Genomic DNA, 144,179 nt, shown 5'->3' with positions numbered 1-144,179 from the left:
CCATCCCTAATAACGCCTGACACTGTGGTTCCCCTGACACATCACTGTGACATCACAGGTGACATCACATGTGACATCACAGTGATGTCAGATACTCAGAGCAGGGATCTCCATATATGGGCATAAACAGGTGACATCACAGTGGTGTGGCTGGTTCAGACAGGGATCTCCATGTATGGGCATAAAAGGGATTGTATGTTGTGATGTCATGGGAACCACTCTTTGCCCATATATGGAGATCCCTGATGTCATCAATATTATCTAACAGGACTTATATCCCATATCCATATATGGGAAAGACATGGCACGACCTCTTTAAAATGAAAATACTAAGGGCCCACCTTGATGGAACAGTAGAAACATCAAAAGTCCCTAAAAAGCCAATCTTAATTACTTCCTGTCAAACGAAAACATACTGCGTGATTGCATAGATTGGCTCATGTGAATATAAATGGATTTTGATTTAATTCACCTGTGTGTTTCCCATAGCTCATGTTCCTCCAAACACACACCTGAGTTTTGAATCTCATTCAGGGTGACATCCAGGTGTATTACTCATTTTAAACTTAACTACAGAAATGTATCTGAAAACTATTTAGGTTAGAAATAAGCGACACGTTGTGAGTTAATGTATGTTTTACAATAATAATCTAAATCTGTGAAGTGAGTGACCTGTATAAACGAAACATTTTGAACAGGTCGTTTAAATAAGTGCAATATTTGCCTCTGAGATTTTAGAGGAGTAGAAGTAGTATAAAGTAAATACTCAAGTAGCCTATAGTAAAAGTACCCCAAGATTGTACAGTTCTTGAGTAAATGCTTTTTCCAACACTGTCTGGTTTCTGATATGGCCCAATATCTTCACGAAAAAACGAAATCTCTTACTTAGGATGTATCCTTGAAGCTAATCTTTCCAGTGAAAAGATGACTTCTAAAGTAATAAATAAAATCAACCAACGAACTCGTTTCCTACAGAGGATCGCCCCAATGGTCAATTTCAACACACTGAAGACCATAGCTGGTGCAATAATCCAGCCCCTCTTTGACTACGGAGTCCACGTATGGTATCGTGACGCCCCACAAGCCCTGAAAACTAAACTCCAAACAGCCCAAAATAAACTAATTAGGGTCCTACTTCACCTTCCCTATCAGACTCACCTCACCGCTACTCACCAGTTAAGAGTGGGGTGGCTCAGAGTAGATGACAGAGTACAGCAACTTGCAATGGGCCTGGTGTACAAGATACACTACACCACTATGATACCCAAGTACCTGTCAAAATACTTTATAAACATTAAGGATGTCCATAATTACAACACCAGAGGCAGCGCCACAGATCACTTTCAACCCAGAGTCAAAACCAACAAAGGGTCAAACTCTTTTTTCTGCTATACCACCAAAATGTGGAAAGCCTTACCGAAGGTCATAAAGGAGTGTGGATCACTAGCATCCTTTAAAATTGCCCTGAAAAATCACTTACAGGCAGCAGCCGTTCGCAACTGGTAAAAAACTAACCTAGCCCAACCCTACCCTCCCCTGCCCCTTCTTTGTATATACTGTTTGTTTAGACTTACTGTTTTCTTTTTTCTTTTTCTTTACATATCTACTGCATAGTACTGTGTTATATTTGTCTGTCATTAAATGTTATATGAGATACTTCAATGGTTTCCAGTGGAAATAAGCTTAGTCTTTTCATGGATCTCCTTTTAGTAGACCTTGTACCAGTGAACTGTACCGTCATGAAACTGTACCTTTTCCTATGCAAACTTCTAATAAAGTCTTCAATCAATCAATCAATTCATGGATAAGCCTCTCACAGACTCTCAGGGACTTGCACCGCCATTCCAAGAGGTTGAAATCCCTCCTATTAATTTCCCTGTTGTAATCACGCTGTTATGATTCAATGAATGGCAGCGTCTGCGTGGCTGATTTAATGATTTTTAGGTCAATTTCAATGTTATGAACATAATGGCAACAAAATGGAAGCTCACAAGCCTGACGACGACAAAGGAGAATATTACTGGGCGAGAGGAGAGGGTTATTAAGATTGCACGTGCGTGTCTGCATCCCACACATTTAATAATGTGTGAGTGCACAGGCAGGCACACACACACACACACACACACACACACACACACACACACACACACACACACACACACACACACACACACACACACACACACACACACACACTATATATTTACATCACTTGTAGGACATTACATAGACTTCCATTCATTTTCATGCAAGTCCTGTGGCCTTACCCTAACCTCTATCCCTAAACCTAACCCCTGACCCTAACCCTAACCTAACCCTAACCTTAACCCTAACCGTTGTGGGGACCTACTATTTTGTCCCCACACTGTCAGAGGTCCCCTGCAGGTGACTGTGTGAACATGCATTTAGTCCCCATAAGTATAGCTAGACAAACTCACACACACACACACACACACACACACACACACACACACACACACACACACACACACACACACACACACACACACACACACTCCCTGTAGTAACTCTATAGTAACTCTGAGGATCCCCTAGGGGTCCCGGACTCCCGTTCAAGACGGCCAGCATGCTCTAAATGTCTAATCCTAAACCCAACCCCGAGATAAACCATCCGAATTATACGCCCAACTCCCAAAACATCTTTAATTTGTGAATGAAATGTGAGGAACAGGAAACATGGTCCTCACAACAATGTGTCTCACATCCTACTATAATTTGGCGCTCACACGTATATAAAAACACACGCGCGCACATTTTCGCTCTGAAGGAATAATATTTTTTCCTGTTTATGGTTAACGGCGGCGAAGGATATGTGGTACATTTACATATGTTTTATTCATCATGGTGCCGGCCTCGGTCAGGGCTACACACACACACACACACACACACACACGCACACGCACACACACACACACACACACACACACACACACACACACACACACACACACACACACACACACACACACACACACACACACACACACACACACACACACACACACACACAACCAGGCAGTAAAGAAGTAGTGCTGGGACTTTAATTGCAACGATCCCCCGTGGGGACTTGATCTCCATGGTTACGTTAAAGCAGTAGAAGGAGAGCTCGCCGCGGCGATGCTTCTGCTTAAGAAAACACGGCATTATACACCCCGACCCCCGCCTCCTGCACCATGCAGCGCCAGGCATAACACCGCATAGGTGGTAGTTACTCACACACTCACGCACGCACGCACGCACGCACACGCACACACACACACACACACACACACACACACACACACACACACACACACAGTGCCTAGGCACAGAGCCACATTCTGATGATATCGTCGGTGTCGGGTGGAAACCTTGTATGTCAGTGTCTCCCAACCTTCTTTCTACCAGGGCACACTTTTCATTGCCAAAAGATACCAGGGCAAACCTACAGCAGATATACAGTGTGTGAGGCTATTTTCAAAATGTTTGCCTCTTTCTTATATTATTTTACAATTTGGCCAATTATTACCTGTTTTATATAGTTTGTTGATTACTTTTGATGCAGTAATGGTCTTTTTTCTTTTCTTTCTTGGGGTATAAGTCCTTAAAATTGTGACTTCTACCACTTTTTGTGGTTACATGTTCAGATACTGGATTCTGATTGGCTTAAAACAGTGGCAAATCAGTCAACAACCTTGAGTTGGCTCATGGACCCCGCCCACTGTTGTGTTGCAGTTGATTGTAACTAAATAACCTTGCAAGTTACAACTGTGTTTTCTTTCATTTATATGGTAGAAGTGGTAGAAAAGCAATTTACCATTCGACCCTGAAACAGTGGTAAATCAGCCAACAACCCACTCCCTCTCATATGTAAATGGATTACTTCACTGTCAAATTTCAAAGGGCACACCAAAGGCACACTGGTTGAGAAACACTGTTGTACTGTATGTGTCCAGACTTTCAGGAAACGGGGAGGGGTAGAACCTGTGTTCCCTTCAAATGGATCCAGTGTAATTATTTAGTCGTATTATTTTGTTAAAGACCGATTCTACAAATGCCTTCTAAACCGGTGGTTCTTAAAAAATATATAAGTATAATCTAAAATGGCAGATGTACAAGCCCGCAGCGATTGCGTTGCGACCACGTACACCTGCCATTGGCTCTCGTATGACAAGGTAGTGCATTCGTTTATGAAGATTACAAATAGTTAATTTGAAACGTGGAGATACAAGGTTTCCCACCCTACAGCGACAGCATGTTTCCATGGCAATCCACACACTAGAGATCACATTCCATGCCCTAGCATGGAGTCATGGTTGGGACAGAAAACCTACTATCTCCTCCATATTTCAACTCTTCGTGTGTTTCTTTTTTTGTTTTTCTCGCAGATTAAACCCCTATACTTGATCACACAAAAGCATCAAAAGTAGTAGATCTACATGCTCGAAGCAACACGTTTCGAGCTTGCAGATCTGCTCCTAATTGTGCAATTTTGGAATCTGAAACGCTGAAAAGTAACAGTTATTTGGACATAGGTTTCCTGCCGACAGAGAAGATTTGTTTGGTGCCCACTTGGTGCGGTGTTTGTGTCTTTCTTATCACCAGCTAAAGATCCGAAAATAGAAAGCAAAGTTTGACTCATAAGGTCTCAAAACCTGTCGCCTCTGGTTCCCACTGCTGGTGATAAAAAAAATGCATTGTAGTAAATGGCAGTGGTTCTCAACCTTTTCAGGCCCGATCCCCAAAATTGACATATTTTAATGGTGACCCCCGCACCCTGACGAGCACTAAGAGTTGAGGAATTACATTTTGTATAACACGTTCTATGATCTACATGCTCACAATTGTGAGCATGTAGATCGGCTATTTTCACTAAAATTCTGTCTCTCAATTTTATTTCAATTGAAACACATTTTGGTATACAAATACATAAAGATCTCCGATCCACTGGGCCCGAGCAAACAAGCGGTCTGATCGGCGGTCTGTTGGTTGCTGCACCTGTATGATCGGTATGCCTGAAACTCGTCCAGTGAGAAAGGTTCTATTGTGCAAAAACTAAGCACGATCAAAATGCATATTTTTCTTTCATTTTCTGTAATTAATGAATCAAAATGAATCACTTTAAGTCCCAGCCCCCGTGTGTGTTTCTGTCAGAGTTCAGAGTAATCCTAACCCTCTTGTCTGTCCCTCAACAGGTCAAGCAACCAAGAAAACATACGTGAGTTACAACAACCTCAGGATATGACGTGCTCGGATGGAGAGAAAGAAAAAAAAGGGCGCTTTAAATCCTTTATCTGCGACGATGGCCCAAAGAAAGGACGAGGACGGAAGCACCCGGCGAGACTTGACAGAGCGGAGCGGTGTTCCTTACCTATGCACACCAGGGGCTGTGGATCAGTGTCCAAACGACCGCCATCACGCGACCATAACATTCTCCCGAGTTCTGACCATAATGACAAGCACAGGTACTGTATTGTCCCACCGTGACTTGGGGGCCCGGGCTTCTTCTGTAGAACCTGGCTGTGTGTGGGCTTTAAACATTCCTCTAAAGATGGTGGCGGGACCCCTTGCTTTCTGACACAGCCGGTGGACGGTCTATGGGGGCGCAGGGGGCGACCTTGTCTTTTGGAAAAGTGGTTGTTCTTCACTTGGGTTATGCTGCAACATGGGGCAGGACAGTGGCTCTGTTTCCAAAACAGTTTTTCTTTTTTCTCTCTTTTTTTTTGAGATGCCATTAAAGCCATATTCTCTTGGAGTTCTCATTAGAAATGTTTTTTTTTTATTTAATTATTGATTTTTATCGTATTATTTATGAAGTGATTCCTTCCTTGTGCCTCTTATTTCTGTTGACAGACACCTCGAGTTGATTTCATTTGAACTTGAATTGTAGATCTCTTGGAAGTGTTCTCTCTCTCTCTCTCTCTCTCTCTCTCTCTCTCTCTCTCTCTCTCTCTCTCTCTCTCTCTCTCTCTCTCTCTCTCTCTCTCTCTTTCTCCCCCTCTCCTTTATTTCAAATCAATTCAAACCAGTCATTTGGACCCAGATGATTATACCAGTGATGGGCATTGTAACTATATTTTTCTGTTTTTTTTTGTAAATAGTCGAGAGTATTTTCATGTTTGGAGTACAAATCTAGATATCCGGTCTTTGTTGGATTGGCTTTGGATGGTAAACAGGCGATCCACCAAGCTATTGCCATCATCAGTCGTTGTTGGATTGGCTTTGAATGGTAATGAGAAGCACTACAGTGTTCACATTGCATGTGCCCATGTATGTTTGTTCTATTTGATGTGTCGAAAAAAAATCTATATAAATGAACAAAAAAATATATATAATAATAAATTCTGAAAATGATAATGAGCTTCTAAGCATCATTCTGCGGTTTCATTTGTTCCATGAACCGAACTGAAGTCTTGATTTCTGACAGAATATGGCTTTAATCCGTTGTTGAATTGACTTCCCCCACCTACCTACCTACCACCACCTCTGTATCTTGCAAGCATGCATTGTTTTCTATCGTTTCGTACAGGGTACGTTAATGCCTATTATCAATGGTGTGGAAAAAAGAAGAAGAAGAAAAAAAAGCATCAAATATCGGTCGGAGCAATCATGCAAGTATGTTGTGATGTCTTTCAAAACTATCGAAATGTAATAAAAACATCATTTTGTTATCTTTTCTACAATTAAACACGGCAGGGTATCATAGTCATTTGTGTGTGTGTGTGTGTGTGTGTGTGTGTGTGTGCGTGTGTGTGTGTGTTTGTGCGTGCGTGCGTGCGTGCGTGCGTGCGTGCGTGCGTGCGTGCGTGCGTGCGTGCGTGCGTGTGTGCGTGCGTGCACATGCGGCATGCGTTACATGTTTCCACTGATGCGTGAGATGATGAGCATTGATGCAGTTTTGTTGATTGCTTTCTTCTGATGTAAATATCATGTGGTTTCAGCGCTTCTCACAACGCAGGGTTCTGGGACCACCGGGTGGTTTGTAACTCTGGATCCAAGTTTGGTCGGGTCCATTTGGTTCCATTGTCTGTCCTGTCCTGTCTGTCTGTCTGTCTGTCTGTCTGTCTGTCTGTCTGTCCTGAAATACCAAACCAATTACCCAAAGCAAATTCCTCAAACAAAATCTATTTACCGGTTTCCTCGCAGGCCGTAGGATATTACATGCAATATTACTCTATTGATTAACACACCGTACACACATAAATCACGACTTGGACATTCACGATTGAACCCTTTTTTTTGCTCCAGAGTCCTTTCCTGCTGGGAGTCACATCATAACCTGTGGTGGACCAAATTCAAAAAGCCGTTAAATTGGTTAAAGGGATATTTCACTTCTCAGTATGAGTCACCAGAACCAAGGACAGACGTTACCATGGGTCTGTATAGGAAGGGGGCATTGTCTATGTGATTCCATAGACAACACCCTGGTGACTTTGGTTCCAACTCCTAAGAACCTTGGTGTTGCCCTGGACAGCCAGCTCTCATTCTTTCAAGGCACACATTGCATCAGTCACCCGATCCTGTAGGTTCACACTTTATAACATCTGTAGGATCAGACCCTTCCTCACCCAGGAGTCAGCCCAGCTCCTCATCCAGACATCAGTCATATCAAAACTCGACTACTGTAACTCTCTCCTTACTGGCCTCCCGGCATGTGCACTTAAGCCTCTCCAATTGATCCAGAATGCCGCAGCACGATTTTAACTGATTTTGATTTTGATCAGAAACTGGGTAATTAATTTAGCTGGGGACCCCCTATGGAACCCCCTCAAAGACCTGTGTGGGTCCGCAGACCCCACTTTGAGAACCACTGGCATATATGTTATGATCCCTTTGCTGTGCATTATGCATGTGTGCGTCATGCTACAATCACACCAAATGCTTTGACATCGTCAAGTCGACGGATCCAATTAATGTTCAAAGGAGCGCATGTGACGCAGTGCGATGCGGCGAGGTTTCCCACAAGTCACCGTATCTGAAATTTGCATAATATTGATTGAACCCAACTTCATGATGCAAAAGATGAGGTCTGTTCAACAATGCATTCAATGCACCCAGCCCCAATTAGATTGTTTTGATCAAATATGATACGATACTTATTGTTTATTGTTTATTTCAGATTTCCAGTGTCACTGTCTCAGCAGTGACTGTTCTTCACGGGGTCGGGCTGTGCAATTAAAGATTACAGTGCAAAGAAAACTGCTAAGAAAAAAAATCTGTCTCTCTTCTGTTGGTGCCTGTTTCGCACCTCAAATGATGTTTTGAGAAACATCATTTGAGTGTACTGTTTCTTGGCAGCAGTATATGACAGTATCCCGGAAATCAAAAACGAACAGTGTGATGGTGATATACAGCACCACACTGTCTGGTTCATACATCAGTGGTTCTCAAAGTGGGGCCCAGGGACCCCCTGGGGCAGGGGTGGACTGGGCATCTGGCATACCGGGCATATATGCCCGGTGGGCCGACTATATGTGGGCCTGTGGGGGAAGAAATGACACCATTTTAGGATAGTTACAGTATTTTTTGGGCTGGGCGGCCTCTAAGTGGAGAGGGCCAATCCTTCAGTAGCACTGGCCCACAGAGCAGAGAGATCACAGGATTGGCCCACTGGCTTGTCTGTCTACTGGCCTAGTAGCCCAATCACAGGCTAATGTGGTCCAGGAGTCCCACCCAAACATTAACAGCATACAAGCCCACAAACGCGCCGCTGCCTCGATGCGTTGTGGGCTTGTAGATCTTCTATGTTTGGTTTGCGCTGGCTGTGGTGGGCCTCTCTGGGCCAAGATGCCAGGGGCGAATTTAGTCCGGCCCTGCCCTGGGGGTCCTTGATCGTGTTCCAGGGTGTCGCCCCCCCAGCAAACCCTTTTTTATATCTTGCGGCTATTCAAATATGCTGATAAATGTTGACAAATCCTCTGTTACAAAATATTTTCCAATAGGCAACCAAGTACATATCAATTTGGAGGTCCTTGAACATGAAAAAGTGTTTGAGAACCATGGGTTTAGATGCGTTGTCATTGCATTTGGTGTGAACACACCATTAACGTGCGTGTGTGCGTGCATGCGTATGTGTGTCTGTGACTCTGCGTGTGTGTGTGTGTGTGTGTGTGTGTGTGTGTGTGCGTGTGTGCGTGTGTGCGTGTGTGCGTGCGTGCGTGCGTGCGTGCGTGCGTGCGTGCGTGCGCCGGTGTGCCCGAGAGAGAGAGCGAGCAGAGTGAGATCGTTATCCACACAGTGTCTGCAGTTGTTCCTCTTTTTTACATTCATCTGGCAGCTCCCAGGAGCTCCTGTGGGAGCAGATGGTCTTTGCTCCTCCTCTGTGTGGTCTGCCGTTTCCTCTCCTGCACGTCAGCCAAGAAAGAAAATCCCACTTATGCCCAATTAAGACCAGCCTCTCCCCACCAAATTAATTGCCCGTGTCAGCGTCTGTGTGCAAGTAATAAGAAGGAGCCTCGGAAGCGTGATATATAGAGCTGCGACTGAGAGACGAAAACAGAAATGAAACGGCTGCGTGAAGGCAGGAGGCGAGTAAAATGCCAGACCCCGGAAAGGACAAGTTGTTTTGATATAAAGCCGACGCCTTTTAAGACCTCAAAGCAACAGACTAGAAAGGGGATAAAAGTTGGAGAACGGGCATAGCCTCGTTTCTTTCTTTTTTTCAGGTCTTTACTCATCTCCGAGGAGGAAAGCCTGGTCACGACGTAATGCAGAGAGTGTCCTCAGTGGCGGGATTTCCATCGCACGTATTTCCCCCGGAAACTATCTTTTTTAGTCCAATTGCAACACTCGTTTTCATTTAAAAGATTTGTAAAGCGGAAATGTCATTTCCTTGACAGGTACTTCCGCCAAATTCCGGTACTTTCCTTATATTTTATTTCTATTTTTTAAATTTTTATCCCACGATTTTGTAACCCATTTTTCATCCAGTGCCAATTGCCTAAGCTGTAATCCTGGGCGCAACACTCCCTTGCCAATCAGGGTAGAGCCCCGAACTGAGCTCATGCTTCCTTCAATGCATGAGCAGTGAGCAGGCCGCTTCTTATCACCTGACAGGGGGGAGTTTCCCCGTATGGATGTAGCACGTGGAAGGAACTTGTTATTCCAACCAGTTCCCTGCCACTCCATCAGGCGCCTTGACTAGCCAGGGGGAGGCAGTGATACTTTCCTTTTAGACACTCAATCGACTTGGTCTTGCCCAGCTTGGAGAAAGGGTATCTTTTAACACATATTCAAATGTATCAATATCTGGACCTCTGTCGGTTGACCGTTATGTTAAATAGCTCTATATTCCGATCTCTCCACCTCCTCAGTATGACCGCATACATTTTCAGGTTGTGTTAATTTCAACCAATGAGGAGAGAGAACTCACACAGGATACAGGAAAGTTGAATTGGAATTGAGGAAAAGAATCTCACCAAAATCGTGAAAACACGACACACGTGCATATCTCCTTGTATGGGCCGTTCTGTCCGTGATGTCAGTTACTTTGTGTGTATGAGCAAGGATCTCCATACATGGAGATCCGTACTAATACATTTGGCAAGTACACACAAAGTGAAATGTAGGAGCAGTTTGCACTGCTCAAAAATGAGGAAAATGTATTTTCTGTTTGGGTCTTTTGAATCCTTCTAAGATTTTTTGAAAAACCTATGTTTCTATGTCAGCAATCTGGCCAGCCATCGTCAAAGAAAAGGTCCTTTTCACTTAACTGGAGCTCAGTTAGTCTGTTCTTGAGAGACTACTATGTCAGTGGTTCTCAAACCTTTTCATGTGAAGGACCCCCCAAAATGATAATTATTTGGCCACGGACCCGCATCTCAAAATATTTAGTTCCAGGGACCACCCAGAAGCAAAATTTGAGTTACAAACGTTCGCTTTGAAAATGCATATATTCAAAGATTTGCACACATTTTCACGACTTTTTCAAAAATAGCAGATCTACAAGCCTGAGTGCCGCGCTGTGAGCTTATATATCTGCTATTTTTCACTGGTTAAAGCATTCAATAATTCTACGCCTAAATGGGTTAAGGAGCTGGAGAGACAGGGAGACCCCCTGTTACTGAACAAATGCTCTATCAGAATATATTGTGTAGAGCTTTAACCTTTCAATAAAAGAATATCACCTACAGCACCGTGAAAGGGCTCGACTCCAAGTTGTCGATATTTATTCCTGGAACTGTTTATCCTGGACAGGGTAGCGCTTTTCTTCTGAACGATATGGTCTGGTGGAAGGTCAGTCTCTCTCTTGGAGGTGCCTTGACTTAACACGAAAGGCCACTCGCAAGGTTGTCACGCCTGACCACACCAATTGAGTTGGCATGGTACCACCGCCAACCCATGTAACATACCTTTTATGTTATAGCCTTGCATAGCCAGACAATATCACTGCGTGGATATTAGTTTGGTTCTTATTTTTCTTTCAAGGGTGCGGTTACAAAAAGATTCAAACAGAATCTATTGGTTAGACCAACAACCAATCACAGTAGCGCAAAGGTGATACACCCGCCCTACATTTGCACACTGGGCCCTGGTTGGTGTCAAGGTCTTTGCACACAGCTGCGTTTTTCGGGCCGAATATCGGGGTGAATTTCGGAGCGCGTAAATACAAAAATCTACCTCACTATGTCAATCACGTTTGCACACTGCCGCCCGTTTCGTATTTATTTTCGGACCAGGGTTGATTTTTTTCCAATTTTCGCAAGTGTCGCCACTGGGTCCTTTGCTCTCTCTCTCTCCTCTCTCTCTCTTCTTGGCCTGAAAAATGCTTTTGAGGATTTCGGATTTCCAAAACGCAACGAGAAAACGCAGTGCAGTGTGCAACCATCTTCGGTGTTTGTTTGTTTTTCTCCAAGGGGCGGTGACAAAAAGATTCAAAACTACAACCAATCAGAGTAGCGCAAAGGTGATACGCCCGCCCTACATTTGCATACTGGGTCCCTGGTTGGTTCCTCACAACTTGTGAGCCGTGAAATAATTGAATAACTGAGCGGGGCCAGACCTAATTGCCAAGGGCAATTCTTCTTGCAATGGCAGATTCGTCTGGCTACGCGAGGCTAATTTATGTTATTGCCAGATAGCGACTTGTGTCACATTTACACAAACTTCCAACACTGAAGACAAAATGTTTGCCTGTTGCCATCTTCATTTCGTTTTGATCCGGGCGTTGACTTATAGTGGAAAGGCTTTCTTTATCTTGCCAGAGCTCCTGGTGCACTCTTTACCGATGTTCAGGCCAGATTAGCTCTCGGTTTCATGGCTCTTGGGCTCCTGGGCTCTGCTATCTCTTCATAAATGTCCAATTATCTCTCACTCCAGCCAGAGTGAAAGCTTTATGTTGCTTCCCATCACTGAGCAACTGTGAGCTAAAGTACAAACATGACGGCTTGCACTTGCACTCAGGGGTCATCTAATATGTCCGTATACAGACAAATGTGTCCGTGGCAAAGAAGACATTTTAGATTTTCTTTTCTACACACCATCATAATGTTCTTATTCTTTTGATCATATTCTTCTACGCAGATTTACCACAACACTATGGCACATAATTAGTCCACTAGTACTAGTGGTTCTCAAATGTTTGATCTATCAGGGTTCAGTATGCAAATATAGGGCGGCTTTCTGCCCCTTGGAAATGCAGCTTCCATACAGAGATTCCAGACTAATATCTACACAGTGATATTAGTCTGGCTATGCCAATTAAGCTACATGTTTTATCTTCCATAGGGAATGAATTGGACTCTGCTTTACCCCCCCGCCTCCCCCCAGGTAAAGCTTTTTGTGTGTGTCCAAGGCCTGAGAGTGTACAAATGGAACCATTATTTTGGTTCCATTTGTATACTCTCAAAGTTACAGACCTTTATTTGTCTCTGGTAATAGTATTGTCCACTCAGCATGACGATGACCCGTTTTTCTTCCCCTTTCTTCTAAATATGTTATTGTAAGTATTTATCCAACTGAACCGTAACATCCCTGTTCTTGGACTTGTCATAATAGTCAAACATTGGAGAAAAAAATAGTCAAACATTCAACAGTAGTAGGGAAACATTTGGCAAAAAATAGTAGCTTGAGCTTGCAGATCTGCTAATTTCACAATGTGACGTATTAGAAAGTAAATACAGGGTTTAAAAGACTGATATATGTCTGCTTCAGTTGTTGGAAGGACATTAAAAAAAACAAATTCACTCCATATAATGACCCAAGCATCATGCAGCTACTTTTACCCTTTTTAGGCCAAGAAGACTCAAAGTTTCTATTCTGGTACAATATAGGATTAAGCCTATACAGTACAGTATATCCACACAAGGGAGTCTTGGGGGAACATTTATAGTTTTTTAAGCCTCTAACGAAGTCATGCACACCAATGATAACGCAGTGACTTCTATGGTAAATGAGTGCCACCCTCCGGCGTTCAACAGTGTCCCCAGAAAGTACTGCAGCGCAAATAGCCAATGTACAAGCTCACGCAATGCATCACATTAGAATGCGTTGTGAGCTTGTAGATCGGAAGTGGGTAATATTATGTTATGTAATAATAATCAAAAACTTCAAAGTAACGTTTTCAGATAATTGTAGTGGAGTAAAACTATAATAGTTTGCCTCTGAGATGTAGTGGAGTTGTAGTGGAGTAGAAGTTAAAGTTGGAAATACTCCAATAAAGTAAAAAAATATCTCAAAATTGTACTTAAGTACAACATTAAGACACCCGAGTGCCACGCTGCGAGCTTGTCGATCTGCTATTTTTGAATAGTCGTGAAAATGTGTGCTTTTTTTAAGCGAACATTTGTAACTCAAATTTTGCTTTTGGGGGGTCCCTGGATCTCGATCCGTGGCCAAATACATATCATTTTGGGGGTCCTTCACATGAAAAAGTTTGAGCACCACTGACATAGAAACATATGTTTTTCAAAAAACCTTAGAAGGATTTGAAATATTCAATATATTTTTCAAAAATAGCAGATCTACAAGCTCGTACGAGCTGCGAGCTTGTATATCTGCTATTTTTCAAAAATAGCAGATCTACAAGCTCGTACGAGCTACGAGCTTATATATATCTGCTATTTTTCAATAGCTAAAGCACAAAATAATGCGTTCCCAGTCTAAATGGGTTAAACCCCCTCCCCCTATACAGTATGAAGAACATTCATGGGGGGCCCGCAGTGAATCCTTGTACCCAGGGCCCAGAATTTGGTTCGACAAACCCTGCTTTTCACCACTTGGGTAATGGCTATCACACACGACCGAGGCCAGGTTCCCCTCGCCTTACCCTGCCGTTGGTTGTTGTTGATGTGCTGTTGTCATTATCAGTGGGGCTGGCTGGCAGTTTGGGTAATTGTGTGTCCACTACATCTACTGTCCCTGTGCTGTGCAGGGCCCAGGGACAGCGCCCGCCGCCTTACATTTTTAATCAGCGGAAAGAACCGGAGCATTATTCTCATCACATTACTGTCCCCTGGTATTTCTCTCTCTCTCTCTCTCTCTCTCTCTCTCTCTCTCTCTCTCTCTCTCTCTCTATCTCTATCTCTCCCTCTCTCAGGGTGGAGAGATACATTTGAAATCTGTCTTGTTTGACAGTCATTAAAGATATAGATTATGACGGTACACAATTAACTTATCCTCCCTGTTAATGATCATTTGAAAGTCACACAACTGCATGGACGTTTATGGGTGTAATTGACCGGTGTGTTGCTATTAATAACCCAAGACCTGGAATGCATTATTATTACGCATTATTATTTTAACCATTATTTTGTGCTTTAAATATTACAAAATAGCAGATCTACAATCTCACAGGGCGACACCGACTGCCGCGCTGCAAGAAAAATCGTGAAAGTCTCTATTTTTACCCGATTCTATAAATTTCTTCTAAATCCTTCTTCTGAATCAGTGGTTTTCAAACCTTTTCATGTCAAGGACCCCCAAAATTACTTGTATTTGGGTGCGGACCCCCATCTCAAAATATGTTGTTCCAGGGACCCCCCAGAAGCAAATATTTGAGTTACAAATGTTCGCTTTAAAAATATATTCAAAGATTTGCACACATTTTCCCGACTTTTCAAAAATAGCAGATCTACAAGCTCGCAGCGCAGGTTCAGTTCGATTCTTGTAAAGGAGCGCTTGTTTTCTGTGGAGATTACAGAGGCGCGCCGTCTCTCAGGCGACCGTGAGCCACGCGAGACACCGGCGAGAAAGCGGGAGCGTTGTGAAGGTTGAATGGACAAAATAGTAAATCTTCATCCCCCCGACTTTCGGCACCTCCATGCGGTTCAGGTGAACACAATGGAGCGCTCCCTACCTCCAGTTCAGCCAATCAGAAGCTTCCTCAGGGCAGGTCTGTTTGATTGATTGATTGATTGATTGAATACTTTATTAGAAGTTTGCATAGGAAAAGGTACAGTTTCATGACGGTACAGTTCACTGGTACAAGGTCTACTAAAAGGAGATCCATGAAAAGACTAAGCTTATTTCCACTGGAAACCATTAAAGTATCTCATATAACATTGAATGACAGACAAATAGAACACAGTACTATGCAGTAGATATGTAAAGAAAAAGAAAAAAAGAAAACAGTAAGTCTAAACAAACAGTATATACAAAGAAGGGGCATGGGGAGGGTAGGGTTGGGCTAGGTTATTTTTTTTTTTACCAGTTGCGAACGGCTGCTGCCTGTAAGTGGTTTTTCAGGGCAATTTTAAAGGATGCTAGTGATCCACACTCCTTTATGGCCTTCGGTAAGGCTTTCCACATTTTGGTGGTATAGCAGAAAAAGAGTTTGACCCTTTGTTGGTTTTGACTCTGGGTTGGAAGTGATCTGTAGCGCTGCCTCTGGTGTTGTAATTATGGACATCCTTAATGTTTATAAAGTATTTTGACAGGTACTTGGGTATCATAGTGGTGTAGTGTATCTTGTACACCAGGCCCATTGCAAGTTGCTGTACTCGTTCATCTACTCTGAGCCACCCCACTCTTAACTGGTGAGTAGCGGTGAGGTGAGTCTGATAGGGAAGGTTAAGCAGGACCCTAATTAGTTTATTTTGGGCTGTTTAGAGTTTGCTTTTAAGGGCTTGTGGGGCGTCACGATACCATACGTGAACTCCGTAGTCAAAGAGGGGCTGGATTATTGCACCAGCTATGGTCTTCAGTGTGTTGAAATTGACCATTGGGGCGATCCTCTGTAGGAAACGAGTTTGTTGGTTGATTTTATTTATTACTTTAGAAGTCATCTTTTCGCTGGAAGGTCTGTACCCTGGTGAAGCGAAGATACACGTGCTTAAAACTGTGAGGTGAACCCTAATCTGCTCTTTGTGGCAGCAGCAGAGTGGGAGCACAAACAAATTGTCTGCTCTGTGAATGCATGTGCTGTTTCGCGCTAATAAGTCTCTCATGTAAAAAAAAAAGAAAGAAAAGGAAAAGAAGAATTCCTTGAGGGATGGCATAGTTGGTACTGACATGTATCAAGTGAATGAATATGGTGCATATTTGCTGTGCCTCAGCTTAATAAATGATGCGTCTTGCATAGTATGCAAGAGGTGATATTTTATTAACAGGCTCACATGTGCGCATGGATCAAATGATGCATTTTTTACAACTGGATCGTAGTACGGGTCCATGCCACAGTGAACTGCCAACCGTGTTTACACTGTAGTGCTTGATTCATGCTCTGTCGTATCAAAAAATAACAGATCTAAAGCGTGCAATGCATCGCATCCGCGAGATATCATAGGGCTGTTGGTTATTTTCTTAGCGATTATTCGATTGATTCGTTTTTTCTTTCCTTGTTTTCATTTATCTTCAACACATTGATTAACCACTTATGCCCTATTTTATGCTTTATTATTATGTCTACTTTATCATAATGTCTTCAACGGTGTCATGCGAAAATTGTTAAAATAGCAGAGCTCTCGACACATCGTGTCGCAGCCTCGCGGGGCGTTGTGATCTTGTAAATCGGCTATTTTCAAGGATTTCTCCCCTGCCTATAATGACATTCCCAAATAGGGATACATTTTGAACTCAGTATTTTATTAAATGAACAATGATCAATTATTTTTCATAATACATCTAATCGATTAGTTCTAGGCTGCTATTTTGGGTGCGCGCCACCCCTCACATGACAGTATTAACTGGGCAGTGGTGTAAAGTTACTATAGGCCTACATTTACTTAAGTAGGCTACCGTAGGCTACTACGTAAGTACAATTTTTTGTTATTTGTAATTCAAGCATTTCCAATACTTTTACTTCTACTGCGCTACATCTTGGAAGCAAATATTGTACTTGTAATCCACTAGCCTACATTTATTTGAAAACTTTATTTACTTTGTAGATTTTGATTATTATTACAAAACACACTAACAACTTCAGCCCTATAGATATTTCGGCCTTTCGAAAATAGCTGATCTACAAGCTCACCATGCGTTGCGATCCGATGCATTGTGAGCTTGTAGATCGGCCATTTTCAAAATATATAGGTTTTTTACCGCGGTGGAGTTGGATTCAGGTTGGATATTCACCCAGATGGATATTCAACATTTTTAGGGACCGTCCACAAATTACAGATTGCATTTTTAAAAAAATGCAATATCTCCTAGAAAAAAATACCTGGACACACCAAAATACATCACAAGGTCCATTGGACATTCCTACACGATGCACAAATTTTATTTTGAAATTTTCCCTCAAAGTGTATTTTTGAAGATTTTTTGAAATCTAAGAAATTGAATAACCTTTTGGTCACATGACTTTTTCAACAAAATCATGGTTCAGATAATTTGTTAGGAAGTCCTACATGATGCACACCTTTTACTTTGAACAAATATGTCAAAACCTATTTTTAATGAATTTCTGAAATCTTAGAATTGTAATAACATTGGGGTTAAGTGACTTTGACACCCAAATCTTTGTTCACATTGTCTGGCAGGCATTTCTACATGATGCACACCTTTTACTTTGAACAAATATGTCAAAACCTATTTTTAATGAATTTTAGAAATCTTAGAATTGTAATAACATTAAGGTTAAGTGACTTTGACACCCAAATCTTTGTTCACATTGTCTGGCAGGCATTTCTACATGATGCACACCTTTTACTTTGAACAAATATGTCAAAACCTATTTTTAATGAATTTTAGAAATCTTAGAATTGTAATAACATTAAGGTTAAGTGACTTTGACACCCAAATCTTTGTTCACATTGTCTGGCAGGCATTTCTACATGATGCACACCTTTTACTTTGAAAAGATATGTCAAAACTTATTTTTAATGAATTTTAGAAATCTTAGAATTGTAATAACATTGGGGTTACATGACTTTGATAGCCAAATCTTTGTTCAGATTGTCTGGCAGGCATTTCTACATGATGCACACCTTTTACTTTGAACAAATATGTCAAAACCTATTTTTAATGAATTTCTGAAATCTTAGAATTGTAATAACATTGGGGTTAAGTGACTTTGACACCCAAATCTTTGTTCACATTGTCTGGCAGGCATTTCTACATGATGCACACCTTTTACTTTGAACAAATATGTCAAAACCTATTTTTAATGAATTTCTGAAATCTTAGAATTGTAATAACATTGGGGTTAAGTGACTTTGACACCCAAATCTTTGTTCACATTGTCTGGCAGGCATTTCTACATGATGCGCACCTTTTACTTTGAACAAATATGTCAAAACCTATTTTTAATGAATTTTAGAAATCTTAGAATTGTAATAACATTGGGGTTAAGTGACTTTGACACCCAAATCTTTGTTCACATTGTCTGGCAGGCATTTCTACATGATGCACACCTTTTACTTTGAACAAATATGTCAAAACCTATTTTTAATGAATTTTAGAAATCTTAGAATTGTAATAACATTGGGGTCACATGACTTTGATAGCCAAATCTTTGTTCAGATTGTCTGGCAGGCATTTCTACATGATGCACACCTTTTACTTTGAACAAATATGTCAAAACCTATTTTTAATGAATTTCTGAAATCTTAGAATTGTAATAACATTGGGGTTAAGTGACTTTGACACCCAAATCTTTGTTCACATTGTCTGGCGGGCATTTCTACATGATGCACACCTTTTACTTTGAACAAATATGTCAAAACCTATTTTTAATGAATTTTAGAAATCTTAGAATTGTAATAACATTGGGGTCACATGACTTTGATAGCCAAATCTTTGTTCAGATTGTCTGGCAGGCATTTCTACATGATGCACACCTTTTACTTTGAACAAATATGTCAAAACCTATTTTTTATGAATTTCTGAAATCTTAGAATTGTAATAACATTGGGGTTAAGTGACTTTGACACCCAAATCTTTGTTCACATTGTCTGGCAGGCATTTCTACATGATGCACACCTTTTACTTTGAACAAATATGTCAAAACCTATTTTTAATGAATTTCTGAAATCTTAGAATTGTAATAACATTGGGGTTAAGTGACTTTGACACCCAAATCTTTGTTCACATTGTCTGGCAGGCATTTCTACATGATGCGCACCTTTTACTTTGAACAAATATGTCAAAACCTATTTTTAATGAATTTTAGAAATCTTAGAATTGTAATAACATTGGGGTTAAGTGACTTTGACACCCAAATCTTTGTTCACATTGTCTGGCAGGCATTTCTACATGATGCACACCTTTTACTTTGAACAAATATGTCAAAACCTATTTTTAATGAATTTTAGAAATCTTAGAATTGTAATAACATTGGGGTCACATGACTTTGATAGCCAAATCTTTGTTCAGATTGTCTGGCAGGCATTTCTACATGATGCACACCTTTTACTTTGAACAAATATGTCAAAACCTATTTTTTATGAATTTCTGAAATCTTAGAATTGTAATAACATTGGGGTTAAGTGACTTTGACACCCAAATCTTTGTTCACATTGTCTGGCAGGCATTTCTACATGATGCACACCTTTTACTTTGAACAAATATGTCAAAACCTATTTTTAATGAATTTCTGAAATCTTAGAATTGTAATAACATTGGGGTTAAGTGACTTTGACACCCAAATCTTTGTTCACATTGTCTGGCAGGCATTTCTACATGATGCACACCTTTTACTTTGAACAAATATGTCAAAACCTATTTTTAATGAATTTCTGAAATCTTAGAATTGTAATAACATTGGGGTTAAGTGACTTTGACACCCAAATCTTTGTTCACATTGTCTGGCAGGCATTTCTACATGATGCACACCTTTTACTTTGAACAAATATGTCAAAACCTATTTTTAATGAATTTTAGAAATCTTAGAATTGTAATAACATTGGGGTTAAGTGACTTTGACACCCAAATCTTTGTTCACATTGTCTGGCAGGCATTTCTACATGATGCACACCTTTTACTTTGAACAAATATGTAAAAACCTATTTTTAATGAATTTCTGAAATCTTAGAATTGTAATAACATTAAGGTTAAGTGACTTTGACACCCAAATCTTTGTTCACATTGTCTGGCAGGCATTTCTACATGATGCACACCTTTTACTTCTAAGATTTCAGAAATTCATTAAAAATAGGTTTTTACATATTTGTTCAAAGTAAAAGGTGTGCATCATGTAGAAATGCCTGCCAGACAATGTGAACAAAGATTTGGGTGTCAAAGTCACTTAACCCCAATGTTATTACAATTCTAAGATTTCTAAAATTCATTAAAAATAGGTTTTGACATATTTGTTCAAAGTAAAAGGTGTGCATCATGTAGAAATGCCTGCCAGACAATGTGAACAAAGATTTGGGTGTCAAAGTCACTTAACCCCAATGTTATTACAATTCTAAGATTTCTAAAATTCATTAAAAATAGGTTTTGACATATTTGTTCAAAGTAAAAGGTGTGCATCATGTAGAAATGCCTGCCAGACAGACAATGTGAACAAAGATTTGGGTGTCAAAGTCACTTAACCCCAATGTTATTACAATTCTAAGATTTCAGAAATTCATTAAAAATAGGTTTTGACATATTTGTTCAAAGTAAAAGGTGTGCATCATGTAGAAATGCCTGCCAGACAATCTGAACAAAGATTTGGCTATCAAAGTCATGTAACCCCAATGTTATTACAATTCTAAGATTTCTAAAATTCATTAAAAATAGGTTTTGACATATCTTTTCAAAGTAAAAGGTGTGCATCATGTAGAAATGCCTGCCAGACAATGTGAACAAAGATTTGGGTGTCAAAGTCACTTAACCTTAATGTTATTACAATTCTAAGATTTCTAAAATTCATTAAAAATAGGTTTTGACATATTTGTTCAAAGTAAAAGGTGTGCATCATGTAGAAATGCCTGCCAGACAATCTGAACAAAGATTTGGCTATCAAAGTCATGTGACCCCAATGTTATTACAATTCTAAGATTTCTAAAATTCATTAAAAATAGGTTTTGACATATTTGTTCAAAGTAAAAGGTGTGCATCATGTAGAAATGCCTGCCAGACAATGTGAACAAAGATTTGGGTGTCAAAGTCACTTAACCCCAATGTTATTACAATTCTAAGATTTCTAAAATTCATAAAAAATAGGTTTTGACATATTTGTTCAAAGTAAAAGGTGTGCATCATGTAGAAATGCCTGCCAGACAATGTGAACAAAGATTTGGGTGTCAAAGTCACTTAACCCCAATGTTATTACAATTCTAAGATTTCAGAAATTCATTAAAAATAGGTTTTGACATATTTGTTCAAAGTAAAAGGTGTGCATCATGTAGAAATGCCTGCCAGACAATCTGAACAAAGATTTGGCTATCAAAGTCATGTGACCCCAATGTTATTACAATTCTAAGATTTCTAAAATTCATTAAAAATAGGTTTTGACATATTTGTTCAAAGTAAAAGGTGTGCATTATGTAGAAATGCCTGCCAGACAATGTGAACAAAGATTTGGGTGTCAAAGTCACTTAACCCCAATGTTATTACAATTCTAAGATTTCAGAAATTCATTAAAAATAGGTTTTGACATATTTGTTCAAAGTAAAAGGTGTGCATCATGTAGAAATGCCTGCCAGACAATGTGAACAAAGATTTGGGTGTCAAAGTCACTTAACCCCAATGTTATTACAATTCTAAGATTTCAGAAATTCATTAAAAATAGGTTTTGACATATTTGTTCAAAGTAAAAGGTGTGCATCATGTAGAAATGCCTGCCAGACAATCTGAACAAAGATTTGGCTATCAAAGTCATGTAACCCCAATGTTATTACAATTCTAAGATTTCTAAAATTCATTAAAAATAAGTTTTGACATATCTTTTCAAAGTAAAAGGTGTGCATCATGTAGAAATGCCTGCCAGACAATGTGAACAAAGATTTGGGTGTCAAAGTCACTTAACCTTAATGTTATTACAATTCTAAGATTTCTAAAATTCATTAAAAATAGGTTTTGACATATTTGTTCAAAGTAAAAGGTGTGCATCATGTAGAAATGCCTGCCAGACAATCTGAACAAAGATTTGGCTATCAAAGTCATGTGACCCCAATGTTATTACAATTCTAAGATTTCTAAAATTCATTAAAAATAGGTTTTGACATATTTGTTCAAAGTAAAAGGTGTGCATCATGTAGAAATGCCTGCCAGACAATGTGAACAAAGATTTGGGTGTCAAAGTCACTTAACCCCAATGTTATTACAATTCTAAGATTTCTAAAATTCATTAAAAATAGGTTTTGACATATTTGTTCAAAGTAAAAGGTGTGCATCATGTAGAAATGCCTGCCAGACAATGTGAACAAAGATTTGGGTGTCAAAGTCACTTAACCCCAATGTTATTACAATTCTAAGATTTCAGAAATTCATTAAAAATAGGTTTTGACATATTTGTTCAAAGTAAAAGGTGTGCATCATGTAGAAATGCCTGCCAGACAATCTGAACAAAGATTTGGCTATCAAAGTCATGTGACCCCAATGTTATTACAATTCTAAGATTTCTAAAATTCATTAAAAATAGGTTTTGACATATTTGTTCAAAGTAAAAGGTGTGCATTATGTAGAAATGCCTGCCAGACAATGTGAACAAAGATTTGGGTGTCAAAGTCACTTAACCCCAATGTTATTACAATTCTAAGATTTCAGAAATTCATTAAAAATAGGTTTTGACATATTTGTTCAAAGTAAAAGGTGTGCATCATGTAGAAATGCCTGCCAGACAATGTGAACAAAGATTTGGGTGTCAAAGTCACTTAACCCCAATGTTATTACAATTCTAAGATTTCAGAAATTCATTAAAAATAGGTTTTGACATATTTGTACAAAGTAAAAGGTGTGCATCATGTAGAAATGCCTGCCAGACAATCTGAACAAAGATTTGGCTATCAAAGTCATGTAACCCCAATGTTATTACAATTCTAAGATTTCTAAAATTCATTAAAAATAGGTTTTGACATATTTGTTCAAAGTAAAAGGTGTGCATCATGTAGAAATGCCTGCCAGACAATGTGAACAAAGATTTGGGTGTCAAAGTCACTTAACCCCAATGTTATTACAATTCTAAGATTTCAGAAATTCATTAAAAATAGGTTTTGACATATTTGTTCAAAGTAAAAGGTGTGCATCATGTAGAAATGCCTGCCAGACAATCTGAACAAAGATTTGGCTATCAAAGTCATGTAACCCCAATGTTATTACAATTCTAAGATTTCTAAAATTCATTAAAAATAAGTTTTGACATATCTTTTCAAAGTAAAAGGTGTGCATCATGTAGAAATGCCTGCCAGACAATGTGAACAAAGATTTGGGTGTCAAAGTCACTTAACCTTAATGTTATTACAATTCTAAGATTTCTAAAATTCATTAAAAATAGGTTTTGACATATTTGTTCAAAGTAAAAGGTGTGCATCATGTAGAAATGCCTGCCAGACAATCTGAACAAAGATTTGGCTATCAAAGTCATGTGACCCCAATGTTATTACAATTCTAAGATTTCTAAAATTCATTAAAAATAGGTTTTGACATATTTGTTCAAAGTAAAAGGTGTGCATCATGTAGAAATGCCTGCCAGACAATGTGAACAAAGATTTGGGTGTCAAAGTCACTTAACCCCAATGTTATTACAATTCTAAGATTTCTAAAATTCATAAAAAATAGGTTTTGACATATTTGTTCAAAGTAAAAGGTGTGCATCATGTAGAAATGCCTGCCAGACAATGTGAACAAAGATTTGGGTGTCAAAGTCACTTAACCCCAATGTTATTACAATTCTAAGATTTCAGAAATTCATTAAAAATAGGTTTTGACATATTTGTTCAAAGTAAAAGGTGTGCATCATGTAGAAATGCCTGCCAGACAATCTGAACAAAGATTTGGCTATCAAAGTCATGTGACCCCAATGTTATTACAATTCTAAGATTTCTAAAATTCATTAAAAATAGGTTTTGACATATTTGTTCAAAGTAAAAGGTGTGCATTATGTAGAAATGCCTGCCAGACAATGTGAACAAAGATTTGGGTGTCAAAGTCACTTAACCCCAATGTTATTACAATTCTAAGATTTCAGAAATTCATTAAAAATAGGTTTTGACATATTTGTTCAAAGTAAAAGGTGTGCATCATGTAGAAATGCCTGCCAGACAATGTGAACAAAGATTTGGGTGTCAAAGTCACTTAACCCCAATGTTATTACAATTCTAAGATTTCAGAAATTCATTAAAAATAGGTTTTGACATATTTGTTCAAAGTAAAAGGTGTGCATCATGTAGAAATGCCTGCCAGACAATCTGAACAAAGATTTGGCTATCAAAGTCATGTAACCCCAATGTTATTACAATTCTAAGATTTCTAAAATTCATTAAAAATAAGTTTTGACATATCTTTTCAAAGTAAAAGGTGTGCATCATGTAGAAATGCCTGCCAGACAATGTGAACAAAGATTTGGGTGTCAAAGTCACTTAACCTTAATGTTATTACAATTCTAAGATTTCTAAAATTCATTAAAAATAGGTTTTGACATATTTGTTCAAAGTAAAAGGTGTGCATCATGTAGAAATGCCTGCCAGACAATGTGAACAAAGATTTGGGTGTCAAAGTCACTTAACCTTAATGTTATTACAATTCTAAGATTTCTAAAATTCATTAAAAATAGGTTTTGACATATTTGTTCAAAGTAAAAGGTGTGCATCATGTAGAAATGCCTGCCAGACAATGTGAACAAAGATTTGGGTGTCAAAGTCACTTAACCCCAATGTTATTACAATTCTAAGATTTCAGAAATTCATTAAAAATAGGTTTTGACATATTTGTTCAAAGTAAAAGGTGTGCATCATGTAGAAATGCCTGCCAGACAATGTGAACAAAGATTTGGGTGTCAAAGTCACTTAACCCCAATGTTATTACAATTCTAAGATTTCAGAAATTCATTAAAAATAGGTTTTGACATATTTGTTCAAAGTAAAAGGTGTGCATCATGTAGGACTTCCTAACAAATTATCTGAACCATGATTTTGTTGAAAAAGTCATGTGACCAAAAGGTTATTCAATTTCTTAGATTTCAAAAAATCTTCAAAAATACACTTTGAGGGAAAATTTCAAAATAAAATTTGTGCATCGTGTAGGAATGTCCAATGGACCTTGTGATGTATTTTGGTGTGTCCAGGTATTTTTTTCTAGGAGATATTGCATTTTTTTTAAAATGCAATCTGTAATTTGTGGACGGTCCCTAAAAATGTTGAATATCCATCTGGGTGAATATCCAACCTGAATCCAACTCCACCGCGGTTATATTTTTTAGATTTTGCACTTGAGAAATGGAACATTGCACGAGTACTTTTACTTTTGGTACTTTTAGTACATTTCATTTGTGTTGCCAATACCTGTGTACTTTTACTCAAGTAGCCTACATTTTGAATTTGTGACTTTTATTTGTAAGGAGAGTGTTTCCACATTGCAGTATTGATACTTTTCCTTAAGTAAAACATTTGAGTACCCTTTCCACCACTGCAACGCTTGAGTAAAGATACGTCCCTACAGTTTAAAGGAGTTGAGACAGATAAGTGCTATCTGGCAGCGTAATGTGATTAGAGACCTACAGTATAAGCCCTTGGTCTTCACAGAGCGAGGCACAATGTATTTCAACATCCCACACAAGGCACACAAAGAAAGGTAAACGGAGCTATCGAGCAATAGAATGCTGCATTGAAAAAAGAAAATACTAGATTATGGGAATATGGAAGAGGCAAATATTAAAGAGGATACACTGAACAGAAAGAAAGGTACTTGAATAAAAGGTATTTTTCTATATGAAGCAGAAACACCTGCTTTGTGTGAGTCTGTCATTTTGAGTGACCATAATCCCAATCCTTCGAATTCCTCTCATGATCCTGTAGTGTCTTGCCAGGTCCAATTGAAATACATGAATTCAAATTGAGAATAATGCTGGAGCATTGTGAGCCTCGTTGTCAATGACGAGTGTGCGTCTCATTTTTCAGCTGCGCGTGAACTGTAGAGTGCTTCTCCATTTGATTAAAGTCTACCCAAAGGCTACATCAATTATGTATCGTTACAATAGAGTTAATGGACTGCACTAACACTTGAGGATGACTTGACTAAATTTCCACGTGACATGGTAAGACAAATCTAACTTCAGCCACGGAAACCCCCCTTTCCACAGCTGTCTGCTCTGACAAATGAGTCTTAAGTCTTTGCTTTCTATTGTAATAGGGGTTAAAGGGAAATTCACACACAATATATTGGTTTATCTCTAGCAATATTGTGTATCTGATGATGTAACTTCCCGCATGATTTAATACAAATGTCAGAGATACACAGTTTACTTTGCAGATGTGAAAATAATGTATTTTCTTTTTTAATTCAGTACTTTTACTTCTACTCCTCTACATCTCAAGAGGCAAATATTGTACCTTTTACTACAATACAATTAGTAGTCCTTTAGTTTACTAGTAGATTTACTTTGTAGATTAGAATTATTACTACAAAACACACATTAACCTCTTCAACCCTATTTAAACTTTGGCTATTTGAAAATAGCTGATCTACAAGCTCACAACACGTCACATCATGTGAGACTAATGACAACAGAGCTACAGGGTTTTGATGTCGTTAAAAAGGACAACTAACAAACAAATAAATGCTACAAAGTATTTTAACTCCTCATCTCATCCCGGTTAGACTACTGGAACAGCATCCTCCATGGTATCACCTCCATAACCCTCAATAAAGGCCTAAGTCCGATTTGAAAAAGCCTTGAAAACCTATGACCAATTTGAAAATGACCCCCTAAAACCTAAGGCTTTTATGGAAAACGCCTACTAAAACATTTATTACTCAGCCTCTGTAAGAGAATTCCAAGACTGTTTGATAGCTTACACATTTGGTTGTCATGGAAAATTACTTCTGATGGTCCATACCTTTATCAGACTTTTTTTTATTAAAATCTACAAACTCAGACAATGTAATACATCTTATAAAATTAATGTCTCAGCCTCTGTAGCACAAAGAAAGAAATTTTAAAAAGTATTTGAGATCTTTTGCCATAGGCTAAGGCTTCTCATAAAACATAACTTTTATTTGTGCATAATAGAAAATGCAATACACAAAAACACACACAGTAAAGTGGCAGTCAAGCAGCAGTATTTTCAATAAGAAAATGTTATAACATAAGTGGCTGGTATTTTTACTGAATAAAAAGAGTAAAAAGTAAAAAGAGTGAACATTTCTTTGTTCACAAGCAGATCTATGTCAAGTAAAAAAAGTTGTAAAATAAAGTGGCTCATGTTTCTGATCAAAAAAGAGTAAAAGGGAAAAAAGTTAACATTTCTCTGCTCACAAGCAGCACTATTTTCAAAAAGAACACAAAGTGTCTGGCAATGTCTTTATAAGTGTCCAGTTCATTGTCACTCATCTGAATGTGCTTGCCAAAGCATTCTTCTTTGCACACAGATACAGTACCTGGCATTGTTCACAGCCAGAAGCAACAGCCCTGATACGTACGCCAGTGCCAGACTTTTCCAAGCTACACACCTGGCAAGTCTTCCTCGTCTTGGCGTCATAGAGCTTGACAAGGCTATGCAAAGGTCTGGCTCCTGCAGGAGATCGACGCAGACGCTGAGGGAGATGCATTTTTTTTAATAAACTTTATTAATCAATTTTGGATTTACAAATACATACATACATACATGTACAAAATGTACAAGAAGAAAATCTACATAATAGTTCCTCACATACAATATCACCTGATAAGTTAGTCACATTTGTGGATACTGAGAACAAATTCATTGAATGTTTGAGGGTAGTAATGCCATAGTATAGATAAGTCGTAAAACAACATTACATAATTATCAAAACACACTTTTTTTCTTCTTCTTCTTCCCTTAAGTACTACAGTTAAAAGTTCAGTAGGTGCCAGGGTGTTCTCTTTCCTCTAATTCTGTCCAGGGTACGAGCTCTTCTGAGAATATTTGATTAAAAACAACATAATGGCGGATTGTTTGAGCTTGTCTTCCATCATTTTGCTAAAACAACACCATAAATCCATCAATGGAAGTCATGCTTTTCCCTCTCAAATCTCCCTCCGAAAACACCATGCCTTTTCATTCACTTCCACATTAAGACTGAGGGAGATGCAGACGCGGAAGCTGAGAGAGAGGCAGACGTAGATGGAGAAGGAGCTGGAGGGGGACGAGGGGTCTGAGGAGGACTCCTAAGTAGCACTTGTTCAACCAGTTCATGTGCCAGGTCCTCCAGCCAGTCTTTATAGTCAGGGTATTTTTATTTTTTATTTTTTAATTGTGTTCCCCCAACAGACCTTGCAGCGATGAATATGTTGTGGCAGGACACACTCAGGAAGAAGAAGAAGACCCTCCTCCACCACTTCTTGGAGCAGTGCTGGAACTGGTACTAGCCAGTCATCTCATCCATCAGATCCACACCTCGAACAAAAATATGACACTCTGGTTTACACACTCGTTTACACTCAAAGGACCACAATGGAAATGAGCTGTCCAGCTTTTGTTCATTTTGAAATATATTGTATTTTCAGATACATGGTCATTATATCGTCACTGTTGGGCAGAAACCTTGTATCTCCAAGTTACAAATTGTGTATGTTTTTTCGCAGTAAGTAAAGCCCTGCTTCATCATATAAGGCCGTCGCACAAAAGTAGTGAAGTTTTCACTTCTTTAAATCGTTTTTGAAATGCTAAATACGAAACAAACAGCTTTGGACATACAAGGTTTCCACACGACAACAACGATATATATGTTGGCCAATGGTGTCAGCGTGTGGCTCTTCAGGAGACCTTTTCTGTTGGCCCGAACAGTGCTGCAGCAGCTCCAACAACTCCACCCCTGTGTAGAAGTTGTCCATGAAGATGACCCATTGTACAGTTTGGAAAGCTCCATCACCACACGGTGTGCAAGACCCTTCTCCTGCCCTGCCGCTTCACGACCTGTGTAGACCTGGAGCTTTGTAAGAAAAACAAGTCTGAGGAAGAGCCTTGGTCAGGGGCGTCACAAGGGGTAGGAAAGTGGGACTGAGTTACTAGGGCCCAAGGTGGTGGAGGGGCCTTAATTATTTTATACTTTAGCTATTGAAAAATAGCAGATATACAAGCTCACAGCGCGGCACCGAGTGCCGCGCTGCGAGCTTGTAGATCTGCTATTTTTGAAAAGTCGTGGCAAATGTGTGCAAATCTTTGAATATATGTATTTTTTAAGCGAACATTTGTAACTCAAATCTTCCTTCTGGGGGGGTCCCTGGAACTCAATATTTTGAGATGGGGGTCCGTGGCCAAATTCATACCATTTTGGGGGTCCTTCACATGAAAAGGTTTGAGCTCCACTGACATAGACACCGGTTTTTCAAAAAAAACTCAGAAGGATTTGAAATATTCAAAGATTTTCATGATTTTTCAAAAATAGCAGATCTACAAGCTCACAGCGCGGCACTCGGTGCCACGCTGTGAGCTTGTATATCTGCTATTTTTCAATAGTTAAAGCACAGGGGCCCTGCAGTGAATCCTTGTACCCAGGCCCAGAATTTGGTGCGACACCCTTGGCCTTGGTACTTGAAATTTCACACAATTTCTTACAACAAATCTTTGCAAATGGGAGCTACTTGGTGTGCTGGATTAGTTTTCTTACCTGGAAGTTTGTGCAATAGCTCTCTGCCATTTGAGCACACACTTTGAGAAACCCTGCTCTACACTTCTATGAAATGTTATGTAAGGCAGTGGTTCTCAACCTGTGGGTCGGGACCCCAAGGGGGGTCCCCAAATTATTTTGGGGGGTCCCCAGGTGATTAGCTTAATGTGCAACATTGTTTTCTCACTCAACAGTAAACAGACCAACATAAAGTTTAAGTGTATAGAGGGTATCTGCACATTTATACAGTGACAATTTAAGGACTTTTTAATGCCTCTAAAATGACAAATTAAACATTGGTGAAATTGTCAAATATTAGAGGCAGATATTGTGAAAATAGCAGATCTACATGCTCACAACGCCTCGCGCCTAGCTTGTAGATCTGCTATTTTCACAATAGAACCGTGTAATACAAAATGTAATGCCTCAACTCTTAGTGCTCGTCAGGGTGGGGGGGTCCCCTGTTAAAATTATGATTATTTTGGGGGTCACGGCCTGAAAAGGTTGAGAACCACTGATGTAAGGTATAACGTCTGACTCAGTGGTCGTTATCAAGAAAAAGTAGAGGGGGTTATCAGCCTGCATTTTTTTAAACATTCTTGAGAGCAACGCTTAGTTGTAAATGACAACTGTGTTTGTTTACCTAGCTTTACTGTTGGATACGACACAAAATACACGCAGTGCAGCAGGTGCTCTGAGCCGTTGATGATGCATCGGTCTGTTATAGAGTGCAGCGGTCTGTTATCAAGGAATAACACACTGCTGATTTCAGCGATTGACCAGTCAGAATCAAGCATTCAACCAAGCCGTTGCGTGTAATAATGTCCGTGAAAAGCTTGTTGTACATCATTTCTTTTAACATGACGTCCAAAGACATCCAATGCAAATCCAAAAATCTAATCTAAAATAAAGGACTAAAAAGAAAAGAAAAGAGAGGGGTAAAAAAAAAGCCTTACAAATAATATTGCACATTAAATGGTAAATGGTAAATGGTGCATTTATATAGCGCTTTTAATCCAAAGCGCTTTACATAGATTGTGCATTACATTCACCCATTCACACACACATTCATACACCGGTGGCGGAGGAAGCCATGCAAGGCACCAACCTACTCACCGGAGGCAATTAGGGGTTCAGAGTCTTGCCCAAGGACTCTTCGACATTAACTCAGGGGGAGCCCGGATTCGAACTGGGAACCCTTCGGGATTTATACCCTTCGTGCTCTAATACCAGTTTCTCTACCCCTGAGCTATGCCGCCACATTATGTCTGTGTGTGAGCTTGCAAGCCCATCCAACCTGTGATCCAGCTTCTAGAATTAGTCTCCCTGGGGTGCTAGTCCCATGGGTGGCCCCCATGGCAGAGCACAGAAGGGTCTTTCTAGCCAAGGCCTAGTTCTACAGTCACTGACCCATCTGGCCGTTGGGCCAGCAAGCAAGAAACACGGACCAAAAGCTCTGTGTAAACATGATGTCCAGACGTCAGGCTGACTGATCACACAGCACTCCTAATAAGTGGAAACGCACACATGCACGCACACACACACACACACACACACACACACACACACACACATGCACGCACACACCAGGTGGGAAATGATTGTTGTATGTATATACAGCATAATATCACAGGAGACAAATCTTTGTTGTCGGGTGGAAACCTATATGTCCAAAACCTTCCCTTTTGGGTTATTATTTAAAAAAAACGATAAAGAATTGTGTGAATAGCCGATCTACAAGATTTTAGATCTGCTATTTTCACTACTTTTGTGCGACACTCTTTTATGATGTAGGGCTTTGACTTACCAAAAAACATACACATTTGAACTTGAAGATTCAGTACGAGGTTTCTTCCTGACATTGACGAAATGGGTTTCACACTTGATGGAATGAGCTGTGGGTTTAATACAGCAACGGTTCTCAACCTGGGGTCCGCACATCATGCTTGTGAGGTGGGGGGGACTTTTAAGACCTTTTTAATACAGTAATAGGCTATCTATTACTGCATCAAAAGTAAACGACAAGCGATACTATAACAACTGGACAAAGGTTGGCCAAATAGGCAAATAATAGCAGTTCACATCATATGATTAATTGGAGGGTCACGGCCTAAAACCGTTGCTAACCATGCAATGAATGACCTGTTTTTTAACTCATCTGTCTGTATCACTTTCATTTCTACATTAAGTTTCATTTCTAATCTGTGCAGATTTATAAATATTTTTGGGACAAGTGCCGATCCACCCGACCTTCCACTCTGCACGTCACTCCCTTGGATCCTTGGCGATACACACGTCGAGTTTGAAGTCGACCGGTAGGCTGATTCTCGAGATTCGCTGGGGATACGCTCACTGACGAGCACGCATACAGGCGAGAGATTTTCAATTTATAGAAGGACATTCGCAAAATGATACTTCAAATTATCCATTCAATGTGATATCAGTCCCAAGTTGTCATGTTTTTGTTGTTTTTCCTTCAAAAAGATCATCTGCTATTCCATCACATAAGAGGTATATAGAGTTAAAATACAGTATCTGAAAACCACAAGTGTGTGTGATAGAAAGCTTGGCTCACAACGACATCATGAGCTTGCAGATCGGCTGTTTACACTTATTTTTAAATAAATACATATTTATTGGAGAAAATTTCCCAAATTTGTTTTGAACAATGTTTAAATTCCATTGTTCTTTTTTTCAGAAAATCAGAAAAACAACTGCTGAAAAAATAAATAAAAATAAAATAATTGCGACCGTAGGTCGCATTTACTATCAAAACCTCCACCGGCTGTCCGTCCGTCTGTCTGTCACACGTCACACTTTTGCCCTGCTCATATCTCCACAACCGTTGCCCCCATCCATGCCAAATTTTGCACACACACTCCTTACCTGCCAAACTACAACCTCCAAGGACCCCCGGAGCTCCAGGGACCCCCAGGTGTAAAAAATGACCAAATGTGCAAAAATGACCACCCCAACGGGGCTGCTCACGGGGAATTCCTGGGGACCACCCACTCCTGGTGCTCAAGAACGGATGCAAAAGTGGTGGCGCCCCCACTGCAGCTCACATAAAATGCCGTAACTCGGGCTAGGAGCGTCCGGGAGAGCCGGGGCCGGTACCTATTCGTCCACCAAGGCAACGCGGAGACCCCACCCCTCATTTCTCACATGGCCCTCTTCTAGCGCCACCTTCAGGCTGATTTTTAAAACACATTTTTGGACACTGCTCCTACAGTTTTTGCCCTAAAATCACACACATCGCTACACAGTATGTCTACACTCATCCCATCAACATGAATCTGTCCCATATAGCGCCACCTTCAGGCCGATTTTTAAAAACACATTTTTGGACACTGCTCCTACAGATTTTGCCCTAAAATCACGAAAATCACCACACAGTATGTCTACACTCATGTCATCAACATGGATCAGGAAGTTTTTGGAAAAACACATTTTTGCCCTATTTGTGGCGATTATCTCCCGATTAGGGAGTCTTACTGGTAGTAGTATATATAAACTACTGTATATACAGTAGCTGGGCCAATGTGATCCTGGGCCTATTGCAAACTGTGGACAAACGGACAAAGCACCGCTCAAAAAATACAACCAACAAACGGACAAAGCACCGCTCAAAAATACAACCAACGATAAAAAGTGATCCACGGCCCTGAAAGAAATGGCTCGAGAGACCCATATATGCTTTGGGACAGCAATGCTTTATAGAGAGAGCAAGAGCATCCTTGTCTAACATGACCTTGGTTCTTCGACATGACCTTAGAGAGCATAATTTCCAACTATAACATGACCTCGGTACCGTCTCAGCGGCTGTGATTCCCCCTCCCCCCATGCAGGCGCTTGAACAGGCTGGAACAGATGGTTCCCCGTAACCTTTCACGTGACAGTCATATCCAGGGGCGTCACAAGGGGTAGGAAAGTGGGACTGAGTTACTAGGGCCCAAGGTGGTGGAGGGCCCTTAATTATTTTATGCTTTAGCTATTGAAAAATAGCAGATATACAAGCTCACAGCGCGGCACCGAGTGCCGCGCTGCGAGCTTGTAGATCTGCTATTTTTGAAAAGTTGTGAAAATGTGTGAAAATCTTTGAATATATGTATTTTCAAAGCGAACATTTCTAACTCAAATTTTGCTTCTGGGGGTCCCTGGAACGAAATATTTTGAGATGGGGGTCGGTCGGGGGCCAAATACATATCATCTTGGGGGTCCTTGACATAGGTTTCTTGCACACATTTTCACGATTTTTCAAAAATAACAGCTTGCAGCGCGGCACTCGGTGCCGCGCTGTGAGCTTGTTTATCTGCTATTTTTCAATAGTTAACATTCATGGGAGGCCCGCAGTGAATCCTTGTACCCAGGGCCCAGAATTTGGTGTGACGCCCCTGGTCATATCCCACTGTTGCCTCTCTCCCGCTCCTCCCCGAGGCCAGGAAGCGGCGGGGCGATTAGAATGCCACTCACACCTTCAGAGCACAGTCGGTGTGAGCAATCAGTCCAATGTGATATCTGCCATGTTTTCACCCAAAGGTGTGAGCAGCACGTTCCTCTGAAGAATATCCACAGTTAATGGACTCCTTTAGGCTGCCCCTTCTTCCTCAAATATTTAACGTTCTATATGGCGGTACCTGTATCTACATATTCCTGTATACAGATATCTCTGTATCTCCACATTTCAACTTTCAACTTTAAAATAATACTTAATAAAACAGTATCACACAAAGGTAGCGTTGTGAGCTTGTCTGTTTTTGCTGCTTGTAAAATATTTTCAAAGTGATAGTGGTTAAGTGTGCCTGTGAGTTTTAATAAATATTGCACTAATTAAAAGTGTTTTACAAGAGCGTAAGATACTAAATCAATAACTACACTGGATCCGTTGGACCACAGACTCCTATTTTGTCAATTTCCTGAAAGGTAGGCCTATTATTAACAACTTGGAACATACACGGTTTTCACCCAGTCAGCGACCGCACGTTTTCTCTCCAGGCGTTGGCTCGGCTCCAATTTATGAGATAGGAGGAGGAAAAAAAGAATGCAATTAGCCAAACCCTCAGCCGAAATCTGACAGAATTATCAAGTGGCTCACAGTTATTCTAACTAAGGTTTCTAATTATACAGTGTCAGCTCACACTCCTGGGAGTGTGGTACCAGGGAAATTAATTTCAATGATCACATGTTGAAACTGTGTGTAATATCGACAGCAATACAGAAATGTATTAGAAACCAAATTCATTGTGTACGTGGTTATTAGTTTTTATTTTATGTAAATATGTGTCCGTCCGCCGTATGACCGTCTGTCATGGTGACATCACTGATACTTAACAGTGTCGCCACCAGGGTAACAATGCTCAACTGACATCACTGACTGACATCACTACAGTTCCCAAATTTGGAGATGATATCACAGACTGGCCTGGACACAGAACACCATATATGGGCATAAAAGAGTGCCAGCCAGACAGACGGTATTGCACAACTAGACATCGATGGTGACTATTCTGCCCAACGGGCACCGGTCTTGCATATATCATTTTATAACTCATCACTGTGTAATTTTTATATTTTGGATTTTCTATCTGTCTATTACTCCACCGTCTCCATGTCACATCACTTAGCTATTGTTGTATCAGACATTATACTTGAAGAAATAAAGAATTCTCCCTAAACAGCACAAAAAAGCATCAGAAATGTTTGGCAACAATGGACTAATCAGAGAATCAGAGAATGTATTAACTGCAAATCCTGACTCATTGCTTTTTTCCCTTTGTCACAACTACAGTTGTTTACTCTTCTTCTTATACAAGGGAATTGATGCAAATGGAACTAAACCACAGCTTTTTCATGTGATACTAGTGCCACCTACTGATACTCCAGTGTGTGTGTGTGTGTGTGTGTGTGTGTGTGTGTGTGTGTGTGTGTGTGTGTGTGTGTGTGTGTGTGTGTGTGTGTGTGTGTGTGTGTGTGTGTGTGTGTGTGTGTGTCTCCCTCTCTCTCTCTCTAGTGCTTCATAACTTGCTATCCATTATTAATGTAGCCTATATAATTTTGAAAAGGTAGAGTTAAGGTTACCTATTATTCTCATTATACGACACTGTGGGCTGCTGCACAAAGCAGACACTTTCAAGTTCATTGTTACTGTGTATGTACTGACATGGCCTGTAGTGTATATTTACAATTAGGGTGCCATTAATAGTACACATTTAGGCCTCCCCACTGTGCCCAGTATTTTAGGCCTGCCCACTGTGCCCAGTATTATATGCGGAGTATTATATGCAGACTAATTTATTCCATTACAATGCTGGTTGTGAAACAAACAAAGGCACACAACTGTTGAATGTCCATGTTGGTAAAGTGACATTAAGCTATACCATTACGCACCAGGTGTCCTCAAAGTGGGGTCCAGGGACCCCCAGGGGAGGGCTCCCGCTGGCCTACCGGTCCAGGCGCATACCACGTAGGCTCAGTGTAGCCTGACAGTGTGTCGCTTTGAGTCCCGATCCCGACTACATTTGCTGCATGTCACTCCCCATCTCTCTACCCATTTCCTGCCAGTCTACTGTCCTATCAATAAAGGCATAAATATCCCAAAAGCATAGCTTAAAGGAGTAGTTCACACCCAAAATGACTTTTTTTCTATTGATCACTCACGCCATGGAGACTTGAGTTCAATAATGTTTTTTTTTTTGTATTATTATTATTATTTGTCGCATTCCCAAGGCAAAAAATCTATTTCAGTAAATATACCCCCATTGATTCCGGATCAATGGGGGTACATTTATTGTAATCAAATTGTAGTCTTAGGAATGCGACAAAAAACTAAAAATATTATTGAACTCAAGTCTCCATGGCATGAGTAATCAATACAAAAAAAGTCATTTTGGGTGTAAAAAAATAATATATATATATATATATATATATATACCATCAAAATCAGTTCAACCACTTTAACCCTATGTAGGCTACATCGTCTGCAACAGCGAATCATCTGCCTCCATACTGTATTAGATAATATTTCACTATGTAATATTATGGTAAAACATTATCAAATTAGATTAGAGTGATTAAGGGGCGTGTTGATGCATTAGTCATTGTTGAAGTGCCGCTTTAGCTGCTATTCACTGTCATATCCTAATGTAGGGTTAGGGGTATACAGTATCAATCTGGCTAGCCGTCGTCAAAGAAAAGGGAACGCCCATTCTGTTTGTCCCTCTTCCTTTAGCTATCAGAGGCTGTCTCGAGAGATTAGGGGTATATATTGGGTCCATCTTTATTTAATTTAAAAAGAAAACTGTAATAACATCACAAGAAAGGAGCCTATGAACTCAAGATCAATCTATCCATGATGGTAACAGACCACCTTTATCCTGAAATCAAAATGATGTATGAGTGTATGATGAGTGTGCACAAAACACATTTTCACCCACTTCTTTACACCTGCAAATCTGTGACAATAAACCTGATTGAATTTTACATTTTGAAAACTTTGGTGTAGGTATAATACACAGTACGTAGTCTACGTACAGTAAATTAGACCTATTTTCTTTACTGCCGTAGAGGCTGCTAATGCAACATACTGTACTGCAGGGGTCTTCAACAGGGTTAGGGGACCCCTAGGGGGTCCTCAGAGTTACTACAGGGGGTCCTCCAAATCGTTGTGTGATAGAAACTTGTTTCTCCTTTTTTATATTAACCACTTGAACCCTAGCATCCATATTCTGAGAACTTTAGGCGTTGTGAGCCAAACCTCTTCGGCAAAGAGGTTTGGTGTAGTGGGGAAAAGGAGCAGACTATATAGAGTGAAAGGTCAAGTTTATTACGTATTGACGGTCCAAGACCCCTGCTGTACCGTATTCCCGCACCATATTCTCACTCCCAATAGTACAATGATATGGTTTTCCTGCACATGTCTGCCTATAGCACAACAGCTAGATCAATTCTGGATGTTGTGTGTGTAAGGCTGAAAAAGGGTCAGGGAGGTGCTGGCCATTGGGAAAAGCGGGACAACTCCCGAACGGCCGGTTAGAGAGAGATCTCTCTCTATAGCGCGCAATGAGGGCCTCTCCAACTCTTTTTCCCGGGCTGAATCAGGGGCCCAGCACGTCCCTGGGGGGTGCTCAGATCAAAATGAATTTCATTGTATTTATACATTGCTGTGTATTTATACTGTACGTGTGACAAATAAACTTGAACTTGAACTTGAATTTAACAGCTTAGGACGGATCAATTCCAGGATTGACGTTGTAGTGTTAGACCAGTGGTTCCCAAACTTTTCAGCTCAAGACCCAAAAGAGAAATTAAACATCTGATCCAAATTAGAGAAACCCAAACTAGTGAAAAATAGCAGAAGCTTGTAGATCTGCTATTTTCACTCATTCTTATAACCTTTTTGCTACATCTGGTATTTTTTAATAGCCAATGCATAAAATATGGATAAAGCGGTTAAAATAATTGTGATGATGTATGAACACATTTTGCTGGGGACTCCTCCTCCTCCTCTCCAAGGACCCCTGGGTCCACTTTGAGAACCACTAGTGTAGACATAATAACAACAGCTATTCAGAGTGAACATTACCTCAATCTCAATCATGTTAAATGTTTTATTTGTGTATTATTAACTGTATTTGTCCTGTGTTTATTAGGCCCTATCCTAAGCTGCTACTGTATGACAACTCAGTTTCCCCCAGGAGATCAGTGAGCTATATTATCGTCCATGCCCTTAACCCTTATCCCTACACTTCTTAGCTTTTATTTTTTACTATTTCGAAAAACATTTTGAAATAGCCTACTTCAAATAGCCGACCTACATCGACACGTTGTGAGCTTGTAGATCAGCTATTTGAAACGTTTAATTATAATAAAAGAGAAATTATAGATATTTTTAATAGTTTAAAATTGTGGGGAAAAAAAGAGTTTAAGGATAAAAAGGACAAAACCAAGACTCTATCAGCTCTAATCTGAACCCATGGGGACCTCTGCTGGTCACTACAGGCAACAGTATTTAAGGCAATTCATTGTCTTAATGGCAAGCTGGCCGCTGTGTGAATAAGGTCAATAGGCTGTTGGTCAATGCTATATGCAACTCAAGTGTGTGTGTGTGTGTGTGTGTGTGTGTGTGTGTGTGTGTGTGTGTGTGTGTGTGTGTGTGTGTGTGTGTGTGTGTGTGTGTGTGTGTGTGTGTGCGTGCACGTGCGTGCGTGCGTGCGAGACAGACACACAGGCAAACAGACATATGGTGGGAGATGGAGACACAGACCGAACACACTCAAAGAGAGTGAGGGACAGACATTGCCTGGCGTTGCCAGCCTCTATCACACACTTCGTTTTGGGAAGAGAGTCTGGGATTTCAGGAAGAGTTTTCATTTCTGGGGTTTGCCCCAAACCACGTGCCCCAAGCTTACAGAAACCACGTTCCCCAAGCATACAACCCTGATTGGCCAACCCTTGAAGATGTTTGAGGAAATAGAATCTCAATGGATCGGTGCCAGACGGTACTACAACACCACTACCGCCAGGGGGTGTTGTTGTGTTCGGTCTGGTTTATTAACCAGGCAAGGACAGACAGACAGGGTGGGAGATAGAGGGGGAGAGGGAGTGTATGGTAGAACAGGGCTTCTCTCTTAAGGGTGCCTTGTGCCTTGACGGATGTCCAGGGGTGCCTCTGGACATGCTTTATATACTTATACCCTTTTATCAATGTCACTTCTTTTTAACCCTTAGAACAGGGGTGGGCAATTTGATGATGGAGCCACTATATTTTCACACTCACTCCAGAGGGCCACAATGCATATACAGTGGGGATATAGCCGATCAAGCTCAAAATGTGTCACAGTGCGACATGTTTTGAGCTTGTAGATCTGCTATTTTTGCTATTTCTGAATTGGAATTTTTTAATTGGAAAATTGAAAAGTAAAAATGTTATTTAATTTCAAATGCATTTATGTTTTTCTGTTAACTTTATGAACCTGAATGCAAATACATTGGACATAAAAAAAGACTAGTATTAGTCATTAAGCTATAGACTGAAGTAATTAAAGCAGGATGATCGCATGTTTGTAATTGTAATAGCTGAAATCAATAATATCTCAGTATTCAGATATTCACCTGCGGGCCGCATTAAGTGAAGGTGAGGGCATGTGGCCCCCGGGCCGCCAGTTGCCCATGTATGCCTTAGAAGTTAGAACCTATACTTGGACCTACAAATGGACCTGAGTTAAACTGTACTTGGTGCGCTCTTTTTCAGCCTACAGTACACCTATGCAATTTACGTCACACTGACATGCACAGACTTAGTCCGACTGATGTCATCAGGGATCACTGACACCCTCTGGAATCCCTGATTACAACCTCAAGTTGAAAGTATAGGCTCACCAGTCAATGCTGCTAAGAAACCTCTAACACTCTCAAGAATGGCACCAGAATGGTGGTTATTATGCAAATGGTAGACAAAGTCATTGAGTGTGACATTGCAGTAGGCACAGACGGGGGTGAAACAATCTTCCTCCCTAGAATACCTACCAGTAAGATGCCCTAAGAGGTGAGGTTGCGCAGTGCGCACATGGGCGTGTGCACGCATCTGCCTGGGTGAAAGCAGACCCTAACCCGAGTGCTGGTGCGTTGGCATGGGCAACTTTGACCAAAAAATGCACAGACCTGGTTGGTTGTTTAAATTGGCCAAAATGTGGCACAAGATTCTTCTCCAGCACCTGGCCTAAATAGCCTACAGGCACAAAAATGCTAGCCTAGCATTAGCCAGACTGATAACATGGATTCACTCACACGTTCCTCCACAGTATCCAGCCCATAGAGAGTGAGTATGATTAGGCCTAAACAGAAAATGACCAGGCCAATCAGTGACTGCATTACACTGTTCAGTTGAATCGCAGTCACTGATTGGCCCGGTCATTTTCAGATTTTTCCTATGGGCCGAAGTCCAGACTGATACCATGGAGGAATGTGTGAGTGAATCCATGTAATCAGTCTAGCTAATGTCCGGCTACAAATATGTTTGAAATGAAGTTACAATGCATAGGAAGATACAAAATTAGTATCAAATAGCAAAATATTGAATGAAGCAACTGTCTGGGGTGCACACAAAAGCCTGGGTAGATTAAAACGACCCGAGAAATGTTTTAAAGTGAAATAGCCCTTTAATTCCACACACCTGCTATGAGACCGATGATTGTTGCTCTTGAGCATGATGGCTTCGGAGGTAGAAAGGCTCTGATTTGCTAAATGGACCTTAATTAGTATCATTAGTAACACCTATGAAGGAAGGAAGACCAGGCCCAGTCCCAGCCAGTACCATCTTTTCAAATGAAACCCTTGATGAAACTAAAGTTAAAACTACAACTCTTTTACAGATGCCTATAGGCTACTAGCCTTGTTGAAAGTTCCTAACGACGAGTTTTATACATGAACAAGACAAAGCAGTGACACCATCCAGGTGAGTTCAGTCTATGTTATTGTTTCCACAAAACTTGTAATTGTTTTCTCTTATCATCCGATGTTTTACATTTCTCATAACATGACAATGGATTTTAAATACACAAACAATTGGCAGAGACAAAAGAGGATATAACCCAAGCTGTCCATACAGGTGCAAATAATATTATTGTAAAGTTTATCGTCGTTTAATACTATCAGATAGGATTTTTCTGTTTCATGAATGGGCTGTCTTTGAAGGGTGTTGCAACTGAAATGTGGATATTTATAGCATTGGCATTTTATAGCATTTAAGTTGGTTAATTTAAATATGGGGGGAGGTTGAATCAGAGACATCATTTCATGTTCTACAGCTAATGTGATTTGTGATTTACATGCTATAATGGCTGGCCTATATTGCCAAAACCACTAGACCATTAAAAGGGGAGAACGGGGTAAGATGAACCACACCCTTTATCTTTAAAACTATACACACGAGTTGTCATTTGACCTTAAAATAAGAACACAACCACACATGGGCAAAGTGGCAAACTTATTTCTACAGTGTTTTTTGCTGGTCGAAGTAATTTCTTTACTTTTATGGTATAATGATTTTTATGTTAAAGCAAATGTAACCAGGTTTAAACTTGTATATCATGCATGCTGGTGATATTCCAATGTATAAAAACTATGAATCATTTAGCTAAGGATCAGCCTGAAGCATTAATCTAGCCAGGTTTGGTCAAAATGGTAGCCGTGGGGCAAGATGTACCAAATGCCAAGGCTAAATTGAACAAATTATGCTAATATGAATCACCATTCATATTTTTTATTAGGTCTTTGCTACTCAAATTATGCTGAATGATCTTTCATTTTTATGCATTCACTCATTTAAGAAGTTGTCAATATTATATTAATAATTGCAAATATTAAAAGGTTCTGAATAACAAACTTTATTTAATTGGTTTTAGTAGTTTTTCTTATGGTTTAAATAACCGTAAGAAAACAAATAAGACAATTTGCAAAAGGGAAGTGTGGTAAAATATTTCTGATAAGTAAATACATTATTTGTTCAAGTTTAAACTGTTAAAAGTTAAGAATACAGGTAATTGTACTTGAGTGTACCATATTGAGACATGCGTGAGCACTTTATTTTTTAAATCTGAATGTTTGACGTACGTGGCAAATTGGCCAAACTACTCAACACAAGGTTGAGGTCGATCCATGACAGTCGTGAAATACGTCAGGGCCAGGACATAGCCTGGCATTGCCAGACCGAACATTAGACTGTTTGTGATCCCATGTGATCAGGCTAGGACATACAGTATAATAAGGATGCCAGGGAGGAACTGTTCACAATCAAAGAAAGTCAAATGTTCTCGTATTTATAAAGGATATGGCATAATATAAAATTACTTTCTCCCCATATCTCCTTACAGCTCCTTAACTGTCCATCTCTCCATCTCTCCTCTCCTGCAGCTATGGCCTCGGTCAGTGGTGTCATGATGTCTGAAGAACACTTCCTCTGTTCTATTTGCTTGGATATTTTTACTGAGCCTGTAACTATTCCATGTGGCCATAGCTTCTGCAAGGTCTGCATCACTAAATACTGGGACAGGAATGTCACCTGTAACTGTCCCATGTGTATAAACCCTTACAGTCAGAGACCAGATCTCCACATCAATACCTTGATCACTGAGATGGTTTCGCTGTACAAGAGGTCGACTGAGGTGAGACCTTCCATCGGTAACAGTTCCTATCAAGACGCAGTCGGTCCAGGGGAGGTTCCCTGTGACATCTGTCCTGATGCTGCTAAGCGCAAGGCCCTGAAGTCCTGCCTGGTCTGTCTAGCCTCGTTCTGTGAAACCCACCTGGAGCCTCATCGCAGAGTCGCAACCTGCAAGAAGCACAAACTGATTGACCCTGTGGTGAACCTGGAGGCGAGGATGTGTAAGAACCACGGCAAGCTGCTGGAGATCTTCTGCAGAAGTGACCAGGAATGCATTTGTGTCTTAAGACTGAACATAAGGCTCATGACACCGTTCTACTAGAGGAGGAGTTTAATGTGAGGCAAGCTAAGCTCAGTCAGATCAGGGGTGATGCGGATCGGATGATATGGAAACGACAGTGGAGAGTTCATGAGCTCAAACGGTTAATAAAGAAGAACAATGTAGAGGCATCAAAAGAAAAAGATGACACCATCAAGGTGTTCAGTGCTCTAGTTGCAGCTGTTCAAAGCAACCAGGTTATGCTCATTGAGGAGATGGAGGAGAGGCGGAGAACGGCTGAGGAGCAAGCTCAAGGCTTCATCAAACAGCTGGAGCAGGACATTGCTGTGCTTCAGAGGAAAAGTGCAGAGCTGAAGCGGTCCTTGCACTCTGAGGACCACCACCACCTCCTTCAGACATTCCTGTCAATGTCCAGTATTCCACAAGTCCTCGATTTGAATATGTTCAACACCCAAAGCTTTCAGAGTTTGAATACTGTGTGGACAGCCGTCGCTCAGCTGGAAGAGATGCTACATGACAAAATGGAGGTGGTCCCTAAAGCCTTGCTGAAGAGGGCTAAACAACGCTTTGCACTAGATGTAACCCTGGACCCTGCTAAAGCAAGGTCCGGTCTCATCCTCTCCCAGGATAGAAAACGAGTATGGGCCAGAACCGTGTCATCCTGGACCGACACGTTTGGAGAACGCTGTGTTCTGAGTAAAAAGGGCTTCCGCTCATCTAAGATCTATTATGAGGTTCAAGTTAAAGGAAACACAGAGTGGAAAATAGGAGTGATTGAGGAGTCCTTCAGAGAAGACAGGAGACAACCGGTATACTGGGTGCTGCAGCTGGAAAAGGAAGGAAACTACTTGTGCTACAAAAATGAACGCGACGACTATCTCCCCTATATTAAACCAACAACAATCCCTCTGTCCCTGAGCATGAAGCCCAAGAAGATTGGGGTGTTTGTTGATTACAAAGGAGGCCAGGTTTCATTTTATGATGTTGATAACAAGGCTCTGCTCCACTGTTTGACGGGCTGCAAATTTGAAACGATGCTCTACCCAATGTTCTGGTCCAAGAATGATACTGATAATGCAAATCCTGCTCCTCTCATCATCACACCTGTTGATGGAAGTTAGTGACTTTTGTCTGTATGCATTGTCATGTGTCACAAAGGTATTTAGTTACTGTGCAGTGTGTACACTTTTATTGTACTGAGCAAGCTCTCTGCCTGCATGTTTGCCTGGATTATTTCATCATTCAAGTTGAAAAGGTACTGCGTGCTTTAGCCTGTAAATAATATCATATGGTATAATATTTTCTGTTTTCTTTTCTTTCTTTTGTCTTGGTCAATTCTTTTCCAGAGAGAAAGATTTGTGATCCTCTTCAGGATATGTTTTACTTGTTGCTGTATCTGACTAAATAAAGATAATTACTCCAATTTTGTAAATTTGAAGTGGCTGGTTACTTAATGTGAACATACTAAAACCTATTTGTTTAGTTTTAAGTTTAGTGTATTGTATAGTCTGTGTGTTTTGTTGTTCCCCCTCTGCATAGAATAGGTAAGCTGAAACAAAATAACCTCACTAACTGGGTAGTCTAGTTTGTTGTTGGAACCTTCCCTACAGATAAGAAAGCCCTCAGCCGCCTTAAAGTTAAAGCTTCAAACAGCCCAAAACAAACTAATTAGGGTTGTGCTTGGTCTCCCTCCTCTGACCCACCTTACCGATCATCACCACGAAAGCGTGGGATGGCTCAAAGTAGCTGACAGAGTACAGCATCTTGCAATGGGCCTGGTGTACAAGATGCACTACACCTCCAAGATTCCCATGTACCTGACAAACTACTTCTTAAAGGTCAAGGATGTTCACGACCACAACACCAGAGGCAGCTCCACTAATCATCAACGTAGATTTAACACTAAACAAGGCTCTAACTCGTTCTCCTGCTACACCATCAACATGTGGAATGCCCTTCCTCAAGCCCTAAAGGAGAGCAAATCCCTAGCCTCCTTCAAAATTGGTATGAAAAGTCACCTTCAGACAGCTGCTACCCGTGACTTGTAAATAGACTAAGCCCCCATGCCCCCCCCCCCCCTTTTATTATTCTTTTTTCTGCCTTTGTATTTGATGTTATGCTTTTGAAACTGATATTATCCTAGATAAAGTAGCCTACTATGTTCTATCCGTCTGTCTTTCAATGTTATATGAGATACTTAAAGTGTGGTTCCTGTGGAAATAAGCCTCGGCTTTCTAGGATCTCCTTTTAGTTGACCTTGTACCAGTGATTTGTACTGTCATGAAACTGTACTTTTTCTATTGCAAACTTCTAATAAATTCTTCAATCAATCAAAAAAAAAAACTCCAGCTCATCACAGTCAGGCTGGTGAAGTTCAAACTACTGTACATTCTACCATTAACCTGGTCAAATTGAAGTGTTGAACGCTGTTGTTAGTGTATTGTATAGTCTGTGTGTTTTGTTGTTCCCCCTCTGCATAGAATAGGTAAGCTGAAACAAAATAACCTCACTAACTGGGTAGTCTAGTTTGTTGTTGGAACCTTCCCTACAGATAAGAAAGCCCTCCAGCTCATCATCACAGTCAGGCTGGTGAAGTTCAAACTACTGTACATTCTACCATTAACCTGGTCAAATTGAAGTGTTGAACGCTGTTGTCTTCAGGACATAAGACAACTATATTGATCTGTCTGCTTGTCAAGATTCATGAGAATCAAGAGGCTTATGTGTCACTATTTGTGCAGGTAGAAGCCATGACACGCACGCACGCACGCACGCGCACACACTAGGGAGAGAGAGAAATGTTATGCTTCAAAATTGCCCTTTTTAATATTTTTGGTTATTTTCTTGTGTGTGTGTGTGTGTGTGTGTGTGTGTGTGTGTGTGTGTGTGTGTGTGTGTGTGTGTGTGTGTGTGTGTGTGTGTGTGTGTGTGTGTTTTGTAGAAGCTGCTGTGAAGAAGAAAGCATGTTTACAGTGTTTTTATTTGCTCCATATGTTAATTCATTGCGGTCTTTTGGTATTGTTATGGCAAGTGGTGTCCACAAGGGGGCAGAAACGACAAAGAAAATAGATCAGAGTGTAAGGCTGTAGAAGCTATAATCACATCATAGTCCCATCATGACCAATTATGAGTAATATAATCTATATTATGAAATAATATATGGTTATCAAGGGCAGAGTTAAGTTACCGGTATATTTAAGATCAGGTAATCAGGTAATTGTCATTTTTAGCCATCATAACCCAATCATTTTGTCAAAAAATGTCAAAATGCATTATAACGTTCCAGTGTGACAGTTTAACTCATGTCTGTAAACTTGGTTTTGTCCGTAGCAAGTAGTTTTTTTTTACACACCATTATGTTCTAATTTTCATCATAAGACCCAATTACTGAATGTCAGTCCCCAGGTTTTCTTCAGAATGTGTATGACACTTATTTAATACGGCATATTAGGAGTCCACTAGTACTTCTCAAATGTTTTATTAGCGAGGACCCTAATAACACTGAGTGTTACACTCTGTGTTACAGACCTGGTATGGTCATTCAGAGCTATCTCTTGTGTTTCTGGTAATATTCTTCTCGTTTTGTATGTCCGTGGCAAAAACATAATTTTGACAATTAACAAACTCATTATTTAATTTGACCTCAAATTGATTATCATGAGTTAATGACAAAATCTAATATTTTTAATGAATTCAAATGAAATAAACTATTTGGTGACCTGGCACTTTTGAAATGGCATCTTATGGCTTTTTCTTTTTCTTTATGTGTGATCAATTAGTTTTGACTTATCTACTTCTATGCAGCGGAAAAGAAACAAACAACTCCAAAAAACTGTACTTGTAATAATCAAAGAGGTTTTTAATCATACTTGGTCCTAGAGCAAGTTCAAGCAGTACCACATCAAGGGTGCAAATTCAAATTGACCAAATTGGAACAGTTATTTTTAGTCAGATGCAATGCAATAACAAGCATAACAGAAAGAAGATCACCAGGCAGAAAAGGCAAAAAGTAATCCCCACCACGACAAAGTATCGCTTTCTTTCCAGCCTTGAACAGAAATTGACTTGAAAAGAAAGAAAAGAAAACAATGGCTCATATTACACCATATGACAATTCTTTACAGGCTATTGCAATAATTTCTCATTACCAGAATTGAAAAAAAAAAAAAAAAAGGTAATCCAGGCACACATACCTGCAGAGAGCTTGTTCCCAAATAAGTACAATAATACTGTATAGGCCTATGCTCAATAATACTCTGTGCACATTGACCACATCACATCCAATTGTGAAGCATGACAATGAATGTAAACAGACAAAGTCTGTTCACATCCTTTTGTGACACATGACAATGTATACAGACAAAGTCACTGACTGCCATCAACAGGTGTGATGATCAGAGGAGAAGTATTTCCACCATAAATACCACAGTTGGACCAGAACATTGGGTAGAGCGTTGTCACAAATTTGCAGCCTTTGAAACAGTGGAGCAGAGCCTCGTTATCAACATCATAAAATGAAACCTGACCTCCTTTGTAATCCACAAACACCCCAATCTTCTTGGGCTTCATGCTCAGGGACAGAGGGGTTGTTGTTGGGTTCCTATAGTAGTAGTTGTCTCTTTCGTTTTTTTGGCATGAGTAGTTTCCTTCCTTTTCCAGCTGCAGCACCCAGTATACCCGTTGTCTCCTGTCATGTTTGAAGGACTCCTCAATCACTCCCAACTTCCACTCTGTGTTTCCTTTAACTTGAACCTCATAATAGATCTTAGATGAGCGGAAGCCCTTTTTACTCAAGACACAGTGATCTCCAAATGGGTCAAAAAGGTATGAAGTTTGCCTACTGGCCCATACTTGTTTTCCATCCTCAGAGAGGAGGAGACCGGACCTTGCTGTAGCAGGGTCCAGGGTTACATCTAGTGCATAGCGTTGTTGGGCTCTCTTCAGCTTGGCTTTAGTAAACACCTCCATTTTGTCATGTAGCATCTCTTCCACCTCAGTGATGGCTGTCCAAGCGGTCTTCAGACTCTGAAAACTTTGGAGATTGAACATACTCAAATCAGGGACTTGTGGAATACTGGATACTGACAGGAATGTCTGAAGGAGATGGTGGTGGTCCTCAGAGTGTGAAGACAGCTCCAGCTCTGCACTTTTCCTCTGAAGCACAGCGATGTCCTGCTCCAGTTGTTGGATGAAGCCTTGAGCTTGCTCCTCAGCTGTTCTCCGCCTCTTCTCTATCTCCTCAATGAGCATAACCTGGTTGCTTTGAACAGCTGCCACTAGAGCACTGAACACCTTGATGGTGTCTTCTTTTTCTTTTGCTGCCTCTATATTGTACATATTCAACAACTGCTTGAGCTCATGAACTCTGATCTGCCGTTGCCATATCATCTGCTGTGCCTCGTTCCTGATCTGACTGAGCATAGCGTGCCTCGTTTTGTATTCTTCCTCTAGTAGGACGGTGTCATGAGCCTTATGTTTGGTCTTCAGACACGTGACACAAATGCATTCCTGGTCACTTCTGCAGAAGATCTCCATCAGCTTGCCGTGGTTCTTACACATCCTCGCCTCCAGGTTCACCACAGGGTCAATCAGTTTGTGGTTCTTGCAAGTTGCGACTCTGCGATGAAGCTCCAGGTGGGTTTCACAGAACGAGGCTAGACAGACCAGGCAGGACTTCAGGGCCTTGCGCTTAGCAGCATCGGGACAGTAGTCACAGGGAACCTCCCCTGGACCGACTGTGTATTGGTGGGACCTTTTACTGATGGAAGGTCTTCCCTCAGGTGATCTCTTGTACAGGGCAGCCATCTCAGAAATCAGAGTATTGATGCAAAGATCTGGTCTCTGACTGTAAGGGTTTTTACACAAGGGACAGTTACAGGTGACATTGCTGTCCCAGTGTTTAGTGATGCAGACCTTGCAGAAGTTGTGTCCACATGGAATAGTTACAGGCTCAGTCAAAACATCCAAACAGATTGAACAGAGGAAGTGTTCTTCAGACATGACGCCACTGGCCGAGGCCATATCTGCAGGGGAGAAAGGACACAGTCACTTTATCTGTGACAAACACAAGAACATTTCCCTGTGTAGGCCCACCAGAAGCTCCTCCCTGGCATCTTTTTTATGTCCTAGCTTGGCATTACCAAACTTGTTCACGTGGGATCACAAACATTCACATGTATATCTCTTATGCCAAATTTTCTTTTATCTTTACGTGTATCAAATTGATTAGTAGCAAGCAGCATTTTGATAATTATTCATAACATTAAGGGGAAAATGTGATTGTGTGAGTTCATGGGCCAGGACAAACCCTAATACATTGACTGTGGTTAAAAAAGAAGAAAGGGTGGGATAAAGTCTGTATTTGTAATAGATAAAAGTGTTGGCATTTGTAATAGATAAAAGTGATACCTAAATAAACCATTGTTACATGCTTGATTGAAAGCCAAGCTTTTTGAGGACTAAACATGAATCATCCAAGACATTTATGAAGGTTCATACATCTAGCCAGCATAGGCCTACCAGTGTATTGAAAATGAACAAACACATGTTGTTATAATGACATTGACTGACCTATGCTAGTGGATGTTTCAAAAAAGTACAGTAGCCTAATTAGTTCTCCTGCTATACCAGATAGATACTTTTATTATCCCAAGGGGGAAATTTAGTTGTCCAGTAGTAGCACAGCAGTATACAGTTATTTACAAAGTTACAGAGACGTAAGAAAGATAGATAAGAGGGAAAAAAACAAAACAAAGACAAGAGCAGTACAGTACCAATAAGGAGAAGGTGCATCAATAGAGGGGGCGAATAATATATAAGTATATATACATAAAGTGTCTTGCAAAAGAGACCATAGCAGTCAATGCTAGTTAGTGCAAACACGTATCTCACTGTCAATGTTAAACAAAGCAAAAATACTCAGAAACTACCAACACTAACAACCTAATAGTGCAGTGTCAAAAATCAGTGCGAAAAAAGAAGAAACTAGGAAGCGTGTCACCGCAAGGCGCACATGAGCACTCTTCCTGGAAGGTCCTTAGAGGTCAAAGTCAATACAGCAATTGTTCCTTAGAGGTCAAAGTCAATACAGCAATGGTTCCGTAAGTCTAAGTTAGGAAGGGAGACCTTTTCAAGCGTCCGTTATGTGTCTCGTTGTACAGCTTAAGGGCAGCCGGTACAAAAGATTTTCCTAATCTCTCACATCTCCGTACTGGGTAGGTAAAGCGGTCGTTTCCTCTCTTACTCCAGTAACTGGTGATCTCTAGATGGAGGGGGTGGGAGGAGTTCTCCAAGATGGAATCTAGCTTCTTCACAGTGCGCACCTTGGTTACTTCCTCCACCCCCTGCAGAGAGGACCCAACGACAGAGCCTGCTTTCTTCACCAGTCTGTTTAGGTTAAACGTGTCACCTGCTCTATTGTTGCCACCCCAGCATGTTATGCCAAAAAAGAGGACACTTGCCATGACAGACTGATAGAACATCTGTAGCATCCTATTGCACACCCCAAACGATCTCAGTCTTCTCAGGAGGAACAGCCTGCTTTTCCCCTTGCTGTGAATCGCCTGCGCGTTGTCCGACCAGTCCTAGGCGTTCCAGGGTCGTTCCACCAACATGTGGAACGCCCTTCCACAAGCCTTTAAGTGGAGCAAATCCCTAGCCTCCTTCAAAATTGGTATGAAAAGTCACCTTCTGGTGGCTGCTACTCGTGACTTGGAAATAGACTAAAGCCTCTATCAGAGTCCAGGGTGAAGAGCTATTCACTTCACCGCGGTGTAGTTTTCTAGCTATCACCTAAAAATACATAAAGCCTAGGTGATAGCTAGGAAACTACGAGGTGCAGTGAATAGCTCTTCACCCTGGACTCTGTTAGAGCCTTAAGCCCGTATCAGAGTGTACGGTGGAGAGCTATCCACCGCAAATTTGAGGTGGAAAGCTTTCCACCTCAAGTCAGAAAATAAGTGCAGGACATCATAGTACGCCACGGTGGAGTCCTATTCACCGTGACTGACTAGATTGACCAATCAGTGAACGAGGTGTAGAGCCTGTCTGTCTGATAGTAAAAACAGAGAGATGTGTTGGGACTCGCGGTGGAAAGCTCTCCACCGCGAGGAATGATGTAACGTTGTAGTTTCATGACTCAAAAAGACTCGAAAAGACTACACCGCGGTGTAAAGCCTTCCACCGCCCAGGCGACTATGATGCCGGCTTTAAGCCCCCATGCTGCCCCCCCCCCCTTTCTGCTTTTGTAGTTGATGATCATGCTTTTTCTGCTTTTGAAAGTGAAGTTATCATAGATAAAGTATAAAGTACTATGTTCTATCCGTCTGTCTTTCAATGTTATGAGATACATAAAGTGTGGTTGGTTCCTGTAAATAAGCCGTAAGGCTTTCTAGGATCTCCTCTTAGTTGACCTTGTCCAGTGACTTGTGCTGTCATAAAACTGTACTTTTTCTATCTCAAACTTCTAATACATTCTTCAATCAATACAAAACATTGTTTAATACAATCAGAAAAGCTGACTTTTATGTTTGGATGTGGGCTGGGCTGTCAATGGTTGGTTGCAAGTTGCAACTCTAGATTCAACATAAAAAGAAAATCTAGAGGTGGAGTTGCAAGCTAAACCAGCATAGGCCACTACATTCAACATTGAATCATTGGAAAAGAAAAAAAGGTTTGAAGGTAGGCGACGATAACATTGACAGAACTCACCTACAGTATGTGGTAGTAGTAGTGGATTGTGCCACTGCTATGTCTTGTTTCTGTAGGCTATAAAATATGTAGTTATGAAGTTTCAACAGAACTATTAGGTGGGTTACTGTAAAAGAGTTGTGGTTTCATAAATGACAGCACTGGGTCAAGTCTTCCTTCCTACACAGGTGTCACCAATAACACTAGTGAGCCAAATGTTGGTTGTCTTATTGTTATGACACGTTTTTTGATTGATTGATTGAAGAATTTATTAGAAGTTTGCAATAGAAAAAAGTACAGTTTCATGACAGTACAAATCACTGGTACAAGGTCAACTAAAAGGAGATCCTAGAAAGCCGAGGCTTATTTCCACAGGAACCACACTTTAAGTATCTCATATAACATTGAAAGACAGACGGATAGAACATAGTACTTTATCTAGGATAATATCAGTTTCAAAAGCATAACATCGAACGTGCTGTCCAGAAGAGGGCAGACACGATTTAAATAAACGAATTTAGATCATGGTGGTGTTAATCAGTATGTTTGTAACACCTGTGGCTGCTGTTTAAACTAAACTGCACAACTCTTTACACCAGGCTCTGTCGAAGCTTCATAACTACGAGCTTTGTACATTACTGAAGACAAAGCAGTGACACCATCCACTGACTAGCCCCACAGGTAAGTTCATTTGTTATTTATGTTTTAAAGAAAATAAGTACCACTGACTTGTATGCATTGCTGGCTACTAGCTATAGTAACCAATAGGCCTAATACATGTCTTAGATGATTCATAGAATGATTTGACTTGAAGGGTGATTTTAATCAAGGGAGTAAGCGAGTAGCAGTGGATTAAATGGCCCTCACTTTAAGCTACTTTAAAAATATATCTCTCTCACACACACACACACACACACACACACACACACACACACACACACACACACACACACACAGTAAATAGGTTTCCCCATAGTGGGTGGCAAATGTGTTTATTCTACTTTACCCCCTTAATTAAAAAAGAAATGAAATAAAATACAAAATGTTGGCAGCCTACTTGTCATGAACAATACAAGTGTGAATGACACAAGGTGCAGGGCAGGTACATGGCATTAAACACAAAATGTGTCTTCACAGTTTTTATTTGGCTCCTTTTGAACATTCTGAGTTAAATAAACACTGAGGAGTTTACAGTGTAATGTCAAGGCTGCGTAACAGAGCCTATATTTTCTTTTTGCATGATTTTTTCATTTGAGTAAGGCTAGTGTATTTTATCATGATTTAAACACAGCTTGAGATCATTTTCTGCCCAATCAGAAAATGTGAACAGAATTATTGTAGTTACTTTTTTAATATCTGGCACCTAGAGTTGCAATACCAACCGTTTACAGCCCATTCAGCCTAACAGAAAAGTCTGATCTGTTTTTATTAAACTATGTTAAACTAAAAAACGGAAAACTTGGATTATCCTCTTTATCTGCTAAGTTTTTGTTTCATAGAAATCCACCATAGATATTGTCTATGAGCTACTGCTGAGCTGTTATGAGCTACTTTCTGTCAATAATGATTATTTGTGTTGGAAATCACTCAATGGTCCTCCGTACCACCTGACTGTTTATAAATGTCACATAATGCAGGAGGCAGCAGGACAGTGTTATTGAAAAAGAGCGCTTAAAAACTCCAACACTAAATGTATCGTGTGTCACAGATATGACCTATCATAAAGTCATCTCTCTCTCTCTCTCCTTTTGTGTCTCCTTCCACTTCTCAAACTCTCTCCTCTCCAGATCTCCAGATCAGATCTTAGCACCAATACTCTGTTCTCTGAGATGGCTGCCATGTTCAAGAGGTCGACTGAGGGAAGACCTTCCACCAGTAAAAGGTCCCATCAAGACACAGTCGGTCCAGGGGAGGTTCCCTGTGACTACTGTCCTGATGCTGCAAAGCACAAGGCCCTGAAGTCCTGCCTGGTCTGTCAAACCTCGTTCTGTGAAACCCACCTGGAGCCTCATCACAGAGTCGCAACCTGCAAGAAGCACAAACTGATTGACCCTGTGATGAACCTGGAGGCGAGGATGTGTAAGAACCACGGCAAGCTGCTGGAGATCTTCTGCAGAAGCGACCAGGAATGCATTTGTGTCACGTGTCTGAAGACCGAACATAAGGCTCATGTCACTGTTCTACTAGAGGAGGAGTTTAAAGTGAGGCAAGCTAAGCTCAGTCAGATCAAGTCTGAGGCACAGCAGATGATATGGCAACGACAGATCAGAGTTCATGAGCTCAAACAGTTCTTAAATAAGAACAATGTAGAGGCATCAAAAGAAAAAGAAGAAGCCATCAAGGTGTTCAGTGCTATAATGGCAGCTGTTCAAAGCAACCAGGTTATGCTCATTGAGGAGATAGAGGAGAGGCGGAGAACAGCTGAGGGCCAAGCTCAAGGCTTCATCAAACAGCTGGAGAGGGACATTGCTGTGCTTCAGAGGAAAAGTACCAAGCTGGAGCTGTCTTCACACTCTGAGGACCACCACCACCTCCTCCAGACATTCCTGTCAATCTCCAGTATTCCACAAGTCCTTGATTTGAATAAGGTCAACGCCCAAAGTTTTCAGAGTCTAAAAACTGTGTGGACAGCCGTTGCTGAGCTGGAAGAGATGCTACATGACAAAATGGAGGTGGTTCCTAAAGCCAAGCTGAAAAGGGCCCAACAACACTATGCAGTAGATCTGACCCTGGACCACCCAGCTACTTCAAAGTACTACGGCCTCATCCTCTCTGAAGATGGTAAACGAGTAAGGGCCAGTAGCTTGAATATCTGGGCCAGCTTGTCTGATTGCTGTGTACTGAGTAAACAGGGCATCCACTCATCTAAGATCTATTATGAGGTTCAAGTTAAAGGAAACACAGAGTGGAAGCTAGGAGTGATTGAGGAGTCCTTCAAACGTAGCTGTTTTCATGAGGTATACTGGGCGCTGCAGCTGAAAAAGAGAGGAAACTAGAAGCAGTGCTCTTCCGAGCACAGGTCTCCACCAGGCCGTGGGTCCTGGTGGTGCTACTGTATAATAGGCCAATGTAAAAAGGGTGGCATATGTTCTTCACCTTAGATCTTTCATGGCAATCGGACGCTGCATGCATGATTTCAGGCATTGTGTTCCAAAAATGTGTTTTGCTAAAGTCTACCTGCTGGTGGCGCTATAACAGGACAATGTTAAAAAGGTAGCATTTGTTCCTTGACCTAGTGGGAATATGTGTGGCAAATGTCACGGTAATCGCAAGCTGTGTTGATGATTTGAGGCATTTTGTTCAAAAACTGAACAATCCTGCAAACTTTGGAAGCTAATATTAGCCAATCAGGATGGAATGTGAAATATCAGACGGATCGGACTTGATCACATGACTAGAGATACTGTGTACCGATTTGCATGATTTTTGGATAAAATCTCAAGGAGTAATATCCAAAAATGTGTTTTGCATAAGTCGGCCCAAAGGTGGCGCTATAAAAGGCTGATGTGAAAAATGCAGGGCAAAGGTTTATCCTTAGCCTCTAGGGAGTGCGCTTACAAAGTTTGAAACTGATCGGTGGAGTTATAGGTAAAACCACAAATCGGGCTGTTATAGCGCCACCATGAGGCTGATTAAAAAAAAATTAAGTGGCATTTCTTCCTCGGCCTAGTGGGAACTTGTGTGCGCGATTTCATGATAATTGCACTTTGCGTTTGTGATTTGAGGCATTTTGTTCAAACCGGCTCAATCCCACAAACTTTGGAAGCCAATCTTAGCCAATCAGGATGGAATATGCAAAATCGCACAGATCCGTGTCGATCACATGACTGTCGAGATATTGCCTACCGATTTGTAGGATTTTTGGACAAAATCTGTAAGAGTAGTGCACAGAAATGTGTTTAGCAAACATCGGCCACTAGTTGGCGCTAGAAAAGGCCCATTTGAAAAATTTAGGGCAGAGGTTCTAGATTGGCATTCCTGGAATGTGTGTGCTCACTTTGGCAGCGACCGGGCCAACGGCGACTGAGATTTGGCGCTCACAAACTGCGAGGACGCACGGACGCACGGACGGACGCACGGACGGACACACGGACGGACACACGGACGGAGGGGAAAACATACTCTCCCTCAGCCTTCGGCTGGTGGAGACAACTACTCCTGCTACTCTTCCTTTGATACCAAACCAACAACCCCTCTCTCCCTGAGCATGAAGCCCAAGAAGATTGGGGTGTTAGTGGATTATGATGGACGTGAGGTTTCATTTTATGATGTTGATAACAGGGCTCTGCTCCACTGTTTCACAGGCTAGGAGAAACTCTACCCAATGTTCTGGTGCAATAATGATACCGATGATGCTCCTCTCATCATCACTCCTGTTGATAGAAGTTAGTGACTTTGTCTTTTTACATTGTCAATATGTCATGTCACAATGATGTGATTTTTGTGCCTGGAATTCCGTATTGAATTGTTAATATTTGAAGTTAAATTCTTTGTACAGAAAATATTTTGTATGCTCTAATCATATGGCATAATATCCACTATCATGTTTTCTGTTAAGTTGATTTCTGTTCAAGGCCATCATGAAACTAGATTTAATGTGTTTGGGGTGGAGATCACTTGTGTCTGCAATGCTTGTTACTGTACAGTATGTCTAAATAAACATACTTGCTCCAGTTTGGTACATTTGAATTGCTTACTTGATATGTTCCAGTATGAGCCTAGGAACATTGAGAACTATTAAAGTATGTTAAACAGATTGTATAGTGTATTAGTAGCAGTTGTTTACATACAGTAATTTTGTTTTCCCCTGCAAAGAAGTAGGTAAGCCCAAACATAAAAAGAATCACACCTTTGAGTTGTGGGTGTAGTCTGTTGGGGAAAGCATATAACATGTGAGACCTGATGAAGGTCTCACTAACTACTGGTACATTTCTAACATACATTTTAGCCACTGTGAGGTCAAACATGAATGAAAAATTGCCCCATAGCTGCCAAACTAAACGATGATCCACTTAACATCACACAAGTAAATTAATAATATGATTAACCAATAGCTCCAGGGCTGTGCTGTGTCCAGTGATAAACACAGTAATATTGCCAATGTTAAAGTTAGGGTAAGTCATTTTCTTTGGTTAAAATAAGTGTTACACAACTGTATTCTGATACTGTACTAAAGACTGCATGTCTCTTCATATCGTTATTAAACAGAAAATTCATTTTCAGGTCTGAAGAAGAAAAAAAGGCCCACGGCCTTATGTGCCACAAAGGCACTAAGTGGATGGGTAACAGAATTTTCAGGTATGGATATCAATTCTATCCAATCTTGAACTCGGTAAGGACACAGTTCATGTGGTGATGACACAAAGAAATGAGCAGACACGATTGGAAATGGAACACTCAATGGGTTCTCTATCCTGATTGGTTGACATTTTGTCACCTACCTAATGTTTCTTTTTTCCCCCCTTCTGTTTATTAAAGAGTTGGTGAGAGAGTAGCCTCGGAAACCCAGACTTTTATTTTGGCAATAGGAAAGTGAGAGAGTGACGGAACACACTGATATGTTTGAACCAAAACATATCACTTACCTTTAATCAGGTCCATTTGGTTCCATTTCACTCAATGGGAATATTGCCTGATCTGGAATTTAATTAGTAACAGCCTCGCTTGATGCATGACAAGCATTATTTCATGTATGCATTAAATATACTGTATGCCTCATAACATATTACATTTTTGATATACAGCGTGTGATTATAATGGTTTATGATGTGCTTATAATGACTATATGGCCTTAAACTCATCTCTTTTAATTATGTGTAGTTTCTGAACAATGTGGTCGACAATACTACAAGGAGCAAAGAAAAGGTAAATGCATTGCACACACATGCTAGTCATAGTTGAAATGTTTCCACTAAACATGGAGCTAGAAAGAGGCTTGTGGGCCAGATCTGACAACCATCTGGTTGTACAAATGCCTGAAGCTTTAAATAGGCCTACTACTGTAAACTCTGACCATACAAACAGGATAGTATATTTTCTTTGTTTGGGGGTAGAAACATGTCATATGATCATCTTCTAATGGGACAGAGGATGATACTGTACTACCAAGGTGTTCGGAGGTGTTAAACTAAGCACTAACAAAAGGTAAAACGTGTGAAAAAACATTATGAATGTAAAAAGTACCAATAATTACAATCACAAATACAATTTAGGCATCTATTTTTCAGTGACTTAATATAAATAATGTATGTGTCATATTAAAATATCCAATGCAAAGAGACAGTGTATTGCCTAAGATCACAGGTAAACCAAGAATCTACAGTAAAGTATCTGTGTAAACCATGGGTCTTCAACTGGGTGTCCGGGACCCCTAAGGGGTCCTTAGAGTTACTACATGTTTTGGCAACTTTTTGGCCAACAGGTTTGGTGTAGAGGGAAAAAAAGAGCAGACCAAATACAGAGCCAAAGGTCAAGTTTAGTATTGATGGTTTAAGTGAGCAAATGACTGAAAATAGGCTACACATTAACATGAATCCAACACATTAATGGAGAAGATAATGTGGAAACAAAGAAACAACAAAATATCTATGAAAAAGTTTAATCTGCAACACAATTTTATACAATATGTAGCTTCATCTGTCTCTCAGCTAAGGGGTCATTGGCCTGTAAACAATATACTGTCACAAAAACAATCTGTATTGAAACTATAGGATACCAGCAGGTAAACAATGAACCTAGCATCTGTCTAAATCATAAATGCAATAACATTCAATTTAAATTAAAATAAAGAATATCAAAGACGTGTCTGTCTGTAACTGACGCTTGCAAGCGGTCTCAGTCTAACCGAGCCCACCACAAGGGCTCTGCACTTTCTATTAATTAAAGCATAAGAGTTAGTTAAAAAAAAGCAAAAAAGATAATACATAATAGAATGATTGTTACCAGAGTTCAAAATATACTTGAGTAAGAGTACAAAAGTATTGGCATCCCATTTCACAAGTTCATGTTAAAAACACACACACACAACCATAATCTGAATCCTCTGTTAAAAACTCTAGTCTCTCTACTCTAGTTTGGCAGTGATGTTAGATTTTGCCGGAGAGAGTTGCCCACGGCAAAGGTCCCTGTTATCACTACATTCAGTGGTCCAAAAACAAGACGGCTTGTTCTTTCTCATCCTGGTGGATTTATTGTGTAACTTCTTGCAGACACAAATCATCCAACGGTATATGAGAAAGAACAAGCTGTCTTGTTTTTTGGACCACTGAAGGGGAGTGATAGTCAAATTTGCTGGCTGCAAACTAGTGTTAATTTTGACCTTTTTTTGTAGTTTTAGTCATAGTCTTTTGAATAAAATTTAATTTAGTTTTAGTCATACTTTAGTCATCTGAAATGTTGTCGATTTTAGTCGCCTACATTTTTTGTTGACAAGAAAATGTATTTTGGCAGGACTTGATGGCGTTGTAATGCACGATTCATTCTTGTTCATATATTCAATTCAATTTGGCTTTTGTATTTTATACAATGTCTTAGTTATTTGTAGTTCTGAAATCATTATTATTAATAATATTATTAATAAAATAGATTAAACAATAGACTATGGGGGGATGCCATTGTCCGTAATAAAAATCTGTTCTATTCTGCATCAGAAAGGGAAAAGTTTGTGGAGGGTTTGGATGGAGGCTCCTCTTCAGTGAAGGCGCTCTCCAGCACATTCAGGATAGGTTTGCGAGCTTTATTCTTGAAATCCTGACCCACGAGCACGTACAGCAGTGGCTTGAGGCAGCGGTAGAGAGCCTCCAGGCAGCTGGCTAAATAAATCCAGACCACACGAAGCCTTTCTGACTTCGTCAGTGGCATCACATAGATTACTTCCACGATATGAAAGGGAGCAAAGCAGAGGAAGAAAGAGGTGATAACAGCGGCTGTGATTTTGAAGGGGCGACCGCGCCAGTGGCTGGACAGCAAGCAACTCTTCCTGAGTCGGTGGATGATGACAGCGTAGCAGGAGACGATGATGGCGAGAGGGACCACATATGTGAGGAGGAAGAGTGTGATGTCCAAGGCCTGGTCACGAAACTGGGTGGCGGATGATTCAAAGGGTGATTCAAAGTCATAGTAGAACGTGGTGAAGTTGGAGAAGTGGATGGTGCTTGAGCATTCGGTGTAGTTCTCAATGTAACGGTTGGGTCGAGTGTCTAAGAAAAAGTCTGGGGAGCTGAGGACCAGGGCCAGCACCCAGACACCCAGACTCCCGTAAGACGCCTTCCTCACGCTGCGGTGGTGCTGGGCCCACACTGGCCACACCACAGAAACACACCTGTCGACACTCATGACCACCAGAACATAGACGCTGGCACACTTGGTCAGAGAGTCGACAGTAAAGTGTAGTATGCACATGAGCCTGCCAAAAGGCCAGTGGAAGTCCATCGCCTGGTGAATCAGAGTCAGCGGCAGGAAGGCTGTGAAGAGGAGGTCGGCCACAGTGAGGTTGAGGAACCAAACAGTGTTGACGGTTTTCTTCAGTTTGAAGGCCGTCACCCAGATGACAACTCCGTTCCCCAACACACCAACAACAAAGACCAGACAGAAAACGATGAAGCACATGATGTCGAGGGAACGTATAAGTTGAACATAGTCTAAGTCAGCATAGTATTCTTCAGACTCATAGTCTTCAGAGTGTTTAAAATCAGACTCGTCCATCAGGTTGTTGTGAAGAGACCTGAAATGGCAAAACAAAGATACATTATGCCTTGTTTTTATCACACTACTTCTATTTATCCTGCAGGGAGCAGTAACAGACCTAACTGGAAAAGGTTCTCCCCGGAGCACAGGTCTCTGCCAGGTCAGGACAGGTAGGTTATTGTCAGGCCAGCAATGTTCGGAATTAAATATTAGTCGCAAACACACAAATCGTACACATTATCTCTATAGTAATTTGATCAAGACCGATCCGTCTGATTTTTCATATTCCATCCTGATTGGTGAATTCCAATCATTGCTGCCCGACAATAACCTACCTGACCTGGCGGAGACCTGTGCTCCGAGGTGCACTTTTTCTTTGATGCTTCCTTAATATTGACCTAGGTGTAGATTAAGCAGTAAAAACAGCTCACCTCTCTCAGCGACCAGAGAACTGAATGTCCAATGTCTTGTGTGTATGAGAGTTCCAGCTATTGAGGGTGAGGCAATTAAATCCCACCCCCTTTTAAACTGGTTTGATAAGACCCTCCATAGTGTTGGACTGCATGTGTCATTTTCTGTTTCTGCACACACACACGCACACGCGGACGCACACGCACACACATACAAACTATTAAACACATAGTTAAAGAGGCTGGTTGGTTGTATTGCGGTTTTTGTCTCAAATGTAATGTCTCATGCACCTAGACAGACAGGATCTGACATACAACAACAGTATCAGTGAGAATAGGTGCACCAGATTCTGCTGTTAAAAGTCCTCTCTGTAGAAATAGAAATTAATGTCTGTGTATAAGTCAAGTCAAGTCACCTTTATTTGTATGGCACGCTTAAAAACAACAAAGTGCTTTGCAGTCAAGAGAAGACGACATCATTTGACACATCACAGTTCAGAGAGAGGTCGAAACAACATAAGACACAAATAGCCAATTTAAAAACGGAGAACACGCTAATGGAAGCAAACACGGAAACAATTATCAAAGGCAAACAGACAGATTAAAGCAGAAAGGAGAGGAAAAATACCTTGCCTAAAACAGGTCTACGTCTAAACAGCGAGACTGAGCTAAAAGTGAGGGGGACAGAAATCGGTGTTTAGGTTTGATTTGCTGCTAGATATGTGCAATCCCAGGAAGTTGAGTCCCAGTGCAGCTAATAGGCCCACAGGAGCCTCGCTGCCTTGCCCATAGACCAGATGTGAGGGGGAGGCAGAAAAAGACCCCATGTGAGTCTCTCTGGGTAAATAAAATCCTTGCCTTGTGAAACAGCAGTTGGAGCGTGGTCCATCCTGGAAGAAGAAAAACATACAGTACAAGTTATACAGTAGGGGGTAGGTAGATAACAATGAGACAGCCCAACTTAAAGTAATTTGCTTTTTCTGTGCCATTTAGCTGGAGAATCAACTCCAATAGGGAAGTGAACATGAGCTCAGATTGTGACCCAGTTTTTCTTTTTTAATTATATTTTTCAGACAGACAAAAGAGAACATGTACTTAGTTCCAGACCGGTCTTGCTCTTGTGAGATCTGGTAACAACTTTTTTTACGGAGGCCAGTTCCAAGTTGCAGCCACCTGGCTGTAGGTGCTCTTTTAGAGCAGTTTTGAAGGAGAGTATAGGTATTTATACTCCGTTGGTAGGGCATTCCACATGTTTGTGGCATAGCAGCAGAATAAATGTAACCCTTTATCTGAGGCAAATCTGGGTTGAAAGTGTAAAATTGTGGACATCTTTGACGTTTTGGAAGTATTTTGTCAAGTACATGGGTAGTCGTAGTCCTATCTAAGTGGTGTAGCGTATCTTGTAGACAAGGCCCATTGCAAGTTGCTATACTGACTGTCCTCTGCCCTGAGCCAATCCAAACGAGGAAAATGAGCAGGGGTTAAACAAATTCTAGGTGTGAGATCAAGTAGCCTGACCATTTTGTTTTGGGATGTTTGTTTTAAAGGCGTTTGAGGTGCTATGGTACCATGTGTGGACTGCATAGTTATAGTGGCGTTGAATCAATGCTCCTACTAGAGTCTCAATGTATTCTTACTGACCAGCGGGGAGATTGTACAGAAAACGTGTCTTTATTTTTATATTTGCCATTTTGTCACTGTAAAGATTTGCTCACTGTTGTGCGATCAAATCCGATTTCTTTTAGCTTATCAATCAAAATAGAGTGATTTACTGCATCAAATGCAAAATGTGGCAAAAGCAGCAAAACGCAAATGGATGTTATTGTTGGTGAGATCTGATGAAAAACTTTACAGAGTGAGCGCGCCCAGACCAGAAGTGCACAAGATTTCATACCCTTGGTGAGGCTTGGAATGATCTATCTTACATAGCATACATGCATACAGTACATACAGCTTTGACTCCTGGGAGGGAAACTGGAGTCAGAAATGTGATGGAATGCATGGTAGAACAGCTGGATGGACTTAACATCCTACATATCCCATACATCCTGTTCAATATTCCCTGTTGACAGGGGCCGCCCCAGCCTGCAAGAGTAACTTAGAATGACACAAATATCACCCTCTCTGCCTGGCTTCTCTCCCCTGTACACAGCCAATGTACACAGCCGGATGTAAAGAACAGGTGGCTGCTCAGTGTCTGTATCAGATATAGGAGGAGGAGGAGGGTCAGGCTCAGAGGTGTGTGTGTGTGTGTGTGTGTGTGTGTGTGTGTGTGTGTGTGTGTGTGTGTGTGTGTGTGTGTGTGTGTGTGTGTGTGTGTGTGTGTGTGTGTGTGTGCTACTGTGTGTGTGTGTGTGTGTGTGTGTGTGTGTGTGTGTGTGTGTGTGTACACACGTGTGCATGTATGTGGCATGCACGCACGCACACACACACACACACACACACACACACACACACACACACATGCTTCTTTTTGCTTTACTGGTCATTTTATTGTAAAAAAAAAAAATCAGGATTATTGAATCAGGGTGAAACGGTGAATAGAATTAATTGTTTGTACTTGTAGAATCATTTAGCAAAGTTTAGACTCATGAACAACTTAGTCATTTTATTGTGAAATAGAAATAAAGGCAGGAAGGGATGTTTTTTATCATCGTGGTTGATTGACAGCAGTAATGGAATAATGAAAAGTACATTTACTTGATTGCTGTACTGAAGTAATTTAGTTTTTGACTGACTTTCACTCATACTATTATTACGCTACATTTAAATATTAATATTGAACTTTTACACCTCTATATTTATAGGAAGTATAGGAAGCCACTAGAACAAAACTGTAATATATATATATATGTGTGTGTGTGTGTGTGTGTGTGTGTGTGTGTGTGTGTGTGTGTGTGTGTGTGTGTGTGTGTGTGTGTGTGTGTGTGTGTGTGTGTGTGTGTGTGTCCTTTTGAATACTTGAGTATTTACTTGAGTTTAGAGTAGCCTATATACCATATTCACACAGCGGCCATTTTGCGCTCATAGAAATGCCACTCGAGCTGTGATTATATTTACACTTTGTAAATATGCTTCATATGGGCTTCAGAGTGTGAAGATTGACCCATGTTTCTTTTGCTTTTGTTTAACATTTTTAACATAATCATCCATCAATAATGCATATGTGGCGCAACCAAATAGTTGCTGACAATTTAAAAAGTGTGATTTTGTATACAGGTGGTGGGTGAGACGTTTTTCTATGTTTTACTGTGGGGAAAAAGGTTATTTTTGGTGTTCATTCATTATCATTGCAGCAGTGTAACCAGAGTACCAGTATTCACCAGCAGATGGCAGAGTATCACCTGGGGACAGAGTGCTTGTGCCAGGTGAAGGTGTCTGAAGTCTCGCGTGATTTCAGCAGTCTGTGACTGTGAGATTTCAGTTCATTCATTCAAGCACATGCATACTGTGATGTTGTGTTGTGTGTGTGATACATGAACTGAGAGAGTATTATCTGTTTTACAGGTGAGATGAGTAATACTGGGAATGCATATACTGTAGTGGTGACGTTTTGGGGAAGATATATGTTTGGGGAATGTATTAAATGTGTGTAAGTTTGCTGGGGAACTGTTTAGAGTGAGTTTGCTAGAGTGAGTGGGAGGTAGCCATTAGCAGCTAGCATGGGGACTGCTTCTAGTAGCTGCAGCAGGGGCAGAAGCCATGTTAAAGGGATATTACACTTTCAAAGTCATTTTATCGTCTAATCAGGCTTTTATGAACACCCTGAACAGTTTTTAATTTGCTTGATTCAATATTTAGATATTTGATGTAAATGTTACCAGGCCCGACACGCCCAGGCCCTCTCCACATACACACCCATTGTAACTTCAAACTCCATTTTAACCATGATAGATTCATTAAAAACACCCGTTGTTTTTTCTGTTGACTCATACTACCCTCCTAATACGTGAGCAGGCCGTGTTTTTTCGATAACTTTTTTCATTAATTTTTAATAATTATTTGGGAAAATGAAAAATATTTAATACAAAAATGGAATGTGAATATACAAATGGCCATAACTTTTTTTCACGATGTTTCCGGCAGAGCAGGCCTCTCATTCTGTGGACCTTAAAGGGGAAGACCACCCATTTTCAATATTGAACTATGTCATTAATATACCTTCGAGGAGTTAAAAAGTTCCCCCTCTTCTATGTTGCCTAGAACTGGAGGATTGATTTGGGGGTTTGTATTCCAAACTTGATGACATCACACATTGTGTGACATCACACATTGATGACATCACACATTGTACTTTACAATACAAACCACAAAATCAATCCTCCAGTTCTAGGCAACACAGAAGAGGGGGAACTTTTTTTTAATTTCCATACAACTCTTCTAAGGTATATTAATGACAGTTCAATATTGAAAATGGGTGGTCTTCCCCTTTAATGACCAAACTAATAGATAAAACAGGAATAAAAAGTACGGCAGAACATCACAGGTTCAACCCTATTCCTTGAGCTTTTGGGCATGTGGATCCCCGACTAATGTCAACAGCTAAAGTGCTCAGAGCCTGCAGGAGGGTTCGAGAAGGAAGCTCGTCGTGCCCTCATCAGACTGGCTGAGAAGACGCTGGATGGACGGCAGTCCAGGGGTGCCGCGAGATAATTTGATATTTGGAATTTATTTGGACACTTCAAAATATATTTTGTATTATTTTAAACTTGTTATTTTCAGACAGTTCTTAACTTCTAACCAAAATGTCTATTATCTCAATGTTTTCCTCACAACATAATCGCTAAAATATGCCATAAATATGAGGTGTTGGGACTGAAAACTATGAACATAATGTAGGGGTGCCTCGAATGAAAATAATATTTATAGAGGTGCCCTGAGCCAAAAACGTTTCGGAACCCCTGTTCTAGACATTCTAATGATCACCAAGTTTACCAAGTTTACTACAGGCATTTTACTTATGTTTTTGTGAGGAATAGCTCCAGTATCATGGCCAGTAATATGGCCATTATCACAGACCCCAGGGTTGCCAACAGGGGACTGTCAGAATCCAGGAGATTTCTATTTTTTGTAAATAATCATTTACATCTACATATTATTTATTATGTCACAGCCTCTTTGACCTGGCCTGTAGGGCCTGTGGTGTCCATACGGTGTACTCCCTGTATGTGTGCTTCTCCCACAGAGCCTATAGCCCGGCGGCTACAGAGATAATTGTTCACTTTGTGATACAAGCACCAAATTTTGCACAAAGTTTCCTCTGGACCTACTTTTTCCAAAAAGCAAGTTAGCCACTCAATTAAAAAACAAATAGGGTTGGGGTCCCATTGACTTTCTATACAGTAAAATAATACGACAAAATAAATCTGCTTTAAGTAGCAAGTGAGGGGTCAAACTAGGGTTTTTCATGAGCCTGAAAACAATGCAAGCATTTGTTTTGCACGAAAAACATTCCTTGGGCAGAAAGGCCCCCACAAAAGTGTGAAAACCATGGTGAAAAGTGATGACTCATCACTAAACCATAGTGTTGTGGTGGCCTTCCTAGCCCAAGGGGTGTTTTTTGTGCAAAACAGATGCTTACAATGGATTCAGCACCATGAAAAACCCCTAGTTTGACCCCTCACATGCTATTTGAAGCAGATTATTATTTTATATTATTATTTTACTGTATAGAAAGCCAATGGGACCCCAACCCCATTTGTTTTTAATTGAGTGGCTAACTTGCTTTTCTGAACAAGTAGGTCCTAGGCATTGTTCATGCCAAATTTGGTGCTTGTATCACAAAGTGAACGATTCTATCAATAAATTGACTTGTGGCCACTTGACTACTATGGGTATCGGCCAATGAGCCTGATGATTAGGTGCATTGGGAGCACCTGGACAGTACTTCCTAGAGCCCTACATAAGACTGGGTGGCAAGCCAGTCGCTCTCTCCCTGTCCAGACGACAGCACCTCTTTTGTTTGCTTTCCCTTATGTTTGAGTTTGCACACTCTACAACACCCCACACTACACTTTCCACACATCCATGCATTGCCGACACTACTGATTACTGACCTACACAGCTCAAACTCTTGAAAGTATTACTTAAACATTTTGTTAATAAATTATTGTTACATTTAAAACCACTACCACGTGTCCTCAATTTGTCATGGCCCCACAGGCCGGGTTGTGACATGTACACATTTAATTATTAATTATATATTTAATAATTCAGCAGTAATTAATTGAGAAACTAAACTTTTAAGTTTCTAAATGTGTTTTAATGGTGTGATGATACTTGTATTATGCCTATTGTAGCACTTTGAGATTGTCACGAATGTAAAGTGCATTATAAATATAAATATTATTGTTAGCCTTTTTTTAATGTAACTGTCTAAAGTGAGAGGCAAAACAAGAAAAACTTGTGGCTAAAACTGCTATAGTTTTGATCATCTGAAACTAAGAAATCCATATATGACAAAAAGGGTATGAATTTTAATGACATTACTTCGGCTGAAATGAAACATCTCTGTTTGCTTTAAAGTGCTTTCAAGTGTAAATGCCGGTGCAGACTCAGTAAAAGTACAAATGTTCAAACAGATGGTTTTAAACAATAACCTGGAATAGAACTCAGTTGTGTCAAAATGAACCCTGATCATCAGGGGGTGATCTAGTAGATTCAGTCATTCTATCAGGGGTAGAGGTGTTTGCAGTGGATTTTCATCTTTTGACCTGTCATTTCTCCTTTAAACTTTAAATATAACCTCCAAAATCATATTAGTGTGAAAGGCCTGGTGGTGCAAGAGTAAAGCAGATGCCTCTCAACCTGAAGGTTGTGGGTTTGAATCTTGGTCAGGGAATGTCTTAATTTTTCTTGTTTTTAAGGCGATGAGGGCGGAGACAGCCCAGCGTCCTCCTCACGCCCGCTTTTAGCCCCGGTGGAAGAGGGAGGAGTTTGCAGGTGCCACACCTCCAGGGGGAGGAGTTTTTGAAATTTACATATGAAATTAAATAGCTTTTTTTATTCATCATTTTCTTTATGTTAGTGAAGTTTCCCAGTAATTTTGTATTTGTGGTATTTTTATTTTCTTTTTATATATTATTGACCTTGCCCATTACCAGTTTTAATTTATTGTTTCACTTTTTGTTGGGACATTTGAGTTCATTGCAGTGCACTTTTAGGTTGGTTTATTAGTTTTTGATGTTGTTTGAGATATTTCAGTTTTGTACCTTTGGCTTTCAAGCCTTGTGTTTAACCTTCGAGCCACACTGGCATGGATGATACAAAGGCGAACGTAATACTTAACCCAACTTTTAGAATTTAGATAGACAGCGAAAATTTCCAGTGGGGAATTGAACCCCTCACCTTTGGTTTATTAAACCTGTGTTTATCTCTTGAGCCACACTGGCATGGATGATACTATGGCGGAGGTAATATTTAACCCAACTTTTAGAATTTAGATGGACAGCGAAAATATCCAGTTGGGACTTGAACTACCCACCGTTGGTTTGTAAAACCTATGCTTATCTCTTGAGCCACACTGACATGGATGATCTATTGGCGGATGTAATACTTAACCCAACTTTTCGAATTTAGATGGACAGCGAAAATATCCATTGGGGAATTGAATTCCTCACCTTTGGTTTGTTAAACCTGTGCTCATCTCTTCAGCCACACTGACATGGATGATATAAAGGCGAATGTAATAGTTAACCCAACTTTTAGAATTTAGATGGACAGTGAAAACATCCAGTGGGGAATTAAACTCATCACCTTCAGTTTGTCAAACCAGTGTTCATCTGTTGAGTCACACTGGCATGGATGATGTAAAGGTGAACCCAACTTTTAGAATTTAGATGGACAGTGAAAATATCCAGTGGGGAATTGATCTTCACACCTTTGGTATGTTAACACTGTGTTCATCTCTTGAGCCACAATGACATAGAATCCTACTTCAGAGAACGTAATACTCAGCCCACGGTGGGTTGGCTTCAGTATTATGTTGATCATGGCCAGTAATAATGTCAGTATCATGTCCAGTATCATGTCAGTAATAATTATGGTCAGTATCATGGCCAGTATCATTTAAGTTATTCTATCAGGGGTAGTGTTTGCAGTGGATTTTCATTTTTTGACCTGTCACCTCTCATTTCTACTTTATATAAACTCCAAGTTTGCATTGGTGTGAAAGGCCTGATGGTGCATCAGTGAAATAGATGTCTCACTACCTGAAGGTTGAGGGTTTGAGTCTTGGACAGGGTACGTCTCCATTTTCTGTGTTTTTAAGGCGACGGGGGCGGAGACAGTCCAGGTCCCTCCTCACGCCCTCTTTTAGGACCAGTCAGTGGAAGAGGGAGAAGCTTTAGAAATGTACATATTAAGTTAAATCATTTTATTCAACATTGTCATTATTGGGGCTTTTTTATTATCATGTTAGTGTTTACCCAGCAGTTCTGTGGTATTTTTCAGTTTATATGTGACTCACATAGATTTTTCCCATTACCATTTTAATTGATAATTGTTTTGTTGAGACATTTAAGTTTCTTTTTAGTGCACTTTCAGTTTGATTTACCAGCTATCTTAATTGTTTGGAGGGTTGAGATGTTTCAATTTTGTTTGAGGTTTGAACCTGGAACCTTTGGTTTGTAAACCTTGGATTTAACCTTTGAGCCACGCTGGCATGAATTGCTTAATGGCGAACGTACTACTTAACCCAACTATTAGAATTTAGATGGACAGCAAAAATATCCTGTGGGAGATTTTGAACTCCCTGCTTCAGTGAAAGATGATATTCATCCAGATTTTGGACTCTAGAGATCTTAAAGTTGTGTGTCTGTCAGCCTCTGTGATTAGCCGACACAACACACTGTCAAGGGCTGGGACTTGAATCTCTGACTTCTCGACCTCAAGGCAGTTACTCTATTCATTGAGCTGCAATGACACAGACGTTTACAAGCCATTGTCAAGTAAAATCTGATCAATACAAATTATGCCGCAGACCACTATCTGAAAACAAGTAGTGCCGAAGCTTCTATAAGAAGATTTGTGTTAAAGGATAAAACAAATTAAGATGTTGGAGACAATTAATCAAGCTGGGGAATCAAACCTGTGAATCCCTACTCCCCAGGTGTGCTCTTTAACACTTGCGCTACTGTCTGAGCTTACGGTTTTCCAAATGCCAAATGCATAATCAGATAAAACCCAGAGGATTGTTTCCATTGTGGGTCATAAACATTCACACATCTAGACAACAAATGGTAGACAAATATTATGCCTATTTTTTTCGTATCCTTTTATTGTTGGTTGTTTGTGTAATCAGAAGGAACATTTCTTGAGGCAGGGAACAAGTAGTTTAGTGAGAAGATCATTGACATCAACACATCATGATCATGAGGTTAGGGTTCAGACCCCACTCAAATCTTTACTTTGAAGACTGATATAGGACAAGTTCATAACCAGCACAGAAAGCAGTAGGCCTAGCAAGTGCCTGAGACCAGTATAGGCCTACTACACACACAAACACACACACACACGAGAAGTATTTTTTATCAAATCATCAAATCTGAACACCATTTGGCATTTTAAGGATGAAATTGTACCCATGCTAGTAAAGCAAGCCTGATATAAGAATCAATGTAAAATTTAACAGAACACAGGGAAATATTAGCCTTACATTAAGACGCATTCTGCCGAGACTCTCGCATTGTGACGTTGGGCGACCGGCAGAAGTGTCTTACCGACTTGTCATACACTACCACTGCAGGCTCGACCAAATGTCATCTAGTTGCTCGACACATGCACCAATGAAAACTATAAGACTGCGCCGGAGTTCTCATATCGCTTACCGACTCTGGCGGTAACTTTTCACAATGTAATAGTCCATTGTTTTCAATAAAAATGCTTTTTACCAAGTCTATGTCCGAGTGCCTTTTCTCTCCGCTCTGTTTTTCCTGCATTTCTTCTTATGTAGCCGCCCCGTACAGGAAGTGATGTCACAACTCGCTGACATCACACTGACATCACTCCCATACAGAAGGAAGGTTACAGAAAGAAGGTTACGGAAGGAAGGTCACTCAAGCGACACGGTTTTTCAGGGTATATGCGACCTTCGGTCGCAAAAACAATTATTATCAGTGATATTTTAAAGGGGCAGCCCAATACCACCAAACACCAGTGTGTGTTGACGTCAGTAAATACGATTCATTAACTCTGCCTGACTCAACACAAAGTATATCATGATTATGGGAGATTTGGTGATAGTCTGGTGTTTAGTGATCTCTAGTGGTGCTTGAGTGTAATTGCATGGTATTGGGCATAGAGACACACAGACTCCTACAAATGCAAGTTGTTATAAATTAACAGTGTAGTTAATTTGATCTCATTGACACTCATGTTTGATTTTCGGCGTGACTCTTTTCAGCAAAGAGTAGCATTTTGACTGCAGAAGCAAGCAACATTGTCAAGTTGTGTAACTGGATTGTGTCAATTGATGTAGGCCTAAGCAGTATTTTATGATATACATGAAAACTGTGGAATAATATGAACAATCCTCTATATTGCAGTGGAATAAAATGTTTCTAAACACTATATTAGATAATTTGTCAAAGATTTAGAAAGACGGTTTTCTCAGCATTATGTCCTGCTCAATGTGACTCAATGTGGCAAAAAGTATATCTAGGGATAATGGTAATATTCAATATTTCTTTGGTTACACCATTTGACATTTTCAGGTGCAAATGTATTTTCAAATGAAACCGCGGAACTACAGCATGTACATTTTAAACAGACCGTGATACCTTTAAAATAAGACCTTTCGAGATGTTTTTATTTGTCATCTTGCCGATCCAATTTTGTCACTGATCCTCATACATTATGACTGCTAAATTGTCAGACAGAAAACTCACACCTGGTTGGCTTTCGAGAGTCAAAATATATTTCAAAAAACATTCTCATTTTCCAATATGAAACCAGTAAGTATTTACAAAATCGGACACCATACACAACTATTGTCTCAACAGTTACACGATACAAAACTTTCAGACTTGAATCGGATCTACAGTATATTATCCTAGTTATACACAATTAACAGTCAACACAGACAAACATCGTCACACCTTGAATCTTTGACACGATTTCAACAAGTTAAAACAGTCCAAACCTGTGCATGACAATCCTCAACCACAGACGATATCGATTTCAGTTTCCGAATTTAGTATTCCAACATTTAATTAAGGATCTCAACGTTAAACGAGACGAATTGTCAACTTCTTTAAAAGAAAGAAAACACACACATTGCTGTCGGGCAGAAACCTTGCATCTCCACATTTCATCTTTTCGTGAATTAAAACCTTATACTTTGGCGCCAAGATTGGCTATTCATGAAATATTTCTCAATGTGAAAGTGGTTAAAGTACAACTCCACCCTAAATAACATCTAGGCTCGTTTTCCTACTTACGGTATATTGATCCCAAATGACTGTCCATTGGGTCTCTCAATCTTTTATTAGTTGCCATTACACACGCATTCATGGCATCGTTGTCCCACACAAGCTACCACACTCTGCTAAACAGATGTTAGGCTGTTACGTGTTTTGCCAAGTCCCGGAAAAGACGCACGGTCATTGGCCAGTACAGTCACTTTGATTGGCAGTTGTGCAGAATGCTCACCCAAAACATGATTTACAAGACTGTGGTGGCTTGTGTGGGACAACCAAGGCATGGATGTGTTTGTAATGACAACTAGTAACATATTCATATTCAAAAATAACACTTTTGACTGCCACAAATAGTGTAAAAGCCATAGGCTTATGGGCTCCACTCTATATGCTATGAGGGCTGTTGGGTTCTGCTGGGGAAACTGGACAACAGGGACATTTCTGCCTAATAAGCCCCATGGACAGTAATTGTGGATCAATATAAGTAGGAAAATGAGCCTAGATGTTATTTAGGGTGGAGTTGTCCTTTAAGTGTGCCTGCTGGTTTTACAAATATTGAACCTTAACAAGAGCTTGTGACTAAATAATAAGTACATTGGATCCATTGGGGGGGTCCCAGGGGGTCCTCAGCTAAACTAGCTATTACAGTGTCACAACACATTTTAAACACTTTGTCCATGTATATGTTGGCTATTCAAAAATAGCAGATGACCAAGTTTGTTTTTTTGTGAAAAAACTCAAGATATTTGGAGAATTTCAGTCCTTGGCACAAAATCTCCCTTTTCCATTTCTTGAAAAGTAAGGGTTTTGGACATACACGGTTTCGGGCGCACAGCGACGCAAAGAGTTGTACTGTAGGCACTTGATCATAATTATGACAGCATCACAAGTTAACATTAGTTATTAAAGATGCACAACAACATATATGCAGCCATGACACGTACGGATATGTACGGGACTATATGGTACCGGGTGGAGTTACACTTCCACCTACATAACACATTCAATCACTTTTTAAACCGGTGAAAGACAAAGGCTTCAGTATGAGAACAGAACCAGTGAAAGGAATAAATAGTTCGGCCCAAAGAAAATAACTTTTTCATATCGATAACTCACCTCATGAAGCCTTGAGTTCATATGCGTTTTGTTTTTGTCGCATTCCTGAGCACTATTATTACCAGTATGTAATAACCAGTTAGGGGATCATGGCAAAGCCATGTAAAAATGTATATAAACTCCCAAACTATCTCACATTTTAAATCACTGAATCTGTTGATCCAGGTTCAAAGAGAATGTTTAAAATACGGTTTAGCCCTTGTTAAGATTGGTCCCCTATTACAGGGGTCTTCAACAGTGGGTCCGGGACCCTAGGGGGTCCTCAGAGTTACTACAGGGGGGGCCACCAAATCTTTGTGATAGGATCATTCTTTTAAATTAACAACTTGAACCCTCGCATCCCTATTCTGAGGAGAACTTTACCCGAAAATAGCCGATCTACAAGCTCTCAACGCCTCGCAGCGAGGCGAGGCGTTGAGAGCTTGTAGATCGGCTATTTTCGGCAAGTAGGTTTGGAGTAGAGGTAAAAAAGAGCAGACCAAGTACAGAGTGAAAGGTCAAGTTAACCAAAAACAAGAATCCAACATAGACTGACGACAGTGCTGTCAAACAAGTCTATGAATCAATCTATGAAATCGATGAAAATCTGCATCACACATTTATACAATATGTAGAGGGGTCCCTGCTTCATCTCACTCTCAGCTAAGGGGTCCCTGGCCTGAAAACGTTGAAGACCCCTGCCCTATTAACTTCAATTAATCAAAAAAAAAGAAAAAAGGATCGTCTCAGTGATGTGACCGAAACAAAAAACAATATCCACGAATTCAAGACTTCACGCGGTGAATAATCCATAGGAATAAATTCCTTTAAACACAATAAAAAACAGTTCCAGTGAGAAGGTATTGCTGAGGATTCCAGCAGCTCTGCATGAAAAACATGTTTGGTTTCATTCAGTCAAGTCAGTGGTTTTCAACCCCTTTCATATCAAGGTCCATTATTTATTCAGCATTTGACAACCATTTGATGAGATTTAGCCTCTCAGACCAAACACGTACAATATGTTGTTGTCGTTGGACAAGATGTTTTCCACAATTCAATGCTGTATTGATGTTGGTACCATAGGAGCGATAACAGGTAAAATAACTACATTCTGTAATTGTGTAGACTTCTCGTAAACATGTGGTTTCATTTAACGCTCTCAAGAGTTAAAAGATCTATAAAAGGGTCCATTTGGTTACCAACTCTCTCCATCACTTAGGTGGGGGACCACCTGGAACCGCCTCTCAAGGACCACTGGTTGAAAACCACTGATTTAAGTCACCAGAAACTAAAAGCCTATGGAACAAAATATTACCTGAGAACTTAGTGAACAAAGTTACGGCTACCTTTATGACTATTTACAGTATATGAATGTTAGCTATACTGTGTGAGTGCAGGCGGCCTGGAGTTTGCCAACGGGTCTGAGCTGCGCGTATCTATTCTGCATCCAGCTTAAGGCAAGACCCAAATTCAGAGTGAACATTTTAAACTAAAATCTTTGCTTCTGGGGGTCCCTGGAACAAAATATTATGAGATGGGGGTCCGTGGGGGGACCTTGACATGACAAAGTTTGAGAACCACTGATATAGGCAGATTCTATAAATGTCTTCTGAATCTAAATCATAACAGTTTTCTGAAGAAAAAAAAAATCTGTTGCCATCAGTGGTTCTCAAACCATTGTTGTTTTTGACAGCAAATTTTGATTTCGTTTTAGTCATAGTCTTTTGAATAAAATGTAATTTAGTTTTAGTCACAATTTAGTCACCTGAAAAGTTTTAGTCTAATTTTAGTCGACTAAATATCATGTTTTTAGGCGACTAAATCTACTGTTGATTTAGTCAACTAAAATGTATTTTGGCAGGCCTTGATGGCATCGTAATGACAGATTTTACACTTGTGTGCTGAAAATAGCAGATCTACAAGCTCACAACGCATCGCGATCGGCTATTTTCATCACGCAACACCTGAGAGCAACCAAACATAAAATTACTCTCTTCTCCACAAGTCCCTCCCTAACATTTTAGCCAAGTTTTTATTTTGTTGACGAAATTGTCACTATATTTAGGCTTAGTTTTTGTTTAGTTTTTATTTAGTTTTCGTCAAACATTTTTCGTCATAGTTTTAGTCGACGAAATCAACACTGTCTCAAACTTTGTAATTTCAAGGTCCCCCAAAATGATATGTATTTGGCTGCAGAGTGCAGACACCCCATCTCAAAGTTTTTGTTCCAGGGACCCCCAGAAGCAAAGATTTGAGTTAAAAATGTTCGCTCTAGATATTCTGCATCTAGCTTAAGACCCACATTTATTCTGCATCTAGCTTGGAGCCTCAGACCCGTTGGCAAACGCCAGGTTGCATACTGTGTATACTGTGACTATTATAGTAATGCTCAGCCCACCTTAATAACATTGCAAACGTGGATGACGAAACGTGACATTTAACATCGCAAAGACATTCTAATAATTCACGTCCGTGGTTTGGTTGTGCAACCAGTGGCACAAAAAGGTTGTTTTTCCTAGCACAGTGTCGTTTTATTATATCGACAAACATCTACGATACAAGTCTCATACACACAAGAGCTTGGATTGTATCTCTACTAGCTTCCCGTCTGTTCAATAATAATAGAATACATAGCTATAAAATGTTGCTGGATTCATGGATGACAGCCTGTGTCAAAGTCCTGGACTACAAGGCCACGTTCTTAAAGCTGTACTATGTAAGCATTTTCGTGTGAATAAAATCTAACTTTTGTCCAATCTGTATGGTAGAGCAGTGGTTCCCAAACTTTTTAAACTCGAGACCCAAAAAAGAAATTCGATGTTTGCCCGGGAACCAAACTAGTGAAGACAGCTGATCTATCCATGTAAAAACAGGTTAAGTAGGTAACTCTTAGGACGGATTTCAAAACACAATCTGCTGTGTCCAAGGCTTCTAAATATTGTGTCAGTGGTTCTCAACCTTCGTGTCCATGTTGTGGAAATTTACTAAATCCGGATGTAGACCAGGGTGTTTACTTTCACACAGAAGTTATTTGGGAGCGCCACTTGCAATACCCAGGCTGCCCACCAGTGGCCCCCAGCTCCCAGGTTGAGAACCACTGCTGTGACGTCACAGTGAAGAAGACACAAAGTGTTTTATACAAACACGGCCGTATATAGTGATCGTAAAGCCTGATCCGATCCGTCGAGCGACGGCGTCGCGCTCCACAAACAGCCGATCTAACAGTACAAGCTCGGCCATTTCCGGTACAGGACACCGTCATTGCGCGGACACATAAATCAGGCTTTTTTAAAAAGTGCAGCAGAACAAACTTTTCCACCGACGTGAACGTACAGTTTTACATAGAGTACAGTGAAGCCATATCACACCATAAGCACACAAACACACAACGTCTCCTACCTCATCATCATCACTTAAATCGTTTTTTTAGTTTTTTTTAGGACACAAAAACGTGCTCGGTAAGAAAAGAAAAAAAGATGTCTCTAACATAGAGCGCATGGATCAACACGACCCGGTAAATAATACCAAAAAACATTCAAAATACGTGTTGTTGTACTATTGTCTAAAAAATATGAAAATTCCTTCATACCAAATGTCCTGATTCACCAGAAATTAAATATCGTTGGTGTCGGGTGAAAACCTCTTTTCGGAATTACAATTTAAAAATGGCAAAAACAGTCGTACGGCTATTTTTGTGACACTGTTTGATGAAGTAGGGCATTTATTTACGAAAAAAATACATTTAAATATGGAGATAAGAGGTTTCTGCCCGACAGCAACGATATGTGCAAACGATCCATTTGCGATCCACTGCGGTCTGCGGAGGAAATGGTTTCTTCCAGCACAGACCAGAGCGAAGAGGCCACACCCACCCACGCATCTCAGTTCATATTAGACCCTTTACCGTAGGGCTGGGCAATAAATACATCCATATTATTTGATATGCAATATTGTCATTATGACAGAAGTGTCGTCTTTACCTAATTGTAATTACTTAGGCCTTGTTTTATACTTTCAAAAAAGGTTCTGCAAAAAAAGGTTAAACATTGTCGTCACAGTAATGAAATCAAGGTATTTGGTTTAAAAAAAAAAGAATTGCATCCCAGTGTGAGGTGAGCGGTGCATTTTAGGAGTTGATAAACAGATCCATCTAAAAGAAATTAGAATATTGTGTAAAAAAGCATTGCAGATCTCATATAGCACCCCAAATCATAAGTAACTTCGGAAACTTCCCAATGGACTTCAAGCAACTTCAGAAGGTTGACAATTCTCTATTATAAATCCTTGTTTTTAGCGGTCTTGTGTAATATTTTGAAATATAGACTTTTGCTGTATGCCATAAAAGAAAAATCTAAATTGTGCAATGTATCTAGAATATATGAAAGTTTCAAGAAGTTTAAAGACAAATGTACTTTTACACAATATATATATATATATATATATATATATATATATATATATATATATATATATATATATATATATTTAGATGGATCTGTAATTAAGCATCCCGCAAAGCTTGGGTAAGCTCTGCGGGACAGTCATGCGTACATACACACAAAGCCAGATGTAGGAGCGGTTAGCACCACTCAGAAAAAATAAAATGATTATTTGTGACATTTTGATTGTGTCCATAATATAAATCACCCAGCCCTACCTGACTAGCTACATTATTACTGCTGCTCTGTGAAGATACTTGCACTGACCCAGAGTCAGCCTGATGCACAATGTCCACTTACTTCAGCCTGTGGTAGTGACGCTGACCCAGGGTCAGCCCTATTGCAGTGGTTCTCAACCTTTTCAGGCCACGACCCCCAGAATAATCATATTTTAACTGGGGACCCCCCCCACCCTGATGAGCACTAAGAGTTGAGGCATTACATTTTGTATAACACGGTTCTGTTGTGAAAATAGCAGATCTACATGCTCACAACACCTCGCAACGCGAGGCGATAGTCTATTTTCAAATTTGGCCTATGTTTAATTTGTCACTTTAGAAATGTGCATAATCATCTGAGGACCCCCCAAAATAATTTGGGGACCCCACTGGGGGTCCCGACCCACAGGTTGAGAACCACTGCCCTATTGGACTGGTAGACTGACCCTGGATCAGCCCCATTGGACCGGTAGGCTGATGAAAGAGGCTGCTCAGCCCTGTGCTACCAGCCTGCGGTAGTGAGGCATCACCATGCTCTCAGGCAGGTACAGGCCCATCTCCAGAGCCACCAGCACAGAGAACTCCAGAGGAATCAGCTCCTTTCTGTTGATGCGGAAGCGCTCCTCCAGCCTCTGTGTGATTTAAAAGAGAAGACACACACACATCTCAATGTTTTGGGTATTGCTGGAGAGAGTTGTTCCAATACCGACCACAGTAAAGCTGCCCATACTGTGGGTATCGGCGAGTATATCAGTCTGTACAATTCCGATAAGTCATCACACAGGCATTGTGTGCTTGTAGATCGGCTATTTTCAGCAAAGAAGTTTGGTGTAGAGGGGGTACAGAGTGAAAGGTCAAGTTTATTAAGTATTGACGGTTCAATTCAAAATACACTGATGATCGTGCTGTCAAACAATGAAACTATATGGAATCTATGAAGAGGTAGTGGGGGTCCCTGATTCATCTCTCTCTCTCAACCAAGGGGTCCTTGGCCTGAAAACATGAAGACCCCTGATGTAGGCAAACATAAGCGGTTGAGACGGATGGGATGGATGGGATGGAAGGACAGAAGTGCCTAAAGTGTTTGTTCAGTAGCAGGGCTCTTTAAGTCACTCCAGCTCTTTTGATGACACAAAGAAATGAGCAGACACAATTGAAACCGGAGAAAGCTGATAAATGGGTAATCTCCTGATTGGATGAAATTAGAGCTGGAGAGACTCCTGTTACTTTTTCTTTGATCAACATTTTAGTTGAACAATTCAGATTTTGTTGACTATTATGTAGTCATTAGCAAACAAAAAAAAGTGCTTCTCAAAGTGGGGTTTGTGCCCGCTGTGCAACTTTTGTTGACAAGGTCTAAAAGCCACACAATTAATGACAACAAATAAATTCAATTCACGAAAAACGTTTTCTTTTTTGGGAATGTTTTTTTGAAAATGTTTTGGAATGGCCGATTGCGTTGCGAAGTGTTGTGAGCTTGTAGATCGGCTATTTTTTGGCAAATGTTCCGCACCGGGACAATGGATGTTGGGGATATTATTATTCTTTTTATATCGCGATAATAATCACACATTTTGGTAACAATAATCGTGACATGAAATGTTCATATCGTCACCTCCCTATGTGTGACACTAGGGCTGTCACGATTATGACATTTTACATGACGATTAATTGTCACTCAAATAATTGCGATTAACAATTTAATTGTGTCTTTGTTGTTGACGATTACATTTCTGTTTGGCTTTTAGGCTTTGAAGTTGCACACGGTAGATATGACACATAACCTAAATATGCAAAGAAATTACTGACATATTTGACAACTTTATACTTAAAAAGAACATCGATAGTGGATAGCCGATCTACAAGCCGATCTACAAGCTCGCGACGCGTTGTGAGCTTGTAGATCTGCTATTTCCACAATTTTTGACTTAAAAAAGATATATATGAACATTTTTCAACATGGAAACGATTAAGACGAACTATGAAAAATAATCGCGATTATGTCAGGTAGTTGCGATTAGACGATTATGTAATAATTGTGACAGCCCTATGTGTGACACGGCGCTGTACTCACGTCGATGAGCTGCTTGACCTCGCTCTTGCGCAGGTCGCTGCTGATCTTGGCGGCCAGCAGGACGCAGGCGGCACACACCAGCTTCCTGTTGGCCTTGTTGAGGCGGCCCTGCAGCACCAGCTTCTCAAAGTACACGAAGGCCATGGCGATGGTGGCCGGCTGCAGGCCGCCCTCCTCACTCAGTGCGCGCATCTCCCTCTTCAAGCTGATCACACACACACACACACACACGTGGGGAAAAAAGGATTTACTTTCTTTTTTTTTAAGACCTGAGGACTAGCAGGCCAGTGGTGCAGGCTACCGAGGTGTAGTGGTGTCAAAAACTTTCGATTCTGCGATGCATCGCGATTCGACAGAGGACGATTCGATACAAATTGATGCAGCAACTTGACATAATAAATGAGTATAGCCATTTTTATACAGGGGTTGACACTGGCTGCCCGTGGCAGGTAAATACAACTTGCGGGCAGGAGGAGTTTGCTTTTTAAGTGGGGATGCAAACATCTTTAGTTAGTTAATAGTATAAACGTGGCCAGAGCGCTCTGTCCCCCTTCTCTTTCATTCCCTCCCTCTCACACACAAGCCACTACACTCAACGTGCAGTGGCTCTTATGAGCTCCAGATAAACTAAAAGCTCACAAAAGTCAGTTTTCAACTCAGCTTTAGCACCACACCACACAACACTACAACACATCTTCGCAATGCATCGTATAATAGAATAAAAATCGTTACCTGGTGAATCGTAATCGAATTGAATCGTGAGGGCAGTGCCAATGCACACCTCTATCGAGGTGTCATCAGAATGCAATGTTCTGTCACCCCGACTTTTCAATGCCAACTAATGCCTGCAGACTAGCAGTTTGAAGCAGCTGGGAGTGGTCTGTTTATGTGTTCTACACTAGTAATCATGTGCCGGTTTGTGTCGCAAGCCCTGTTGGAATAACCCCTCTGTACCTTCTGATCTTGCTGAGCGTCAACTTGATGTGAGGGAACTTCTCCCTGAAGGTCTGGTTCATGTGCTTCTTCAGGTCGGACGGTTTCACATATTCAATAACAGTCGTCTGTAGGGACACAAGCACACAGCGTACAAGACATTATAGCACGCACTTTGCTTTGCACTGAACATCAAGCAACGGAAACAAGTATAAAATGACATTAGGAGGATACAATAAAACAAAGAAAATAACAAATACTATTACAGTGTAAGAAAAATAACTAGCTCAAAGGCAGTGGCGAACAGAAAGGTCTTTCTTTTTACTTTTAAAAGAAGTAAGAGTGGCAGCAGACCTGCAGGTTTCTGGAGGTTTGTTCCAGATGTATGTGGTGACTAGAAATATTTTATTAACCAGAAAACCAGCATTGTTCTTGTGAGGACCAGGAAATAAGGGCCTCATAACGTCTATTCCTCGAACTACTATATTTGTGGTGACATTTGGCCCTCACAAGTATAGTAATACAAACACACACCTCACTGTATCTGTTATAAACAGGTTTACGTCTAGTCTAAGCCAGGTTTACACTGGGTTCTAGCAAACTCCTTCAGCATTACATGGGAGCTATATTGTCACGGTCAATGTCGTCAAGTCAAGTTTATGTCCCAAACTGGGCAATTTATGTTACAGCAAATAACAAAAAGCTCTAAAAACACAGTGAACATACACAAACAAGAACATGGACATAGACATGGTCACAAGATCCATATAACAATAAGTATAAGTGTAACAACAACCATCCATGAGAATAAACAGCTACCTCCTCCTGCTTCCCTTATTGATAGCACGGATGGATGTAGGGACAAATGAGAATTTGTACCTATTATTTTGTGTTACAGGGGCCTTTTACCATTGGCCGGAAGGCAATAGCTCATATGAAGAATTAAGGGGAGAGCTGTCCGTTTTAATAGATGATGCTTTCTTAAGCACCTGCTCATCATATATAAGACTCAGACAGCTGAATTCTCCCCCACAATCTTGCTAGCACACCTCACAACCCCATTAAGGGCATTTTTATGTTTGACTCCATGTTTAGCCCGTCTCTTTGGTTGGTCCATAAATTACTTTGTTCTGACAATAAGTTAGCCGAAAATAACCCCAGGCAGAGGTTACTTTTAAGTTTTAACCCATTAAAACCTGTAATTATTTTATACTTAAGCTATTGAAAAATAGCAGATATATAAAAGCTCACAGCACGGCACCGAGTACCGCACTGCGGCTTGTAGATCTGCTATTTTTTGTAAAGTCGTAAAAATGTGTGCAAATCTTTGAATATATGTATTTTAAAGCGAACATTTGTAACTCAAATATTTGGTTCTGGGTGGTCCCTGGAACTAAATATTTTGAGATGGAGGTCCACGGCCAAATACCTGTCATTTTGGGGGTCCTTGACATGAAAAAGTTTGAGAACCACTGATTTAGAAGACATATATAGAATATTCAAAGATTTTCACGGTTTTAATTAAAAGAAAATAGCAGATCTACAAGCAGATATACAAGCTCACAACGCCTCGCGCTGTGAGGCGTTGTGAGCTTATAGATCGGCTATTTTTGGCGGTTTGGTGAAGAGGGGGGAAAGAGCAGACTAAGTACAGAGTGAAATGTCAAGTTTTATAAGTATTGACGGTTCAAGTAGTTAAATAACTGAAAACACAAATTGACATGAATCCAAAAAACATTGATGATTGTGCTGTCAAACAATTAAACTATATGTAATCTATGAAAGGGTTTTGGGGGTCCCTGCTTCATTTCTCTCTAAGGACTAAGGGGTCCTTGGCCTGAAAATGTTGAAGACCCATGTTGTATAGCTTGCGTTAGAGTATACTCACCACATAGGAGGCAAATATTAGAACTCTCTTGTGTCTGCCGCACGGCCACTGGGGGTCGCTAAGGAGGTTGGGGTCGTAATTTACCACGTCTTCTATACCTGTCAATCAACCGAGACAAGCAAACTGACGTCAACTGGAATGTCATCTCTGTCGGTGGAAACCTTAATATCGTTCAAAACCATTACTTTGCAAGACATAGAAGGGAAGAAAGGGCCTGTGTTCCCATGTCGTTATTTAGTCACAGAATCTTGTTAAAGGACAAATCCACCCATTTCAACCAATCTTCATATAATACTGTCTGTCTCACAGGAGGGCTATGGACACCAACCAGTGACATCATCAGTGAGTGAGTGAGTGAGTGAGTGAGTGAGTGAGTGAGTGAGTGAGTGAGTGAGTGAGTGAGTGAGTGAGTGAGTGAGTGAGTGAGTGAGTGAGTGAGTGCGCGCGTATATACAGTATATGTAAAATATAACGCAAGATCAACGGCTTCCATCGATGATGGCACTGGCAGGCGGGTTTCTCTGAGACACCAGAGTAGACAGAAATAGTACCATATTACAGTCGTGGACAAAACTATTGGCAGTGGCACCCTTGCATTTGTTTAAAAAAAGAGAAAACAACACACAATCATCTAGATTGCACACAGTGAAGGAACATCAAGGTCTCTGGAGATGGACTTGGAACCTTCAGATTGTCCTTGCTTGGCTACAATCTGACCTCTGACCTCCTGACAATTCAACGGCAAGATTACATGGAGCGGGCAAGGAAAACATTATGATATGGTCTGGTATTGCAGATAAGCTTATGTCATTGCATAGTGCTAATAGCCTGGCACAGGCTATTAGCACTACTTATATGTACATTGTTGGTTTGGGTTAAGACAACTTAAGAGGGGTGTTGGGATTTCTTATTTTTTCGTTGTTTCTTTGAGTTGTGTGTGTATGTTGTTTGTACATGTATCTTGTGATTTCCATTTTATTCTTATTTTTCTTCATGATTCATTAGTAGGCCTAGAATTATTAAATGCTTTAACCAGTGAAAAATAGCAGATATACAAGCTCACAGCGCGAGTGCCGCGCTGCGAGCTTGTAGATCTGCTATTTTTTTGAAAAAGTCGTGAAAATGTGTGCAAATCTTTGAATATATGTATTTTCAAAGTGAACGTTTGTAACTCAAATTTTGCTTCTGGGTGGTGCCTGGAACAAAATATTTTGAGATGGGGGTCCGTGGCCAAATAAATATAATTTTGGGGGTCCTTCACATGAAAAGATTGAGAACCACTGACATAGTGGTCTCTCAAGAACAGACTAACTGAGCTCCAGTTAAGTGAAAAAAGGACCTTTTCTTTGACGATGGCTGGCCAGATTGCTGACATAGGTTTTTCAAAACATCTTAGAAGGATTCAAAAGAATAGAATCAGGTCAAAATTCTAATTTTAACAATTTTTCTAAAATAGCAGATCTACAAGCTCACAGGCACTGAGCTCACAGCTCAGTGCCGCGCTGTGAGCTTGTATATCTGCTATTTTTCAATAGTTAAAGCATAAAATAATGATACACAATAATGTGTACCCGTTCTAAATGTGTTTTAACCTTGATACTTCCATTCTGTAATCAGTGAATAAAAAGAAACACATGTGTTCATTCATTAGTGCGTTCTCACTCTGCTCCTGCATCACAGTGCTGCTGATGCGGGACGCCGCCCTCTGGCCGTTGTTGCCGCGGTAACGGGGCTGCGGGGTGTTGGCGGGGCCGGCGTCCAGGGCCGAGTTGCTCCGCCCCCGAACCAGAGCGTTGGTGGGATACAGGAACGGGGCGTAAGACACCGTCTGGACAGGACAACAACCACACAATCACTTAGTTTAGTTTTAGTTGTAGTCTTTTGAATAACACAGGGGTCTTCAACAGGGGGTCCGGGACCCCTAGGGGGTCCTCAGAGTTACTACAGGGGGTCCTCCAAATCTTTGAGTGATAGAAACTTTTTTGTCTCCTTTTTTATTTTCACCACTTGAACCCTAGTGTCCATATTCTGAGAACTTGTAGATCGGCTATTTTTGGAAAAGGGGTTTGGCATAGAGGGGTAAAAGAGCAGACTAAGTGCAGAGTGAAAGGTCAAGTTTATTAAGTATTGATGGTTCAAGTGGTTAAATATCTGAAAACAAATTGATGTGAATCCAAAATGCACTGATGATTGTGCTGTCAAACGATGAAACTATATGAAATCCGGGGGTCCCTGCTTCATCTCTCTCTCAGCTAAGGGGTCCATGGCCTGAAAACGTTGAAGACCCCTAGAATAACATTTTAATTTAGTTTGTCATATTTTAGTCGACTAAATCTACAGTTTATTTAATCTACAAAAAATTATTTTTGCAGGCCTTGACCGCGTCGTAACGGCAGATTTTACACAAGCTTGTAGATCTGCCATTTTCAAACATTTTGTACTTTAATTATTGGTACTTTAAGTACATTTTGATGCCAACACTTTCATACTTTTACTCAAGAGTACATTTTAAATTTCTGACTTTTACTTGTAACAGAGTATTTCTATATTGCAGTATTGATACTTTAGTAAGTAAAACATTCAAGTACTTTTTCCACCACTGCAGATAACTATGAAAGGAGTAGTTTAACCAAAAAAGAAAAACAAAAATACTTGTTTTCTATTAAGTACACACCCTATGGATTTTTGATGACCAGGTCATGGGTCAGTAGGAGAATCAGTAGGAGACAAAGAGTCTACCAGTCTTTGTCAGTCATCAAATCATTATCTCAGGAGTCAGGAATGTGACAAAAACAAATCAATTTCCATGATTTCAAGAATTCATGGGGTGTGTAATTGATAGAAAATAAGTAATTCTTTGGTTAAACTACTAAGGAAATACACAAAGACTTTCCCAACATATTTAATCATTATATACTTTCAGATAAAACTTTTAACTGCGAAAATAGCTGATCTACAAGCTTAATGACGCACGTCCTCCTAAAAGCTATAGTTAAAGCTTGGGGAATATATCTCTAACAACAATAACAACAGAATTATCTATAATTATTGTAATAAAATAATCGTCTAATTTTGCCAATTTTTTTGATTAGGAGGGAAACAGAAATGGGATTTTGTTTGTATTCATACGTTCCAAATAAATTGTTAATCGCAGTAATCAGTGTGAGAATTAATCGTCAACTTAAAATGTGTAAAGGTGACCTATTCATGGACAGAGCGTAGAATATTAACGTTACCTTTCCGTTGTAGGCCCCCAGCTCCACCCCCTCTAGAGCAGGGAGCAGGTCAGGGGTCACCACCGAGGACAGGCGCTGTCTCTGAGTGTCCGTCCTGATGTCACTGAGGGCGCGCGCACACACACACACACACACACACACACACACACACACACACACACACACACACACACACACACACACACACACACACACACACACACACACACACACACACACACACACACACACACACACACACACACACACACACACACACGTTACAAACCTTCTAAAAACACACACACAGAAACACATACACAACTACTCATGACAGTGATGGAGAGCAATGATTCTCAAACTCAAGGACCCCCATTTTTTTGGGTCGCAGACTGCCCCAGATAAAATATTTTAATTCCATCAAGATTGTAAGTAGCAGTATATATATGTACAGGGGTCAGTTCTCCATTCCTAAACCTGCCATTCCTACCCACTGCCATTCCTACTGAGGTGAGGGTTAGGGTTAGGTTTAGGTGGTCACTGCCTCCATAGGAATGGCAGTGTGTAGGAATGGCAGGTTTAGGAATGGAAATTGTACCATATGTACAGTATAGACGATTCCACAGAGCGCTGCCCAGTAGTTGCGATGTCAAGCGGTGCCGCTTAACTCATTGATTGCCCTTTTCAAGACCAGGATGCCACGTTCCTAAATTTCTAGTGCACGGATCAATTTTTAGTGCACGGATCATGCACGCCCATGCCTAGATAATGCACCATATGTGTAGTACTTTTTAACAGCTTTCAAACAAAAAGATCCGCTTGGAAATCCGTTCAGGCATTCATGAGATAGAAGCCTTCAAAGTCAGACAAAACAAACACTGCCACCTTCCTAAATTTCTAGTGCACGGATCAATTTTTAGTGCACGGATCGTGCGCGCCCATGCCTAGATTATGCACCATATGTGTAGTACTGTAGTAGTAGCCTTCAAAGTCAGACAAAACAAACATTTTGCCATTTTGAAATTTCGCGATTGCGATCATGCCTAATACATTTTAGGCATTTGTTGTTTTTTTTTCTTCAAAATGGCTGCCAACTCGGGAAACTCGGGCTGTTGGCAGCCTGGGACTACTGTAATAACTCGGGAAACTCGGGCCTTGGCAATCAATGAGTTAACATCACGGTTATGATTTGCCGCTGCCGCTCTGTGGATTCTGTATACTGTACCATTGCTATCGAACAGAAACCTCTTATTTTAACTTTGTGTTTTTGTTTTAGTAAATTAACACCCGGCGGGCTAGGCCTACCTGATCATACTACAGCATCACACATGCACAGCGTTTCGAGCTTGCAGATCTGCTACTTTTGCCGTTTTTGAATTTGAATCTTGAAAAGTAACAGTTTTGGACATATGAGGTTTCCGCCCGACAGACGATATAGGGGTTAAAGTGGTTAAGACAGATTTTGATGTGATATTAAGCTCATTTTACTGGAGACCCCCTGGAACCCCCTCAAGAAAGGACCCCCGGGGGTCCCCGGACGACCCCCACTTTGAGAACCACTGTGATGCAAAAACATGCAGTAATCCTGGTCTCTATACTGCCTCCCCCTGGCCAGCCGGGGCACCTGATGGAGGGGAAAGGAACTGGTTGGAATAACGCGTTCCTTCAACGCGATACGTCCAACCGGGGAAGCCCCCCCCCCCCCCCCTGTCAGGTGATAAGAAGCTGTTTGCTCACTCCTCATGAACTGAAGGAAGCATGAGCACAGTTCGGGGCCCTCCCCAGGCGTGACAGAGGGAGAGCAGAGCCCAAGATTACAGCTTAGGCAATTGGCACTGGGTGAAAAAGGGGTTACAAAGTCGTGGGATAAAAATGATAAGAGATTAGAACCACTGTGATGCACAGACACTGGGGTGGGGGTGGGGGTGGGATCTCTGGTCGGGACGGACGGACAGACGGACGGCGCTTGGTACCTGAGGCTGACAGAACTCTGTCCGTACGGCATCACTGAGAAAGCAGCACATAGAGACCGCTTGGCACATATCAGCATGATCCTACAGGACACACACACACACACATACATACACACACACACACATGCAGGTAGGGCTGTCACAATCATGACATTTTTTTACACGATTAATTAGGAAGCAGGTTCTGGTCCCGAAGAGAACCGATATCAAAAGGTACAAAATATAGAGCGCTGAAAAAGAATTGTGATTAACGATTTAATTGCGTTTTTGGCATTGAAGATTTAAAAACTAAAATTACGTTTCTGTTTGGCTTCTAAGGCTTGGTAAAGAAAACCTGTATAGGACACACAACTTAATATATTCAACGTAATTACTGATAGAAATACGGGTAGAAATAGTCAAAATAATTAATTTACTAATCAAAATAGGCCATATTTAATCATTGCATACTTGAAATAGAAGCTTGTTCAAGCTCACAACTCATCACATGGATGGTGGCATGTTGAGTTTGTCGATCTAATATTTCTGCTATTTTTGAAATTTTGAAAAATGTATAGAGATGAAGGAAAACAATCTGATGATTATGCAAAATGATTGAAATTATGCAAAATAATTGTGCTCGGGCGAGTTGTGACAGGCCTACTACAGGCAAGACAAAACACACAGTCAGTCCTAAAGCAACAACTACATCAGTCACTACCGCACTCACTGTTCATTCAGCCACTTCTACAGTTCAGGGCTACTCAAACCTTCTCTGCCCCAAGAGGGATATTTGATATTATCATTGTCCTGAAACTGACATTTCTCATACTGTATGGTATGCATGGCATGGAATGCATTTCACCATGCCTTGAGCCGTTTAAAATCACTAGGTACAAAGCAGCTGCTGTATATGTCAGGTGGTCGGGTTTATGATTATATCAACATTCCAAAACAAAAATACAAAGCATGTGGCCAGTAGGAACGGCACTCATGCACCTTTCAGGTGAATGAGGGAAGAGAATTATCTGGTCATTGTTGATGAGACCAAGAGGATGACATAGTGTCGTGTTGGTTCTCTCAGAGTTCTCAAATTCTGCCCGAATCCGACCCTAACCAACATTTTCAGGCCGGGTAGGGCCTAAAATGTATGCCAATTCAGGGTTGCCAACACTCCTGAATTTGGCAGGAGTCTCCTGAATGTTGACCCCATCTCCTGCCATGCTCCTGAATTGCCATTTCTCCAGAATTTCTCCTGGATTGGAGGATTTCCGTGGTTTTGCGTGGCAACACGTGTCATTTCTCCTGGATTTTCTATCAAACTCCAAAAAAATCACCAGAACACAGGAAATTACATCTACTATGTTAAAAATGTCTGGGGGAGGACCACCTCAATCATAGTAAGATATTCACTTACAGTTACTAGTGAATATTAGTACAGAATAGATGGGTCTTACATTGCTTCAGTTATCAAATCAAATTCTGTACAACTACTTTTTTTTTTAAATCGAGTTCCACGCCCCCCCAAACTACCCCCCAAAAGTCTCCTGAATTCTGACTGTCCAATGTTGGCAACCCTGTGCTAATTAGTAGGGTGGAGCTGGGCCTTGGGCTCAATGGGAGAAAAAAATATATTTTCTTTTCATCATTTTATTACTTTTACTCTACTTTACTTTACTTTTACAATAGAGTTCTCAAATTCTTCCTGAACCCAACCCTACCCAACGTTTTCGGGCTGGGTAGGGCCTAAAATGTATGATAATTAGTCGTGCCGGGCCGGCCCAATTAGGGCCAGGCCTTAATTTTCAGGCCCGTTGCGAACTCTACTCTGTCCCTGTGTTCGCGTAGTGTCTCTGTGACAAATAAACTCACCTGCCACCAGTACCATGTGTGGCATGAGAAGTTCATAAATGCAACTTAATAATTTCAAATCTGTTGTGATTTTGATGCTATATTAACTTCGGTTAAATCTGTTGTACTTCTGTTCTGATACTGACACCAGTATGGGAAAAGCTGGCGATACTGCCTAAAATGCATACCGAGTATGTCAGCCTATGCCATTTCCATACCACATAATTTATAACGTGATGATATTTTATGTAGAGTGAGAGTCATATTTTGAATGCTTCAGTTGATGACTGTTTCATCCTCAAACTGTAATATATACATTTTTATTATTATTTACCAACTTGTAGCTACACATGAACAATTATGAATGGATGTGTGTATCTATTCCTAGATCAAAACCTCAAACCTTTTAACTTCAAGGACCCCTAGAACTTTGAGAGTGTACAAATGGAACAATGGTCCATTTGGTTTCATTGCACTCTCAGAGTTACAGGCCTGTAATATACAAGTTATGGGTATCAGAAGGAAAAAGTGGTATCTCGATCAGTACATTTCCAATAATAATTACACGTATGTGAAGCTCTCTCTCACATTGAGAGCAAGTCATGGTTAAAGGGCCATTTCCACTGAGCACTATCAGTATATAACTATTAAAAATGGTTCTAAGTCAAGTGGATCGCAGTGTTCACACAGACTATTAGAAAAATACCATGGTGAACGTTAGTTATATTTATAGGTATCGTGCCCGTTGGGAATGGCACTTACACACAAGACTGAAAGGGGGTCGAGTTCACGATGGCTCGTTAACAAATCGCCATTGATCCAGAATAGAGTAAGGCGTTGATGTCAGACAGATCAAGCTGCCATCGCCGAAGGTTCGCGACCCCATAACAGAGACACTAGTATATGGTTCAGTGGGTAAACTCTATAACGAGAGTGTAAAAATAAAATGGAACCCAAGCCAGGCTTGAAATGAACACAGGATTTTGCTGTGCACACACAACGTGCTCTCTAGACTAGAGCATGGAGCATCAATATTGGCACAGTAAAAAAACACATGAGACACATGGATGGAGCCATGTCTATCAGTGAGCAAATAAGAAGCTACTTTAAGGTCAGGTGACGACGAGCCTATATGCTTAGCTGGGAAGGGGAACAGGGAAATCCATTACAATTGTCCTCTGCTCTGCCAACACAAGCACCAACAAACTGCATGGTCACACTTCAACTTTATACCATGTCACATCATGGCAAGTTTACTGGTGAAAAACAGAGGGTGAAATAACTTTATGCCACGAAAGCAGCAGTACAAAGAAATATTAAGAGGATCATGTCAACATAACACAAAGCAATATCAGTCTCTTGTGCAGTGCAAGTTAAGCCTGGTTTATACTTAAGTTGCAAGGTAGTGGTACTAGGGAGGGGGCGATAATCAAAATATCCCCGACATCCATTATCCTGGGGCGGAACATTTTCCCAAAAATAGCAGATCTGCAAGCTCACAACGCGTCGCAAAACGCGACACGTTGTGAGCTTGTAGATTGGCTATTTTTTGGCAAAGAGATTTGGTAGAGAAATAAAAGACTGCATCAAGTATGTTATTTCCTGGTCCGTTTTACTAATTATAGAGGGTTTAAATGGTACCGGTGGATATGCAGCCCGGCAAATAAGAGGTGCATTGATCCCAGTGGCAAGACAGAGGATAATTTCATGATAAATTTAAATCTATATGATACGATTATTGTGAGTGTTTTTTAATCACGATAAGCGATAATAACGATTATCGTCCCAACCCTAAGTGGTACACAAAGAACAGGATTAACAAATGACAACAGGGGGCGCCCGCTGGCCTGGTGGTCAAGGCGCATACCACATACTAGGCTATGATGCCTGCTGGCGTCGCCGGTTCGATTCCCGGATGACCCGGATGACCTTTGCCACATGTCATTCCCCATCTCTCTCCCCATTTCCTGTCAGTCTACTGTCCTATCAAATAAAGGCATAAAAAGCCCAAAAAACTAATCTTTAAAAAAAAAACAAGCGACAACAGCTTCAGATCTGGGTCGGTCAAATCCAGTTCTCTATTGTGACTCATCAAACTAGCAGCCAGCGGCATGTCGTAACGACTCTTTAACACCAACACAAATCGTCACAAAGCAGCAGTCAACAGCATACAGCCAGCAGGCTGCTTTCTGTGTAAACACACTAGACTAGACTAGACTAGAAAAGACACACCGCAGCGCCGCAGCACACAGAGAGATCAAATCTCAGATTGTCGCTGTGTCAGGCAGAAAACCTCTTACTGTATGTCCATATTTTAGTGCTGCGAGCTTGTAGATCTGCTATTTTTGAATAATCACGAAAAAGACTCTCTCAAAGTCGAGAGTTCTATAAGACCCGATTCTATAAGTGTCTTCTAAATCCTTCTAAGGGTTTTTGAAAAACATGTTTTTATGTCAAGGTCAGGATCCCACAAAATTACATGTATTTGGCCGTGGACCCCCCATCTCAAAATATGTTGTTCGAGGGGCCACCCAGAAGCAAATATTTGAGTTACAAATGTTTGCTTTTAAAAATAATAAAAATATATTCAAATCACGATTTAAAAAAAATAGCAGATCTACAAGCTCGCAGCGCGGCACTCGGTGCCGCGCTGTGAGCTTGTATATCTGCTATTTTTCAATAGTTAAAGAATGAAATAATTCTTGGCCTAAAGAGGCTAGACTAGACTATAAGCACAGCAGCGCCGCAGCACAAAACCTCTTATGTCCATATTTTAACTTTATTAAAAATATTAATTCCCAGTTGCTTGATCATAACAAGTGTCACACAAAAATAACAAAAACAGACGATCTGCAAGCTCATTGAGGCGCGTTTTGTAGATTGTAGATCTTGTAGATCTGCTGTTTTTGCTACTTTTGGAATGTGGATCCTGAAAAAGTAAGAGTTTTGTGAGGTTTTCCACCCGACTGCAATGTACCAATCAATGTATACCAATTATAAAAGATGCTGCCTAAATAATAAAGTTTAGTTAAAGTGGATGCAATTTATTATTTTTGTTGTTGTTGTTGTTAACACCTTCTAAGCCAAGGGAGGGGAGCCCCTTAATGTTAAAACCGTACTATATCGCACATCCCCCCAGGGACTCTCAGCCACGTCGTACATTCCCGGACTTTGTCTTTAAAACCGGAATAAAAGCTTTTGATCCGAAAATCGGCGATCGTCTAACCTTCCCTAGTCACCACTCGTGCACTGATAGCTCATGCAGACCGTGCATGAAGCAGAGGTGACGTCAGCGCCTCTCCTTCTCCAAGGCACCTTCCACCCATCCGTTTACTGTCTACACACTCGAGCTCCTCCTGCAGCCATGCTTGGGGCTATGCTAGCGAAACTTTTCAGTTCTGTTCTTCAGTCACACATGGACTATTTGCGGGGACATTTACGTGAAAGGATCGCGCACGCGAAACGCACGGGGACATCGACAATCGGCCAAAACCCCCATTCTATCCCAACGGAAATCGAGAAAATCATGGTGAGTTACTGGCCTGGGGGGGAAAAAAAAAGAAAAAACAGCGGCGCTGTTCAAGATGGAGGGGCTGCGGGGTCATGTTTATAAACATAATATTATGTCTCAGATCACAATACAATAATAGAAATGTCACGGCTAATCTACCAACCACCATTCTATTTCGGACGTCAAGGTGTTAAAATAAGAGATTTGTATTTTTATCCAATTAGGAGGGAGAACTCATGCAGAACAGGATACGGGATGAAGTGAAAATGGAAGTGATGAAAATAATAAATAAGAAAATGCTGACAATTTGACAAAATGTATGTTCTAACACTATAAAGTTTAAATTGAGAATATATATTGGATGAAATTGTTGTCCCCCCTGAAAATACTCTTTCTGTTTTACTAAAGAGCTGAAGAGACCCCTAGCTACTGAACAAACACTCTATACAGCAATGATTACACAATAAAGGGCTTTAATGCTTTAAGAATAAACTTTTGGTTTTGATCAAAACAATGTCAAAATAGTAAATAGGTTCTGAGTATGTTTGTGTCTCTTTGGAATTCAGCTCGTGTCAGAACTCAGGAAATGCATGTTGGCAGCTTTAAATAGAAACTGAAACACAAGGCTGTGGTTTAACTTTGGATTGCTAAATGATCGTCTTGCAGAAACACTTGCATGCTTCATACTTCCAAACCAGTCAACACATGATCCACCAACCCAGCACGCACATGACCACAAGTGGATGCCATCTGATCTCAGATCAGCCAAATGAGTCAGGAACTATAGCGACTCATACAGTGGTTCTAAAACTTTGCATTTGGCCACGGACCCCCATCTGAAATTATTTTGTGCCAGGGACCCCTATGCAAGATTTGTTGTGTTAAAAAGTGTCACAAATATTTAAAAAAAAAATGTTTCTTTTTTTCAGGATTTTTGAAAATATCAGATCTACAAGCAAATAGCTGATGTAATAAGGCCTAGACAGATTTTTATGCTAAATTATATATTTGCTGGGGACCCCCTGGATCCCCCTCAAAGACTGCTGGTGGTCCCTGGACCTCACTTTGAGAACCACTGCTTTAAGGGAATAAATAGATCTTTGTAACCCAATATTCAAGTCTAACACCTGCAAATCATAAGTGGCCCAAGATGAAACGCAAGAACAAACAACAAACAAGGTCTACGGCGGTGTGAGAAATCTCTTAGTTCCGTTTCATTTAACGATTACCAAACTGTCAGGGTACATCGCCACTTCTCTTTGGCTTTCCTTTCCCTCGGGTGATTGATTTCTCTCCAAGGGCGATTAAATTAAACAGCTGCAGCCACCACAGGAGGGGTGCCAGCCAGGGGCGACCGATATTCTCCTTCCGAGCTAAAGAGAGTTAGCTCATAAAGTGTGTCTGAATTAAGCAGCTTACTGCATCCAGGAAAGATGGAAGGCTACGTGGATGGATATTCAAGGCCTGTTACCAACTCCAAAATAAAGCTGCTATATATATTGTCTGTCGGATTGGAAACCTAATTTGTGTCCAAAACGCTTTCATTCAAATTAAGAAAATAACTAAAGTAGAAGATCTAACAAAGGGCACTACTTTTGATGCTCGTGTGAGACGTAGGGATGGATGGGACGATATGAAAATGTCATGTCACGATTATTGCGAACAAAACATTTGTGATTTACGATATTAACATCAATTAGCCTGTTTGCCAAAAAACAGCAGATCTACAAGCTCACAATGCGTCGTAACATCTTCTATTTTTTGGCAAAGACATTTGGTAGGTAGTGAAAAAAAATACTGTATCAAGTACGTTAACTCATACCCTGCCAAAAAAGACGTTTTCTATAATAAAAACGTATTTTTAACTATGGACCTCCCTGCCAGACGTCTTCTGGACGTCTTTTAAAAACAGTGTACTAGCCATGATTGCAATCGCGAAATTGCATGTTTAACCCCCATACCAACCCCATCTTTCAAACATGGCAGCCATGTTTGTTTACATTTGAAGAAAGCATAAGGGCTGCCTTCTCCTGAATGCCTGAACGGATTTCCAAGCGGATTTTTTTGTTTGAAAGCTGTGAAAAGCATGCACATGCATAGTGCATGATCTGTGCACGAATGTGTGCACCAGCGTGCACACTATTTTTTTAACCCTTTGTTGGCGAACCGGCAATATAAGAGGTCCCACTTTAAATATGGCACTGAAGAAGTTAAGTGGTACCAGATATAGCTTGGAAAATAAAAAGTGAATTGATCCCAGTGCATGACAGAGGACAATTCAATCTCCACGACACGATTATTGTGAGTGTTTTTTTTAATCGCGATAATAACGATTATCGTCCCATCCCTAGTGAGACGCTGTGGCATGATCAAGTAGGGCATTGCGGGGCGAGAAAACCCCCAAAAAGGTTAGAATATGGAGGTAAGAGGTTTCTGCCCGACAACAACGATATATTGGCAATATATGATTTTCCAAAGTGAATAAGAACGTGTCTGTCTTTCCATCCAGTCACTGACCTGCATCCCCTGGTGTCGTACTGTTTCATCGTCTTGATAAAATGCACCTTCTTGGCCACTTTGGGTCCCGGGGAGCCGGACGCGTTTCTTGATCTGAGCGGAAGAACCAGAGAGACAGAATGTGAACACTGTTTATTAGAACCCATTAAGACCGGGAACACTTTATTATTACGCATTATTGTATGCTTTACCCCTTAAAAAATAGCAGATCTACAAGCTCACAGCACGCTGCGAGCTTTAAAATCAGCTATTTTTGATCTGCTCAAACTTTTTCATGTCAAGGACCCCCAAAATGATATGCATTTAGCCACGGACCGCCCCATCTCAAAGTTTTAGTTCCAGGGACCCCCCAGAAGCAAAATTGGAGTTACAAATGTTTGCTTTAAAAAATACATATATTCAAAGATGTGCAGACATTTTCACGACTTTTCAAAAATAGCAGATCTACAAGCTCGCAGTGCGGCACTCGGTGTCGTGCTGTGAGCTTGTATATCTGCTATTTTTCAATAGCTGAAGCATGACATTTTTTATAAGCTCTGGATTGTTGCGGGTCCAGGCGTTCAGTGGTGAAACACCTTTGAAATCCCCTTACATCACAACTGCACGTCAGAGCAAAACAATGTTATGCAAGAGGAACAATGTTTTAAAGATGCAGTCAGTTTCTTTAGTCAAAACAAGTGCAAAATGGCTCTATAGAGTCCACATGATTTTTGGGTGTCCCCAGAGGACTGAAGTGACAATTTAAGGACTACTTTTTTAATACCTAAATAAAATAAAATAAATAAAATAAAGGCCATTACTGCATCAAAAGTAATCAACAAACTATACCAAGGCAAGGGTCTTCAAAAGGGGGTCCGGGACCCCTAGGGGTTCCTCAGAGTTACTACAGGGGGTCCTCCAAATCTTTGTGTGTTAGAAACTTTTTTCTATCACTTGAACCCTAGTGTCCATATTCAGCTACAAGCTACAAGCTCACGATCGGCTATTTTCGGCAAAGAGCTTTGGTGTAGAGGGGAAAAAGAGCAGACTAAGAGTGAAAGGTCATTTTTTTTTAAGTATTGACGGTTCAAGTGGTTAAAGCTGTACTGTGGAAGCTGCTCAACTAGTGGTCAGTCGCGTTATTGCTTTTTTCGGCCGTTTTCGCCGTTCCCGGGGTCCGCGGACCACCGCGGCCGCCGCGACCGCCTCGCCGATACGCATCCGTAGAGCCGTCTCCCGTAATTTTTAGACCAGGATTGAGGGAGTAGCAGGCAAGATTCCTTCACCAATGTAAACACAGTTGCTGAGGGAAGCTACTTCCTGAAGAGACAGCAAGACTCGTTGTGATTGGCCGGTGGTGTATGATCTGCGCTGTTATTGGCCGGTAGTGTATCATGTGGGAGATGACATAATTTTGCCGGGAAATACAGCCCCTGTCAAGGCTATGTAGAAAACATATAAAGAAAAGGCTTTTGGGGCTGAAATTAACGGAGTGGGTGTTTTAAAACTTTAGCGATTTAATAGTTAGGACAATTTTAAGATTTGTTTTATTAAAAAAGTTACATAGTATAACTTTAAATATCTGAAAACACAAATTGACATGATTCCAAAATACACTGATGATTGTGCTGTCAAGAGATGAAACTATATGGAAACAGGTTGTGGGGGTCCCTGCTTCATCTCTCTCTCACCTCCTTGGGCTGAAAATGTTGAAGACCCCTGAACTATTGATTATTTTATTTTTTTTGGGGGGGGGGGGGTGAAAAGGTTGCACCGCTACAGAGTGAGTTCAGTCTCCCTCCCCGTCTACCCAGCTCTTTGGTAAACAGAAGATGCATTTTCAGGAAGGGATGTCTCTATGAATCAGGAGAGAACTGCTGAGAAGTGCTGAAATAATGACATTACACATGAGCAGACCAAACTGAAGCTGGAACACGAATCACATTGAAGCTGATAAGTCTCTCATGACTGAATGAAACTAGTAGTCCTAGTTCTGAACATTTATTTTCTGATTAGCTGGAGGGGAGGAGGGGATCATTTACAACTTACCTCACCTTTTCCACAGTAAACATATCTTCCCTTTCTTTCATTTTCACAATGCAGTTTTCCCTTTTGTTATTGATGATATCCTATGCAAAGTACTGTGTTCTATCCGTCTGTCTTTCAATGTTACATAGAGTGATTCCTGTGTAAATAAGCTGGAAAGCTTACTAGGATCTCCTTTTAGTTGACCTTGTACCTGTGATTTGTACCGTCATGAAACTGTACCTTTCTAATACATTCTTCAATCATTCAGACTATCATACATGGCAATCTGCATTCAAATTAAAAAGCATTAAAAATCCCGGATTGGAGATTTTTACATCACAGATATGAGCTTCAACTACCTGATGATATCACCTATTGCGGAAGTAAATAAAGCTCTTTTTGTTTTAGTAGTAGGAAATAGGAATGGGGATTGGGGGAAGGCCCCGACATTTAAACATGATCAAACATCCATTGTTTGTTTTGGGGCTCACCTCTGAGCCATGGAGGCGGCGGAGGAGGAGGCGACGCCGGGGACACCGGGGGCCCCGGGGCTGAAGGCGGACGGGGACCGGGCCAGGGACAGGGAGAAGGACTGGTTCTGCTGCTGTTGGTACTGGTACTGGTGTGGCCCCGGCGACAGAGGGCTCTCTGGGGGGAGCATGGCGTCCACACTGCCGCCGCCACCCTCCAGGAACACCTCGCTGTCATTAGTACTGTTCCCCCGGAGTCCCACCACGCTCCACCTGTGTCCCGGCGGCACCGGGGGGGACATCATGACGACGACCGAGGAGGGACGCACGACGACGGGGCTCAGCACCGCCACCACCGACGCCGAGGACTCGGAGGAGGACGTGGAGCTGTTGGTGGTTGGAGGAGGAGGAGCGCTGCTGCCAGCGGTCACGACGCCGGCTGTCACCTGGGGGAGGGGGAGCGAGGAGCCCCGCTGGTGAAGTAGCAGCTCCGGTGCCTCCGCGGTGGAGCTGCTGCCCCACCGGTTCTCGTCGCTCGTCGTCGCGGTGAAGGGCTCCGTTTGGAGCTCATTATTGCCGCCTCCTCCGCGGTGTAACAGAGGCCGGCCGTCCAGTGAGATGTTGTTGAGGAACAGCAGAGCCGCCTGCCGCCGCCTGGCCGTGGAGGAGGAGTCCTTGTTGGCGGCTTTCTTCTTGTCTTTGTGCGGGGCTTTATTGTGCGTCGCGCCGCCGCCGCCGTTGTGCTGCTGCACGGCGGTGGCCATGCTAGAAGAACTGACTGTCTGAAAATCGAACGGCGTCGCTCGCACCGATAGGCCGCTGCCAGGATACGCCCACAGCGGCGCCGATTGGACGGGAAGGGTGGCCGGTCCCCGCCCACAGCGGAGCTGATTTGGTGGTAGGGTGTCGGCCACGCCCACCTCGGACGGTTGTTGGACGATGGTTATGGCTTTTTTTTCTTTTTTTTTTACGGCAGCTTTATGGAACAAAGAAAAACTGTTTACATGTCCGGTCTACAGCGGATACGGAAATGGTCTGTTTATGTATGTAGAGTGTATCCGCCCAACACGACCTGGCGTTTGCCAATTAACGGGTCTGAGGCCCTAAACTGGATGCAGAATAGATAATTCAAGACCCACATTTAGGAGTGCTTCTGGCAGTTCTGGGGGTCCCCGGAACAAAGTATTTTGAGATGGGGGTCTGCGGCCAAATACATATCAATTTGGGGGTCCTTGACATGACAAGGTTTGAGAACCAGCAACATATATATTTTTTTCTTTCTTTCTTTTTTTCTTTTTTTTTAACTGATAGGATTTAGAAGATATTTGTAGAATCGGACTATATCAGTGTTTCTCAAACTTTGTCATGTCAAGGACCACCAAAATGACATTGGCCGCGGACCCTCATCTCAAAATATTTTGTTCCAGGGACCCCCAGAAGCAAAGATTTGAGTTACAAATGTTCACTCTAAATTTTGATCTTGGAATATCTATTCTGCATCTATCTTAGGGCCTCAGACCTGTTGGCAAACGCCAGGTCAGGTGTGTGTGTGTGTGTGTGTGTGTGTGTGTGTGTGTGTGTGTGTGCGTGCGTGCGTGCGTGCGTGCGTGCGTGTGGTCATGGATATAGGTGTAATCCACTGACCTATTAGGCTAATCGGCTAATCGACTCAATCTAATCACAACAATCTCTCTCCTTATCAGCTCTCTCTCTCTCTCTCTCTCTCTCTCTCTCTCTCTCTCTCTCTCACACACACAGACACACACACACACACACACACACACACACACACACACACTGTCTGTCTGTCTGTCTGTCTGTCTGTCTGTCTGTCTGTCTGACTGCATCCATGTGCATGGTTTTGTAACAAGTCCTAAATTCAACCCGAGAGACTCCAACACACACACGACACACACACACACAGCATAAGTTGTCAAGTAAACATTTTGTCTTTATTCTCAAAACGACAATAAAATGAACTCCTCCTCCACTTTCCGTTGGTCTTGTAGTTGGTGTTCCCAGTCTGTGGGGACCAGTGTTCTGTTTAAGGCTTGCTTTGTGTAGCGTCGTGTGTGGTGGCCTGGCCACTCACGTGTTTTGAGGTACAGTAGCCTGGGACGGCTGTCTCTGTTTGTTTACGGTACACACACACACACAGACGTCATCTGTCATGTCGTGTTAGCACCACAACTAAAGCCCGGGGCTTTGTTTACCATCGTTACCGCAGCAACATGGGTGGAGACAGATCAAGCTTCTTCACGGGACAAGTCTGGGGGGAAAAAAAGCCCCCAACAACTCAGCTGACTGGACTTAATAAGATGAACAAAAAACCTGTCATCATATCTCCATGACACAGTACAATGAATGCCCCATTTATGCTTCCCCTTGCCGCGGCCACGTCACGCACCTGAAAACAGCAGATCTACAAGCTCACGGGAGCTCGTAGATGTGATGTTTTCGGCATAGCCTACCTATACGCCACAATCACGCTTAATGTTTGAAGTTAAACGCACATGACAGCACGCTCGTCATCAGATACATTTCTGCGTGCATCAGCACTATGTGTGCTTCGCAGACACGCACGCACACACACGCACGCACGCACGCACACACACGCACACACTCACACACACCTACACACACACACACACACACACTGTTCTCTTCATGTGTCTATTCTACAGAACATCAACGTAGACACCCTGATATTAAACATGGAGCACACACGCTTCGATCCATGGATCATGTCCCTGGTACAGTTCAAGCGTGTATACAATATGGATTACTGTACACTATTTTGTCCTTCACGTATAATAGTATATCCCCTTAATTCTTTATCACACAGCTAAATATCACATAAAAAAATGAATGTCCAGTTCTTTTTTTGGGGGGTGGTGAGGGTTGTTTGCAATGTAACATGAAAACGATATGACAAATATGACCGCTAGCAGTCATATGATCAGAACATACATACATACATACATACATACATACATACATACATACATACATACATAGTACATACATACATACATACATACATACATACATACATACATACATACATACATACTGCAAATATCATGGAAATGATGATGGTTATTGTTCAAATACGACAGTGGTTCTCAACCTTTTCAGGCCACGATCCCCCACCCTGACAAGCACTAAGGAATTTGTAGGATTTCAGGCAGCATTACATTTAGTTTGACTGGGTTCCACAGATATTTAACCTTGTAGATCGGCTATTTACCGGTAAGTTTCTTATAGGCTATTATTTGACAATTCAGCAAAGGTTTGACCAGTGTATGGTTTGTTGATACATTTTGATGCTGTAATGGTATTTTTCTTCTTCTTTTTCAGGTATTAAACGTCATTGAATTGTCACTTCACAGTCACCCCCCTCCCCCCAACAGGTTGAGAACCACTGAAATCCGTGAACCCAGCATTCTGCAGGGACATGAACCCTTTCAGAACCAAAAGTTATATTGAGGCACAGCCCTCCCGAACAATGGATTTCATTTTGTAAACACACACAAATATCTTAGTTCTTTTTTTTTTTTTTTTTTTTTTTCTTCTTCTAGCTTAATACCTCGAATAACAAATATCGTACGACAGGAATGTTGTTAATCCCACTGACACCTTGAAAATGCTCTGAACCTTGTAACAAATATCACATTTCAACATTTTATCCTTTATCCCCCTTTTTTTACATTCCACTCATTAAACTGCTGTTCAAGTTCAGGACGATAAGACCTCAGTGTGAACGAATATCGACACGACCTCATGTGACCTCTTGACCTCATCGTTTACCACAGATACGTGTCGCTGTCGGGCAGAAACCTTGTAATCTCCATATATTTCATATCATGACAGTGCGTTGCAAAAGTAACGGAAATTAACGTTATTCGCGCTCACAACACTTTTAGATTGGCTATTTCTGTCAGTGTGATGGCCAGGTTTGAAAGGGATCAAGTGTGTTTTTTTTTGTCCAAAACTGTTATTTTGAGGATTCAAATTCAAGAACAGCACAAGTAGTACTTTTGATGTTTTGGTGTGACACTGTAGTATGATCAAGTAGGGCCTTAATTTTTGAAAAGTTCAAATATGGAGAGTTGTCTGTCCGGCACAAACAATAACCCTTTTTTCGCCATTTCCTGAAAAGTGAGGACATGCAAGGTTTACGCCCGCAAAGCGTTCAAGTGTTGTGAGCTGTTGTTTCTCGACAAGCGACACCGCAGGGCTACTGAGCCTAATGATGAAGCGTGACCGCAGTAAAGCGACAACGGCCACCTTGAAGCCACCCTTCACCGAGGACCGCCCCTCCTCTGATTGGCTCTCACTCAGCCCGTAATGTGCCCGTATGTGCTCTTCACTGACCAGCTAATCAGTGTTGTTGACCCTTTAACTAACGATGGCCAGATTCCCAACACTCAAAGTTCCAGCCTCCTCGCCTCCTCGCCTCCTTTCCTCCATCCTCCGATGTGACCTGGAAATCCTTTGCGTTCCAAAATCGTAAAATGTTGCTTTTTGGGAGGAGCCGAGAGCTTTTGGGAGATTGGAGGCTCCTCCCTCACAAAGTCCTCGGAGCGAGGATCAAGTATATCGTCTCTGTCGATATACTTGTCCAAAGCTGTTACTTTTCAAGATTCAAATTCGAAAGCAGCAAAGGTTAAAAAATGTATAAAGAAAATAGGCTAAATAAAATTAAAAATAAATCTGTGGACCTGCTCCTTTGGATGCTGTGATCAAGTATGGCATTGATTTACAGAAAAAATACAAAAAGTTAGAAAATGGAGATAAGAGGTTTCTGCCGGACGACAGGCTCTGTAATACGCATAATTAGCAATAGACCAGATTCACCGGGCGCCATGTTTGAATGTTGCATTGAAAAACCGGGGTGGCATTTCATGGCAAGATGGCCGTGTGAATATGGTCTATCATTTCAGTCGCCTCAAATCTTCTCTTCCCACCTCTCCTCCTCACCCAGAGGCGGGGCTATAAGGCGCGAGGAAAGCAACTCGAGCGGAGGATGGACGTTTGAGTATCGGGACCCGGCTCTTTGACTGCTTTCCATCCCAGCCTGACCCTGAGACCTGATACAGAACCCACCCCCCCACATCCACACCGTAGAAAAAGAACAAACTATAGATTCAACCCCAGACTTCCCCGTCCGGGAGGAGTGGATCCGCTCAGCGAGCATCCGTTTGTTCATTCCGTCCGTTTGTTTTCCATCGGGGTAAAAACCCCGGTGTTTCTCACACGGTGGTCTCGTACTCCATCACCTCCGTGGGCGCGCCCAGACAGCGGTACTGGATGCGCGGCGTGACGGGCGCCGCGCCCTCCAGCACCAGGATGGTCTTGCGCAGCCGGCGGTCGATGACGTGGGCGTCCCACGCCGGGTACCTCTTCCGGGGCAGGTCGATGCGGATGACCGGCCCCTCAGTAGTCCTGCTGCCGGGGCTGCCCAGGCGGGACGCCCCCGAGGAGGCCACCGCCTGGCGGGCCCCGCCGCGCACCTGAAACACGTCCCCGACTATCCCTCCCCCCAGCTCCCCTCCTTTAGTCCTCTGGAGGGTCCGCGGGGGGCTGCTCACCACGTCGGGGGGGAGCGTGGAGGCCGGCGAGCCCAGGACGTCCGGTGGGAGCCGTTCCTCCTCCTTGTCCTCCATGAAGCCCCCCCACCCCGAGATGGGCCCGTCGGGGTGCAGCAGGCAGTAGTAGACGAACATGAAGAAGATGCCCAGCGCGTAGCTGCTGGCCACCGCGCACACCAGCACCACGGCCGTAAAGTCGCCCGTGCCCCCGGCGCGGCCGTTGCCGCCGCGGTAAACATACCAGGCGGCGGTGAGTGCCACGTTCTGGGCGAACACCACCAGGCCATAGAGCGCCATCCGGCAGCGCGTGCGGCCCTCGCGCACGCCGAACCAGCAGAAGACGTAGACCACGCCCACCATCATGTTGTAGATGATCTCCTCCCACTTGGACATGCAGAAGTCCGTCTCGCCTGCGTGTGGGGGGGGATAGCGTAAGTGATAGTGCATTTTGAATTCTGGACGTTTACTTTTAACAGAGTATTTCTATATTGCAGTATTGATACTTTTACTTAAGTAAAATATGTGAGTACTTTTTCCACCCTGGTTAAAACAAAATGTTTTTTGTTAAACAGGTTAAAGCATTATAGGGCATAAAGATAATGAAAATATATTTTCCGGTGGGTTGCCAATTTCAGCCAAACAGCTTAGGTTTTTAAAGTGTTCCAGTTCCAGTTCCTTTCTAAAACTACTAAATAGGGCTTATAGTAAGTGGTCGATCAAATCGTTGATATACAGTATATGAAACAATACATTTAAAAAAGTGCTTCTTGATTAATTTGATCAGACAATTTTCCAGTGTTTCATTTTGTTGACTAAAACTATCAACTACCTTTTTTTATCTGACGAAAACTAAGTAAAAACAAAATAAAAACTAAGCTATGGTGACTAAAACTAAGACTAAATATTTTAACAATTTCGTCAGCAAATACTAAAACGTTAGGGAGGGACTAGTGGATCCAGTAGAACTAAAAGACAAGTACATTTTATGTTTGGTTGCGCTCGGGTGTTGCGATCTGAAAATAGCAGATACGCTCACACTGCGTCGGTGCCGTGCTATGAGCTTGTATATCTGCTGTTTTTGAATAGACAAAGTATAAAATAACGGCTGAAGTGGTTCAGATCTAAGGTGACATAATATATAACACAAAACAACACATCACAAAGACAAAGAGGTTCCCACTGTACAAAGAAACCATCCTATCCACGGGGGCAGTTTGTTCAGTCCAGCGATGGCTGAGGGCAGGGATGTGCAGTGAATGTTAGAGAGCCAGGGGCTGAAATTTCTATAAGGGCCTTTTGGTGAAAATATCGAAAATAGCTGACCGCTGCGACGCATTATGAGCTTGGATGTCAGCTATTTCCGGTGCTTGATACCACACTGAACTAAGCATAATCAAGTCAATACTGGAGATGTGGCGTAACAGCATGGATTTCTACACGGAGAGGGCAATTCTTTCAGGAGAGTTTGGACGCGGCAATTCTCTTGAATGCTGCCTTCAGGTATGGCATGAAAGAGGGGGCATTTGCATTTCTTTCACCATAGTAAAAAATGCATTCATGGTCAGCCCCGTTTTGATGTCTATGGGTGCACGTGCCATGGCTGGGGGGACAAAACAAACTTCTAAGAACCAACCTTGGATGATCCAGAAGGTCATGAGGCACCAGTGCGCCACCACGAAGACGCCAAAGTAGAGCGTGAAGACGGAGGCGAACAGGGCGAAGGCCAGGGCGCGCGCCCCCACGCTGAACAGGTGCCACAGCAGGTGCACCGCCACCGCCCGGTACGACATGGGCCGCTTGTCGTCCCGGCTGTCCCTCAGAACCTTCTGGTAGGAGGACAGCATCCAGGACAGGGACAACAGGGAGGCGGACGCCGAGAGGCCTGGATGGGATGAGATGGATAAGATAAGATAATACACTTTATTGTCTATCACAGTCAGGGACGTGCTGGCAATTGGGAAAAGCGGGACAACTCCCGAACGGCCGGTTCATGCCCGGCCGGTCCAGGCCGGCCATTAGGAAGCATTTTGGGGGCTGAGCGGCTGTCGGACAGAAACCTTGTATCTCCAAGTTTCAAATGTATACATTTTTTCGCAAAGCAAAGCCCTGCTTCATCATACAAGGGCGTTGCACAAAAGTAGTGAAAACAGCAGATCTACAAGCACACAACGCCTCGCGGTGCGAGGTGTTGTGTGCTTGTAGATTGGCTGTTTTCACTAGTTTAAATCATTTTTAAAATGATAAATACAAAACAAACGGTTTTGGACCGACAACGACGAAATATAACTCATGTACAGTAATTGGCCCACTGGCTTGTCACTTGTCATGACCTGAAATGGCAAATCTTTGAGTAGCAGCAGCACTATAGAGAGAGATCTCTCTCTATAGCACGCAATGAGGGCCTCTCCAACTCTTTTTCCCGGGCTGAATCAGGGGCCCAGCATGTCCCTGATCACAGTGGTTCTCAACCTGTGGGCCGGGACCGCCAGGGGGGTCCCCAAATTATTTTGAGGGGCCCCCAGATGATTAACTTAACACATGGGATGCCATTGTTTTGGTAATTAGAGCACCGCCATTCACTTACGCTTTATTTTGAAGAGCCCCGGAAGCCACGTGCATGTGCATGTTGTGTAATATGACGATTTTAAAATGGACGTCGGTTTGTTTACATTCAATCGCGAAAATAAAATCCTAACCGCGGCCTACCGCCATGGCCCAGTGTCGCCGTGAAAAAGAGGCGTTTTGGAAGTAGATTCCAAGATGAAGCTGATTCTTTGCATCAGCAATGAACCTATGGAGCCTATGGAGAATAGACGCTCCATGATGGTGGCGGCCGAGTTGCATGATGGTATATGTAGTGTTTTCGCTCACCAGGTAGCAGGGGCGTCACACCAAATTCTGGGCCCTGGGTACAAGGATTCACTGCGGGGCCCCCATGAATGTTAACTATTGAAAAATAGCAGATATACAAGCTCGGGTGCCGCGCTGCGAGCTTGTATATCTGCACAGTGAAAATGTGTGCAAGAAACCTATGTTTCCACGTCAGTAGTGCTCAAACTTTTTCATGTCAAGGACCCCCAAGATGATATGTATTTGGCCACGGACCACCATTTCAAAATATTGAGTTCCAGGGACCCCCCAGAAGCAAAATTTGAGTTACAAATGTTTGCTTAAAAAATACATATATTCAAAGATTTTCTGAATCGTAACTCGTGGCGGGACTCACCCTGCAGGGGGAGCACCTGGCTGGTGTGCACCATGATGCTGAGCTGCAGTACCAGCTGGGGGGCGCTCTTCAGGAAGGACTCCAGCAGGCGCAGCATGCTGATGTCGGCGCTCTCCAGCATCACGCGCCAGTAGAAGTGGTGGCGCTTGTGGTCGCCGTGCCAACGGCTCTGCACGCCCAGGTAGAGGGCGTGGACGTACCTGGATCACATGACATCACACACACACACGCACGCACACAGTAGTGAGTATAGGGCTGGGGCGGTAAGGATTTTTCTTTTTCTTTTTTTTTGCAGTAATGTTTACCGCAGTATCGAGGTATGTCCCCAAAATAGTTGTTTTGAATGAAACAAATAAACCACACCTGAAGTGAAGTGAGCGGTGCAAACACGACACGTGTGCATATCTCCTTGTATGGGCCGCTCTGTCCGTGACGTCAGTTACTTTGTGTGTATGAGCAGTGAGCACGGCACTCCATCCGTACTGTTACAGATCCGTACTAATACACACAAAGTGAAATGTAGGAGTGGTTTGCACTGCTCAAAAGTTTAATTTAAATCAATTTAAATTTAAATCGCTGGAATAATCACGGTTATATGAACTCAACACCGCGGTATGCATTACACAACTGCGGTATGGCGGTATTACGGTTGTTAAGTCCCGAGACTCCCGACCCACTGTGAACTGGGAAGCAGTGGTGTATACTGTATAGTCATAAAGTTCTACCAAGGGTTCCGACCAACAGCAAACGCGCAGGACATGCGTGTTCCGCGTTGTTCTCTGTGCCCTGAGAGACCCTGACTTGCAGGGACGTGCAGAGAATGTTAAAGAGGCAGGGGCTGACATTTTTAGAAGGTCCTTTTGGAGAAAATATCTAAAATAGCCGACCTCCAAGCTCACAACGTGTCGCGCTGCAACACGTTGTGAGCTTGGAGGTGTGCTATTTTCGGTACTTGATACCACACTAAACGTAAGCATAAGAAAGGCAATACTGGAGATGTGGCGTAACGGCATGTAACGGCAATTCTTTCAACATAAGATGATGTGTTCAAGTTCAGGAGAGTTTGGACAAGGCAATTCTCTTGAATGCTGCCTTCAGGTATGGCATGGAAAGGGGGCATTTGCATTTATTTCACCATAGTTTAAACTGCATTGATGGTCTGGAGGGGGAAATCTGGCTCTTTCGAACAACCATCATTTCGACAACGGAGCTTCGGGAGAGTTAGCGACTCACCCCACGGAGGTTAGGGTTATGGTAAGGGTTAGGTTTGGGTGTCGAAAAGATGACACATAGAAACAGCCAAACGCTCCCGGTCTGGAGAGGGCACTTTTTTTACAGATGGATAAAAGGGCAGGGCTCAAGCCCCCTTTGATGTCTATGTGTGCACGTGCCTGCTGACCTGAATGAATCACTGCACCTGACACTGTGAATGACTGCTGCACCTGACACTGTGGATCACTGACAGTTCACTGTACAGTTAAAACACACCCTTATAATCCTCTTACACAAACACGCACGCACGCACACACACACCCACGCACACGCACGCACACAGAGCAGCTTTAATGGCATTGACGGGAATTGTGGTTCGCCACACTGAACGTTTTACCGTGGTCCCTGACACGCACACACACACGCACACACACACACACACACACACACACACACACACACACACACACACACACACACACACACACACACACACACAGACCAACGTACACGTGCATACACACCACACACCTCTCCAAGAGGAAATAAAGAATCAATAAACATCGCCCCAAAGGACTGGCTAGAGAGACAGGAAGAGAGGCAGACAGGGAGGGAGGGATGGAGGGAGGGAGGGAGGGAGGGAGAGGAAAAGAGAGACAGACAGAGAGAGAGAAAGGACAGACAGAGATTAAGTAGACTAGACACAGACAGCAGTGTGAGCAGCTGGGAGATTCGTCCATGTGAGAGTCTATGAGAGCCAGGTGGACCAGCTTATGAACAGACACTATTTTTGAACTACTGCGACCTTTGTAAAATACTGCCTCCAGAAACATTATGCAGACATATCATGATATCACACACGTTGCTTTTCGATGTGTAAACTGTATACATGTATTGAGGTATCTAAAGAGCACAAAGTATGCTCCTGAACGTGCCAAAGTATCGTGGGACTGTCCATCGTTGACAGCCTGGCGACCAAATCTGGCCACACTGCTGGGCCAGAAGCGATACATGGCGCCGTTTAGATGCCCCAAAACAATTATACAGTGTGCACAAGTGATTAGAAAACAACCTGTGATGCGTCTTCTTTTATATAGCTCCGCTGTCGGGTAGAAATCAGCAAACTCTAAAATGTAAATTTTTCAGGAAATGAAAAAAAAAGAAGAAAAAAACAACAACAACATCCAGCTCAAGTGGATTTAGGAGGTTTTGTCCATCATTGATAAGAACTGACAATGGATTTCCATGCTAATTCATTCACATGTAGTCCTACGCGAGAAAGTTTTTCCCGCCGGAGCTGAGCTGAGGCCACGCCCAAAAGGGAAGTGCTTCTCTCTCTGTTTTGGCAAAGTATAGTTATTTACAAAACCATGATGGAAGCGCACCATCTCAGGCGACCTTGATCCACGTGAGACACCACTGAGCGAGCGAGTCGCTGTGTCGAGCGTTGCGAAGGTCACATGAGCCGACTCAGCGCAGTTACCGAGTTATGTGCCGTTATTGCGACCGTAGGTCGCACTTACTATCAAAACCTGCACAAACTGTGAGTGAGTCCGTCAGTCCGTCAGTCTGTCTGTCACACCTCACACGTCACACTCTTGCCCTGCTCATATCTCCGCAACCGTTGCCCCGATCCATGCCAAATTTTGCACACACACTCCTTACCTGCCAAACTACAACCTCCAAGGACCCCCGGAGCTCCAGGGACCCCCAGGTCCCTGGGGGACCCCCAGATGTAAAAAATGACCAAATGTGCTAAACTGACCAAATGACCACCCCAACGGGGCTGCTCACGGGGAATTCCCGGGGACCACCGACTCCTGGTGCTCCAGAACGGATGCAAAAGTGGTGGCGCCCCCAGTGGAGGACCCCCTACACTGCAGCTCACATAAAATGCCGTAACTCCGGCTAGGAGCGACCGGGACAACCGGGGCCGGTACCTATTCGTCCGCCTTGCCGGCGCGGAGACCCCACCCCTCATTTCTCACATGGCCCTCTTCTAGCGCCACCATGAGGCCGATTCTTGCAAAACACATTTTTGGACACTGCTCCTACAATTTTTGCCCTAAAATCACGCAAATCGGTACACAGTATGTCTACACTCATCCCATCAACATGAATCTCTCCCATATAGCGCCACCTCCAGGCCGATTTTTAAAAACACATTTTTGGACACTGCTCCTACAGATTTTGCCCTAAAATCACAAAAATCACTACACAGTATGTCTACACTCATGTCATCAACATGGATCAGGAAGATTTTGGCAAAACACATTTTTGCCCTATTTGTGGAGATAGGTGACCTACGGTCGCTTATCTCCCGATTAGGGAGCCTTACTGGTGAACAGAATAGTTGCGACCGTAGGTCGCACTTACTACAGAAAGCTCCACCAGGTGTCTGTCCGTCAGTGCGTCACACCTCACACGTCACACTTTTGCCCTGCTCATATCTCCGCAACCGTTGCCCCGATCCATGCCAGATTTTGCACACACACTCCTTACCTGCCAAACTACAACCTCCAAGGACCCCCGGAGCTCCAGGGACCCCCAAGAGTAAAAAATGAGCACATGTGCAAAAATTACCAAATGACCACCCCAACGGGGCTGCTCACGGGGAATTCCTGGGGACCACCCACTCCTGGTGCTCCAGAACGGATGCAAAAGTGGTGACGCCCCCAGTGGAGGACCCCCTCCACTGCAGCTCACATAAAATGCCGTAACTCGGGCTAGGAGCGTCCGGGAGAGCCGGGGCCGGTACCTATTCGTCCGCCAAGGCAACGCGGACACCCCACCCCTCATCTCTCACATGGCCCTCTTCTAGCGCCACGTCAGTGAGTCAGTGCGTCAGTCACACCTCACACGTCACACTTTTGCCCTGCTCATATCTCCGCAACCGTTGCCCCGATCCATGCCAGATTTTGCACACACACTCCTCACCTGCCAAACTACAACCTCCAAGGACCCCCGGAGATCCAGGGACCCCCAGCTCCCTCGGGGACCCCCAAGTGTAAAAAATGAGCACATGTGCAAAAATTACCACCCCAACGGGGCTGCTCACGGGGAATTCCTGGGGACCACCCACTCCTGGTGCTCCAGAACAGATGCAAAAGTGGTGACGCCCCCAGTGGAGGACCCCCTCCACTGCAGCTCACATAAAATGCTGTAACTCGGCCTAGGAGCGTCCGGGAGAGCCGGGGCCGGTACCTATTCGTCCACCAAGGCAACGCGGAGACCCCACCCCTCATTTCTCACATGGCCCTCTTCTAGCGCCACCTTCAGGCCCATTTTTACAACACATTTTTACCCACTACTCCTACAGTTTTGGCCCTAAAATCACGCAAATTGCTACACAATATGTCTACACTCATCCCATCAACATGCATCTGTCCCATATAGCGCCACCTTCAGGCCGATTTTTACAAACACATTTTTGGACACTGCTCCTACAGATGTTGCCCTAAAATCACGAAAGTCACTACACAGTATGTCTACACTCATGTCATCAACATGGCTCAGGAAGATTTTGGAAAAACGAATTTTTGCCCTATTTGTGGAGATAAGTGACCTACGGTCGCTTATCTCCCGATTAGGGAGTCTTACTGGTAATAGTATAGTTGATGAGGCTCAGATGCACAGGGTTACAGCCTGCCATCAAACACAACAGTACAGCGCAATCCCAACGCGTGCAATTATGAAACGTTATTATAATGTTTTACGGACACTCAAGTTTACACTTTTAAATATAGGCCTACTGAAAATAGCAGATCCTACAGATCTCAAATATGGTGAGCTCATTTGCTATTTACTCTCTCTCTCTCTCTCTCTCTCTCTCTCTTTCACACACACACACACGCACACACGCACGCACGCACGCACGCACGCATGCACGCGCACACACACACACACACACACACACACACACACACACACACACACACACACACACACACACACACACACTTTTGATTCTTTTGTGTGACTCTGACAAAAAAAAGGAAGAGATTTCAAGTAAATTTAATGTAGGCTTTACTGTACTTCACTGTCTTTATATATCCTTATAAGAGTCAGAACCCCACCAGACAAAGAGATGTTTCTATATTAGTCAGTCAGCTTCATGGTGTGTGTGTGTGTGTGTGTGTGTGTGTGTGTGTGTGTGTGTGTGTGTGTGTGTGTGTGCGCCAGTGTGTGTGTGTGTTTGTGTGTGTGTGTGTGTGTGTGTGTGTGTGTGTGTGCGTGCGTGCGTGCGTGCGTGCGTGCGCGCGGTGTGTGGATGAGTAGACGATTTTCCCCAGGAGATGATTGACCTAGAAGCTGCTGCTGACGGGGGGCGGGGCCTATCTCTCTCTCTCTCCGCTCCATCAAACAATGCAACATGCACACTGTGTGTGTGTGTGTGTGTGTGTGTGAGACATCTATGAATGAATGATTCTATATAAGCGTTTACTGTCTCTACTATACCTCTAAAATACACAGCCTAGACTGAGAGAGAGCAAGAGAGAGAGAGAGAGAGAGAGAGAGAGAGAGAGAGAGAGAGAGAGAGAGAGAGAGAGAGAGAGAGAGAGGAGAAGGATATCAAATGGAATACAACCACCTTAAAGACTGATTATGGTATACTTTCCTGCACTGTCTGCATCCAGTGTAATCTTGATACACGAAAACTGTTTCACCCCTTTCAATTGTACATATTTCATTTTGATTGTATTATATTGATTGATCTATTAGCCTACTGTGCACACTGCTGCTTTGGCAAAGAAAACGTATGTTTTCTCATGCCAATAACGCCCTTTGAATTGAATTGAATTGAAATTGAATTGAGAGAGAGAGAGAGAGAGAGAGAGAGAGAGAGAGAGAGAGAGAGAGAGAGAGAGAGAGAGAGTGTTGAGTTGATTCATTACAGTCGGTTCGAGCCCCTCCTGTTTACAGAGCCCCCCATCCATCCATCCTTACCTCCAGACCTGGGCCAGCTGTAGCAGGTGGATGACGGACTGAAAGGTCCACATGCACACCCTGCAGCAGGATGATGATGAGCCGCCCCGGGCCCCCGCCGCCGCCCCCCCGCCTCCTCCTCCGCCGGGGGAAGGCGTCGGCCCGGCGGCCGCATCCCGGCCAGCGCCCCGCTGATGATGCTGAGCGGCGCTGTCCTTGGTGCTGAAGCTGCCCTGCTGCTCCTCCTCCTCATCCAGCAACAGCGCCTCGCCTCCCCGCACCGTGATGCCGCCGACGCCTCCGCCGCCCTCGGCGTCGCTCTCCTCCGCGTAGTCGTAGGCGAACCAGCGGAAGCTCAGCGCCTGCACCACCACGCTGGGCGCCACCACGAACACGAGCGTGAGCGCGAACCAGCGGTACTCCTGGCGGAGGTAGTAGTCGGCGGCCAGCCACAGGTCCGAGGCCCCGTCCGAGAATAACACCAGCAGGGCGCACAGCGTCCAGCCGCAGTCCGCCAGGGAGTAGCTGCCCTCCGCCGCTGCCGGGGAGCGGAGCGGGGGACCAGCGGGGGACCGAGGCTGCTGCTGCTGCTGCTGCAGCGGAGGATGGGGCGGCGTGCAGTCGGCTGGGAGCGCATGGTGGTTTCGTGGCAGAGTCGATGATGGGAGCGAGACGGGTGCGCCGTCAGATTTAGCGGCCATGTTTGTTGTAGGGGGATATGAGAGAGGGGAGTGAGTAAAGGGAGAGTGAGAGAGAGAGATGTGAGAATGATGGAAAAGGGGGGAGGGGGGGGTCGTGCGTGTGCGTGTGTGTGAGGGAGGGGAGGAGAGAGGGAGGCACACACAGACTGAAACAATGATATTACAATATTTTATTACAATATTTCAGTGGTTTCTCAACCTTTTATATTTCAAGGACCCCCCAGTTTGATATGCATTAGACCCCCCCATTTAATGCCACTTTTCCTTTTGATAATTGGGACCCCCAATGTAAAATCCTCAGTATGTATTTAAGAGTGCATAAAAATGGAACCAAACGAACACTCAGAATCACAGACCTGTAAGGGTCCATTTGGTTCCATTCGTACACTCTCAGAGTTACAGACCTGTAAGGGTCCATTTGTACAATCTCAGAGTCACAGACCTGTAAGGGTCCATTTGTACACTCTCAGAGTTACAGACCTGTAAGGGCCCATTTGGTTCCATTTGTACACTCTCAGAGTTACAGACCTGTAAGGGTCCATCATGATTTGGACCCCTGGTGGACATTTAATGTCCTCGCAGGCTTATTCTCTCGACAAGGTTGAAACAATGAATACATTTCCACATACCACTGTGGGAACATTTCTAATGTTTTAGACAAAGCTACTAATATAGACGTAGTAATTAAAGCGGGTCATGTTTGCATGTTTGGAATTCTTACAGCTGAAATCAATAACATAGGATATCGCTATTCAGAGTGAATGAAGCATGGGGCCACATGTTGTGGCCCCCGGGCCGCCGGTTGCCCATGCATGCTTTATGTGCATAAAACAACACACGTTACCGTATGTGTATGTGTGTGTCCTCATTAAGGCCACTCGACTCATTCAACCCTCCGGGTTAATAACCAGAGAGGCTTTCCTTACCCATCACTGGCTTCATGAAAAGGTCGCTTCAGTTGGCCATCATCAGCCATACGAGGAGAGAACAGCACTGCACTCTTTTTTTTTTATCTACAAAGCCTTCCTTACTTGAGACCCTAATTATCTGTACAGCTTATTAACATTTAGAGCAGGGGTCTTCGAAGTTTTTCAGCCCAAGGGGCTGAGAGAGAGAGAGAGAGAGATGAAGACCTGTCTGACAGCACTGTCATCAGCAGGGACGTGCAGAGAATGTGGCCTTTTCAAAGGGCCTTTTGGTGAAAATATCTAAAATAGCCGACTATCGGCTATTTTCAGTGCTTGATACCACACTGAACTAAGCATGATCAATTAAGTGAATACTGGAGATGAGGCGTAGCGGCATGGATTTCTACACAGAGAGGGCAATTCTTTCAACATAAGACACTGCATTCAAGTTCAGGAGAGTTTGGACGAGGCAATTCTCTTGAATGCTGCCTTCAGGTATGCCATAGTAAAAACTGCATTCATGGAGAGGGCACCTTTCGCAGACAGTTAAAAGGGCATGGGCTCAAGCCCCCTTTGATGTCTATGTGTGCATGTGCCTGGTCATCAGTGTATGTTGGATTCATGGTAATGTGTATTTTCAGATATTTAACCAATCTGTCTGCTCTTTTTCCCCTCTAGACCAAACCTCTTTGCCAATAATAACCAATCTACAAGCTCACAACGCCTCACTCTTTTTGGCTACAGTTCTTAGAATGGGATGCTAGGTTTCAAGTGGTTGATGTAAAAAAAACAACCAAAAAAAAACAACAACAACAACATCAACAATTTGGCGGACCCCTCTGAGGACCCCCTAAGGGGTCATGGACCACCCGCTGTTGAAGACCCCTGATTTAGAGTTTGCACAACACTCCATGCAGCTGTCACTTATCTGGAATAATATTAACTCCTACCTGAGGATGTTGTTGGCAGATTATTAGCCTCGTGAACCAGGCTTTTATTTTGGCGATCGGAAGCAGATTATAGTTCTGCATTCAACACCATTGTCCCCACCATACTCGACACAAAACTCAGGATATTGAACCTCAACGGCCCCTTGCTTCTACGTAACCTGATTCTGGATTTCCTGAGGAACCGACGTCAGGTGGTAAGGATAGGTTCCATGACCTCCACTTCTCTGACCATCAACCCCCGGAGCCCCCCAGGGCTGTGTCCTCAGCCCCCTCCTTTAATCCCTGTAGCAACTCATAATGTAAAAACGGCTCATAATGTAATAATAATAAAAAAAAAAACATTGACTTACATTGTCAATTTTCATATGTATTACAGTACCTCTGTTGACAAATGTTGCAACGTCTCAAATTATTTATTATGGTCAGTATACGGTCAGTATCATGTCAATATCCTGACAGCATCATGGTCAGTATCACGGTAAGTATCATGGCCAGAATCGTGATCAGTTTCATGTCAGTTTACTCTTTACTGTATGTGAAACTGTTTTCAAAGTAAATACTGTAGTGTACTGTACATCCTTGATCACTGTTTCCCAAACAGTGGGTCGGGACCCATATGTGGGTCCCAGACAGCTGGATGTATGGCCTACATCTTGGCACAAACGTCTCAAAGTTTGTTTTGCACAGGACTCGCTGTGATTGGCTAGCCGCTAGCGGGACGATTGGCGAAATGATCTCATAAATAGCACCGCTCATTTTATGCTTAGACCATGTTGTTTATTTGTTTATTTAATGTAGTGGGCTCACTCTGTGTGTGTGTGTGTGTGTGTGTGTGTGTGTGTGTGTGTGTGTGTGTGTGTGTGTGTGTGTGTGTGACTGTGTGTGTGTGTGTGTGTGTGTGTGTGTGTGTGTGTGTGTGTGTGTGTGTGTGTGTGTGTGTGTGTGCGTGCGTGTGCGTGTGCTGTCATTTTGTTTTGGTACTGTTGGTAGTCATGTACTGTTGGTAGTCATGGCTACCAGTTCCCACCTGATGTCATGTGGGAGTTCAGACAGCTCCAGACCATGCCGAGTGACTGCTAGCTTGCATAACATCTTCAGGCTAGTATTTAAGTCTAGGATGTACAGGTCATCAGAAGTTTGGTGAAGTTCTTCTTTGTATCCTCCATGGATGATAATACAATCTCCCACCATGCAACAGATCATGCCACACATCCTACAGGGGTCTTGCCCTTTGGTCTCAACCTGCTTCCAGGAAAAGGTCTCTGGACTGAATTTCCAAAGATCATTAAAGAACTGTTTCCAATTCCAGCCACCAAATACATACAGCTCTCCATTGTAGGCAAAGGCTGAATGACATACACGTTCTTCTGGGAGAAGGCTGGGCAGAAAGAAAGGCTTGTTCAACCAGCACTGTGTCTCTGTGTCAAACACTGTGACCTGGTTGTATTCGTAAAACATGCCCGCCCAGCCCCCAAATACAAACATCTTTGTTCCGATGATGGTGGCAGAGTGACCTTCTGAAGCAGGTGGTGTAGTGCCTCTGGTTTTAATTAAAGTCCAGGCCATTATGGTGGTGTCCAACTTGTACATGTCATTAGTATAAAAAGTCAGCTGGTTGTATCCTCCATACACATAAATGATCTTCTCCAGGACACAGGCCGAGTGGTACTTCCTTCCTCCTGGAATAGACCCAGAAATATTGGGTTTGAACCAGCTGTGCGTGACGACATCAAAGGCATAAAGCACATTGCAGTAAGGAATCCCTCCTCCCCAGATGTAGACAATTTTTTCTACCAGCACAGCTGTGTGGCCTTTACGCCTGGAGGGAACCTCAATGGGACTTTGCCCTCTTCCAATTGTCACTGGGGGCAACTTCCTCCAACGCAAAGACAATGTGTTGAAGATGTGGACTTCAATCTGATCATCACTGTTGTTCAGGTCGTATCCTCCAAATGAGTACAGCTCGTGTCTGACTACCACAGCAGTATGGTTGCGATTCTTAGGTCCTGCTTTCAGATGTATCGTCCAGTGAATCATTTCACAGAGCAGCACCACCGTGAATCAGTGCAATATATTTACAGGATACGTTATAAAACAACAGTTTAATTAGTTGGAATAGTTGTTGAATGACATTTGGTTTATTGGACGTTTACTTTTAAAGACCACTACATTGGTTGTGATGACAATGTTGTGATGTCATTGCGTGATGCCATAGTATTTGGAATCTAGATCCATTCAGACTAGTACGGAGCCCTGGTGGATCCCAGTCAACTAAGGAAGAGGGTTTAAGTGGCTAGACTGTCATGATTTCACCCACACACAATGTGAATATTTATTATGCACAATTGAAGTGACTTAACACCTGAGGCAGATTATCCTAACAGTGTTCTGAAAAATCAAACCTCGGTTCGAAGTGAAGTGGTGAACTTTTATTCTATGTGTTCTAGAGTTATGAACTCTGTGATCTATACATTCTTTATATATTCTGAATTCTACATTCTTTATATATTCTGAATGAATGAATGATTTTATCTGGAGGGCCGAATTATCATGAGAAGCTTGACCAATCATCATCAGACCGGGAGGGACACTACACACATATTCTGGACCTGTGTACAGGACAGATAAAACCTGTTCATTCTGAGCTGAAATTGCCATATATGGACATGGGACACACATTTTGCTTTTTGAAAAAGCCTATTCATTCTGGACTGATATTCTGGACGTAGGGGACAGATAAAACCTGTTCATTCTGGACTGAAATGACCATATATGGACATGAGGTGACAGACATTTTGTTTTTGAAAAAGCCTGTTCATTCTGGACTGAAATGACCATATATGGACATGAAACACACATTTTGTTTTTGAAAAAACCTGTTCATTCTGGACTGAAATGACCATATATGGGCGTGGGACACACAAAGCCACTCATTGGAAGCGGTTTTCACCGCTTCAAAAATGTATGTTGCCCCCCATCTGAACATAATGGCATCTAAGTGGGCCGATGCGACTCTCCTCCAAGTTGTGTAATTTGGTCTGGTAGTTTTGGCTTAATCCTGCAGACAGACAGAGACACAGATAGCTGACCTTCCTACCCTAAAGACATTCTGTCTTGGCCCTTTGTCAACAGAGGTAACCAGTAACCAACCAACGATGAGAGGGACTATAGGACAATAGGATGATATAGACAATCTGGCTTAGTGGTGCGAGAAGAATAACCTCTCCCTGAAAGTGGAAAAGACCAAAGAGCTTGTCACTTCAGGAGGCAAGGTGAAAAGGAGAAGCTGGACCCCATTACTATGTACAATGGGTTGGTGGTAGAGATAGTTGACAGCTTCAAGTTCCTAAGAGTCCACATTTCAGATGATCTCAGGTGGAACGTGCACACTGAGCATGTTGTGAAGATGGCCCAACAACGCCTCTATCACCTCGGGCAGCTAAAGACATAAGCATGCATGGATAGAGGCGGATTCTGAGCACTTGGCTTCTACAGAAGTACTGTTGAAAAGGTTCTGACAGGAAGTTTCACTCCCTGGTTTGGAAGCTGTTCTGCTCTCAATTGCTCTGCAATGCAGAGGGTGGTGGGTGAACAGCACCGGAGGATCATTGAGGACCCATTCCATCCGAACCATGGAAAGGTTTGTGGAGGCGCGGTCCCATCGAAAAGGGGCCAAAATACCAAATCCTTGTGGGCAACTGGGCAAGACAGAAAGAACACAAAAAACTCTCTTTTACCAAGAGATAATACTTTTGAATAAAGTGTTCTGACATAAACAAAGGTGATGTTTTAATGGATACTATGAAGATAGCTTTGTTGCTTAAAGATGAAACCCCCTTTTTTTAAAGTACCCTTTTATTGAACATTTTAGCTTTTTATGATGTGATGATACTTTTGATATAATTATATTATTATTATTATTATATTATTATTATTACTATATGCCCTACACATGTGGAACTGTTTTACAATCAGTTTTAAAATTGGAGAATTTCATCGCTGGACAGTTAGTGAAAAATCAAACCTCGGTTCGAAGTGAAGCGGTGAACTTTTATTCTATGTGTTCTAGAGTTATGAACTCTGTGATCTATACATTCTTTATATTCTGAATGAATGAATGATTTTATCTGGAGGGCCGAATTGTCATGTGAAGCTTGAACAATCCTCAAAGTATCCAATCATCAGACCGGGACGGACACTACACACATATTCTGGACGTTCGGGACAGATAAAACCTGTTCATTCTGGACTGAAATGACCATATATGGACATGGGACACACATGTTGTTTTTGATAAAACCTGTTCATTCTGGACTGAAATGACCATATATGGGCGTGGGACACACAAAGCCACTCCTTGGAAGCGGCTTTCACCGCTTCAAAAATACTCTGAAATCTGTCTGTACTCGCATCCTTAGAATTTCTGAAAATGACTGTTCTCGTTATTTTTGTAAAATTATACTATGCTTGCATGCTGTAATCAGGGCGTCTTTGGAAAAGAGAGCTTGCTGATTGACTGAACAATCCTGAACAATGTTGAAATTACGTTATTTTTTAAAACATGCACACAAAAGGTGTGACGCCACCATGGTTCCTTCAAGTCTTGATGAGTCACACAATGAGACCAGAGGTCACCAATACATCCGTGGAAAAGACTTGTCCTCATCTGTGGCAAATGTGTGTTTAAAAGTGTTTTAAAAACAAAGTCTATGTTCTTTCTTTGATCATAATACCCAATTACTGAATGTCAGTCTCCAGGTTTTCTACAGAATATATAGGAAATTGATTTACTATAGGCCTACTACTTTTCAAGGACCCTCTGGGGTTAGATATTTGTATTTCTGGTAACATTGTCTGCTGAGCTCACTTGTATGTCCCTGGCAAAAACATAATTGTATCAAAAATGTCCACCACAAGCCAGCATGGTGATGCCACAAGCAATTTAAGATGCTATTTGCATCTAAGTTAAAATACCCTCCATCCTGTGTGGAGTTTGCATGTTCTCCCTGTGTCTCCTAGGGTTGATACCCTCACAAAAACATGCAGTAATCCTGATCTCAATAATGCCTCCCCCTGGCCAGCCGGGGCGCTTGATGGAGGGGAAAGGAACTGGTTGGAATAACGTGTTCCTTCCACACGCTACGTCCATCCCAGGGAAATCCCCTCTGTCAGGTGAAAAGAAACAACTTGGTATACTCATGCATTGAAGGAAGCACGAGGTCAGTCCGTTGTCTCCCCAGGCGCGGCAGAGGGAGGGCAGAGCCCAGGATTACATAGGCAATTGGCACTGGGTGAAAATGGGTTGCAAAATCGTGGGATAAAAATTATTAAAAAAAAAAAAGAAATGCCCTCCATCAACAGTCTACAGCAGGGGTCTTCAACGTTTTAGGCCAAGTACCCCTTAGTTGATAGAGATGAGGCAGGCAAGGGACCCGTAAAACCTTGTCATAGATTCCATATTGTTTCATTGTTTGACAGCACAATCATTAGTGTCAATTGGATTATGTCAATTTGTGTTTTCAGATATTTAACCACTTGAACCGTCAATACTTCTCCCCTCTACACCAAATCTCTGCTGAAAATAGCCAATCTACAAGCTCACAACGCCTGAGCTTGTAGCTATTTTTGGCTAAAGTTCTCAGAATCTGGTTAAGAATCTGGCTAAAAAGGAGATTTTATTTTTTTCTATCACAAAGATTTGGAGGACACCCCGTAGTAACTCTGAGGACCCCCTAGGAGTCCCGGACCCCCTGTTGAAGACCCATGGTTTACAGTATGTGTTTGTGTTTAACAACGATGAACTCACCAACATTGCAGCTTTATGGACAGCTTGGGTTGTATTGAAAAAAATATACCCGACATGCAACTTTGTCAATAAACTCATTGCAGTATTGCAATGAGTGATGTTTTGAGACACAGAAAGTGTCTCAAAACATCAAAGGTGGATTTGTGCTTGCTTGCCGGCTAGGAAATAAATAAAAAGCTTCCTGGTGCAGAATTAATTAAATCACCTTCACCTTTTTAAATCAACGACACTCAATAATTTAAAGCAAACGCCAAAGAATAATGAAAATGTACTAAAATTTAATCATTCATAAAAGCTGGAAAAAATCATTTGTGACAGGGTAAACACAAGAAGCAATATTAGAGTTGTCTTTTTTTTAGTACAATACATTTTCAGCCTCAAGACACAAATCAAAATGCGTCAACCCCCTCCCCTCCCCCCATATCAGTCTATAAAATACTAATTTCCTTAGCAATTCATTATGCGCAAAAAAAAAAAAAAAGGAATTAGAATATATTATGGGAAATATGAATTATGCCTTGAAGCTTTTTGATACAAAACAAAGTCACTTAGGAAAAGATGTTAACGTCATGTATACACGTCCTCATAAGTAGAAGCAACAGACTTATGGACCATGATGCAGTTCTGCAGACACCGTTAGTGCAGAGAAGGAGTAGATGAGGAGAGGACATGATTTATTTTGCAAACGTACAGTATAGTCCAGAGGGTCTCAAACTGTAGTATTTACTAGGACCTCTAGTAAATCTATAACTCTTGAGTGTGTACAAATGGAACCAAATGGACACGTACGGGTCCAAATCCATTTGGTTCCATTTTGTACACTCTCAGAGTTACAGACCTGTAAAGGGTCCATTTGGAAACCCCCTCTCAAGGAACCATGAGGGTCCCTGGACCCCACACTTGAGAACCACTGGTACAGTTCGCTCGCGAAAATGTGCGAGAAAGAAAGACAACGTGTTACTTTCAGTAAAACAGTTTTTAGCTCTGATAAATGAATGTACAACCCCTGGCCCCTCTTTGAAATAACATCCCAAAAAGAGCGAGATCTTTTTAAGACAGAACACAAGAATCATAAAAAGGTGTCACCACACAGAGTGAGATCTTTTTAGACAGAACACAAGAATCATAAAAAGGTGTCACCACACACTAACTCAACGATGGCAATGATGACACAGAGAAAAACCAAACAGACAGATTAACAGGTTCAATGTCTTCTTCACCATCTCTTCTCTGGAGTGGCGGTGAAGTTATTTATGTCTGTCAGCCATGGGGGCGGGCTTTGGGATCCTGGCACGTCCAATTGGGCAACAGTTAAATCATTACGTGGTTCTGCACACAAGAAACAAAGGCACCGTGAGTATAAAATGATAAATGGACATCATTTAATGGTCGACACACAACCTTAACAGTGAATTTTCCAAAAAGTTCCCAAAGTATTTTGCCACATTTCCAGGATATAACACATCTATAAGCTAACAAAGTTATCATGATGCAGTGTTGTTAGCTTGTAGAGCTATTCTTTCATCACGTGATGTCCTGTATAGATTAGGCCGCACGTGTTTCACGTAATGCTGGACATTTTTATGAACTAAACCAATAGCCAAAAACGATCAATTACCTGTATATCCAAACACTTTCCAAAACATTCAGATGATTCCAAAACTTTTCCAGGCCTTTCAGGAATTTCATGAACATATGAACCTTGGATATAGTGCCTTTCTAGAAAAGTTAAAGTCCTTAAATTGTCACTAGAAATGTGCAGATACCCTCTATACACTTAAACTTTAAGTTGGTTTGTTTACTGTTGAGAGAGAAAACAATGTTGCACATTAAGTTAATTATCTGGGGACCCCCAGAAATAATTTGGGGACCCCCTGGGGATCTCGACCCACAGGTTGAGAACCACTGCTCTACCTCCTGACTGAACCACTGCCGTACAGGTCAGTGATTCTCAACACCTTTCAATTCAAGGACCACCAGTTTGACAAAGAAAATGTATCACTGGAAAATATGGCCTAAATGTTTAAACTGTTCCTCATAAACTGTTCCTTCAAGGACCCGGGGGGTCCATGGACCCCACTTTGAGAACCACAGGTTTTAGGGGAACAGAAATATTTTTAGTCAGTAGTCGGTCAAACGGTTATATTATTGCCATGAAACTAATATCAGTCTATATCTGGGTTTGTCCAGATCAAAATGAGGTAATTAATGAACTCATTTTGTTAAACATTCCATAGAGACAAGACAACACAGCAATTCTAACTGAGAAAAGATCTGAACAAGGTTGCTCAATCCAAATCCCCTCTGGTCAAATATGTACATACATTTTTAATTACATTTTGTATTGTTACAAGACTTCAACAACAGATGGAGCTGTTGGATTTAATGTTTTACATCATCAAGAAGCATTTGTGGCCCTCGCCTCTGTAGTTAATTGGCTGGGACAAATAGGCTTCTCAAGCACGTAGGTGGAAGATGAAACAGGACTTGGACATTAATTGTCACCTGCATTTCAGGGTGATAATATCTTTAGACTTAATCTTTTTTATCCCCATTTGTATTTGTAATTAATTACATTTTGTCATGTGGTAGCTATACATACATATTTAAATACGGGGTGGCTAAGGGGTACAGTGGCCGGTAGGGAACCGCAAGGTTCCCAGTTTGATCCCAGGCTCCGTCACAGTTTGTGTCGAAGAGTCCTTGAGCAAGACTCTGAACCCCTAGTTGCTCCTGATGAGCAGGTTGGTGCCTTGCATGGTTTCCTCTGCCATCAGTGTATGAATGTGTGTGTGAATGGGTGAATGTAATGCACAATGTGAAGCGCTTTGGATAAAAGCGTTTTATAAAGGCACCATTTACCATTTATATTTAACACACTTTTTAGTAAATAGAGACAGAGTGTAATAGCAAACATAGCCTTACTGTGACTGTCTCAGAAATTGAAAACCCTTGATAGAATTCATTAAATCTGGGAACGCATCTGTGTCATTTCAGATTTATTAGCAAAAGTAGCAGATCTGCAAGCTCTTAGCGTCTTGCTCCGAGTGCCACGATGCGAGCTTGTGGATCTGCCATTTTTGAAAAATGACAATTTGACCAAGTCTTTGAATATTTTGACTCGAGTCTTCTAAATCCTTCCAAATCTTTAGAAAAACTCATCTTTCTATCTTCATTGGTTCTAAATGTTTTTCATGTCAAGGACATGGAACATTATTGGTATCTCAAAATACTTTGTTCCAGGGACCCCCCAGAAGCAAAGATTTGAGTTATAAAAGTTTGCTTTGAAAAATATATAATAGATTTGCAAATATTTTCACGATTTAAAAAAGAAAATAGCAGATCTAACAAGCTCATAGCGTGAGCTTGTATATCTGCTATTTAATATTTAATAGTATAAAATAATGGTTAAAGGTTGTGGAGATAAGAGGTTTCTGCCCGACGGCATCAAACTCCATGCCTGCTGAGAAGCCATGGCGGGTCTGGAAGGAGTTTCCAGTCTCACGTGATGCGAGCATGCTTTCCCAGCAGGCACGGGTGTTTCTGCTCTCTGGCGCGCGGCCACAACAACCGGACCACTCACCTGGCGTGGAGCTGCTTCGCTGCGTGGGCTTGCTTTAGAGCACTGTGCAATTTGACTTCTTTTTCGCCTTCTTCTTTTCCATCGGCGTTTTCCTGTTGATCTGTCTCACCAGATCGTAGAAAATCTACAACAACACGAACGTGCAAAACTTTAGGGGTGGGGGAGGGAGTTCGAGCGCCTTGGCGCAGCAGCAAGCACACGTTGGTTGGTTGATGCCATTCGGTGCCCTTTTCAGTTCTCTTAATGGGGAATCAATTCTAAATGACGTGGGACGTCAGTATCACAATTATAGGAATAAGTAACGTCATGGAAATTAACAGGAAATAATGGGAGTCAAATAGGGCTTATTATCTCAGGCTGTATTTACCATGTCATATACTGACATAATAGATCGTAAAAAAGTCAATTAATAAGCGATTCATTTGGCAAGTACAGAAAACATTTCCAGCCTAAATCCCATTGTTCTCATGTGAGGAGATCAATAATATACTGTAGTTCACCTTTAAAAAGGTCAAACGATATTGTTCACAGAGCTTTAGCGTGTGCGTTTCGGAAATATCCTGGTCATTTGTCGCCCCTTAGCAAGCCTCCATGGGATCGACGCTAGTGTGGCCGATGATGTAACCAGTGTGTCAGTTGCCTCATTAAACGTTACGTGACATCACGCTGATGTAGGGGTGGGCGATATGGCGATAATTATCGTCTCGGCGATACAGCTTTGCCACGATAGGCCATTTCAGAATATCGTTTCTCTCGTGATACAGTCATTTAGAAAAGGCTCTGGATATACAGCGAGTGCACGTTCCATGAGTCGCAGCTCTATTGCTTAATTTATACTTCTATAGTACGGTGGTGTAATTCGCCAAAAAGAACAGATCTACAAGCTATAACGTGTCGCGGCTCAACGTGTCATATAGTTTGAGGATCCGTCCCCTGCTTTCACGGCCCCTCCCCCGTGCAGCACGCAGACAGGCTACAGTGTCTACAGCACTGACTGAGTTGTGATTGTGTGCAGGAGCACGGCACAGTGGTCCACGATTTAGTTTCACTTTCACGGGACTTAAAGCAGTGATGCAGCTTGGCCTGCATTCTTTGAAGCATATTTTTCATAATGGATGCATTAAACTAACAGGACGCAAACTACTTATCCGTCCTGCTATCGCTATCAGCCATCTCACTGCTTGCAAAGCTGAACTGTGCTGGAGTCTCATCCATAGCTGTGTGTTCTGGCAGTATTGATGAGATGATTTAGATCACCTTGTAAATCCATGCTTCTGTTTTTATTAACTATAAACAAGTAGCTATTTGCTGCTATTTGTAAAGTGCTTATGTTTTCACCATTGATGCATGCGTGTGTCGTCGCGAATCGCGGTGAAATCGTCGCGTCTATTTTGCGTCTATTACATAATTGGCTTAGTTATAAAAACCATGCCATTATTGTTAGTAGAAAAGCGAAAAGCTAGGATGATAATGAGTGAGTAATTCTCTAAAAATAAAGCTTGTATCATAACAAACCTCCTGACTTTGGTTGGTCATAAGGTAATTTGTTTTCCCTCAAGTTTCAATGGTAAGGCATGGGTTGTTGTCAACCTGTGGGTCGAGACCCCCAGAGAGGTCCCGCCAAATTGTTTTGAATATAGCCGATCTACAAGCTCACAACACTCAAAAAACATTTTAAGGGAACCCATAAAACATTTCTGGGACCCATTTGAATGACCTGAACCATCATCACACCAACTAGTAAATATTTTGAGGTAAAAAATGATAATTGTTTAATCAAAAATCTGAATGTTATCATTAAAAAAAACCATAGATTAGGCTATCTATCTTTCTATCTGCAGCATAAAAATGAATAGATTATCTATAGAATATCTGTGTGGGTCTAATAAACCAACCATAAGGTAATTTGTTTTCCCTCAAGTTTCAATGGTAAGGCATGGGTTGTTGTCAACCTGTGGGTCGAGACCCCCAGAGAGGTCCCGCCAAATTGTTTTGAATATAGCCGATCTACAAGCTCACAACACTCAAAAAACATTTTAAGGGAACCCATAAAACATTTCTGGGACCCATTTGAATGACCTGAACCATCATCACACCAACTAGTAAATATTTTGAGGTAAGAAATGATAATTGTTTAATCAAAAATCTGAATGTTATCATTAAAAAAATCATAGATTAGGCTATCTATCTTTCTATCTGCAGCATACAAATGAATAGATTATCTATAGAATATGTGTGGGTCTAATAATCATAATAAACCTAAAAACTCGCATAAAACAGTATCGTGATAATATCGTGTATCGTGATACTGCATGAAGCATATCGTGATAATGCTTTTATCCAGTATCGCCCACCCCTACGCTGATGTCATGGTGCTGTTAATCACCTCGTTAACGTTGATCTTTGATTTGGCTGAGGTCTCTAGAAAGGCACAGTTGTTCCACTGTCATAATTACCTCGTTAACGTTGATCTTTGATTTGGCTGAGGTCTCTAGAAAGGCACAGTTGTTCCACTGTCGGGCCAGGTTCTGGCCCTGCTCCTTGCCCACCACGCGCTCGTCCTCCAGGTCACACTTGTTCCCCACCAGGATCATAGGAACCTGAACCACCACGACAAAGTAGCAAGACCACAAATTAAGAGTTGTGTTCCGATATCGATACAAGTATAGGAAAAGCTGCCGATTACTGCCTAAAATGCTGTATCTGCGATTATGCCAGTCTATGCCGTTCCGATACCACATCATTTAATAATATTTTGTTGCACTAACTGTTTTATATTCTTACGGTACAACTTAGAGCTGCACCTCTAACCACAACGGAAGAAACATTGGTTTGGTTAAGCAGTGAGCTACACCAGAACCCTGAGAAAAGACGGTGCTCGTAGGGCTGTCACAATTATTACATAATCGTCTAATCGTGATTATTTGACATTATCGCAATTATTTTGTCATAATCGTCATAATCGTGAATGTTGAAAAATTTCCAAAATAGTGGAAATAGCAGATCTACAAGCTCCCAACACGTCACATCGCGACGCGTTGTGAGCTTGTAGATCGGCTATTTCCACTTTCAAAGTTATTTTTTAAGTAGTAAGTTGTCAAATATGTCAGTAATTTCTTTGTATATTTAGGTTATGTGTCATATCTACCATGTACAACTTCAAAGCCTAAAAGCCAAACAGAAATGTAATTATCAACGACAAAAACACAATTAAATCGTTAATCGCCAATTATTTGAGTGACAATTAACCGTCATGTAAAATGTCATATCGTGACAGCCCTAGGTGCTCGTTTGTTTCACTCACGTCCTCGGTGTCTTTGACTCGTAGGATCTGCTCGCGGAGGTCTTGCAGGTCGTTGAACGTGGACTGAGCGGTGATGGAGTAGACCAAGGCAAAGCCCTGGCCGTTCTTCATGTACAGGTCCCTCATGGCTGTGAACTGCTCCTGTGGAACCACAGGGACCACGCAAACACGTTAGGGGTGGGTAATATGGTGATAAATATCGTTGAGACGACACACAATGTCTCCACAATATGCCTTTTCGGAGATTTCATGTACAGTATATCGATTTGTGATACAATGAGGGAGCCTTATAAAAAATCCTGTTGATTTGTTAATACAGAGATTCATTGCAGAATTCATTTAAACCTGCATGTTGGTCTAAAATAAATGTCAAGGTCTCCCCTTTACTCTGACAGTATACAAATGAAACCAAATGGACCCGAAAAATAACCATAAAACCCAACCTGAAAAATAATCGTGATAATATTGTGTATCGTGATACATCTTGGAAAAATATTGCGATATTGTATTTTTGGGAGCGCTTCGCTGTTTCTGTGTCATCTTTTCGACACCCAAACCTAACCCTTGCCCTAACCTCCGTGGGGTGAGTCGCTAACCCTCCCGACGCTCCTTTGTCAAAATGAAGGGGGATATTTCACAGAACAAGCTAACTAGATAACCAAGTTTAATAATCAGTTAGATTGCCTTCATTAGCTTTAGTCCATTTGACAAAGTAACAGTGAGCCCAGGTTCAGTTGACATAGCGACCTATCGTTGACAACCATCCTGATCAGGCGTAAAGTGCAGATTAATGACATCTTGTCTAACCTGCCTGAATGTTGCATCAAACATACTTTAAAGCAAGGGTCTTCAACAGGGGGTCGGGGACCCCTAGGGGTCCTCAGAGTTACTACAGGGGGTCCTCCAAATCTTTGTGTGAAAGAAACTTTTATCTACTTTTTAATATTAACCACTTGAACCCTAGTGTCCATATTCTGAGAGCTTGTAGATCGGCTATTTTCGGCAAAGACATTTGGTGTAGAGGGGAAAAAAGAGCAGACTAAGTACAGAGTGAAAAGTCAAGTTATGTATTGACGATTCAAGTGGTTAAATACGTATCTGAAAACACAAATTTACATGAATCGAAAATACACTGATGATTTTGCTGTCAAACAATGAAACCATATGGAATCTATGAGAAGGTTGTGGGGGTTCCTGCATTATCTCTTTCTCAACTAAGGGGTCCTTGGCCTGAAAATGTTGAAGACCCCTGCTTTAAAGTAAAGCTGGGTCATTATGGTTAAAATCAAATAGGATATTTTTGACCAAATACCTTGATATCGATATCATCCTATAATTCTGGAGTATTGTTTAACAGCAGTTGCAGTATTTCCCTTAGGAACAATAAAAATAGAACAAAGGATTAGCCTTTACTTACTGTTCCAGCTGTGTCGAGTATTTCCAGCATGCATTGCTGCCCATCCACCTCCACTTGCTGTTGGGACAGAAAAAGGCAACGTTGGAGCCATGTTATGACAGAGTTGGCTGGATTATTATACTTAAATAAAGCTAAGACTAAAACGGGAAAACAATAACTTTGGCTATTCAAAAATAGATATAAAAGCTCACAGCGCGTCACTTCGTGCTGCGTTGCGAGCTTGTAGATCTGCTATTTTTGAAAAATTACGATTTCTTTTTTTTTAACTCAAATCTTTGCTTCTGGGGGGTCCCTGGAACAAAATATTTTTTGAGATGGGGGTCTGCCGAAAATACATAATTATGGGTGGTCCTTGTCCTTGACATAAAAAGGTTTTAGAACCACCGCTATAGCAACATACGCTTTTCAGAAAACCGTTAGGATTTATTAGTGGTTTAATTCATACACAATCGTGTGTAGCTGTCACTCGCCAAATATAATATCACTTCTATGAGCTTGAGCTGCTATTTTCGGCATGCGACACCATTGCAGCACAAATGATAGGGTAGGGTAAATCAGGTGTATGAGTGAAATGTGCTTCTTCCCAGCTCACCTTTCTGTAGGAGTCTTCTATTGTGGGGTCATACTTCTCCACAAAAATACCTTGTACAAATTGGACTGTCTGGAAGGAGGGGAAAAAAACACAGGGATGACTTGCATTAAAAACAAAACAAGACAAGACAAGACATGTTTGTCAATTAGAGAAGGGGTGGGCAACCTTAGGCACGGGTGCCAACATTGTCATAGAGGAAGGAGGGTGAGGGTGGTCACTGGCACACTGGCATAAGTGTGAGAGAGAGTATTATTTATTTTAAAATCAAATATTGTTTTATACGTGGTCAATTACATTAAGTCAACTAATTTGCAGCAAATTACATCCTGACCATAATTCTACATTAATTACAATTCAGAACTTTGACTGGGGAGGAAGTCGGGGGGAGATATGTGGGTTATTGCTCTGAGTCTAATGATCGTTATAACAATGTTCTGAGAATAAAAATAGGTCTGAATTGTTTGTCTTGAATTGTCTTTATCGTTTCCATGTTTATACATATAGCAGAAATAGCAGATCTAAATCCGCGCCGTGAGCTCGTAGATCTACTATTTCCACTATTTTACATTCTTGAAAGTATAAAATGATTAAATATATCAGTAATTTCTTTGCATATATTCCCTGAGCACTTAAAAGCCTAAAAGTAATTGTAATTTTTACACTTAAAATTAATCGTCATGTAAAATGTCTTCATCGTCACAGCCCTGTCGAGCAGAAACCTTGCGTCTCCAAATATAACATATGTTTTTTTTCATCATTTAATACCCCACTTTGTCAAAAAAGAAGTGTCAAGCAAAAGAATGAAAATAGCCGACCTACAAGCTCACAATGCGTCCCAGTGAAGCGCATTGTGAGCTTGTTCGGGACATAACGCGGCTTCCAGCCGACAGCGCTGATGATGTGCATTTCAGCTTGGATGAGCTGTACATGGGGCGCTCACCAGTGCAGATTTGCCCACGCCTCCCGATCCCAACACCACTAGCTTGTATTCACGCATGGTGGGCTGACGTCACTGGACTGGAACTGGGGTCTGGGAGAGAGAGAGAGAGAGCGAAAAGACAAAGTTACATCATCAGCACACATGTTATTACGCTTTGAAAAATCACAGAAAACTAGAGCCCCGCCCAGGTAACAGTTTTGAGTCCAACACGATCCGATGTTGGAGAACACTAGAGCAGTGGTTGCCAAACTCCTCAGGTCGAGACTTAATCTTTTTTTTTTTTTTAGGTCTGTGACCCACTGCTTGGGAGGAACACCACTTACCGATGGTTTGACTGATATTTTGTGATAAGGTGCAACATCTTGACGGGGGTCCCACAGGGGTCGTTACTTTTTCCCCCTCTAGACCTTTTGCGAAAATATCCCACCTACGAGCTTGTACCGGTAGTTCTCAGAAAATATCCCACCTACACGCTTATAGATCTCAGAAAATATCCCACCAACAAGCTTATAGATCTCAGAAAATATCCCACCTACAAGCTTATAGATCTCAGAAAATATCCCACCTACACGCTTATAGATCTCAGAAAATATCCCACCTACACGCTTATAGATCTCAGAAAATATCCCACCTACAAGCTTGTAGTTCTCAGAAAATATCCCACCTACAAGCTTGTAGTTCTCAGAAAATATCCCACCTACAAGCTTGTAGTTCTCAGAAAATATCCCACCTACAAGCTTGACTACAACTTTGTAGATATCAGAAAATAGCCCACCCACAAGCTTAAGAATTAGGGTTAGGGTAGCTGATCCATAAATCGTTTTTTTTTTTTATTTGCTCTTTTGAAAAAAGGAAGAAAAATAAAACACACACAAATATATAAATTCTGATTTATAAAAATGAAACAATTACTGGAATGATCTCAACCTGGCAGTATGCATCACATATTGAGGTCATTGTCTCTGCCCTGGGTGGTGACATGTCTGCCTGGCATGGTCAATGCTCACAGCTTGGGGGGATCTGGACATATGGAGAGCGCTGTCTGTTTAATCAACTGCACCGGCTCTTATCTTGTTCTATGATGCAAATCCTATGCTCATTTGATGTGCAAACATCAAAGATATGAGCGGAGGTGGGTGATCGTGAAATCTCTTTGAATCTACCGAGCTTGACAATTTAACAATGTCACACACTTGCATCACTTCTGTGGGACGTTTTGTCAGATGCTGCAGCAAGACAAACCACACAAAACGTGCTCTGTGGCCCTCGACAGCACATTTGCAATTCTAACGGCGACGTATGCAACGCCACCACACTGCCCACAATGAGAGACGGGCACATGAGGCATCGCCACAAAGACCCATTGTCACCACACTGCCCATACAGACACTGCACAGCCAAGAGAACCATTGGAACCAGCGCAGCAATGAAACCAAATCCATTCTCTTCCATTTATACACTTGGAGTTAAATCAAGACAGAGGATTTTACAATGTGGATTGGGGTCAATGTTGTTTGACATGGTATCAATCAGGGATATGCCTATTAATGTATGTGAAAGGCAAAACTAGACTTCACTTAACGTGATGTAAATAAACCAGGGTGTTAAGAAGTTTGCTATTAGATATCAGATAATCCAGAAAAGCATAACGCTCTGCTCTGATTAGATAGGAGTCTTAACTTTAAAAGGTTTTATCAAGGTGATGACCTTGGCTGGGTCCGGTTTGGTGACGTTGGCCGATAGGCCAGAGAGACAATGCTTCTTTGTTGACGACCGCAAGCAAAACAAGAAACAGAATACAAGTTCAAAGACATGGCTTTGATGACAGTTGTCATACTTCCAGTAACACTTTTCTTTGTTTTCTTCTTTGTTTTTGTTGTGACCGACGCACAGTTACTATGAAAACCTCCACCGGCTGTTTGTAAGTCAGTCAGTCCCTCCGTCAGTCTGTCCGTCACGCCACACTTTTGGCCCTACTCTTATCTCTGGCAACGTTGCCCCTATCCTTGCCAAACGTTGCACACAGACTCCTTGGCTGGCAAACCACAACCCTCCGCCCCTGATTTCTCACATGCCCCTCTTCTAGCACCACCATGAGGTTGTTTTTTGCAGTGTGTATACATGCGCTTATCTCCCGATTAGGGAGTCTTACACGTATTACAGGTTAAGAACAAATTATTTAACCACTTAGACCAAAATGGCCTCTCACCTACCGAGTACACGGCTGACAGCAGAGCAGACAGGAGACAACTCCCTCTACATCTGGCGAGGAGATCCGGTGGATCCTCACGCTCACTGATGATGATGGACGTGCACGTGCTGCTGGCTGGCGCTGAGGGCTGCAGGAAACACAGGAAACCACACATCAGGACATACTGTCAGCTTAACAGGTGTGACGCTGTGTTCCACGGTTCTTAGACACATTGTGGAATATGGATTTCCAAGAAATGTCAGGGACTTTTATTTAAAAACAATTCAAGGCCAAACATTCCATGGTTTGTGTGATTATGTCCATCTGTGTTTCTGTTTGTCTGGTAGATAATTTTTTCAAAATGTTCACATTTATGCATCTGTAAAGCCTCAATGTCCCCTCAGCGATTAATAAAGTACATCTCATCTCAAATGTAGCATCAGTGGCTCAGGAGGTAGAGCGGACACTTGGGAATCAGAAGGTTCCCGGTTTGATCCCCAGCTCCCCTTGTTGTGTCTTAAGTGTCCTTGAGCAAGACACTGAACCCAAAACTGCTTCTGATGTGCCGGTTGGTGCCTTGCATGGTTCGCCACCAGTCAGTGTGTGAATGCACATTGGAAAGCACTTTGTGATTCTGGATAAAGACACTGTATGTATAAAGGGCACCGTTTACATGGGGAAGTGGTGGGAATACAGCAAGGGCTGGACTTATGCTTTTGTGATTATTCTCTACAGAATATAGGGCTCCTTTCAGGCCTTTGCACTACAGATATATAAGGAAGTATATTATCTCCAGGTAAATAGTAAATGGTGCATTTTCATTGCACCTTATCCAATATCCAAGGTGCTTTACAATGTGCATTTCATTCACACACAATCATACACTGACGGTGGAGGAAACCATACAAGGCACCAATCTGCTCATCGGGAGCAATTAGGGGTTCAGCAGTGTCTTGCTCAAGGACACTTCTGCACTACCTCTGGGGGAGTCCGGGATCGAACTGGGAACCTTCCGGTTACCAAGCGGACACTCTACCACCTGAGCCACTGCCGCCCAGGTGTTTGTTTAAGTTTGGTATTAAACTATTGTCTTGCTGCCTCCTCGCATGACTGAATGCTGTACGGTCAGTCATTGCATGCACACATGATGACGTCTCTGTCGGGTGGATGTCCACAACAGTTACTTTTCAGAGTTAAGAAATTGCTAAAAGTAGCCGATCCACAAGTTCAAAATGAGATGCTTTTGTGTGGCGCTACAGTAAATACGTTAAAATATAGAGCTACGTTTTCTACCCGCCAGCAACGATAAGTTTGTTGTCACATTCACAGACCTTAAAATAACTGCAGACGGTGTCTCCTGTGATGGTACGTTAACACAAGCTGCATCAACGTCGAAATGGTTGAAGTGGGGAACATAATCAATTTTAAAGGTATAATCGGTATTAGCCGGGCGATGTGACTTCATATCAATCGGATCATATCGCATCGAAGTGGCTCTGGAGGTTGAGCAGCCATTTGGGAACCATATAGGTTTCTGGTTCAATTCTCCTAGTAGTTAGGATGAGTTAAATGACTGATCCTCCTATTAGGATGATTCACTATTAAAATCAAATTTTCAATTCAGGTAATCATACGTTTACACTGCCAAAGCAAGTGTCAAAATATAATAACAATTGTTGAAAATGGGTAACATAATATACAGTTGGAGTGCAGCATTGTGTAAACAGAGCTATGTAACTCACTGCTCCCAATAGTTAGTATGGCTGAATCACTTTCCTAGTAGTTAGGATGGTACATACAGACGGTGGATTCCAGTTATGTGCAAATTTATTTATCCATTTACCCCTGACACAATCATATACACCACATCTCACAATATGTCTCATCGCTATGTGTCCTGTGCTCTTGGATCTATTTTCATTGTGCAACACTGGTGTACAACTACTGTATAAAGTACAGTCAAATACAATTAAGCATATAAGACTCTGGAATGGATGCCAGCGTTATACAATACTCACTCTGTAGTATTTCTGAGACCAGCTATGTTTTTATATTATATTAGTGCATTGGTTCTCAAAGTGGGGTCCGGTGACCCCCAGGGGTCCTTGAGGGAGTTCTAGGGGGTCCTAAATGATAGTTAGGAACCAAATAGGTCTATAACTCAGTGTACAAATGGAACACTCATTTGTACACTCCAAATGGAACACTCATTTGTACACTCAAGAGTTAAATTAACGTTGATAGCCTAATGCATGTTAGACTGGGGGGTTCTTGAAATTAAAATCACTGCTAGAGCCATAAAAATATTCTATTTGTACGGCCCCTGCCATGGCCCATCTTTTCACATGAGGGTCCGTGGGGCAGTAAGTGTCAATTTGGGGGTCCTTGACAATGAAAAAGTTTGAGAATCACTGTATTAGTGTACCTAATCGTGCCACCAGGGGGCAAAGAGGTTTTTCCAACCAACTTTGCAGAAGTACTCTCAAAAATGCATATGAATCGTTTTGGGTCCAAAACGATGGAAAGCAAGACAGACGCGTCGCGTTTCGTGATCGATCAGTTTTCTGATCGGAAACCGATCGTTTCGGGGGTCCACAGATAAACATTAAGACCTGGAAAGGGAAGGGTGGGGCTTTGGTTATACGGCCGATTTAAACTTCGCCGTCGGACCGTATATGATACGTACCCCTCCAGCGATCAAAAACGACGTGTTTTCAACTGAAAATATGTGTCGCCGGGGGTCCCCGGACCCCCCTCCACCCAACCCAATCCACCCCCACCCGATTACACGTCAGCTTTAGTTGTAAATACGTCATTTTTGTCGAGTTTCACGCTCGCAGCGACGGAATGTGGGATTGTAGCCTCCCAGCTGGCTAATTAAAAACAAATACAACAACTATTTAGGTTACAGACTTGTCACCTCACTTCAGATAAATTCACAATTATCAAGCACACGTGACGTTCGCTGACGGACAATATGTAAACGCTAATATAATAACATAACTACTACTACTAGCCACCCAGAATGCTAACTTGTCTCCTAACGGTTAACGCCGCACGAAAAATGCCATTAAAAAAGGCGTTAGCTTTCAATACGAGCACACGCTTTAAACGCTGCGTCAAATAAACTTACATTAATGTGAAATATGTGACGTTTAGTGTTTTAACTTTACGAGCCTTTTTAAAAAAGCGAAAGACTATAATAAAACGGGTCGCCTCCCTTGTAGCAAGCAGCTGCTAGCGGCAGCTAATGCTAACGTTAGCCGTTTAGCTCCGCTATGGGGTTAGTTAGTTTTAGGGGCGTTGAAGTTAGAATGTTAGTGAAACGAGCGGAATGGTGTTTTTAAATGTCATTTAAACGTGTGTATAGGTGTGTGTTTTTAATGGTAAACTTGCTGTCTTCTTACCGTGTATGGTTAGGATTGTGTTGGGCCGGTGTGTAGTAGAGACCGTTACAGAGCGACGACACACTGAAGTTTGGTCATTAAAGTGTTACGACCAGAGAGCACTCCGGGAGCATACACACCAAGGATGCGACCGTGACGTCATAACTAAGCGTCGACGGCTTTTTTGAGCGGTGGTCACAACGCTCCTATACGTGGCCGTGTGTGTGGGTCTGTCTGTCTGTCTGTCTGTCTGTCTTTCTGTCTTTCTGTATGTCTGTATGTCTGTCTGTCTCCGGGTCTGTAGCCTGCAGTAACCTTTTCTGACCACACATGTTAAGGGAGGGGCGCTGTTGCACGCACACACACACACACACACACACACACACACACACACACACACACACACACACACACACACACACACACACACACACACACCACCGCTCAGTTCACACGAGTGTGATTTTTTTTTTTAATTGACGCAATATCACAGTACATAAAAAGTAGTCAGATTACTATAAAAATAAGGAAATCAAAGGAAAAAAGAATAAATAAGCTCAGTTGTACATTTAGGCAATATATTCATCACATATTCTTCTGGCTTTCCTTAGTTTATAGTGTTTGTACTTTAGTAAGACTAGCCCTTACCCGTTCCTCCAAAGCTCCAAAATGATGTGCAGTGTGTGGGTTATGGGATGTGCACTGTGCATACAGTATATGAGGGATGGAAAGTAACTTTAACTAGCTCCAAAATGATGTGCAGTGTGTGGGTTATGGGATGTGCACTGTGCATACAGTATATGAGGGATGGAAAGTAACTTTAACTGGTGCTTGCATGATAATATGTAGGAGCATCAATGTAAGAAATACCCGTTTCGTTTAATGGCACCCCCCACCCCCCCCCCCCCCCCCCAGCCCGTCCGCCTGCCCTGCACACACACACACTTCCCCCCCCCCCCCGTGTGTGTGTGTGTGTGTGTGTGTGTGTGTGTGTGGGTTTGTGTGTGATTGTGCATGGCGTGAACAACAGCGCCCCTCCCTTAACATGTGTGGTCACAAAAGGTACTGTAGGCTAAATAGATATAGATACACCATAAAAATGCTATTATACAGCATACGATTTGTGAAAGTGACAAACGGGCTTCACAGTTATGTCAGGTGTGTTCATATGCTGATGGTGATGCGATTTCAGATCAATTGCTCCAGCCACCGAGGAGAAACGCTGTTTCATACAGACTCACTCACTCACTCAGACAGACATTCGCAAAATTATAGTAGGGGCCTATATAAGGTTTCTCTTTGTATAAAGTTGAAGTCAGTGCATCTTGACAAAAATGACGCTTTTAAGTGGGTAAAAACTAAAAAGCAGTGGTGTAAACTAGTAAAAGTAGATACTTTTACTTTAGAGGGAGTATTTCGAACTTCTACTCCACTAGGCCTACATCTCAGAGGAAAATATTGAACTTTTACTCCACTACAATTAGGCCTATATGAAAACTTTACTTTTAGATTTTGGATTTGGATTGGAATTTGTACTTTTACTCAAGTACATTTTGAATTAGGACTTTATTGTTGTTGAAAGGCATCGGGGCAACACACTTCCTTTCGATGGCGTGACATCACTGACCGGTCCTTTGGTATCCTCTACCGTTAACCAGCTAACTAGCGCTCTTCCTTCCTCTGCTGGGCTAAAGTCTCATTTATGCTCCGTAGTACTGAGGTGTCGCGCGTAGAAAAGAACGATCTACAGCACTGTTTCCCAAACAGCGGGTCGCGACCCATTTGTGGGTCACGGACCAATTTGTATGGGTCATATATTTATAATTAAAAAAATTAAATAAACAAACAAATAGACCTACATCTAAGCAATTCCATACATAAAAATAATAATATTTAAAATGAAGAGAAAATATAGTCGATCTACAAGCGCACAATGAGCTTGTAGATCTGCTAGTTTCACTAGTTTGGGTCCCGGGTAAACATATGAATTCTCTTTTGGGTCATGATCTAAAAATCGAGCGTGTCTGTCTGATAGCAAAAACAGAGAGATGTTGGGACTCGCGGTGGAAAGCTCTCCACGCGAGGAATGATGTAACGTTGTAGTTTCATGACTCAAAAAGACTCGAAAAGACTACACCGCGGTGGATAGCCTTCCACCGCGGACCCGACTATGATCCGGGCTTTAGTTAATCATCTAGGGACCCCTCAAAATTATTTGGGGACCCCCCGTGGGGTCCCGACTCCCGACCCACAGGTTGAGATTGAACCACTGTCAGGAACTGTAGTAGCATGTACTTGTATTTGAAACATTGCCGCCCCCTAGCGGCAGCAAGTCAACATTACTGTGTTAGGGTCAATGAAGTAAACTTAAAATAAACTTGATTCAGCCAGTTTGACTCCAAACCCCGGTTTATCATTTAATAAAACATTGCATATTCCACTTTCATGCTCACACGGTGAGTGGAGCTTTCACATATAAAGTTAAATACAGCAACATGCTGAGACAGGTTTAACTGCAGTTTATGCAGTGCCTAGGCTACAACCTCCATTCAGATTCACCATGAGAGAAAATGCTTTAAAGGAGTAGTTCAACCCAAAATGACATTTTTCTGACGATTACTCACGCCATGGAGACTTGAGTTCAATAATATGTTTTTGTATTTGTCGCATTTATAAGACAAAAACTTTATTCTAGTAAATTTACCCCCATTGATTCCAAATGAATTTGGGTCCCCATCCAGAATCATTGGGGGTAAATTTATTGTAATCAAATTATTGTCTTAGGAATGCAAAAAAAAAAACTAAAATTATTATTGAACTCAAGTCTCCATGGCGTGAGTAATCAATAAAAGAAAAGGGGGGTGAACTACTCCTTTAATATGATATATTTTATACGAGTACAGCTTTGAGCTTAGTGCAGAGGTAACTGAGGTAACTCAGATCTGAAGGATCAGATCTGAGTTCAGTATGCACAAGCTCACAATGCATCGATGGATTCGACACATTGAGAGCTTGTAGATGAGCTATTTTCAACCATGTGAAATGGGACAGTCTGTGCACAATGTGTACTTTTACTTTAGGTGCATTATACTTTAAGTATATTTTGATGCAGATACTTTTGTACTTTTACTCAAGTACATTATGAATATGGGACTTCTACTTAACAGAGTATATCTACAGTGCAGTATAATTGATACTTTAACTTAAATTAAAACATGTGAGTAGCTACAGGGACGTGCTGGGCCCCTGATTCAGCCCGTGAAAAAGAGTTGGAGAGGCCCTCATTGCGAGCTATAGAGAGAGATCTCTCTATAGCGCTGCTGCTACTCAAAGATTTGCCATTTCAGATCATGACAAGTGACAAGCCAGTGGGCCAATTACATGAGTTATATTTCGTCATTGTCGGGTGGAAACCTTGTATGTCCAAAACTGATTAAAAAATTATTTAAACTAGTGAAAACAGCCGATCTACAAGCACACAACGCCTCACACCGCGAGGCGTTGTGTGCTTGTAGATCTGCTGTTTTCACTACTTTTGTGTGACAGCCTTGTATGATGAAGCTTTGCTTTGCGAAAAAATTTACAAATTTGAAACTTGGAGATGCAAGGTTTCTGCCCGACAGTGACTTTACTTTGTTGGCCGCCCAGCCCCCAAAATGGAACAAAGGCCGACATTTTATTTATATTTTATTCCTAATGGCCGGCCTGGACCGGCCGGGAATGAACCGGCCGTTCGGGAGTTGTCCCACTTTTCCCAATGGCCAGCACGTCCCTGGTAGCTTACTTCTTCCATGACTGTTCATGAGGCACCAACAACACAATAATAATCAGAATCAGAATCTAATCAGAATCAACTTTATTGTCACATCACAGGTTCACAAGTGTAAATATGTTATTTTCTTCATCGAAAAGTGTTTCCAGTTCGTCTACTTGGTGACATTTGTATAGACTCTCAGAGTATATGACCCGTTAGCAGGGACGTGCAGAGAATGTTAGAGAGGCAGGGGCTGAAATCTCTAAAAGGGCCTTTGGTGTAAATATTGAAAATAGCAGACCTCCAAGCTCACAACGTGTCACACTGTGACGTGTTGGGAACTTGGAGGTCGGCTATTTTCGGTGCGTTATACCACACTGAACTAAGCATAATTAAGTCAATACAAGAGATGTGGTGTAACGGCATGGATTTCTACACAGAAAGGGAAATTCTTTCAACATAAGATTCAGGATTCAAGTTCAGGCATGGAAAGAGGGCATCTGCGTTTCTTTCACCATAGTGAAAAAAAAAAATACATTCATGGTCTAGAGAGGGCACCTTTTACAGACAGGTAAAAGGACAGGGGCTCGAGCCCCCTTTGATGGCTATGTGTGCACGTGCCTGTCTTAAGATGAACTGAAACAACGCGTTCTCTAAACACGTATATGTTCCATTTCTATTTACATATTTTCACCTCCCCACTGACTGCATGCAGCCTCCTCTTTGCCTTTTTAGACAAAGACAAATGTCTACATGAAGAAGACGCCCACTAGGCCACAGGCCAACAATTAACAGGACACAGAGCTATTCTTGTATCATGTCTTCCTCGTTGCAAAACCAAATATGGAAACTGAATTCAAGGACAAACGGCGTGGGTTGTTCACAACTTCACAAGACAGAATGCAGCGCAGCACGAAACTTGAGGATAACACCTCAAGACTGCTAATGCGCCTCTCTCTGACAAGTTAAAGGAGTAGGCTAGTTTACCCAAAAATAAGAATCATTTTCTGTCAATTACACCAGTGATTCTCAAACCTTTTCATGTCAAGGACCCCCAAATTGACACATATCAGCCCACGGACCCCATTAGAAAAGATAGGTTGGGGACCCCCATAAGAGAAGTATTTTTACGGCTCTATAGTGATTCCCAACCATTTTAATTCAAGGACCCCCAGTTTGACATGCATTAGGCTACGGACCTCCATTTAATGGTATTTCTATCTCTTGGACCCCAATTTATATAGTAAAATCAACGTTCATTTAACTCTGAGTGTACAAATGGAGTGTACATTTGTACACTCAGAGTTACAGGGTCCATTTGGTTCCTAACGGAGCACCTGGAACTCCCCTAGGGGTTCCCCTGGGGGGGTCCCCGGACCCTCCTGAGACTCCTATTGACCCGGACTCGGTCATCAAATTATTGGCTCGGGAATGTGACAAAAACATGGGACGTGTAATTGAAAGAAAATAGCCTCAGTAAAGTTTTGGGTCGCTGCCGGGAGGAAACCTTGTATGCCCAAAACTGTTTTCAGGAGATGGAAACAGTGTTTACAAAGGATAAAATGTAGCTATGATTTAATCACAACAAGCTCTTGTTAATGCTTTTCGATGGTTAAACATTTACAATCCCTCAGACACACACTCTATAGCAGAGAAAATAGCAGATCTACTAGCATTGTGACAAGTTTAAGGACACATTGTTTATAATGTTTTTTTGTCACTCTGCCGTATTTTTCACAATAACCACAAAGACAACTTCTCTAAACTTTAGTCGCGACGATAGTGTCTGCCCCTACATAACACTCACGCATAAATGACCCAGGCACTGGAAAATGTTACCAGAAATGTATTAATTTATGTATTTAAAATGTATACACACTGTTTGTCAGTTTCTGAAAACATTACTTTCCAAAACTCTCCATGGCGCTACAGGAGCCTGCAGCATTCGTTTTTGGAACAGTACTTTTGTTATTGTGTTTAAAAAAATGTTTGTTAGAGATCACAGGAGCTACCAGAGATGTTGACAAAAATACTGCAATTCATGTTACACAGTTTCCATGAGCAAAATGTGATTTGGATCACATTTAGCCCAAGGCTACACTAATCTGGATCTTTTTCTAAACTCTGATTTTTGTATATCCGCATAGAAAAATATATCTAGGTCCACACGACAAAAATATCTAGGTCTAAATCCATGCCTACACAGATCCACTGAATCGGATATTTTTGTAAATCTTCACTTGTTTATCCGGTTACAAAAAGATCCGGTTTAGCGGCCGAATTCTCCAGCTTTGTGTGGCTACATGCCCCAATCGCACAACAAAATGTGCGATTGGAAAAAGATCCATATTCGTGTAGCCGGCACCTTAGACTTATGGATAGAATCCCTTTTTGCCTGTTACCTCTGTTTTATTGGCTCTGAGGAGGTAGCCTGGTTAATAAACCAGACTGCACAACACCACCCCCTGTTGGTAGTGGTGGTGTTGTGTGATAGAGTCTGACGCTTGCAGTCAGGCTACTGAGGAGGGACATCAATATATACACACATTCCTTCTGTTATTTCAGTGTGCAAATATGTTGCACATAGTGTGCATTTTGTAACCATAATTCTTTTTGAGATTTCAGAGAGTAATTCAAACATTTTAGACAGGAAGATAAATCAATGGAACCATTCCAAAACCGACAAAGGCACATTACATTATGAATTGTCCTTTTTTGTAAAACAAATGCACGCACGCACGCACACGGGCACACACACACACACACACACACACACACACACAC

At 41.8% G+C, this 144,179-nt stretch overlaps 7 protein-coding genes across 7 annotated transcripts in view; 2 read left to right on the top strand and 5 right to left on the bottom strand.

Moving 5' to 3' along the window:
• The window catches only part of LOC308291696 (metabotropic glutamate receptor 7-like), a 202,043-nt gene extending 196,781 nt beyond the window's left edge, over window positions 1-5,262 (top strand). Inside the window, exon 13 of the mRNA XM_080733806.1 lies at window positions 5,196-5,262. Coding sequence (XP_080589932.1) covers window positions 5,196-5,245 — 50 coding nt within the window. The 3' untranslated portion in view covers window positions 5,246-5,262. The remainder of the gene's footprint in view (window positions 1-5,195) is intronic.
• Window positions 5,263-47,900: 42,638 nt separating this feature from the next.
• On the bottom strand, window positions 47,901-49,556 carry LOC308290689 (E3 ubiquitin-protein ligase TRIM39-like; the record flags this gene model as incomplete). Its single annotated transcript, XM_080732599.1, has 1 exon — window positions 47,901-49,556. The coding sequence occupies one exon, from the start codon at window positions 49,554-49,556 to the stop codon at window positions 47,901-47,903; it is 1,656 nt and encodes a 551-aa protein (XP_080588725.1).
• A 3,748-nt stretch (window positions 49,557-53,304) lies between these two features.
• LOC308290688 (tripartite motif-containing protein 16-like) lies at window positions 53,305-55,219 on the top strand (the record flags this gene model as incomplete). Its single annotated transcript, XM_080732598.1, has 2 exons — window positions 53,305-53,325; window positions 54,011-55,219. The coding sequence occupies 2 exons, from the start codon at window positions 53,305-53,307 to the stop codon at window positions 55,217-55,219; spliced, it is 1,230 nt and encodes a 409-aa protein (XP_080588724.1).
• A 4,639-nt stretch (window positions 55,220-59,858) lies between these two features.
• Window positions 59,859-60,926, bottom strand: LOC308290687 (C3a anaphylatoxin chemotactic receptor-like; the record flags this gene model as incomplete). The annotated part of the gene is made up of 1 exon (XM_080732597.1): window positions 59,859-60,926. One exon carries the CDS (start codon window positions 60,924-60,926, stop codon window positions 59,859-59,861), a length of 1,068 nt encoding a protein of 355 aa, XP_080588723.1.
• Window positions 60,927-78,842: 17,916 nt separating this feature from the next.
• Window positions 78,843-99,669, bottom strand: LOC308290686 (CDK5 and ABL1 enzyme substrate 2-like; the record flags this gene model as incomplete). Its single annotated transcript, XM_080732596.1, has 9 exons — window positions 78,843-79,119; window positions 80,562-80,766; window positions 81,516-81,622; window positions 83,383-83,480; window positions 85,045-85,210; window positions 86,619-86,721; window positions 88,571-88,651; window positions 96,429-96,521; window positions 98,927-99,669. The coding sequence occupies 9 exons, from the start codon at window positions 99,667-99,669 to the stop codon at window positions 78,979-78,981; spliced, it is 1,737 nt and encodes a 578-aa protein (XP_080588722.1). The 3' UTR covers window positions 78,843-78,978.
• Window positions 99,670-104,160: 4,491 nt separating this feature from the next.
• On the bottom strand, window positions 104,161-114,564 carry xkr7a (XK related 7a; the record flags this gene model as incomplete). The annotated part of the gene is made up of 4 exons (XM_080732595.1): window positions 104,161-104,909; window positions 106,133-106,381; window positions 107,726-107,925; window positions 113,885-114,564. The coding sequence occupies 4 exons, from the start codon at window positions 114,562-114,564 to the stop codon at window positions 104,161-104,163; spliced, it is 1,878 nt and encodes a 625-aa protein (XP_080588721.1).
• A 7,966-nt stretch (window positions 114,565-122,530) lies between these two features.
• LOC308291304 (ras-related protein Rap-1b-like) lies at window positions 122,531-137,744 on the bottom strand. Its single transcript, XM_080733286.1, has 9 exons — window positions 137,663-137,744; window positions 134,278-134,403; window positions 132,065-132,154; window positions 131,125-131,193; window positions 130,533-130,589; window positions 129,116-129,256; window positions 128,268-128,411; window positions 125,812-125,935; window positions 122,531-123,557 (listed from the first exon to the last, which is right to left on the bottom strand). Exons 3-8 carry the CDS (start codon window positions 132,119-132,121, stop codon window positions 125,846-125,848), a joined length of 558 nt encoding a protein of 185 aa, XP_080589412.1. The 5' UTR covers window positions 132,122-132,154; window positions 134,278-134,403; window positions 137,663-137,744; the 3' UTR covers window positions 122,531-123,557; window positions 125,812-125,845.
• Window positions 137,745-144,179: the final 6,435 nt, after the last annotated feature.

The sequence above is a fragment of the Nannobrachium achirus genome (assembly GCF_963921795.1).
Source record: "Nannobrachium achirus genome assembly, chromosome: 9".
Taxonomy (NCBI): Eukaryota; Metazoa; Chordata; class Actinopteri; order Myctophiformes; family Myctophidae; genus Nannobrachium; species Nannobrachium achirus.
Note: the sequence above shows the minus strand (reverse complement) of the source record. Positions and strands in the feature narration are given on the sequence as shown.

Coding starts and splice junctions, on each gene's coding strand:
- LOC308291304 (XM_080733286.1), bottom strand. CDS start 132,121: ATGCGTGAATACAAGCTAGTGGTGTTGGGATCGGGAGGCGTGGGCAAA. Junction 130,590..131,124: donor TAGAAGACTCCTACAGAAAG/GTGAGCTGGGAA, acceptor CTGTCCCAACAG/CAAGTGGAGGTGGATGGGCA. Junction 129,257..130,532: donor TACTCGACACAGCTGGAACA/GTAAGTAAAGGC, acceptor GTGGTTCCACAG/GAGCAGTTCACAGCCATGAG.